Below are 144,179 nucleotides of genomic sequence, written 5' to 3'. Positions count from 1 at the left end.
TTTTATAATATTTTAATTTATATTAATATAATTAATAAATTTTTATTTTTATTTGGTTTTAAAAGTATATTCCGTTGAATATTTAGAATATTCTGTTAAATTTAACAAAACAAACCGTTAAAACAAAAAAATTATGTTATCTACACACTTTTTATATATATAGAAGATATATTTTTAAATAGAAATTATTATATTGTGAAATAGTTAATAGTTATATAATTCAAAGTTATATTATGGAAAGACACTATGTAATTGAAATTGAGTGTAATTCAGAATAATTACTCAATTTTGCGTGTTTGTCTGATCATGTAATTACACAATTACTGTGTAACTGTGTAAGTAACTGTGTAATTAGAGGTAATTGAAGGGTCCCAATTACACTCTCCAATTTTCATGTAGGGCTATGAGAATTTGGTGTAATTACTAACTATTATTAATTTTAAAACGTATTTATTACATATTATTATTTTTCTGTATAATTACTAACTATTTTGCCGAAATAAGAAATCATTTCACATCTAAACACACCTTAAATATAGTGTAATTAACTAGATATGAAATTACACGGCCTGATAGTTGCATAATTTTTTCCAAACACACCATTAATGAAAGTTTGAAGAATCAGTCACAAAATTTGTTTTCTAGAAAATATATGTTTATTTGTTATATTTAAAGAAAAAAAATCGTGCACTCCTTGTTCTTCTTTTTTTGTTTATTTATTTTTTTTGAACAAAAAGAAACTTTATTCAAAAACCAATCAAGATACAAAACAAAGCAAGAAGCGACAGCTTCAAACAGCCACACCGCAGCCTGCAACAGCAGCAGCTGCACTCAAAACACCACTACCAACCCTCTACAACATTGAGAATATATTTGTTCTTTTTACTAAGATGATGAAAACTCAGACCCAAAACTCTACATTTGACAATCTTCCTAATTTCCAAGCTAAGACTACTAGCTGAAAGACAAACAAAGTCAAAAATACACTTGTTTCGATTTTTCCAAACAAAATACAAAGTAGCTGCAAAAACAGCATTCATAACTTGGTTCTTCAGAGTTTTGATAGCTGTCATATACCATTGCTGAAGCTCCATATAGGACTTCGGCCATTGAAACACTCCTAGCCAGCAACTAACCTCTCCAAATAATTTCCTAGTGAAGATACATTCCAGGAATAAGTGGCTGTGAGATTCATTAACTGAGGCACAAACATGACAGATATGAGAATGGATAGGGATTATGCGACTCAACTGATCTGGTGAGCAGTTGACTGTTAATCTGATCTCCTTGTTCTTCTTGATTATTGTCAAGTGATACAATTTATTTGAGACTACATTCTCTCTTAAAAGTATTAAAGTCATTTTTAGTATAGGAGCAAGGCTCAGTAAAATCACATTTTCGTTATAATTTTTTAACTCTACAGTGTAAATGATCGACACATTGATTATTCATAAACTTTTTAAGAATTTTACAAGAGAAATAAAATGCCCTCAATATTAAATGAAAAATACTTTTTGAAGGCACACACTTATTAAAGCGATTTAAATGTGTAATACGACACGTCGTCTGGGTGGGAAAAATAGTAAACGACAAATTTTTTTTTTGGGGTGTCATCGTCGGAGTTGTACCATAACTTAGCGCCACCATTAAACCCATTAAACCCCAACCTCTTTTTATTTCATCTGAAACTCAACTCAGACACTAGTAGTAACTTCATGATTGTAAAGATTTAGTTTAGGAAGAAAAAAAAAGAGGTTTTGGATTCTGGGTATTCTAGTTTTCTACTTAAAACCTCAACATTCACAGCTGGGCATCTCCCAAATCACACTATTTCTCGTTATTTTTCACTTTCAAGCTCAAAAGACAACGTTTTAGGATATGGGTATGCTACATCAAAGACAAATATTTATGGTTCAGAGAGGTGTAGTGTTCCGCAGTCGAGTGTGAAATGCATGGTTACAGCTTCTAGGTGGGTGTTTTGAAGAAGAGAGTTTCTGGGGTTTCATTTTGTGGTGGTCTCGTCTGCTTCGATTGAGCTTCTTCCATTTGTTTAGTACTCAACCACCATTGAGCCCTCCACCTCTGTCGTAAGAATGTCAGCTAATGATTGGAAACGTTTACAGGTATGAACTAAATTGTTTTGCCGTGGTCCATGTTGAAATTGGAATTTTAATGATAGAACTACTATAGTTTTTCTTTCATAGCTTGACATTGATATCGGGTTATGATTCTGCCATTGAAGATGAGATAAGTTTCATTTGCAAGTGTACATATATTAATAATCCATTTTATTCAGTTTATTTTGTGCAGGAATCATTGACAGCTTTGCTGAGGGTTTCGAAAGAGAAAAGCTTGAAGCTTTATTAGCAGGGGAAGAGGATACTTGCTCATGTTACTTAGAGGTTATTTTGACTTACATTCATCACTGCTTCTCCTAATAGACTAATTTTTGTTTTCACCCTAATCTTTTGTAGCTGTTCATTGTCCTTAGAACATTCGTTAACATGATTATCAGTTTAAATTGCTAGAAGTTAAGGGGCTTGCATACTAGTGTTTGTTGGTTTTTATTGATCAAATTAGAGATTATGCGCAGCGGAACAACAATCAAATTGTCAGATTAATCTCATAAGATTTCTAGATCTACTTCTTCACACTCATATATATATTGAATCAAGGACAAGAATAGAAACATTACATTAGGTCCTTCCTTGCTGCTATCTTTTCGTATAGCTGAATCCTTGAGATCTCACATCAAGATCTTCCAAAATGTTCTCAGTTACCCAAAGAACGAGTGTGGGCTCGCTATACAAATAATAGGCAATAACTATTTATCAGATATTCTCAACACGTGAGATCTGATAAAGTTTGGATCTAGGTTTTGTGAAGAACAATGACCTTTGTTTTTTTCACTGATCTTTTTCTCTGAGAGAATCCTAGATATTTTTCTATCCCTGAAAACTTACCTTCTGTGAAAACTGATATCCAATATTTAATAATATCCAAATCAAAATATCTCATGATTTATTTAATATTTAAATAACTAAAATTGTGGAATCAAGAGACCAAGTCTCTCTCTTATGCGTGTAGCACAGTGCCTGTGCACTGCACCACACGTGTACCACATGCATGTGCAGGCATGTGATTTTTCCCAATTTTATTATTATTTAAATACCAAAAATTCCAAAAAATAAATTAATTCAAAATTAATTATATTTTTGTTAAATCAAATAATTAATTAATTCTTAATTAATTAATTACACATAATTAATCAATAATTATGTTTGATACATAGAAAAATATTTTACTTATCACATAAGTCTTTTTTGCCCATTTTTGTATTTGCATTTGACAGTGATTGTTTGAGCCATTTCGGGAACCATGGACCTATAACATTAAGCTCCAATAAATTGAAACTAAATAATTAAACTCTTTAATTATAATAGTTAATTTATTAATTATGATATTACTCCACTATAAATTCAGAATTGCACTCTTTATGTTATAGATATACTTTTACAGAAATCTATTTCTTAAGTCGTCCATAGATATAACCATCTTGCAATAGTTCAACCCTCTAATTAATTAGTTCATAAATTAGAATGGAAGAATTATCATTTAACCTTTCTAATTTACTTCTTATTCCTTAAGTACCATTAATTCACTAGTGAATAATTAATCTATAATCTAATTATAGATTTGAGCTCAAAATCATTCAGTTCCAGAATTAACCCTTAAGGGAACTAATATACGATCCGTTAGGAAAGATTAGATTCCGTATTGTTGATACATGTTCCCAGCCATCCATGATATTAAATCTCCAAAACAAAAGTCATTAGCCTCATTCTTTGAAGAGACCTTAACGAGTGAATCAAAAGATTTAATAAATATGAACAGGAGTTCATGAACACTCAGGATTTAGGTTGATCTATAAATGATCATCTGTTATGATATGAATTACAAGTCTTTATTGTTAAATGGTTTTTGGATAAAGACTTTAATTCATATCGGTCCATGTCATATATAATCATATTATATAAAGCACCTTTACCGAGATGTCTTTCCACATCAATAATCCGAATCTAGATTATTTGTATCATTATGATACTCAGTAAACCGTACTTACAACTCCAATTAAAGAATTCCATAACTTTAATTTGTTGTTGTTGACTATTTTTATTCATTCATGTGATCTTAATTCTCTCGTACTAATACAAGATCACACCCTCAATAATGAATAGGGAATTTTTATGATATTTACAAAATTATTCAAACAATAATTTAGCAATCTAAATATGACAATAATAATAAACCATTGTATTTATTTATTCACAGAAAAAACAAATGTCTTTACATGCTTTTAGGACACACTCCTAACAATCTCCCACTTGTACTTAAAGCAAGTGAGGCATTTCTCTCAATCCCATATTACGTACATGACCCTCGAATTGCTTTGCTGGAAGCGTCTTCGTGAATGGGTCCGCCAGGTTGTGTTCTGATGCGATTTTCAGAATGTTCACATCTCCTCTATGTACGATTTCTCTGACTAAGTGGTATTTGCGCTCTATATGCTTTCCCCTCTTGTGGCTTCTTGGTTCTTTAGAATTGGCCACTGCTCCACTGTTGTCACAGTATAGATCAAGTGGTTTCTTCACTTCTGGAACTACTTCCAAATCTGTGTAGAACTTTTTCAGCCAAACTGCTTCCTTAGCTGCTTCACAAGCTGCTATGTATTCAGCTTCCATGGTTGAATCAGCTATACTGGATTGCTTAATGCTTCTCCAGACAACTGCTCCACCACCAAGAGTGAATACTGACCCAGAAGTAGATTTTCTACTATCCTTGTCAGATTGAAAATCTGAGTCAGTGTATCCAGTAGGTTCGAGGTCACTACCCGAATATACTAGCATATAGTCTCTCGTTCTCCTGAGATACTTGAGAATATGTTTCACCGCAATCCAGTGTTCCAAACCTGGATTTGATTGATAACAACTGACAATTCCTACTGCATAGCATATGTCAGGTCTAGTACATAACATTGCATACATTAGGCTCCCTACAGCTGATGCATAGGGATACTTTCTCATGTCCTCTTGCTCTTGTAGTGTCTTTGGACACTGATCTTTGCAAAGAGAAATTCCATGTCTGGTTGGTAATTGACCCTTTTTGGAATTCTCCATAGAGAATCTTTCAAGCACTTTATCTATATAATTTGCTTGTGAAAGTGCTAGGAGCTTGTTCTTTCTATCTCTTAGAATTTTAATGCCTAGAACATAGCTCGCTTCTCCCAAATCTTTCATTTGGAATTTGTCAGCCAACCATTTCTTTACATTTGATAATGTCTCTACATCATTCCCAATGAGTAGGATATCATCAACGTAAAGAACTAAGAAAACCACAATTTTTCCTTTGATGTATTTATAAACACATGCTTCGTCAACATTTTGTTCGAAACCATATGTTTTAATAGTTTCATCAAATGTTAAGTTCCAAGATCTTGATGCTTGTTTCAATCCATATATGGATTTCAACAATTTGCATACCTTTTTATCTTGATCCTTCTTTATGAACCTTTCTGGTTGTTCCATATAAATGGTTTCATCAAGGTGGCCATTCAAAAAAGCTGTCTTGACGTCCATTTGCCATATCTCATAATTATAAATGGCAGCTATGGATAAGAGTATGCGAATGGACTTAAGCATGGCCACAGGAGAAAATGTTTCTTCATAGTCCACACCCTCTCTTTGTGTGTAGCCTTTGGCCACAAGCCTTGCTTTATAGGTTTCTACCTTTCCATCTGCACCCCTTTTCTTCTTGTAGATCCATTTGCATCCAATGGCATTAACATTGTCAGGCAGATCTACAAGTTCCCAGACTGAATTGGAATACATTGATTCCATTTCTTGATTCATGGCTTCTTGCCACTTATCAACATCAGGGTCTTCCATTGCTTCTTTAAAATTCAATGGATCGTCCTTTTCAGTATCTGATACAAGAACGTGTGCCTCATGTTCTTAGCGAATAGGTTGTCTCACAATCCTCCCACTACGACGTTGCACTGGTTTTTCCTTTTTAGGAATTGTGGTTTCTTTGGTTGTTTTATCATTAACTGATGGATATGAAATATTATCTGTCATTAGTTCCTGTAAAACTACTTTGCTCCGAGGTTTAAAATCATTCATATAGTCCTGTTCTAAAAAGGTTGCATTTGTCGAAACAAATACTTTTTGATCACTTGGGCTATAGAAATATCCACCTCTTGTTTCTGGAGCATAGCCCACGAATATACACACTTCAGACCTAGAATCCAGTTTTCCAGATTTAGGTCTTAGCACATGAGCAGGACAACCCCAAATACGGAAATGTCGTAAACTAGGTTTACTTCCATTCCATAGTTCCAGAGGTGTCTTTGTCACAGCTTTGGACGGGACTACATTCAAAATGTAGTTAGCCGTTTGTAGTGCATATCCCCAAAACGATAAGGGAAGTGAAGAGTAGCTTAACATAGACCTGACTATGTCTAACAGAGTCCGATTTCTTCTCTCTGAAACTCCGTTTTGTTGTGGCGTTCCAGGTGCTGTGAGTTGGGATAGAATTCCATGCTCCAGCAAGAAATCTTTGAATTCAGAATCCAAATATTCACCACCACGATCAGATCGAAGTGTTTTTAAAGATTTACCTAATTGCTTCTCAGCTAAAGCTTTGAAGTCTTTAAACCTTTCAAAAGTTTCTGACTTCTTAAGCATTAGGTATACATGACCGTATCTAGAATAGTCGTCAGTAAATGTGACAAAATATTCATAACCACCTCGAGCTTGAATGTTAATTGGACCACATACATCACTATGTATTAGCTCTAGTGGTTCTTTGGCTCTATTTCCCTTCGAAGTGAAAGGTCGTTTAGTCAATTTACCTTCTAAACAGGATTCACAAACTGGTAGGGTTCCAACTGTTAGTTCCCTTAGAGGTCCTTCTTTAGTTAGCCGGTTTATCCTATCTAGACTGATATGACCTAATCTTAAGTGCCATAGATACGTGTCATTTTCTTTAGAAACCTTTTGTCTTTTGTTACTTTGCGAAATGGCTACTTTAAATAATTCAGAATTATTGAGCGATTTTTCAATTGGATCAAGCATGTACAGTCCGCCCTTTTGTTTTGCATGACAAATATTGTTCCCATTCCTTGAAATAAAAATCATATTATTATTAAAAGAAATGTTAAAATTTTGTTCATGTAACAAAGATAAAGAAATAATGTTTCTAGTAATTTCAGGAATAAATAGCACATTATTCAAAACTAAAAAATTGTTCTTAAAATTCAAACGGACTGTTCCACATGCTTTGGCTGAAACAAGCGCTCCACTTCCCACTCTTATAGTCATCTCTCCTTGCTCCAACTGCCTTGCGGACTCAAGCATCTGCAAACAAGAACAAACATGGTTAGTGGAACCAGAATCAACTATCCATGATAATTTATCTTGTTCCACCATACAAGCTTCAAGTACAAGTAAATCTGATTTACCTTTCTTTTTCTCTTTTAGCTCGGCGAGATACTTTGGGCAGTTTCTCTTCCAATGACCATCGACATTACAATGGAAACATTTTCCTTTGGGTGTCTTTTGTTTGGGGTCATTGTTCTTTTTGTTCTCGGGCGCTTTGGATGACTTCTTTGCCTTTTTCAGATTGTCCTTTTTAGGTTTGCTGTCATTGTTATTGCCTTTTCTTTTCTTCTTTGAAGAAGATGGTTTTGCTTCAGCCTGACTTGAGATGGTCTTATTCAAAGACTCAAAAGTTTGTAATTCATTCAGCAATTGTGTCATGTTAAAATCTAATTTGTTCATGGCATAATTTGTTGTGAATGCAGAAAAAGCAGGAGTTAAAGACTCAAGTATAATGCTTACTTGTGTCTTTTCATCCATGACTGCTCCATGCGTCTCAGCTTCATGAAGTACACTGATCATGTTCAAAACATGCTCACGCACAGATTGACCTTTCTTCATCTTAGCATTCATGTAGGTTCTAGTAGCCTCATGACGGCTTTGCTCAGATGGGCGCCCAAACATTTCCTTAAGAGATTCTAGTATCTCAAAAGCAGTTTCCATGGATTCATGCTTTGTTCGTAAGACATCACTCATGCTTACAAGCATATAGCACTTGGCTTTGTTATTGGATTGAATCCATGCATCAAATTTGTCCCGAACATGTTTCGGGGCATTTGCGCCAGGTTCTTCAGGACATTCCTCATTTAGGACAAACTTGTAGTTTTCACTAACCAACAACAGATTCATATTTGATTTCCATTTTATGAAGTTATCACCAGTCAATTTTTCTTGTGCAATCAAAGCAGTGATGGGATTTCCAGAGATAGACATATTCTGAATAAAATAAAAAATACAAATATATTATTATTATATTTAGAAAAATAAATATCAAAGTTTCGGAAATTAAACGTGATGCATGAGCACAATTAAAACACATAAAATAAAGATTAATTTCCACGATAAAATTTTCTAACAATTAAAGTGCCGCCTTAGGGTCGGTCAAATTAATTTTAGAGAATTTATAAGACATTCTTATCTTTATTGTTTAATACTTAAAATAACTCTTTATTTTCTCTTTTAAACATTAAAGTACCGCTTAGTTTGGTCAAGTTATGATTATCCACTCTCAAGCTTAATCATAACTTTGTGAGTGTAACCCATTATTTCGGAGTTCATGACTTAACTTAGGACATGCCGCCTTAGGGTCGGTCAAGCCTAAAATACATCATTAGTTCCTATCTATGTAAGAAATATAACCTTGCTATTGATATGTCCAGACACCTTCCTTAGGGGGACGAAAACAAAGCCGTCGTGAGGCGCTATTCATATCTCACGGTGTCATATTAATAATGGAGACCATGGGTTATGTTTGAGATATCAACCCTCTCCCACTCACTATTTTGAAATAAGTGTTTTTAACCTAATTAATTCCAAATTAATTATAGTTTATTTAAACTTTATGAACACAATTAAAATTGGAAAGAAAGCGAGTTTCTAGGTCCATGTCCAATTTTAAATTACCAATCATGTTCATCTAAACTTTACTAAAAAACACTTTTTTTTTAAATAAAGTTGGTTTAAAGAAATTAAGTCATAAAGACTTAAAAAAAATTGGTGTGATATTTTACCAAGTTTTCAAAATAAAACTAAGTAATTTACATGCAATTGATTTCACAAAACAATTCATATAAACATATTGGACAATCCTAATAATCATGTTTCTACTAATAAGATGCATGATTATAACTGTGTGGGTTTTTATGTATGGCAAACAATGCATGAACATGTTATCAATCACATTAATCACATGAATATAATTATTTAAATAAATAAATAAACAATAAATGTTGAACCAGGTGCTTTTTGGGTATTTCTAATTTTACAATCACTTTATAAAATTAAAATAAATAAAATAAAACTGCCTTGATCTCCATCGGGCTTCTTTACTTTACTGTCGGTAGGATTTGTGGCATTGTTGGTCCAGAACAATAATGAGAAAACAATTTTCAAATTATTTTTGATTAATTAAAACAAACTTTTAAATAATCATTCTTTTTATTTTTCTTTTTAATTAAAACAACTTTTAATTAAAACTCCGATGAATTTAAATCTGTTATTTTGAAAAAATAAATTTTAAATAAGATATTCAAAAAAGTTTGTTAAGACAACAAAATATCTCATTGTTTAAATATCAAATTTCAAAAATAGGATATTTAAACATTTTAAAATTTAAAAAAAAATAACAGATTAATTTCAGAAAAAAAAAAAAAAATTCTGGACTGTCAAGCGGGGCTACACGGCGTCAAAACGGGGCCGCCGGGGCCAGACCATACAGACCGTACGGACATGTCCGTACAGCCGTCCGTACGGAGTCCGTACGGCGTCGGGCAGTGGCTCGGAGGTTGGCCTCGGAGGTGCGGTGGCTGATTTCTGAATTTCGGGCTGAATTACAATTTTATGGTATCGAAAACCAAATAAAATTACATAAATCCTATGCCTTTTAATGGCTTACACAATGATCTAATCATAAACAAATCCTAACCCAAAAACACCATACAATTAACGATTCAACATTCCCACGTATTCAATCGCATTAAGTCATCCATTCATAAATAAATGCATAAAATTAAACCCACACAGATTCAATATATATATGTGAAGATGGCTCTGGTACCATTTGTTGGTTTTTATTGATCAAATCAGAGATTATGCGCAGCGGAACAACAATCAAATTGTCATATTAATCCCATAAGATTTCTAGATCTACTTTTTCACACTCATATATATATTGAATCAATGACAAGAATAGAAACATTACCTCAGGTCCTTCCTTGCTGCTATCTTTTCGTATGGCTGAATCCTTGAGATCTCACACCAAGATCTTCCAAAATGTTCTCAGTCACCCAAAGAACGAGTGTGGGCTCGCTATACAAATAATAGGCAATAACTATTTATCAGATATTCTCAACACATGAGATCTGATAAAGTTTGGATCTAGGTTTTGTGAAGAACAATGACCTTTGTTTTTGTCACTGATCTTTTTCTCTGAGAGAATCCTAGATATTTTTCTATCCCTGAAAACTTACGTTCTGTGAAAACTGATATCCAATATTTAATAATATCCAATATATTAAAATATTTGTTATTTTAAACAAATTCAAAATAAGTGATCAGTTATCATATTTTTGTTTAAATAATAATATTTAAATCAAATCAAAATATCTCATTATTTATTTAATATTTAAATAACTAAAATTGTGGAATCAAGAGACCAAGTCTCTCTCTTATGCGTGTAGCACAGTGCCTGTGCACTGCGCCACACGTGTACCACATGCATGTGCAGGCATGTGATTTTTCCCAATTTTATTATTATTTAAATACCAAAAATCCCAAAAAATAAATTAATTCAAAATTAATTATATTTTTGTTAAATCAAATAATTAATTAATTCTTAATTAATTAATTACACATAATTAATCAATAATTATGTTTGATACATAGAAAAATATTTTACTTATCACATAAGTCCTTTTTGCCCATTTTTGTATTTGCATTTGACAGTGATTGTTTGAGCCATTTCGGGAACCATGGACCTATAACATTAAGCTCCAATAAATTGAAACTAAATAATTAAACTCTTTAATTATAATAGTTAATTTATTAATTATGATATTACTCCACTATAAATTCAGAATTGCACTCTTTATGTTATAGATATACTTTTACAGAAATCTATTTCTTAAGTCGTCCATAGATATAACCATCTTGCAATAGTTCAACCCTCTAATTAATTAGTTCATAAATTAGAATGGAAGAATTACCATTTAACCTTTCTAATTTACTTCTTATTCCTTAAGTACCATTAATTCACTGGTGAATAATTAATCTATAATCTAATTATAGATTTGAGCTCAAAATCATTCAGTTCCAGAATTAACCCTTAAGGGAACTAATATACGATCCGTTAGGAAAGATTAGATTCCGTATTGTTGATACATGTTCCCAGCCATCCATGATATTAAATCTCCAAAACAAAAGTCATTAGCCTCATTCTTTGAAGAGACCTTAACGAGTGAATCAAAAGATTTAATAAATATGAACAGGAGTTCATGAACACTCATGATTTAGGTTGATCTATAAATGATCATCTGTTATGATATGAATTACAAGTCTTTATTGTTAAATGGTTTTTGGATAAAGACTTTAATTCATATCGATCCATGTCATATATAATCATATTATATAAAGCACATTTACCGAGATGTCTTTCCACATCAATAATCCGAATCTAGATTATTTGTATCATTATGATACTCAGTAAACCGTACTTACAACTCCAATTAAAGAATTCCATAACTTTAATTTGTTGATTATTTTTATTCATTCATATGATCTTAATTCTCTCGTACTAATACAAGATCACACCCTCAATAATAAATATGGAATTTTTATGATATTTACAAAATTATTCAAACAATAATTTAACAATCTAAATATGACAATAATAATAAACCATTATATTTATTTATTCACAAAAAAAACAAATGTCTTTACATGCTAAAAACAAATGTCTTTACATGCTTTTAAGACACACTCCTAACAGAGTTTTGGTCTTATAAAAACCAAGCAAAGCCAGATTTGTAGTTATGATTGACATGTATGTTCTTTTGTTTTGAACCATATATGATAGTCTACACACTAACTCTCACTACTCTTATGAATGCAGCCATATTGTGTAGTGAAAGATCCCCAGACTAAATATGAGGTGTCAGCCATTGATTTTGTTCTTATCAGCTTTCTCATATAGGAATGTAGACTACTCAAACACCCTTTGTCTTTCTCAAGTCTCAATGCACCATGGTCTTCGCTCCCTGTTTCTGCTTCTTGATATCCCAAAACCTCAAAGCCATTGTTGTTTTGTTCACCGTCAATACTCATCTCAGTCTCAGTCTCATCATTTTCCATTACATTTGAGCTTGTTTTCCCTCGTTGAACCGCTACTCTTTCAAAACCCGCCTGAGATATCCTCGTTTGCAGCTGTTTTCAATTTCCTCACTGGTCGAAGCTTGTTGCGATTGGGTCGTCAAGTCCATGCTCAGATGACCCTGCAATTGCTTGAGCCTAATGCTTTTCTCGGAGCCAAGATGATCGCAATGTATGCAAGTTCTGGTGATCTTGACTCTGCTGTTACTATATTTGATCGTATTAATAACCCTTCTTTGCTTTTGTATAATTCGATTATTCGAGCTTATAGTTTGTATGGGTATCCTCATAAAACTATTGGGATTTATACTCAAATGCAATCTTTAGGCCTAAAAGGTGATCATTTTACTTACCCTTTTGTGCTGAAGTGTTGCGCATCAAATGTTAGGATGGGGAAATGTATTCATGGGATAAGTTTGAGAATTGGGTTGGAGATAGATATGTATGTGGGAACTTCTTTGATAGATATGTATGTCAAGTGTGGTGAAATTAGTGAAGCCCACAAGCTGTTCGATGAAATGACTGTAAGAGACGTTTCATCTTGGAACGCACTAATTGCAGGTTACATGAAGAATGGAGAGATTCATGTTGCAGAGGATTTATTTAGGAGAATGGTGCAGAAGAATATCATTTCTTGGACTGCTATGATTTCGGGATACACTCAGAATGGGTTTGCAGAGAGAGCATTGGTTGTATTTGATAAGATGATGGAAGAGCATTCAGAGGTGAAGCCTAATTGGGTAACAATAATGAGTGTTCTTCCTGCATGTGCACATTCAGCAGCACTGGAGCGTGGGAGAAAGATTCACAAGTTTGCAAATGAAATTGGGCTGGCTTCTAATGTCTCTGTGCAGACAGCTCTGGTTGCAATGTATGCTAAATGTGGGAGTCTTATAGAAGCTCGCCAATGTTTCGATAAGATACATCAACAACAAAAGAATTTGATTGCTTGGAATACGATGATTACAACTTATGCTTCCCATGGCCGTGGTTTGGAGTCTGTATCCACTTTCGAGGACATGATCAAAGCTGGGGTTCAACCTGATACCATCACATTTACAGGATTGTTATCAGGATGCAGCCATTCTGGTCTTGTTGATCTGGGTTTAAAATACTTCTATTCTATGAAGAAATCATATTCTGTAGAACCAGAAGTTCAGCACTATGCTTGTGTTGTCGATCTTTTAGGTCGTGCAGGGCGATTGGTTGAAGCAAGCAACCTTATTAATCAAATGCCAATGCAAGCAGGACCGAGCGTATGGGGTGCCTTGTTAGCTGCTTGTCGGAAACACCGCAATTTGGAATTGGCCGAGGTTGCAGCTAAAAAGTTGTTTGTTATAGAACCAGATAACAGTGCCAATTTTGTCCTGCTCTCCAATATGTTTGCTGAAGTTGGCATGTGGAAAGAAGTGGACAATCTAAGAGCTATGCTAAAAAGTCGAGGCATGAGGAAGACTCCTGGATGTAGCTGGATTGAAGTCAACGGGAAAGCTCATATGTTTCTTGGTGGAGATACTTCTCATCCTCAGGCAAAGGAAATTTACATGTTCTTGGAAGAATTGCCTGAGAAAATTAAGGGAGTTGGATACGTACCTGACACTAGTCTTGTTTTGCATGATGTTAGTGAAGAGGAGAAAGAACATAATCTTAGTGCCCATAGTGAAAAGCTTGCCATTGCTTTTGGCCTTCTAAATACTAGTCCTGGTGTTGTTCTTCGTGTAACCAAGAACCTTCGCATTTGTGTTGATTGTCACACAGCCACCAAGTTCATTTCCAAAATCTATGGCCGGGAGATCATTGTAAGAGATGTGAACCGATTCCATCACTTCTTGGATGGAAAATGTTCTTGTGGAGATTATTGGTGATCAACATGTTGGGGAAAATAGAATTTTTTTTGTACTATTAGGGTGATACGACTACATTTTTTCTACAATCATATACTAACTTGGATCGTAGATGAATACCTTATGATGTGATTTGTTCAGTGTGGTTCGGCCAATTTTCGTCTGATTATGTCGTATTTGTGCCGATCAAGGTAAAAATAAACATGATTATTTTAACAAGTTAACTATTATGACACATCATTATTTTAACAAGTTAACCATTATGACACAATTGATGTGTCGTGATACAATACAAATCAACACAAGTAACCATAAATACATAAAATAATTACAAAACTAGTAGTAATTATTTGTATTATCACGATACAATTATTAAACATATCAAAAATTCCGACATAAACATAATTATTAAACATGTCACACAAACATTAACTTATTTCGTATAGTACACGTGCGTGTCAAAAGTTGACAGCCCTACTTTTCAATATGATGTGGAGTGATTTGTTAAGCAAAACCAGACACAGACCATATGTCTGGTTTGGCTGATTTTTCATGGTTTGAGTGTTAAAAAATTACCGAATATCATCAAGCGACAAAATTTTTTCTTCATGTAAATATCATCCATCAGTATAATCCAGATTCTAGATAAGTTGAAAACATCTTTGAATAAGTTCAAAATAACATTGCTGCATTTTCTTCAAGGAAAAACGAATTCACATTACTTATAATTTAATTGAAGCATAACTATAACAAGTGAAAGGGTCTATAAAAATAACATTAAAACTCAATAACTAATGGTCAAAACCCCAAAAAACGATGCCTCCATAATAACCTAAAGAGGTGTCATCCTTGAATCTTACTTCTCGGAAGAGTTGGGTCCCCTCTTCTTGCCAAAGCCAACCACGGCAGTGACGAATCGGCGGTTGTATTGCATGCGCTTGTGAGCACGTCCTCTAGGCTTCTTCTTCTTGTCCTGCTTGGCAACTTTAGGGGTTTGCCCTCTCACCTTACCAGCACGAGCCAAAGATCCGTGAACCTTACCCATGTTGAACTTTTAAGCTTTCTTCACACTGTTCGATTCAGCAACAGATGAGAGTTCAAAATCACATTAGGTAAGTCCTCAATAATGTCAAAGCAACATTAACAAGTCCTCAATAAGTTCAAAACCACTACATTAATATAAAAGTCCTCAACAAGTTCAAAATGACATTAAGAAGTTTTCAGTGAGTTTCAAAACAACATTAACAAGTCTTCAATAAATTCAAAACAAAAACGTTAATAAAAGTCCTCAACAAGTTCAAAATAACAATAACAAGTCTTCAATAAGCTCAAAACAACAACATTAATATAAAAGTCAAGTTCAAAAATAACATTAACAAGTCTTCAATAAAGTTCAAAACGACATTAACAATAATCTGAAATGAGTAAAATAACAAGTCTTCAATGGGATTTTTTTTCAGAAACTAACTAAACTTCAGCACTATGGAAACCTAATCAAAGGTGACAAATTCAGTCATCACAGAAGAATTCTGGACAAAATAACAAGAGTAAACAAATGAGAAATAGTTAATATCAATAATCAGCCATCACACAACAGAAAATTATATTACCATACAACAGCACAGAGAAAATTTGAAAGAAAAAAATATCAGAGTGAAAAATATAAAACTCAAAGCTTACTTTAATAACAATATAACGCAAAGAGAGTAATCAATATAACTTCAAACTGTAACCTTTCGTAGAAATGCTTCAGTAAAACGCATAAGCTTCTTACCTCTGTTTTTTCCGAGCAAGAGAAAGCCGGCGAGAGAAAGCGTGCCGGGGTGGGGATACACCGATCTGTGAGAGAGAGGGAGTTTTGGGAGTTGAGAGCCGAAGTGGAGGAGGGGAAATAATATGAAACCCTAGTTTCATTTCAAAGCTATGGGCTTACGATTGGGCCTAGGTTTGGGCTACTAAATAATGGCATTTATATAAACTATAAAAATATTTTGATATATTTGTAAGAAAATATAAAATAATTTGGTCTCATTATTTAAAGCTGAATCTTGCTTACCACAGTAAAGAGTATATTTATATTTGGTGTTTTTGAAATTGTATCACTTTCTAGTTCTGTTGTGATTTTATTTATTTTAGGAGATATCATTCATTGTAATAATATATATTACATGATAATTACATGGAACATGGTAAAAACCTTTCATCTCAACAAAATTCCAATAAATGGTGCTTGTTCATGTCATAAAATTCATCAAATGATCATTAAGTGTTGATTAACTTGTTGCAGATTGTAGGGCTGTGCAAAAAAATTTGCAACCCACCCAATCCGAATAAACCGCCCAAACCAACCCGAAAAACTCGACCTTAATTTCAAACCGCCAAATTATTATATTGGGCGGATTGAAATTTTTGGCAACCCGCCCAGTATAATCCGACCTGCCCAATTAAGGATTTGCCTACTTTTTTTAATTTTATATTTGTTGACCCACGATTTGGCCAATTGACACGGAGTCGAAACGTGATTGATATGAACGAATGTATAGAAAAGAACGAAATGACAAAAGTAAAGAAAACACAGCAATTTATAGTGGTTCGGCCCCAAGATCTGGTAATGACCTACGTCCACTTAGACTGATATTGATATAAGAATCAGAAGGGTGATCAAAGAACCTGGGTTCAATGAGTTTCACTTACCTCTGAAGAACAATACAAGTTTACTTGGAAAATTACTATAGTTTTGAATGATTAAAAAGCGAAAGAACCTCCCCTTCCTTTGAGTTATCCCTTGTTATTTATAAACTCAAGGAGGGTTACAAGAGATTGTTACAGATATTCTTCCCTGAATAATCGGATATCCAAAAGATTGTATGAGATAAATTCGGGATTCATGAAGATCTTCCCATAAAAGTTGCCTTGTACACGGAACCATCGACCAGTCTGGTCGCGGGTAAGAGGGCTTACCCTGCCTCTACTGTGTCTTCTGGTTGATGCTCTAGCAGACGCTTCCAGGTGTCAGCCACGTGTCCAGAGATTACTTGCCACGTCACCAATGCTGATTTATTGGATAACATTTGCCCCCCAAAGTTTATTTACTACGAACAGCAAATAAACTTTAAACGAACGACTCTTCGGTAACCCCTCCTGACGTGTCAGAACCCTTCGTGTGCTCTGAAAAAAGCAATCCACTCCTGTCTAATCATGTCTTTTCAGTTCCCCGGAAACGATTTCGACGGCCATCCCGTTTTCCCATACTTTGAAAAAGGAAAACTAATGATTACACTTTTTTAATATCAGAGACAAACTTATATAAGACCGTCGGAGCCTCTTCTTTCTTTTTACGTACACCATTATCTTTGCAGAAAACCCTAAAAACCAGAGCTTTAGTCTTCTCCGGAGACCGTTCTTCCACCTTCACGATCACTTTTCTTGGTAAGTTTTCGAAACCCCATGCTTCTAATTTCTCACGGTGCATGCTTCTGGTGGTCTACTGTTTAGGTCTTTTTTGTTTTCTGGTTTAAGATGCTTGTAGACAGGACGTTTTGTAGGCAAAATAGATTTTTGAGTTAGTTTAAAATCCAGGATCATGCTTTTTAGGACGTAAAACCGAAGTAACATTTCGATTTTTAAGCCTGTTGAAAAATAAATTTTTCCCGCCCTAAGGGGAGTTGAAAAAGCTTTCTCAGAAAAAACTTTTTACTTTCACCCTTTGATCCGTTTTTTCAAACTGTTCGTGTAAAAAGATCCAGCTTTTTGTTAGAATGCTGTTGTATAAAAGCCTAACTTTTATACTCGACCAGCGTTATTCTAAAAAGCCCTTTAAAGTTCTATATCCTCACCTCCCCATTCTTCTGTTTGCAGAGTTTAATGCCAGATTTGTGGGGAGGTGAAAGACCCATCGACGACGACCTTCTCGCCCAGCTGCTCGAGGGAGAAGAACATCCAGCTGTACGCGTCCACGAGATTCCTTTCTCGCGATCTTCTTCCAGACCTCACCCTTCTTCTCCCATGGCCCGCTCCAAATCTACGGGCAAGAAAAGACCTGAGCCCGAAAGTAACCCAAATTCTCCTGTCCAGCCTAATTCGCAGGCTAGGGTTCCCTCGACCAGCGGTCGAGAAAATCTCGTTCCTGACCCTAACATCCAAACTAGGGCCCGTCCTCGACATCGGAATCCACCTGATGTCGAGTGGTATACTTCCCCAGCCAATTCAGTGACCCCTCGAATGGTCGCTAACTGCTTCAGAAAATTCCCCCTTACGGGGGTAACCATTATACGTCCTGCTGCGGACCAGAGGGCTAACCGTCCAGGAGGGGCGAACAACGCCTGGTCCCGGTATCATATTGAGGCGGGAGCTTATCTCCCTCTTCATCCCTTTTTTGTGGGGGTGGCCAATTATTTCGGTGTCGCCCCCTTCCAAATAACTCCGAACGGATATAGAATGTTGGCTACACTCTATATCCTGTATAAACTTAACAAATGGCCAGAACCTTCGCCCCACGAGGTCAACTATCTTTTTGACCTTAAGTCTAACCCACAACACAACGGGACGGGCTTTTTCCACTTCTGCCACCAGGAGACCGGCCGGACTTTCTTGAGTGGCACTACCCATATATCAAACGTGGGGCACTACAATAAGGAGTATTTCTTTACTCCAGACATATACAGCAACAACTTGGCCTTCGCGAGAGGAGGTAGGAGCTTGTCTTTGACTGGTCGATATTTTATCATGGAGTGTTTCCTTTCTTTTTTTCTCAAACTTATCTGTTTTCCAGGCCCTTGGTTACGCCCGACCCCAACGCCAGACATGGTGTCAAGGTCTAACACTCTGGGCAGGATGTCTGATGTAGCAAAATGTGTCAAGACCTTGATAACTGAAAAGAACTTGAGGTCGTCTGGCCTCCTGGCTCCTCGCCATGAAAATAGAGGGTCCGTGGTGGACGAAGCCACTGCCGAGGGGGTTCCCGAGCAGCAACCTCCTGTGCCTCCTCCTAGGAGGAGGCCAACAGGAGTTACGATCAGGGAACCCACGGGTAGCCCTTCCGCAGAAAGGCCTTCTGCTCCCCAATGCAAGGGGAAAGAAAAGGCCAAAGAGCCTATTGTTGACTTGGGAGAGTCTTCCGATGACAATGGTAAAGTTATTTCGCTTTTAAATGGTTTGCCAATTCCCTGTCATATGTTTGATGGGGATGGTAACTTTACATATGCTCCAAATCTAGGGCCAGACTTCTTCATGCCAGATAATGAGTATATGACTAATAGAGTCAATAGTGTAGTGACCAGTAGTGGTAGCTCGGGTATTTACTATATTACCTTCTTTTTGTTGTATAGCCTACTTTCACCTGCCTCTTTTTTCTTAACTTCTCGTGTTTACTTGCATGCAGATATGTCGACTCCCAACATCTTCGACATGTATCAGGCTGAGGACGAAGAGGAAGTTCCTCAACTCCAACGGAAGCCTAAGAAGAGAACTGGTGAATCCAGTCAAGGTCCTCCAGCCAAGAAGGGTCGATCAGAAGACCCTCCTCAGGGCACGCCAACTGGGCAAAGTCCCGCGCCTACGGGGCGAACTACTACTCCTCCTCCAGCTCCCTCCGAGCAGCAAAATGCTCCTGCCCTGTCGAACCCTCCAGCCGCACCTGCCAGAGAGCAGCTTTCTCGTGAAGAGGCTCATGGGGCCAGACTTATGAGCTGTGCCATTCGATCTGCCAGGGACCGCCTCGATCGTATCGGCAAAGGTGACCGTGTTAGGACCGCAATGGTCCAAGCTGAAGAGCTGCCAGTCGACCAGATCCTGAATAGGGCTCTGAACGAAATCTCTAGCGTAAGTATTTCTTTACTCTTCAAGCTTTAGTTTTTTAGTCCTTATGATAAGTTCTAACTCCTTTTTCTTTGTGCACAGGCCTTACTTTCTGCCACTACTGCTTGAACCCGAGCCCAGGCTTACCTCGAGCAGGCCGAGGCAAAAGCCATCGAGAGGTATCAGGTGAAGGCGGCCGAGGAGCTATCGGCTGCTGAGGCTAAGCATGCCAAGGAATTGGAGGCAGTGGTCCGAGAGAGGGATGCGGCGGTGACTAAGCTGTCGGAGGCTGAAGCTGCGAAGGAAGCAGCGGTCAAGTTGAGGCAGGAGTACCGAGACTTCAACAAAGCTCACCTCCGCGAAATCAAGCATTTGGGGGAGGTACTCAAGACTAAGGACGAGGCCATTCTCACTCTCGGGGGCAAGGTGAAGCAGTTGGAGCTCGACAACTCCAAAAATTTGGAAAAGTACAAGAGGACGACACTCCGATGTTTCTACAATTTATGGAAACACAATCAGGGTGCTGACTTTAGTTACCTTTAAGAGGAAGTCAGAAATGCGGAGTTGGCTCGATGTGCCGCCCAACTGGCCGAAGAGGAGGCAAGAGCCGCGACCCCTGCCACTCCAAGCGTCGCTGGTGCGGAAGAAGAAGATGTTGTTGAGGACACGACTAACCAGGATGCTGCCCAAGACCCTCCGGCCCCGAATGCCTCTTGAATTCTTCTCATTTATTTTTTCTTCTTTTTGGATATACGACCCAAGGGTCGTGATGTAAAGACAATAGTTTTTTTTTTTTTTTTAAACTTTGCTGCACGGGCAGTAAATCCTTTTACTTGAACAGTTACATCCAAGCTGCGATGCTTGCGGTGTAAAAGCTTAAACCTTGATGCTATAATATCTTTACTTATTATAACATTTGTCCGTATGACCAGACTTAGCATAGTACTTTGCCATGATTTTACAAAACATAAATTTTGAAAAATACTCTAAGTATTGTAGCATGCTTTCACTTATTTTGTTCATGTGTTTACATACCTTGAGAGTATGCTTTGCTATCGATGTGCCTTATATGCCCCCCAAGTGATCGAGGAGCTTTAGGTCCTTGGTCACTTGTCCTGACCATGGCCTGTTCGAACATTTCTGTTCGTATGAAAATTGATACTTGTAATACAGCAAAACAACACACGTAATGAACAAATACTTGTAAATATAAATTCACAAAAGTTGGCAAGAATGACTGGCTGAGCACAGTCCCTTATAATCTCGTATTAAAAATGGACTAAACATGTCTTTACGAGTGATTGTGAAGTAGAATCTTACATATACGAGAAGTTAGCCATACAACGTGGCTAACCCTCTTTGCAAAACTTGTAAAAATTAAAAAGAAAAATGTAAACAAGCCAGTCCTTTAAGAAGGACTGTTTATTGATAATACTTGTGCAGGTGTTCTCCATTCCAATAGCGCGGAACGTGATCTCCGTTTAAGCGTGCAAGTTTGTAGGTGCCTGGGTGAAGGACTTCTTCAATCTGATAAGGTCCTTCCCAGTTAGGTCCGAGCACTTCAGCAGTGGGGTCGCAGGTATTTAAGAAAACTCGTCGTAGCACCAAGTCACCGACGTTGAATTTTCTTTCTTTAACTTTGGAGTTAAAGTACTGGGCGACTTTTTGCTGGTAAGCAGCAACTCGAAGTTGAGATTTTTCTCGTATTTCGTCGATCGAGTCTAGGGACTCCATCATTAGCTGGGTGTTCTGGTCCTGGTCGTAAGCTAAACGCCGATGTGAGGGGGGATCTAACTCGACAGGCAACATGACCTCATATCCATAGGCCAAGGCAAATGGGGTATGGCCTGTTGCTGTTCGGTGAGATGTTCTATACGACCATAGGACTTCAGGCAGCTGTTCTGGCCACGCTCTTTTAGCTTCTTCAAGTCTTTTCTTCAGGGTGTCTTTGAGAGTTTTGTTCACGGCTTCAACTTGCCCATTCGCTTGGGGGTGTGCGACTGAAGAAAAACTTTTAATAACGCCATGCCTTTCACAGAAATCGGTGAATAAGTCACTGTCAAACTGGGTCCCGTTGTCTGAAACTATCTTCCTCGGCAGACCATACCGGCATACTATGTTCTTGATGACGAAGTCAAGGACTTTTTTGGTCGTGATGGTTGCGAGTGGTTCAGCTTCAGCCCATTTGGTGAAGTAATCAACTGCCACAACTGCGTACTTTACTCCGCCTTTCCCTGTGGGAAGGGATCCAATCAAATCTATCCCCCATACCGCGAAAGGCCACGGGCTCTGCATTTGTTTTAGTTCATTTGGAGCTGCTCGTGGAATCTTGGAGAACCTTTGACATTTGTCGCATCTTCGTACATACTCCATCGAATCCTCGTTCATTGTTGGCCAAAAGTAGCCTTGCCTTAGAATCTTTTTTGCCAAGCTCTGCCCCCCAGCGTGATCCCCGCAGAAGCCTTCATGCACCTCCCTCATGAGTTCCTTAGCTTTTTCTGGTGTAACGCACCTGAGTAGTGGCATTGAATATCCTCTTCGGTACATAATGCCATCGACCAGTATGTACCTAGCGGCACGCCTTTGCAGAGTTCTGGCTTTGTTTCTATCTGTTGGCAGTGTGCCATTCGTCAGATACTCCAAGTATGACGCCATCCACGTATCTTCTATACGAATCTCCATATTGGTTTCGGCCGCTTCAATGCTTGGCTTACTCAGTCTTTCTACTGGAACTATGTTCAAGGTATCAACATCCTTTGCGCTCGTGAGTTTAGCCAAGGCGTCTGCATTCGAATTCTGGTCTCGTGGAATTTGCTGGAGGGTGTACTTTGTAAACTGGGCTAGTAAATCCTTCGTTTTATTCAGGTAGGCCATCATCTTTAAGCCCCGCGCTTGATATTCTCCCAGGACTTGATTCACGACTAGCTGAGAGTCACTGTAAATATCAAGCGCCCTTATGCTCATATCTTTGGCCATTCTCAGTCCAGCGAGGAGTGCTTCGTATTTCGCTTCATTGTTTGATGCTGCGAAGTCGAACCTGATTGCGCAGTGAAATCGATGCCCTTCCGGCGTTATCAATATCACTCCCGCTCCAGCGTGGGATTCGTTGGATGAACCATCCCTGAATAGCTTCCATGAAGGAGTTATGTTTTGAGGTACGAGCGCCTCAGGTTGATCGCACTGCTCCTTGCCTGGGAGTTCGTTGAACTCCGCAACAAGATCGGCCAAGACTTGTCCCTTTATTGCTGCTCGCGGTGAATAAGTTACATCGAACTGCCCTAGTTCGACTGGCCATTTTAACAATCTTCCAACCGTCTCAGGTTTTTGGAGGACTTGCCGAAGGGGCTGGTCGGTTAAAACTTTGATAGGATGGGCTTGGAAGTAAGGACGTAACTTCCTGGAGGCTAGAATTAAGCAATATGCTAACCTTTCGATTGGCGGATACCTTAATTCTGCACCAATCAGCCGTTTGCTGATATAGTAGACTGCCTTCTGTATGCCTTCTTCTTCCCGTACTAGTACCGCACTAGCAGCAACTTCAGTAATCGCCAGGAAAATATACAAAGTTTCTCCTTCGATTGGCTTTGACAAGATGGGAGGTTGTGCCAAATGAGCCTTTAAGGACTGGAATGCCTGCTCGCAGTCTCCTGTCCATTCAAACTTCTTATTGCCCCTGAGTAGACTGAAGAAAGGGACACATTTGTCAGTCGATTTAGAGATGAATCTACTCAGGGCAGCGATCCTTCCGGTCAAACTCTGTACATCTTTGATTTTCTCCGGCGACTTCATGTCGATCAGGGATTTTATCTTGTCAGGGTTGGCTTCGATTCCTCTTGAGTTTACTATAAACCCTAAAAACTTCCCTGATCCGACTCCAAAGGAACATTTGAGGGGATTCAACTTCATCTGGTACTTATTTAACACATTAAAGCACTCTTGTAGATCCCTCACGTGCCCTTCTGCCTTCTTAGACTTTACCAGCATGTCATCCACATATACCTCCATGTTCACACCGATCAGCTCTTTAAACATGTGGTTGACCAGCCGTTGGTAAGTCGCACCTGCGTTTTTCAGTCCGAAGGGCATGACTTTATAACAGTATAAGCCCGTATCGGTCCGAAAGCTGGTGTGATCCTCGTCAGGGGGATGCATGCTAATCTGGTTGTAGCCTGAATATGCATCCATGAATGAGAGGATCTCGTGTCCTGCAGTTGCATCGACCAGCTGGTCGATCCTCGGGAGTGGGAAGCAGTCTTTTGGGCAGGCTTTATTGAGGTCCGTAAAATCCACACAGGTACGCCATTTGCCGTTAGGCTTGGGGACCAGTACCGGATTCGAGACCCACGAGGGATAAAACGCTACCCTTATGAATCCATTCTCCTTAAGTTTTTCGACTTCTTCCTTCAAGGCTCTTGATCTATCTCTATCGAGCAGCCGTCTCTTTTGTTGCACGGGTGGGAAAGTTTTGTCTATGTTCAAGACATGGCTGATCACCGTAGGATCTATCCCCACCATGTCTTTATGTGACTAGGCGAAAACTTCCTGGTTCCTACGCAAGAATTCCACCAGCGCGTGCTTCGTGGTAGACTCTAAATTTTTCCCAACCTTCACGACTCTGGTCGGGTCTTTATTGTCGAGTTGGACCTCCTCCAGGTCCTCGACGGGTCCAACATTTTCTTCAAAATCCCCAAAGCGAGGATCCAAATCTCTATCCTCACTTTGGGCAACACCCTATTTGTTGGCTTCACCATCTGATTGGGCTTGCGTATCTACTGCCATCTGCAACTGTTCTGAGGTAGTGCTCCTTGACGTTCCACTTTTCGCCTTTGTGATTGAGGCGTTGTAGCACTCCCTGGCTTCCCTTTGGTTTCCTAAGACGCGTCCTACCCCCGCGTCTGTTGGGAATTTCATAGCTAGGTGCCACATAGAGATGACGGCCCGTAGACCGACCAGTATGGATCTTCCGATAACGACGTTGTATGCTGAAGGACAATCGACCACTACAAAGGTGGCGAGTAATGTCCTTGTTGCGGGCGCTGTACCCGTCGTTACTGGAAGCTTGATCATCCCGGCCGGGGCGAGTCCTTCTCCAGAGAAGCCATATATTTTTTTATTGCAGGGCTCCAAGTCTTTTACGGACAGCTTCATGCGTTCCAGTGTTGACTTATACAGGATGTTCACTGAACTTCCTATATCGACCAGTATTCTCTTTACCATCATATTGGCCATCTGGATGTCCACGACCAGCGGATCGGAATGTGGGAACCGGACGTGTCGGGCATCGCCTTCAAAGAAGGTAATCTCATTCTCCTCTGACCAAGCCTTTTTTGGTGCACGGTCCTCCACAGTCATCATCTCGATGTCCTGGTCGTGGCGCAGAGTTCGAGCATATCTTTCTCTGGCCTTTCCGCTATTTCCCGCGAGGTGCGGGCCTCCATAGATGGTTAAGAGTGTTCCGGCCACGGGGGCAGGCTGTAATGGTGGCGAGCGCTGACGTGTGGACGCCTGCTCGTTGCCACCTGGAGCTTCTCGTTGGGAACTTCCCGAGGCCCGTACGTACTTTCTTAAGTGTCCTTGTCTAATAAGGAACTCGATTTCATCTTTTAACTAGTTGCATTCGTTAGTGTCATGTCCGTAGTCGTTATGGTAACGACAGAACTTGGTAGTGTCTCTTTTCGAAATGTCCTTTCGAATGGGCCCAGGTTTCTTGTAAGGCACACTAGAGCTTGTGGCCTGGTAAACCTCTCCCCGAGACTCAACGAGGGCAGTGTAGTTAGTGAACCTAGGTTCATAACGATTACCCTTAGCTCGTTTGTTGTCGGAGGTGGAAGGCTCGTTATACGACCGTTTCCCACCATTCTTGCCATTACTGTTGCCATTTCCGTTACCTTTACCGTTGCCATTAGGCTTAGAACTATTGGGGGCTTTGGCGGGTTCAACGGCTTTCTTACCCTTGTTCGAGGGTTTTCCATCATCAGCAATGGCTTCTTCGAGCTTGATGTAACGATCAGCTCGTTCCAAAAATTCCTGTGTTGTTTTAACTCCTTCCTTTCGGAGACTTTTCCAGAGGGGAGAGCAACGTGTTACCCCCGCGGTAATGGCCATCATCTTGCCTTCGTCTCCTACTGTTTTCGCTCCAGCTGCCGCTCGCATAAAAAGTTGGACGTAATCCTTCACTGACTCTCCGTCCTGCTGGCGAATCTCGACTAGATGGTTTGCTTCGGTTGGGTGCACACGACCCGCATAGAACTGTCCGTAGAACTCTCTTACGAACATTTCCCAAGAAACTATGCTTGCAGGCGGAAACTTAAAGAACCACTCCTGGGTCGCTTCAGAAAGTGTTGCAGGGAAGATCCTGCACCGAGCGTCTTCGGACACTTTCTGAATGTCCATCTGAATCTCAAACTTATTTACATGTGAGACTGGGTCCCCATATCCATCAAAGTTTGGGAGCGTAGGCATCTTGAACTTGCTGGGAGTTTCAGCATTAGTTATCCTTTGGACGAAAGGAGTGCCTTTCCTCCTATCGTGGTCGATGTAAGAAGTCCTACCTCCGACCAGCTCCTGTACAGCCTGATTGAGTGCGTCTATCTGGGCTTGCACTGCGGTAGGAATTGCGGTGGCCTCTGTTGCTAAGGGGATGTTCTCGCCGTGCTTCTCGCGACGATCATTGAGCACATCTCTCAGGTCCTCCTCTCTTCTTCGTTGCTCGCTACCACCGAGCCGGTCGAAGACATTATTTTGTCTGGGCTGCCCCCCAGCATCCCGTCTATTTGGCTGGTCGTCTTGAGGTGCTTGGATCCTGCTTTTACCTCCTTCTCCATTCCTCCCGCCGGGATTTCCCTTGCCTGAGTCAGCTTCATTGTATCCGTGGCCATCTCTGAATCTTGACTGGCTATGGTGAGATCGGCTATTCCCTCGAGGCCCGTTCCTGGCTGAACCATCCCGAGCGTTAGAGGGTGGTCTGCGCTGGTCGTGGTGTCCCTGTGCATCAGCGTGCCGTGGGGGGCCCCGGACCACAGAGCCTAACTCTGAGTCTCTCCTGTTGCCAGGAGGGTACCGGCCTCTGTTCGGTAGGTTCTGCCCATCATCCCCATGGCGTCTAGGGCTGCGAGGCTGATGCTCGGCCCTATTCTGCCTCTGTTGCGAGGGATTACCCCGAGCAGCTTGGGATGGTGGCTGCGCCTCAGGGTCCTGTGGGACATCGTCATGGGGCATCTGAGGCTGCTCAGGCCTTTGCAGACTTGAAGGCTGAATCGGTGGGCTCGGATTAGGACCCCTCTGGGGTGGCCCATTCACCGGTTGGTCAGGCTGTGAAGCAGGTGCAGCTTGATTTCTTGCCAACAGCAAGGCTGCCTCCAGGGCTGCCATAGCTTCGTTCTGGCGGCGATCCACCTCCGCCTGTCTTTCGCTCAATTCTGCGCGCTGCCTTTCTATCTCCTGCTGCTGTCGCGCCATAACTTCAGCGGCGGTCTCCTGACTGGCCCTCAGATTAGCCAGTTCTTCTTGCAACGCGCCCAGAGTACTCTTCAGCGTCGCATTGTCCATCTCCTCCTCTTCAAAGTCCAGTTGAGGCTCATCCTTCGCCATGCTTGCAGGGGGAGGAGGAGGTGGCGGGTTAGATGGTGCAGCGGCGGCCGCCTGCCCAGTTTTCTTTCTTGCTTTCGCCATTGGTTTTCTTAACAGCAATAAGTCAATCTCTCAATGAAAGCACCAGAATGTTGACCCACGATTTGGCCAACTGACACGGAGTCGAAACGTGATTGATATGAACGAATGTATAGAAAAGAACGTAATGACAAAAGTAAAGAAAACACAGCAATTTATAGTGGTTCGGCCCCAAGATCTGGTAATGACCTACGTCCACTTAGACTGATATTGATATAAGAATCAGAAGGGTGATCAAAGAACCTGGGTTCAATGAGTTTCACTTACCTCTGAAGAACAATACAAGTTTACTTGGAAAATTACTATAGTTTTGAATGATTAAAAAGCGAAAGAACCTCCCCTTCCTTTGAGTTATCCCTTGTTATTTATAAATTCAAGGAGGGTTACAAGAGATTGTTACAGATATTCTTCCCTGAATAATCGGATATCCAAAAGATTGTATGAGATAAATTCGGGATTCATAAAGATCTTCCCATAAAAGTTGCCTTGTACACGGAACCATCGACCAGTCTGGTCGCGGGTAAGAGGGCTTACCCTGCCTCTACTGTGTCTTTTGGTCGATGCTCTAGCAGACGCTTCCAGGTGTCAACCACGTGTCCAGAGATTACTTGTCACGTCACCAATGTTGATTTATTGGATAACAATATTTATTTAATTATTAATTATACATATATAAAACTAAATTCAAATTATTATTTTTTTATAAAGACCCTACAATTTAAAGTAACAATTATTTTAGTTACAAATGCAAACTAAAAATAGAGAAAATAATAAAAAAATATTAGTGAAAAAATGATTTTTTTAGAAAAAAAAAAGTTTCGGCCGCCCAAATCGATGGTCAGATTGAAATTCAATTGTTTTTAATTGGGTGGGTTATGGGTTGAAAAGTACCAACTCGATTATAAGTTTGGGTTTGTCAAAAATTCATCAAAACCGCTCAAACCGACCAATGAACACCTCTAGCAGATTGCATCAAGTTGGAAGGGAAGCACTTCCTCTTGATATTGTCCACATAGTTTAGCTCCAATTTTTATGGTTGTAAATTGTTGGCAACCTTGGAGAATTACCAAAAGGCAAATATAAGAACATTGTCCTATAGTTACTGAAACTTTGTAGTATAATTATATATTTTTTTTAAATCTTTGACAAATTATAGTTTTTTTTTTAATTAAAGAAAATTTTCTTTTCTTTTCTTTTCTTTAAAATGTGTACATGTGTCCCCTCTTTTAAACTTCAAGTTGTCATATAAACAAAATGAAATAAATCATTGATCTATTTGAATTTATGACCTTTTATATATTTATTTATCTTCTCTAATTTTCCCCCACCACTCAGTTTACTCTTTTATGAGCAAAACATAAAAATATATAAATATAGACATATAGGAAATATCTTCCTTCACAAGCACAAAAGAATTATTAAATTTAAAAATAAAATTGAGAGAAAAATAAAGGTGGAATTCAATAGATAGGAAGGTGAATTACAGAGATGAAGAAGAATGAGTAACTAGAAGAAGAATAAGTATGTAGATTAAGATAACAACAACAAGTGTTTGAAATAATAAATAACATCCACAGTTAATAGTATATGGACCAGGACCAGGACCTTACTAATTTTAGGTATATATATCTTCGGTTGCACTTAATGATGGTAAATCTCATTCTGCTCAAAATACTGGTTTTCCATACTTTCTTTCTTCCCTTTAATGAAAAATAAAGACAGCTTTAGAAAATCTGATTTTACACTCCCAACATGATGAAAGAAAATGTAAGTTTGTACAAAAGCATAAACTTCACGTAATTGCTCTACAGTTTTTAATCATAATTCTTGTTCTTGCAGAATTGCCAACTCCTATGTAATTGCTCCTCTTGCTAATGAGGTTTTTTCCTTTAAAAGAGGGAGAAAGAGAGACTAACATTAATAATGCAAATATCAAGACCTCTTTTCTAGCCTAATTTATTACTAAAATAGACAATATATGCAACTAGGCTGGTTACTTGCTCCTAGCTAGCCAAGGTGTTGGTGTCTTTCTATTTAATAAAGACTAAAAGTTATCTAATTATTTTTATATATTTGGTCAAAAAGAAAAAGAAAAAGAAACTAATAGTTGAGTTTCTCAAACAATATTTTGGTAACATTTTAACTCTTCATGCAACTTTTAAAACAAATTATGCCAAGTGAGCCAAAGGGTTATAAATGGCTACAAGAAGACAATTCATGATACTTACAAATTCTAAAATATATGTTTGAGAAGTACCCAAATTGATTTCATAGTTATCTGATTATTTGTAGGCAAGAACCAGTTATGTTCAACTACCTCCTCTCTAGATTACAATAATCTATTTTCAACATTCTTAAAGGAATTCTAAATCATTTTGAACACAAGAAAATAGAGAGACTTTACTACAAGTGAACTTACAAATTTGTTTCTCAAAATATTTATTAGCAACTTCAAACTAGGGTTGGTGAAAGCTATCAATTATGCACTTGCCTGTCAACATGTTTTATAAGAACAAGGTAGAGTGGATCCTGAGATGTTAGCTGGAACAGTTGTACCACAACATAAGCACATGTCGCAATGCTGAAAAATAGAGATCGACAATAGAATCAATAACAAAACATGTCAAGGTGTTATCAATTTAATCGAACACTATAACATTAGAATGAATTTATAACAACCTAAGTTACAACAACAAAAAAAGGGATGTTTAAGTCATCCAAATTATCTTTGGACTTAATCTTTGTTGAGAGCTAAAAACCTCATAAGATGGAAAAGTGTTTCCATCGTATTTAAGCTAAATATAATATTGAAAAGGTTTAAGAAAAAAAATGAAAATCCTGAATGACAGAAGGAGAAAATGGGAGAGCCCTTGTTACTCAAATAGCAACTAAAGATAAAACTTCACTAAACAAACAAAAGGCATGTCTTGTTAGCACTCGAATATGAGAGATTACCTTCCAAAACAGATCAATAAAACTATCCAAAAGACTGCACAAATTAAGCATGATTCTTTGTAAGCAACCCAAACCTGATTTCAGATCAAATGAAAGACAGTTACATAACCAAAATGAGAACAATGTTGATCCTATATGCATGTATAAATATCATTCAAAACCAATAGGAAAAAACTTCAAAAATTATAGTCTTAAAGATGGTGAAGGAAGGGACATAAATAAAATTCATCCCCCAAATTGCAAAAGATCAGTGACATATTCAAAGTTAAACAAACATAAACCTTATAATCAATCTGTGCTAGTCTAAGAGGGAGAAGTTGAAAAAGATGACTTGTTGATTCCGATTTTTTTCTATTGAGATCCTTAATCTAACCAAGAGATGTAACTTCAAAAACCAAGTACATCAGTTTTTCTGGCATTTGATCAAATGGTAAGTAAAATAGTTAGTTGAGCTATTAAGCTGATTAACTTAGCTAAAATATTTCTCTTTTTTTATTTCTTCTCTTCTTATCATCATCACCATTGTTATTATTGAAGAATATGCAATCATCTTTCAAGAGTACAATATTACAGTTTAAAGCATCAGAAACTCAGCTTGCAGAATGATTTTCTTTAGTTTAATCTAGTAATTACCAACTATCCTAGAGGAAAATTCTCTGTGGAAGAGTGAGAACCAACACCAAGATAGATAAACAAATAAATCGAAAGAAAATTAAAGCAAATGATTTGGAATAGTGGAGACATACTGATAGCGCAATAACAAGGCAATAGAAATCGACCAGTGTTGCCACCATCAACCTGCACAAGGAAACGACCAAACAACAAAGATGAAACCATTTAAAGGCTATTTACAAGATTTTGTCAAATGAAAAGACAATTGCTTCATGTCAAGTAACATGGGACTAAAACATTTTGTGTTCACTCACTTTCCTTTTGTTCTTTCTATCAATTTATTTAATTTATATTGCTTTAGTAATCCAATCATTTACTGCTTACAATCAGATGATGGGTGTGTAGAAAAATGCTCAACTATGCTTTTTTTACATTGGTGAACTAGACAAAGAAGTATAGTGAAATATATGAAGGAATGTAGCATTCGATTTTGAAGATGAGAAACCTCCTCTTGAATGTGCTTCTTCCCTAAATACTAGTTTCTCTTATTCTTTCTTCAAAATTGTTTGTGAGAGGAAAGGGGGACAAGGTAAGGAGAGCATGGTTGATAATTACTGCAACAACACAGCTTTCATAACAGACCGAATTATAATAAAAGAACATGTTAAGCATGAGAAGAGCCTTGCACATTCATAAAAATAAGTACATAAGTTTTGCTACAATATGTGTACATGTTTGCACGTAATGAATGATCAAAATTAAAGCTACTTTCTCTATTCACATCAAATTTAAAATCCGATTCAGCATAAAATATGATAATATACAGGATTATTGGTAAGGAGGACTTACGGATCTAAAAGCTCTTTGCGAAAAGGAGAACCGTCAGTCACCAAAGTGTAAATCAATAATCCTAGCATTACACAGCCTAAAGCACTGAAAAGAACTCTCGCAGTAACAAGAGAGTGCTTTTTCTCCGGTTCAGCATTGTCCCTATATGATTGAGATTTCATCCAAGCCAATTACCTGCTAAGTTAGAAAAAAGCTGGCGGAAATTCGAGGACTCATTCATGACATTAACAACAACAACAACAACAATCATAGTATCAAGGCATTTCAGACTCATTTTCTACCTTCAATGTTCCTACTATGGTTTATTTCCAAAACCAGTAAATAAGAAGAAAGGAAAGCTAGAAAACAGAACACGAGTTGCCCACAGCCAAAGTTAAAAAAGCCATAAAAGTTAGCCAAAATGATCCAAATACTCAGAGTTCCAATCCATTAACAAAGAGTTGTACAAAATCTCAACTTTAAGCAACAAAATTGAAAACCAATTGGCAATAAGTGGAGTAACTTGTGATCTTATAAGTGGGTTAATATACTCACATATGAGATACTTTAATAATATCTTCCTACTGCTATAAAAAGGAACTTCATATCTATTGGCATGGTTTTCTTGCAGGGCTCTTATCAGATGCTAAAGTAAGTCAGTTGCATGCCAGATACAAAGTACTATTAGGAATACTTAAATTGCTAAAAGAAATTCAAAGCTATGTTGAACACTCAGAAATTGATTCTACAGAATTTATTGAAGTGATAAACAAAGCTATATGGACCACAAATAGTACATTCATATCCTTTTTTCCAACAAAGTTTTCTACAAACTTCAAACTATTCATGTGATAATCTTTTGCAAAAAGGTCTCCAGACAGGATACGAAGTCAAGAATTTTGCAAAGAATTATCAAAAAGAGCTATTTTGCAAAATGACTAAAAGAAGTGTTACTTTGCCAAACACTGTTTCATTTACTTACTTGTGAGAATCCCGCAACAAGACATGATAAATAGGATCTTCATGAGCTTCTTGAGGTGAAAGCTTGAACAGTTGCATAAGAATGTAGATACTTAAAACAGGGCTGAAATAAGAACAAGAACTCTTAGAAAGAAAAATTTCAAACTAACTCCAATGTTAAATTGTACATTACATAACAGAGAGTGAACTAAGAAAGTTTTGTGTTAACAGGAGCATTTGATTGAAAAATAAACTTAGTGGCATGTAATAATAAGCGCATTCACAACTCCAAAACTATTACATTATAGAACAGTTCAAAATGCAGCTTTTAAGCAAAAATAGCACCCAACATAGACAGATTTTTCTTCATTGAAAAACTATTTATCCAAACAAACAGAGTAAACAAAGATTTAGAGGAGGAAAAGGAATCATACTTGCCAAAAACCCCAAAGAAAAATATCCAAAGTAGGGATCTACACCAGGTGGACTCTTTGTAAACAATCCAAGTCTGATATAAAAATACATACACACAATCAATTTCCGACATACTTTCCCAAAATTAAGTATATATATATACATACACAATCAATTTCAGACATACTTTTCCAAACAAAGATTTTTTTAAGTAGTTTTGTATTCAGATTTACTTTTGATAATTTTTTGTAAAATGTCATCGATCTAAAATTCAACCAGTTACTACCTGTCTAAATTATGATTGATTGACTATTTTATAAAAAATTATTAAAATTAAACGGTACAAAATGACTTTAAAAAATAAAAAATAGTTCATTTTGCCAAAAGCCATATATATATAACATACCGATAAAACAACGAAATTTATGTAAAAATCAACCCAAGTTGTCACAAGCCACCTGAAACAAACAAAGTAGCAATGACTGATTAATTTGTTAAACTATAAATTACATCTACGTGAGAAATGAAAAATAAAGATATATATATATTATATATATATATATATAGTGAGAGAGAGAGAGAACGAACTGGGAAACAGTTTTATGGCCACTTGGTGTAAAGAATGCGGTGTAAATTAGAGTGACGAGCATGGCTAAACCCGTCGCTGCGAAGAGAATAATTAAGCTAATCAATTTGAAGTTCGCCATTTTTAGAGAGAGAAGAAGAAGTTCGTTGATGATGATAGAATTAGAAGAAGAAGTAGAAGAAGAAGAATGAGAATGAACTTGAGTGATATGCGCGGATATTACACCTCCACGTACCACATTTCCAAACTCATCAGACTTGACTTAGCCCACCAATTATATCACGCCACGTCATCTTCCCACGTTACCCTGTCATCTCTCTCGCGCGTTGCTTGACATCTCAAAGCTTCTGCCTTAGCTTCTCCTCACCGTTCTCTTCTCCAACACTCTGCATCGGCGGACTGGGGCAGCAGCTTCACTACGCGTTCTGAGAGGCGGCTTTAGACGACTTAGGCAGACACTCCATGGGAGTTTGACTACCTCGGCTGCAGGAAGGCCTTGATGTCCGACTTCAACTGCTTCCTTCCATTACTATCGTTCATGGGAGTTCGGCTACAGGAAGGCCTCGATGTCTCATACGACTTAGGTAGTTGTCAATTTTCATAAATCTTTACTTCTCATATTGGATCTCTCTTTTGTGTTTACCATTTTGTTCGCATCATTTGTTTTCTTCTTCTATTTTTGACGAGAATTGAGTTCCTATTGAAAAGGATTAAACCATTACCATTACCATTTTCATTGTTTTATTCCACAGATAACATGCCTACAAAATCTCACCTCACCTATTGAGCTTTGGACAAAACTTGACCTGCATATAAATTCTAACCAAACACTTTGAAAGGTTCTTTCATCATGATATATGATCTTCAACCGTTTACCTCACTTTTCGACCATATAGCTTCTATGCATATGTGGTGTTTGTAAAAATGTGTCTATGTTTATCCTTGCCTCTGCCCTTTATAATGCACTGTCATGCAAAAAGAATTCAGTTCCTTCGTATGTATACATATAAATATATATATATTTTAAAAAATCATAGTTTAACGAAACAAACAGAAGCAATGTGCAAAAATTCATAGTTTAAAAAATTCAATTAGGTCACTTTGAAATATTGCTTCTCAAGCTATCTAGCTTCTCAGGTGTTATTCTTATTGTTTGTCTGTATTTCTCTTGCTGAATTAGTCTTTCTCGATTTCTCATTATTATTGTACATGTTTTCTATTAGCTTGTAAATAGACTTATGGTGTTGCTGTGAAAAATAAAGGGAAAATAAACTCCTCTTTTTGAAGTTGTTGCTTACTTTTGGAACGAATCCCAAGTGTCTTCTAATTTATTTTCCTTTTGAAAAGATAATAATGAAGCCTTCAGTTGATGTTTCAGTACGTTGTCTCTCTATACGAACTATTTATGTTCTCTGTATATGTATAGCTGTGTGTGCATACACTTTTGAAAATGGTTGTTTTGAAATTTTAGATTGTATATCAAACCAGTATTATATAATTTTAAGTGTTACGAGACAAAAGAGAAAATATATAGTTCATTTCTCTGAAGCTAACAGATAAAAAAAATATTCTCGTTTTTTTCTATATGCATATACATATAAGTTGATTTATAAACTACATAGAAATGTTATATGATTTGATGCTTCATGTTGAATGTATATAAATTTGATCTCGGCCTCTTCTTCGTATTTTCAAAAATTTGCTATAGTTGCATCTCTTCTCCCAGCTAAGTAGGTCTATAATATATTTATGCTTTATATATAGTTCAGGGACAGATTCTTTATAACTAATTATTTATATTGACATGTTATTCTCCATTTACATGTAATCTTTAATACAAAGTAATTGGACAAAAGAAAAAAGACAATAATCTATAATACAATGTAGTGATATGGTAAAACTACTTCAAATGTCAACTTGTCATAGAATGTATATTAAAATATCAATTGTTTTGTCGCTTAGTTTGTGAGTATGACCAATTTTGGTGGTCATTCTTACAAATATAGTACTCAAGTTTCCATAACAGATCTTTTCTTCACAGGGCTTCACTATGCACTTAACAACATCGCCATCTGCCCACCTTCATCCTCGCTCTTCAGCTTTTACACTCCTCTCCTTTGCCTTGTTAGGGTAAGTCCATTTGAATGCTTGGAAAAAGAAAAGGAATTTGGAGTTAATTTCTTGAATACACGTTATAGGACTTTCATATGAGTTAGTTATTTTTCAAATCATTTAAGTTCCACAATAAAATAAAACTTTGTGACAAGTTCTCTTTTTCCCGACTCAAAAACCGCTCTCTACTCAAGTATAGTCAGATGGAAGTTGACGTGGACAGAGATTCACTAAAAATTCTTGAAATTTAATACACATTTGGAGGGGGAAGAAGTAGTTAAATAGTCAATAAATAATGTATTATTTGCAAAGCTTGAAAACTTAGCTAAAACAGAGGGCTGAAATATAATATAATATTGATAATCAATACAAATAAACAGGTATATTTAACTAATGTGACTCTTCATTTTTTGGAATGTTATTTTTTTCCTTTTCTCTTTAGTTCTGTCCACTCCTTAAATCTCTTTTTTTGCCACCTCATCATTTTCATCACTATCTAAAATTTCTCTATGATTAGCACGTGCCTTGCACGTGCTACACCCTACTAGTGTATAAATGTAGAATAATGATATGTTCACTCAAAATATACACACAAACATTACACACAGTGATGTGACAGTTTGACCCAGCCAATCACATTTATTAAAACTAGGACTTAACAGTTTTTTAAAAAGCAGTGACACTTTATTTGTGTAATGTTTGGGTTATATATATTCTGTTCTTGAAATCAGTCCAGCCCCGCCTAGGCCAGGTACACGCAGAAGAAAAAGTAAATAATCGTATTTTTCTCGACATAAAAATCTTTTTCGATTATGCTCAGTTTTCACTCATTTTTAAAGTTCTCTGTCAGTTTTAGTCACTACTTTGGGTTGGGAGAGTAAGAAAAGAAAAAAAGTCTAATTCTATGTTTTGAACATGTAGGAAAACAGAAAATAAATGAAATCAAAATGGACCATTAAGGTGCTTGATGAAATGTCACACTTACAACATTTTGTTTAATGAATTGTTTATGTGATAATTGGGTTTCGCTTGTGAATTTTGTTAGCAGTTGCATATTGTTTTCTCTTCAAAGTCTTGTTCAGCCATTGACGCTGCTGTAATTCTGATATTTGTACGTGTGTGTATCCAGATGCCCCTACATGAACAGAGTAACACCTAACAGACTTAGTAATAAACTGACCTGCTTCTCTCCCTATGTCTTTCTCCCCTGCTGATATGGGAATGGGAGTAACTGCTCTTCCCGAAGCAGTAGGAGGGAGTTTGGGCCTCCACCATAGTACTCCACAAAAGAGCAGCAGCCCCAGGACACCCAAGCCTGCATATAGGGTTTTGCTGCCTCTGCGCAGCCCCAACAAGTCACATATTGTGGTTCCACCTATGAAACCCAAGTCCTCCGATTGTTCTCGTATATCAACTAAAAAGAAGAAGAGGAAGAGTGTTTCCTCTACCACTCTGGACTGCACCACTTCTGATGTCCTGAACTTAATGGATGCCCTTTGCCTCCCTGTCTCTCCTGACATGTACACTTCTTTTATAAGAGAATGCACCAGCTCTGCTCACTCCCATCGAGCTGATGATCTGCACGCCCATATCAGGCGAAGTGGCCTCCGGCAACCACCCTTATCTTTACAGAATCGCCTCCTCCTTATGCATGTCACCTGTGGCCATTTAGACATGGCCCGCCATCTGTTTGATGGAATGCCCTCAAAAGATTTTAAGTCCTGGGCCACCATCATAGTTGCTTATCTTAACAGAGATGATTATGAAGAAGCCATGAATTTGTTCCTGAAAATGTTGCACCATGTCAGCATGCTAGAATTCCCTACTTGGATCATGGTCTGTCTGCTCAAGTCGTGTATATGCACGAGTAATATGGATTTAGGGAAACAAGTTCATGGTTGCTCCTTAAAGTTGGGTCATGCTAATAATTTGGTTCTGGCTAGTTCCTTGATAAACTTTTATGGGAAATTTAGGTGTCTGGAAAGCACTGACATAGTGTTTAACCAACTAGCCCATCATAATTCACTGACATGGATTGCTAGACTGATCAACAACTCTAGGGAAGAGCTCTTCTTTGAAGTATTTAGAGACTTTAGGGAAATTGGAAAGTCAGGAATTAAGAAGAATGCCTTGATGTTTTCTAGTGTTTTGAAGGCATGTGCGAGAATGCATGATCGTGGGCAATGCGGTCGACAAGTTCATGCAAACGCCATCAAACTTGGATTAGATACAGACGTGTATGTGCAGTGTGGGCTGGTTGACATGTATGGAAGAAGTGGGCTTGTTAGAGAAGCAAAAAGGGTGTTTGAAATGTGCTGTGACAAAAGTAGTAACGCATGTTGGAATGCCATGATTGGTGGTTATATACGAAATGGGTTATATGTTGAGGCCATTAAGTTCCTCTATGAGATGAAGGCAACTGGACTACAGCTTCAACCATCTCTGCTAGATGAACTGAGGATTGCTTGTGGTAGTAATACTCATTCCCTTGAAGAACCTTACCCCACATTGAATGCTTAAAGCAACTTTGGTTTTTGAACAAGCAAATAAAAGATTGAATGTCAAAACAGAGAATGAAGTTAAAAATTGGGATAAGAAAGGCATTGGAGCTATTACCCTTATTATTGTTAATAGATTTTAGGATCATAAACTTGAATGACAGAATCTTGGCTAGCAAATTTAGTACCATTTTGTATATATCAATCAACAGTTCACTGTCTTTTGATGGGATCAAAGATTTACATATAGTCGTCTATTTTCAAACAAAATGACATTAGTGATTGTTGTATTTCTCTTTTTTTGGGTTCTTAAGATTAAGGTTACAATTCATCGATATATATTAGAGTTGTTAGACTTGCTACGTTTAACGGTAATGGTAAACTTCACTCTCCCTCATGTTGGTGTATGTATTTTTCTAATATACAACTTGCTTAAAACAATTTAAGTTTTATTTCATGCTCTAATAAGTCAACCAACCAGTGACGGATGGAGAAATTTAAGATAGTGGCAGCAATTTATGATGACCTTGTTTGGTTCAGCTTCTGTTTTTGTTTATGCTTTTAACTTTTTCGGAAGAACTCCATGAAAAAACTGCTAAAGCTGATTTCTGTTAAAATAATTTTTTAAAAGTAAAAATTAAAACTAAGTGGTTACCCAACCAGCAACAGAAGTGCTTTTGGAGCTTTAGAAGCCCAAAAACAACTTTTAAAAGCCCAGCCAAGGCCGACAAACAATTCATTATTTGGGGAATTTATAATAAAAATTTCATTAGTGGGTTATTTCAGGCTTAAATGATAAATTTATATTAGTATTATATATATAATTACATAGATTTAAATATTGAGTGTCTCACATCGAATAGATCTGAGGATATGAACCAACATATAAGACTATGAGTTATTCCACTTGTCACTAATTAGTTTTGAGATGAAATTCCATGTATGCTACTAAACTCCCACTCTATACTTATATGAACCTAGATTTATTTACTTTTAAAGTGTAAATAATTTTTTTTAAAAAATGTAATAAAATCATCTAAATAAGGTAAATGAATTGAAAAATAATAAACAAGTCATAATAATTTCTAATCACATATTTTAAAATGTCATATTAAAGTAGTCAAATTACTCTATCAATTATAATTTTGAAATATATTTATGTGCTTAAATTTAATCTTTTTTTATTAATTATTTATTTTGTCATTTATTTGCTTATCAAAACATATATGTAATAGTGAAATAATACATAAATATACATATTTTCTTATTTTGTCGTATGGTTTTTTTTAATGAGAAATTACTTAATTTAATTGTTCTAGTCATTAATTTAAAAATATGTATTGTGATTAGAAAAGTGGGTATTAATTAATAATTTTAAAATTTTGGGTAAAAATAGAAGGATATCCACATTTCTAATCACAATACCTATTTTACCATTTCTAGGCTTTGAAATGTAAACTACAACCCTTTGAAATGTAAACCACAACTCTTTAAAATGTAAATGTGGAAGTTAGTTAAGTTATTTAGTATGCCACTTCAGCAGCTCGACAACCTTTTTACATATTTTTCAAACACATTTTTTTTGTCAATTCAGTTAGCTTTCTTGTATAAAGTCCCTGCCTTCACTATCATTGTTGAGACATTCATTTTATTCTTTTATCTGTAAAATTCTTCCCATATAAGATTCTTGGATTCATGTTTCTCCAAGAACCAAGAATCTCTGTTTTGTAAGGAGTTTTTTATCTCCATTGTTTGTAACTGAGACTGTATAATTGAGCTAAGTGGCTAATAAAGACTACAAGCCTTATAGGTTTTTCCCACGTGGAGTAGACAAGAGATTCAACATCTCTTGATTGAACCATGTAATTTTGTGAGTTGTATTTACTTTGCTATTGTTTTATCATTTCTCATTTTTATGTTTGTAATTCGATACTGTGCTTAGTCACTTGTTTGTTCTTGTTTTGTGTGGTTTGAGGATCAAGAACAATCTTTATCTCGATCAAGATTACATCAAGAATGAGTTCAACAAAGTTTGAAGTTGATAAGTTCACTGGGGAGAATGATTTTAGTCTTTGGAGAATAAAAAAGAGAGCATTGTTAGTGCATCAGGGAATTTCAGAAGACATTGAAGAAGAGGCTTTCAAGGATTCGAAAGAAGATCAAAAGAAGATTAAAGAGCTTCAGACCAAGGCTCATAGTGCCATTCTTCTAAGTCTGGGAGATGAAGTTCTTCGAGAAGTCTCACATGAAGAGACCGCTTTTGGGTTATGGAATAAGTTAGCTGCCATCTACTTGAAGAAAACTATGGCCAATAAACTATATCTGAAGAAAAGACTCTACACGCTAAGAATGGATGAAACTCATGAAATCAGAAAACATCTTGATGAGCTCCACAAGATAGTTCTTGAGCTTAAGAACATTGGTGTCAAAATCGATGAGGAGGACCAAAGGATTGTCTTACTGAGTTCTTTGCCAAAATCATATGAGCACTTTGTTGACACCATTGTAATGCCCCAAAATCTCTAATGAGGTTTAATGGTTGGATTGGTAGGCCGAGAGGGCCACAATTGATTTATTATGCCATTAAATGATTATGTGAATTATATTATAATACGATGATAAATGCATGCATGTGGGTCCACATTTCATCATAGGGGCATTTTGGTAATTTGGCCCGTTAATGGCGTAATTGTGTATTTTCATGCATGTTGGTGAACTATTAATAATGCCACATTATAATGTGGATTTGTTCGAGTTTGAGGTAAGTTATCGGTTTGGTCATAACGGGGTTAATTTCGGGGCTCGAGGTGAGTCTCGGGGTAATTTGGTGATTAGAACGTTACCAAAAATTAAAGGGTAATGGGATATGATTTATTGATATTTGAGAATATTAAGAATAATAGGAATTGGAGAACGTTAATTAAAATTAACGAGATAGGCGGGAAATAACGATTTTGCCCTTGGAGGCTGTTTAGGGTTTTAATTAAGCTTAGGGGCAATATGGTCTTTTCACCCTAAGGATATATTTGAACCATTTGAAGGCTGTAGAACTTGCAAAACAGAGCATTATTTTCTTCTCTCCCGTTCATCTTTTCTCCTTCCTTTTCCTTTGAAATTTTTGAGCTTCTTTTGAGGATTCAAGCTAGGGAAGTGAACCTTGAGGGCTTAGGGTTGTGTTCCACCATTGAAGAGGGTTCTATACTGAGCTTGAGGTAAGGTTCTAGCCATTAAAACTCTGGTTTTATACTCTGTTTTCATTTTGGTTTTCAACTTGGTTTTTGAGTTGGATAATGGGAATTGATGAGAGTTTTTGGCAAGAGTTGCTTGGGTTATGATGCCTAGGACTTGTGTATATGGTTTTGGGGTTCATTTGGGAGTTTGAATGAGGTTTGGAAGCTTGTTTTGAAGGTTGGAAATTGAGGAGTCGAAGGAGGGAAAAAAACCAGGGTTGAAAACCCTGGTTGTAGTGCTACAACACCCAGGTATGGGCGCTACAGCGCTAGCCAGGGGCTTTCCATTCTGCCTATAGCGCTGGAGCATTAGGGGGGCAGCGCTACAATGCTACCTTGCTTTTCTGGATTCTTATTTTGAGCACTTTTGAGGGTTTTTGGCTCGGGATTTCAATTCCTAAGGCTCGGGATCGAATCTACTCACTGTTTGGGTACAATTCGAGATCCTGGGAGTGAGGGTTAGGTCAAGAACCTTTTTATTGTTGATTTTCATTGATGGAAAATATATTTGGTTATGACTAGGTGACCGTTAAGGAATCAAAGGGCCGATCGTTCTCAAGGGTCGTTCTTTTACTATTTCTCACTCGAACCAGAGGTAAGAAAACTGCACCCCATATGTGACATGCATGGTTATTCATAAGACATGTTGAGTGTTTAAACGTGGACAATGATTGCATATCAAATGCTTAGCAAATCTTGCTTACTTGTGAATAGCACTGACTTATTAGTCAGAATCGACAATGGTGTCAGCATTAACTGTGAAGCTGTGACTTAATAGTCAAGTTCGGCAGTGCTACTGAGCACTGTTCGTATGGTATTGGCTTAAGAGTCAAGAACGGTTTTAGCGTGTTTAACGCAAGCTGAAAAGATTAGATCTAATTGACATAAGCATTATCGTCCTAAGCATGAAATGCTTGACCGACCTTAAGTTTGATGAAAAACAAAAGCGCTTGTCTAGTCTAATGGCTAGTCACTTAGAGCCAGGGCCAGAAGGCCCAGGTGACTGCATCGTCACATGGCTAGGGTGCGGAGCCCAAGTTAGTGACTTACTCATCAATCACTCATCTAGTTTAAGCTAGTGACTTACTCATCAGTCAGTCATCTGGTTTAAGTTAGTGACTTACTCATCAGTCACACATCTAATTAGGGCTATAAGCCCCAACATGGTTACCAAAACCTTGAAGTGATATTCACTCATCTGTTTAAGACTATAAGTCATGTATGATTATCATGATCATCATTTGATATTATATACATCCAGTAATGAGTTTTCTTGCTGAGTCTTGGCTCACGGGTGTTATGTGGTGCAGGTAAAGGGAAATAAAAGCTCACCCAATCTTGAGTGGAGAGTTTAGGTAGTGATGTGTACATATGCAGCCGCTTGACCACCCCGGCCAAGGATTCTTCTCAGAGGAACTAGGGGTTAACCTTATTTTTGCCGCTTAGGTTGGTGGGTTGTAATTTTACACTGTAATGACCGTTTTGAGTTGTAAATAACTTGTAAACGCTTTTATGGGCCCATGTACAGTTTTATGTTTTAAATAAAATATATCATTTCCTTTTGATCGAGTTTTTCACATTAGCCTGTTAATAACACCTAGATACACGTTTATAACCAAATGACTCGATTAGCGAGTTAAGCACAGTTCAAAGCTCACAGTATCAGTCTTAGAGTAACCAAGGCGTTACAACCATGCTCTATGGCAAAGAAAGTTTAACAATGTCAGAAGTCAAAGCTACATTGAATTCAAAAGAAACTCAGAAAAGATCAGAAGATCAGAAGACAAAATTTGTTAATTTCTTTTCATCATTCATTTAATTTTAATTTACCAATATATAATTACGTTATTTGCAATTTAAACAAGCAATAAAGGGAGTCTAGTTCTTCTTCAAATTTATTGAACTCTTGTTGATGAAGTCTTTTATTTTGACTATGAAGTTATAGAAGGAAGGTTTCTTTTGCATTTTGAATGTTTTTCTTCATTAGCTCCATAGAGTTTGGCATTAATAACTAACTTTATTTTATTCTTTAGAATGAAATTGTATTATTAGTAACTTTAGTTACTTGTTATATGTATTTGGATGTATATTTTTCGCGTTAGATATGTTTTACAGATAAAAAACGAAGTTACTTGATTGGAAAAATATTCACTTTGTTTATACATTTGTATTTTTATTAATAATTTTATTTGTAGTTTCTGAAAATAATATAATAAGAAAATTAAATATAAAAAAATAAAAGAGTTACAAAATTAATTTTGGTATAACATTTTAAATTATCATAATATTAATTGTGAACAACATTTATAAAAGTAAAAGAGTGAGATGTGCTATAATGATCTCATATGCTTTTTAAGTGATTGATCCCAAAGGTGATCGCTACTGGTCTATGAGATTCTCTTAATATCTTTGGTCTATGAGAAATGACCATTTTATTAATAAGTCATCAAATACAACAATGATCAAGATACATAGTAGAATATTCTTCTAACTAAGTAACCTCATTATTAAGTGTATACTTTGGCTAGTTCAGGAGCAGCATGACTACAAAAGCGTTATGTATGTGCCCTAAGTAACTTCATTATCAATCATAAATCATAAGTGTATATTTTGGCTAGTTCATGAGAAGCATTATTGCAAAAACTTTATGTATGGACCTTATTGACACATCGTAACAAAACCTTATTGAGAAGCATAAAGACGTTGTGACAATACATAAAGCATCACAAAACCAACATCATTCTTTACAAAAAAAATGGGGAGCCTAATGACAGCCAACCAATGAAGACTAACACTAAGGGAGTGTTTGGTATTGAGGTTTGATTCGGTAGGAATGATGTTCTGAAACTTAAATCATGTTTGGTAAATTTATTTTTAATGGCTTAAGAGTTTGTGTTTCCGAGTGAGTCACACTTTTTAGCTTGATTTGAGGGTATTATTAATTCTTTTAAATACTTAAGTTTCACATTCTCTTAGTCTAAACCCCATCTAACTCTACTACCACAAACTTAAACCTCGTACCAAATATCCCCGAAGAGTAAGTGCCTTGGACTCATTCCTAAGATACTTTGTTGAATTTGAGCTCATTCAGATGTAGTAGCTACCAAGATATTAGTTGCACATGTTGAGCCTTCATCCGTGTGGTTTCACTCTATTTCTATTTTTAATTTATAGTTAGTGAGTATATAATTTTATTTCATTCAAACCAAAACAAAACCAATCAATATTTAGAGTCGAGTAGTGACTAACTTAGTCATTGCTACCTCCAATAAAAAAAAAAATTATAATAATTGTATACCAAATATTTAAAAGGAAGTCCCACAAATACTTTTTATAATAATTAAGTGAAGTTGACACAAAAATTAATAGTAAATTCACAAAAATACGTTAACATTAAAAAAAATATATGAAAAATACCGTAGCTTACAAAAATACGGATTTCTTTATGAAAAACACGGAAGGACAAAAGTGTAAATACGGAGTGACAGTTAAATACAATTTTTTTTGTTAAAAGTTGTTACAAATTCGTAAACATGTATTTGAGATTCGTAAAAAAAATATTTTTGTAAACAACATTTACAAATATATAACAAAGTTTTACAAATTTGTAAACAAGTTTTACATTTTTGTAAACAACATTTACAAAATAATTATTTACTATTTTTTTTATTTTTGTAACAAAGGTTTACATAACTAATTTTAATATTTATAAAAATAAGTTGTGAATTTAGTTACATATTTGTAACAAAAATATATAAAACTAAGTTTGTAACTAAAAGATACAATTTTGTTTTTGTAACTAATATATACAAAAATATTAAATTGCATTAAACGAGTATCATATATATATATATATTTTTTTTAAATTATAACTACTAATAAAGAAAATCATATTTTTTAAATATATAATAATTTATATAAGTATAAATATTTATTTAATATCAGTAATTATATTCATTTTAAATATTTATAAGTAAAATAAATTAATTTATAATTATTATTATTAACATACAAAAAATATGGATGAACTAAAATTAGTGACGAGAAAAGACAAAAGAAAAAAATAACAAAAGTATAAAGAATGGAAAGAGAAGAGTGAGATATTATCATATATGTATAAATATATATTTATTTATTTTGCAGTTTACAAGTCGCTAGTTGGCAAACAAAAATTATTTAGTTGTAGGTATTATATAAATATATAGACATCTATTTACATATAAATAATATATTAGTTTGAGAATTGAAATTAACCGCAAATCAATTTTGAGGGGAAGAAATGTATTATACGGTAAGCAAGAACAAATTTTACCGTGAAGATTGTAGTTTATCTAAAATTAAATAGAATATCTAAAAATAATTATAACACTAGACTAGAAACCTATTAATGAAATTATGTAGTTTGGTTCATTCTGTGCGAGGGCTCATCTCAAATTTTCAAAATATAATTTTATTTTACAAATATATTTCTAAAAATCTTCTTTTAAAATAAACTTTTGAACATGTTCCTCACCTTTAATTGTCGATCTCTCTGCTCTCATTTGATTTAATGAAAACTATAAATTTATGGAATATTCACTAATTAAAATATTTGTGCACGAAATTTGAGTCTTGGTATGAAATTTTGAATTGGACATAAAACAATTACCCTTTATATTCTTTTCTTTATATTCTATTTGGTACAATGTAACTATGTAAACATGAATCCAGAACCTAGTTTCACAGAACTGTTACCAGAAAACATGAAACCTATGTATTCCCCAATTGAAATCCTAAGACAACATATATTCTAAAACCATCTTCTTCTACATATATTCCCAGTCCTAGAACGATCTTGATTCCTTTCCATCCTCCGAGGTGATAGTCAGAAGTGGTGTCTTGTGAGTTTGATGCGCTAACCCAAAAAAATCGCACAGCGCATGAGAGAATGTTCTCTTGATACAGTAGACATTGAAATTCTGAGTACTAATTCCTTCAACAACAGAATGCATCAGGAGGCGCTTCTTCCGGGATCTAACAAACAAAGAAGCAAAATTTTAACTCAAAACACAAGTGACATATCAAATTAAGCTCCTTAACAATAAATAGCTTGGAACATAACCTCTCCAGGAGCCCACTTGTTTTTCGACCATACACTTGCATCCACAGTAGATAATACCTCGCTTTGCGTGGAATTCCTGTAAGATTTGAAAAACAAGTTGTATCCTCATTCCACTAATAAAACAACTCAAAAAATAGCAACAGCAGCAGGAATCATTCCTCTGCTATAAAATGTTGTGATTTCCAAACTCAAGTTCAAGAAGTCGAATCAAGAGACTTACGCCTGCTGAAACCCTGTACTTGGTCCATTGAGTCCTGGGATTTGATTTGATGCTGTAGATGTGGTTATTGGGTTACTCATGAAGCTAGTATTACTGAAGGGAGCAGGGGCAAATGGACTTCCTATTGTACAGGTAAGATATTAGCCACCATTTCAAACAGGAATATGTCATCGAGAAGTCATAATTAAAAAAAAACATCACAAATAAAAATCTCTGAAATTTTACCTTGACTTTGAGGTGACAAATTATTGGTTCCAAATGCACTTGAAGTCTGGCTGGAAACCCCAAAAGGATTCGGCTGACCAAAAGCATTGTTTAAAGGTGCAGAAGGCCTGAGAAACAACAGCTCAACTAGTTAGAAGCCAAACAAGAAAACAATATTTCCATTTATTTGTATTGATTGACATGGGCTACTTTTTCATTTCTTGAATTTATATTTCCAAAAGTTGTTGGCAGGGCTACTGGATTCTTAAACCTCCTACTTATATGGGCCATTTATGTTGTCGACATTCATTCCATTTTTGTTGCTGAATACATACTTCAGGCCTATTAACTTCACATTGTAGATGGGTTATCTATTTCTAAGCTAAAACCTTCTATAAATACACTTTATTCCATGCCAAAGTTGACCAACAATCACCAATTCTCCCTTCCAACTTTTGAGCTCTCAAATATCTTCAGCATGACATGATATCAGGAGTACAACTTACTTGCAATTGTAATATCTTAGAGCTGGCCACTAAAACCTTGCAAAATGTGAGTCATTTCTGTGTTGAACAGGTTTACAGCTTTTTAGAAATCGAGGCAGCCATTTAGGTCAATCCAACAACTACGTCCAGCTATCATCTTTCCATCTTTGTATTATTTGATTTTATTTTGTATCTATTCCCTTGTTGTCTGTCAGATTAGGCTATGATCTGTACTTTTTTAGTTTTCCTTATTTGTAAAGGCTGAGTGAGTGGCCAATTTGATGATGTACAATCATTTAATCTGTAGTTATGGATTTGATTAATAACAGACATTCCACCAAGATTCACAGTACCTTAAAAGAGGGATCAATTTTAAGAGCAGTGATTGTACTTTACTGTCCAATTATTTGATAAGTTTGATTACTATGTATTACAGGTCAACTAAAGTTCATTTGACTTAAATTAAAATTTATTTAATTGTGTGCCTAATATGCCCAAACCGTAGGAGGTAGTTTCAGCCATAAGCAGAAATTTCAATACAATAATTAACCATGAATACATTTTAAAGGATTGAAACTTACCTCGACACAAACCCCATATTGAGTGATGTTCCCAATTGACTAAAGCTTGAAACTGAAGTAGGGGCACTAGCTTGAGCCTTTTGTGAAAATGCATTTGGACCTTGAGCATTTTGTGAAAATGCATTTGGACCTTGAGCTTTTTGTGCAAATCCATTTAGACCTTGAGCATTTTGTGAAAATGCATTTTGACCTTGAGCTTTTTGTGCAAATGCATTTGGAACTTGAGCACTTTGTCCAAATGCATTTGGTGTTTGAGCGTTTTGTCCAAATGCATGTGGAGCTTGAGCATTTTGTGCAAATGCATTTGGAGCTTGAGCGTTTTGTGAAAATGCACTTGGACCTTGAGCGTTTTGTGTAAATGCAGTTGGACCAGTTCCAGGAAAAGTTTGATTAGCAGGAGTTGAATTTTGGGGAACTGCACCAGACTTGCAAAGGTTTTCAAACTCTATCACCTTAGAGTTCACTAAATTCCGTTCTCTATCAACCTGTACCATAATGCGACAATGATATGAGAAACTCAACAAAGAAAGCTCAACACTTCTGATTTCTCTGTGCAAGAAAATACTCAAATAGAAATATCTTGAAACAAACAGATATCAAAAAAATCAGTTTGTAACCAACAAAGAGTCACTACGATTCATGTGAACAAAGTTATATTTCTAACACTACTTCAAAATTTTAGGGCTCTAAAATATAACCTGTGCAACAACTGATACACACTCATTATATATATGTTTATAGCAATTTTTTTAGATAAATAGTTCCTTCATATTGACAACAAGCAAATCGAGAAAAGAAAAATAAAAGTGGCGGCAAACGGCATCTTTTCTTGTCTAGTTGAGACTCTTGGGTATGAATAGCACTTGGTCAGAGGTGACAAAACAAATAGAAGAATCCAAATTTATATGAAATAAACATCAACCTTAGATAATCATTTGAAGCGTCACGGATGGAAGCATAACCACATCATAATTTGCACCTCTATTATGGACATCATAATTTGCACACGTTTTCCAAGTTAGAGTTGCAAGATGCACAATATGATACAGTTTGCTACAATACAAGCATCAATTATGACACAAAATAACAAAAAGGAAATCAAGTTTGTATTGATGTGAACCTCAAAGCAAGAAAATGGAAGAGCAAAATAAACACATGCAATATTCTTACTATAGTCTGCAAATTCAACCCACGCTTAGCATCATCATATGCGGCCATCCTCAATTCTTCATAGCTAATGTCACCAACAATGTCACAAGGAGCACTGAAGAAGAACAATTCAAAAACTCAGTTCACTAAATTGATATATTAATCTTTGAAAGAAAGGATCAAGGATTGTACATCTAGGTGCGGAAATGTGTCTCAAGTCAAAAGAAATTCAAAAATTAAAAAGAAAATGACATGTACCTAAGAACTTTAAGCTTGTCTGTTTCTAGGAAACAAGCCAATAAATACATACATGCAAGGAAAAAAAATTATGGTATAACTTTTTGGTATTTCTATCACATGGTTTTACTACGAAAGCATCTCATGTTTCTCCAAAAATTCTAGCATCATCCCTGTAAACTTATCTATGTTATGCACTGTAATCAACTGCTTTCAAAGGTTATCCATAATGCTAACATGAAAATGGTAAAACTATTTGAATGACAGTGAGAATATTGTGAGCAAAACATACTTTTTCCAGTGACCGTAGCATGTAAGTCTCCAAAGGGGTCTTTCATTCTGAAAATCCTCAACAGCTATGCGTCTGCAAGATTCGCGATCTGTACATCTGGAGATATAGAAATTAAAATTGAGTGACTTGATGCAGAGAAATAAACGAAGGAAGTAACATTAACATAGTTGCAGAGAAAAGTTACTTGTGATTGGTAGTCTGGCTCTGATTTTCAGGTGTAGTATTGGCAGTGGGCGTGGAAGAGGAACGAGTCCATGAGTTTTGGAAAGGCTGATCAAGTTTTTAAGAGCAAAATATCAGATTATCCTCATCAGTGAGATTCTCCATGACAAAAATGAACTTTCACATTATTAATTGAAAATGAAAAAACCAAGAACAAAACCTTATATTGGCTGGGTTTGGAACCGAAATCTGCTGCCCCTTTTGGTGGAGGATTGTTTTGAACACCAAAACCATAGGGGTTGCTGGGCTTCTGCTGTTGCTGCTGTTGATATGAGAAAGTATTATTGGGTTTTTGTTGTTGTTGTTGTTGTGATGAAGTCACATGAAGAAATTTACACCGTTGCCCATACATGCAGCTGTAAGAGACAACCACAACAAAGTTTATATAAAATACACACACAAATATTCTTACTCTTTCTTTAATCTTTAAGGGTTGAAAATGAAAATAGAGAATGATACAAAATAAGAGTGCATGGACAGAAAGCTCCATACCTGCCACGCTGAAAATTCCGGCAAACATCCTTCTTAACCGGCATTTGGTTATCTTGATTGAGTCAATTTGATAAAAAGCACAATCAGTAAAAATTAAACTTTTAAACATTAAACCCTAAACCCTAAAAGAAATTGGGGTAGTGAGAGTGACTAGTGAAGCTGTAAGGGTGCACCATAATTCTAATTTCTAAAGAAAAATCATTTTAGAACCATCTAATACTCATCAAATACAAGGTTCAAATACTAATGTAGGTAACAAGTTTGCAACACCAAATTCGGTCACGTCTATTACTGATAAATTGGAATGATAATATTAGAGAAGCCATTAATGGGAGCTAAGAGAAGAAAAATTGGAGGTGTAACTGAAAAATACCGGAGGAGGAGAGTACTGCAAGACAAAGAAAAGGACCGTGAATTAGACGCCAATTCGGGGTGCTTCTCCGGCGGCTCCGGTTGTTCGAGGATCAATTCACCGGCGCCAATTTGGACATGATGAAGCGATTGATTGTGATTGTGAGTCGAGAGAGAGGTATTGATGGCCAATAAAAAAAAGGAAAAAGATACTAATTTAACATTATATTCTCAATTTTTAATAAAAGTATTTGGTTTGCAAATTTCATTTTGTATCATTACCACGTAGGTTTTTTTTTGGGAAATAACATGTTATACGCCATTTTTAATTATTTTTACAATAATACGGTTTGTTAGAATAATTCTCATTTTTATAACTTGTTTTTAATTGTTTATTCTCATTTTACATTTTAATTTTTTACTTCTGCTCTATTCTTCTCTGTTTTCCTTGCCAAAACAGTCATTCTTTACCCTCTTTCTCTCTGACGACTATGAAATCTCAGGGCCTCTTTCCATCGACAGTCTCCTTCACTCTCTTTCTTCGCCCACGACACTGAAATCTCAGGGATTATTTCTCATCACCAACCAGTTTGGGTGTTATCTAGGTAGTTCAAAGGCTTCTAATGGTGGCTTTGTGATCTTCTTCTCTCATCTTCTTTGTAACTCGAAGGCCCCCAGAACTTCTCGCCAACTAGGATCTGCAGTTTCTCTCCGATTTCCATTTCTTATATCAGAGGCCCCCAGAACTACTTGTCAACTAGACCCTCTTTCTGGTGAGTTGTCTCATGCCCATTTTTTAACTTTTCTCTCTAATCTATATATTATTATTTCTGATGTGAGATATTGGGTGTTGTTAATTCACTTTTGCATTTGTTGTGATTATTTATGGTGGTTCAATGCAAATAAGTTGTTGAAATCTGAAACTGGTAATTGAGATTCTACATTAATATCCTTATCCAGTCTTTGTAAACCTGTTACTGTCTCATCTTCCTGTTGATTTTGTTCAGAATGGTATCCATTTAATTGTACCTCTTCAGTGTGGTTTATATCAGGTAAATTGTTTCTTGGTTTAATATGTAGATGCCCATTTTGAGATGGTTGAGGCAATTGATCAGTAGGTTTTGATTTTAAATGGGGTCTTTTGGGTAGCTTATCCCATTGCACTTTGTCTTGGACAAGTTCAAAAGTTTGCAGGTTGCCTGAATGTTCTACACCCATAGATTGACTTCTCTTCTTCTCTCTAGTTGAAAAAGAACCTAAACCATCAATAGAAATTAGTATCACTAATTTAGTCTAGTCAAGCCTCCATAGCTATTAAGACATATTTGTGCTCTTGGTAAGACAGTGTAGTGTGTTAGTAGGTTTAAACTTATTAAAATTAAGTTTTATGTTGAGACTAGTCAAGCCTCCATAGCTATTAAAAATCATATTAGGACATTATTTACAAACAAATTCAATCAAAACCCAGTATTCCCAAAAAATATTGAATGCTTACTTAGCCATTGCTCAATGTTAGATAGACTTAATATTTTCATATTTTGATGTATTTTAATCCATTTTTGGTAAATGTATCTGTTTTTCTCAGGTTGCTACAGTTTTTAACGAGCCATGGTTCATAAACGGTTTTCGTTTGCATCTCCTGCATCTCAAACAAATATTCCAAATTCTAAATCAAATATGAAATCTGCAGTTGCTTCTGTTAGTGAAGCAAGAGTGAAGAGAAGGCTCTATAATTGCAAACATGAAGCTAGGAAAGCAAAAAGATCCAAAAAACCCAATTAATTATTGAAGAACCTTGTGGTTCTGCTCCTAAGGTATTTTTTCAATTCCTTTCACTTTAGCAATGATTCTTGAGTTTCCTATGTTTTACTGTTCTGCATTTATTTTTAAGAAGGTATTATTAGGTTGCTTAGGTTGGTTATTTATTGGTTGGTTTTTATGTTGCTATATATTTTCAATGGTTTCTAAATTAATTGATTTGTGATTATATTGTTTAAATGTTGTCTATGAATTTCTTAGGATTTTATAGGATTGTTAAATATGTTGTTTTTTATGTTGTTGATTAGTATTATGACGTGGTTAGGTCTTTTGAAGGTTTCGTAATCATACCTTAATTTCATTTTATATCTTGCGATTGGCTTTGATAATACACATATAAATATATATATATATAGTTTTATTGATATATAGTCTCATAGTTGTTGAATCCCAAAAGAGGGTGTTTTAATAATTAAACTCGCAAGTGCATGAATCGTTTCGGAATATAATGTTCATGTAAGTACGAGGTCGAACCCATGGGAGTTGACTAACATCAAAAGAAACTATTTCAAACAAAGCAATAATATTCTAACCTAGTTCCAAATATTTGATGAGATTTTGTTTTAGAAAAATAAAAGACAAGTAATAAAAAGATTTAAGATTAAATAGAAAAATAATTTTCAAATGAGATATGTAAAATAAGATTATTAAGATATTAGAATCCACAAAATGCAAGTTCAATAGTATTTATAAGTATATTGATTCCCAAGTTTTGATATAGTTGAAATAAATCACACTATATATTTTTTCAAAATATATTTTCTATTCAAGCACAAGTTACTCTTTAAAAAATGTAGGATTTTTTCTTCACTTATATAAGATATAATTTCTAAGCATTAGTTGTGTTACAACCTAGTGAAACTACAAAAAATCAAAGAGATTATGTTTAGGCAAAATATGATACTTATGCTCTAAGAATTAGATGTGAACAATTTAATGAAAAACATTTAATCAAAGAATATCATATTTTTGCATAATGAAGAACTAAGTGTAATATGCTTTAACAATCAATAATAGATGGAAAATGCATATCTTTGATAGAAAAAAATCCATAAGCAATGTTGTACAAATGGGAAATCAACATACAACAAAAAATACTATCTAGTTACATTTTGCTTCATCATCATCTTAATAACCTTTGAAAAAGATTAGAAGCTCATAACTAGATAAAAATTACAAAATAACATACTTGACATGATCTTCAAAAGATGAAAATGGTAGAGAGAAAATAGTGAAAAGAAGAGAGAAAAATATGTGTAGAAGATGTTGAAAAGATGAAGAAGAAGAGCTCCCCAAATGGTCTTACAAGACTCTATTTATAGGCAAAATGTGGAGATTAAATTAATCAAATTAAAATAAATAAATTGATTAATATAATTGTGTTGGGAAGTGGTAGGATAAATAGAGTAAGTGTAAGAGTATTGGAAAGATGAAATGTTTGGTTGGGTAAAAAATTAGTGAAAAGCTAGGGTAAAAAAAATAAATTAGGAATGTTTATTTAGGTAAGAAAAATAGGGAAGAGTGAATTGATATTTGAGTGAAAAATATTGGGAATGAAAATGTGATTTTTGGGTCTTTTTGTGGCTGTGTTGGCAGCTTTTGGCATATGGGGCATTGGGCCTTGTGCGTGATTGGGCCAGGCGGGCCTGGCTTGCTGAAGGAGTGTTGGGCCTTGGTGGTTGACGCAGGCCCACGGCTGGTCACTTGGATCTGGGGCAATATTGGGATGTAGCTGACGTGAGGTGGCAGGGGCTTGCTTTGTGTTTGCTGAAGAGGTGATATATGTGATATATGCTGAGGAGTCACGTGAAGGCTCGGTAGAGCTTTGGAGCGAATTGGGCCTTGGGCCTGGCTGGAGGATTGGTGGCATTGGTCATTTGCCACTTTTCTTCCCTTCTTTCTTGAAAATGCCACACTTTTCTTCATTTTTCTTTCTTTTTAAGAGCATACATTCCCTACAAAATAAATATAAAATAAATCATAATACAATATTTTCAACTATAAAATAAATCAATTTAATTCTTTGAAAATATTAATTATAACTTAATTTATATTTTACATTTAAGTTCAATAATACAACATTTTTTACCACTAACTTAACAATAATAATTCAAATAATTAACTACAACATTTTACAACAAAATACTTATAAAAACACACAAAATTATATAAAATCATGATAGGACTACTAAATTCAAAATTACTTAAAAACTTAATAAATCAATTAAAAACTCAAGAATTAAGCAACAATTAGCACATAAAAAGTGGTAAAATAACTCTATTTTGTAGAGTTATCAATAGTCTAGTATAATAAGACACTGAAAACGAATGGTGAATAGAGATAGAGGAGTTGCTGAACTGACTGTAATGCGACCGAGAGATACTTATTTACGTATTGTTTATAGGGTTGCTTTATTTGTTGCTAGAAAGGGTTGCTAGGTAGGGTTGTTATATTATTTCAAGGGTTGCTTAAATGGTTGCTGTTTGTGTTGCTTAATTAGTTGTTGTGTGTTGCTTTTCTATGACGTTTGAATTTTACAGGGTTGCTTTATTAGTTTTATATGTTTTTAATGCATATTATGGGTTGATTAACAGTTTCAACGGTTGCTTAATTGGTTGTTCTTTGTGTGCTTAATAGGTTGATGTGTTTTGCTTAAGAAGTTGTTTGGGTTGCTTTTGTAGTTTTAATGGTTAATTAACACGTTTTTTTATGGATTGCTGATTGTGGCTTAATTTATTAATATTTGTATTTTTCTATATAATATTGTGTGTTCTTTTGCTATGTTTTATAGGGTATGAATTTCCTAATTCATCCGGATAATCGCTGTTCTTCAAAAATTGCTTCTACAATCAAATATTCTCATATTCAAGCTATCCATGAAAAGCTTTCAACGAAGCAAGTTAGTGACTTTGGTGATTCATGTTTTGGCCATTTCCTAACTCTGCCAGAGTTCACAATGCAACATCAACTTATCCATAATCTATTGCTAAGAGAGTTGCAACAACCCAACAAACTAGAGATTTGGGTTGGTGTAAATGGCATGAAGCTTCGTTTTGGGATGAGGGAGTTTGCATTGGTCACTGGATTACAGTGTGTGGGATCCACAGATAAAATGAAATATGTTTCAAAGGATAATGGTATTTTTTCTACATATTTCAAAGATCATTCGAAGATCAATAAGAAAGTTCTTAAAGAATTCTTTGATGGGAAAAACTGGAAAAATGATGAGGATGCTTTGAAGATTACATTGATGCATTTTTTGCACAATTTCTTACTTAGTTCTTCTGATACTAATATTGTCCCCAAAGAAGACTTCAATATTATAGATAGTGGTGAGTTTTCTGAATTTCCTTGGGGTAAAGAAGTTTTCAAGGCTATCGTTGAATCTTTAAAGAAACGGATTGTTGTAAAAAATAGTAAAAAAGAGAGCAACAAAGATGACAAGAAAAAAGACAAGGCTTTCTATAGGTTGCTTGGGTTTCCATATGCCTTTCAAGTATAGTTTTTTGAGTGTTGTCCATACTTGAATGGGAGATATTGTCATCTCTCTCAAGGATTACATTCAACCTTCATTTGTAGAAGTGACCGAGTTGTTATCTTTGATCGTTTTATGAATATTTTTACATCAACCTAAGAATTTACAGCAACCCATTTAGATTCAACCAAATCAATCAAGAAAATATATAAAAAAAAATAGAGAATATCTTAAGCAAGCTTGTCAGCAACCTTCATTAAACATAAAGAAACTAGTCAGCAACATAATCAGCAACCCAAAAATTCAGTTTTACCTCATTTCATAAAATTGACAATAGCTCTCTTATCCTACTCACTTCCACTCGATTGTTTGCAGCAACCTAAATATTTACAATAACCCATTCAGATTCAACCAAACCAATCAAGAAAATATAAAAAAAAATAAAAAATAGAGAATATCTTAAGCAAGCTTGTCAACAACCTTCATTAAACTTAAAGAAACTAGTCAGCAACATAATCAGCAACCCAGAAATTTAGTTTTACCTCATTTCATAAAATTGACAATAGCTCTCTTATCCTACTCACCTCCAATCGATTGTTTGCAGCAACCTAAATATTTACAGCAACCCATTCAGATTCAACCAAATCAATCAAGAAAATATAAAGAAAATAGAGAATCTCTTAAGCAAGCTAGTCAGCAACGTTCATTAAACTTAAAGAAACTAGTCAGCAACATAATCAGTGTAGAGTCCAAGAACTTTACTTAGCTAGTTAGATAGTAGTATTATAGTATTTATAGTATTATCTTTGTAACTGTGGATTTTTGGTTCAGACCGTGAATTATTTGGACACTCATAGTAGTACTTATAGATTTTCTAAGTTTAACCTATAGTTTAAGAATATTAATTTTAACCTAAGGTTTGATTAATATGACTGATATTAAGGATAATATTTATTATACTATAAGGTTTAGATAAGAACCAATAGGATTTTAAGCACATGTTATGAATGGGTGATTAAGGATTAAGTATTTTGAGGATTAAATTTAATAAGGGGAAAAGTTTGAATGCTATAAGGTCAGTCAGCAGTTTTGAATACGTTAAGGGCTTAGTCAAGGCTGTTTACTCCACTCAAACTTAGCTAAAAATGTGTAATTTCGTGTTTAATTAATCAGCGTGTGCTGATATATCGCAGCTATAGGGGCGATATATTGCAGCACGTAGATACGGAAAACACGAGACGATGCACGACAGCCTCGGGCATACTGGCCCAGGCGATATATCGCCTACAGGGGGCGATATATCGCCTCCTTCAGCATATTTTGAAACATTTTGAATTTGTTTTCCATTCAGCCATCCAACCTTTTGATAAGTTCAGCATCTTTTTGAACGAGTCTTCAGCCTCTGCTGAACGATTATTCAAATTATTTTCACCTAAAAAGCCATTATTTTTATTCAAGTTAAATTAAGATCCTTTCATTCCTAAACTCTATAAATAGGACTTAGTACCCAGCCATTATTCACCTTTTACTCTAAGTTCAGAGGCTGCAAGTGCTAAGTGAGTGTGAGAGTGTAAACACCTGGGTTGGGGAATCATAAGCTTATCAAACACTTTGGGAAGTAAGGTTTTATAGTATTTCGGTTTGAGGTGTAGATTGGTCTTACAAGTCTTCAAGGTAACCCAAAACTCTAGTTCATTTCTGTACTTGCTCTTTTTAGTTCTCATAATCTTCTACCAGCCTTCTAACCTTATTCTTATTTTGGTTAGGAAATCTAAGAACTTGCACATAAGTTTTTGGTAAGTATGTTTCTCTAAGGTTTAGTCCTTCCATTCCTTCCATTTATTTTTCTTCAAATCTACTCACCCTGTTATATATGGTTTTAGGAGTGTTCCAAAAGTCCCAACGTTGTCCTCTTATCCCGGTAACTTTGGTAAGGAAAATAGGATAGAAATGCATATGTTATATGTCTTAAATGTTATCTTATGTTTCTTATGTTATGATATGTGTTATGATATGTATGTTTGTAGGCTTGGGCATATGACCCATTTGACTAACAAGCCCCAAATAGATTATGGGCATATGACCTACTTAGCTAGTAGGACCCCACTAATCTAATGGGCATATGACTTGTTTAGTCTATGGGACCCCAAGTGATAATGGCCATTATAGTATGTGTATGATAAAGTGTTATGTTATGTCTTTATGTTTCTTATGAAATTTATGTTTATGAAGTACGTGTTAGATTTTCCTTGCTGGGCATTAGGCTCATTCCTTTTTGTTTATATGTGCAGGAAAATAGCTATTAGTGGCGGTAATGTTCGTGGATGCTTAGAGATTGTGTATTGATGGTGAATGGATTCAAGGAGTCGAGAGTTCGATTTCGAGGATGTAGTCTTTTATTTATGGGTTTATGTGTAATTTTTCCGCACTTGCTATGTAACTCCTTTATTTTAAATTATGTTTTATTTTTAAGACAATAGGATCCCATATCCTTCTTGGTATTTTTGTAAGTAACTCTTATTTTTACAAGTTTCCTAATAAAATTATGGTATTTTCGCAATGTAAGCTTGTACGCCCTGGTTTTCCCTCGGGCTGTTTAGCAGGACGAGCCTCGGACTAAACATGATTTAGTCCGAGGTTCCCACAGGCCAGAGGCTCTATTTCCAGGACGGGCCCTTTCTAGCTCGAGGGGGTCCTGTTTCCAGCTCGCACTTGTTGCACCAAGAGCTGGGAATAATATCCGGCGTCCACGGACGGATAAGCTCGGGGTATGAATTGCTCCAGTAACGAGCTTCTCAGGAAGCTCTGACCCTAGGGGAAGTCAACACGCAAGATAAACGTGCATATTCCTGCCATCACGTGTCCGATATCCCCCTGACTTCTCGGACACGCAGCAGGAACGTGCGTATTCAGACACCCACGGACGAGTTGGGCCGTGCGGCCCATTATCTCCTTCCATACTGATTAGACCACACTTGTGTGTCAGGTTTAGGAATTAATCATGAATATCACAGACTTGATATGACAAATGGTAAGGTCACGGGATGACCTCCCTACCAACTTCCAGGTGCCTTCTCCTATAAATATGGAGACCCTGGGAGTTGATAGGGGTTGGAAAAATAGTCTTCAAAGAACTATATACTTTGTAAACCAATTACCCAGAGAATATCAATAATATTGACTAGTGGAGTAGAAGGATTTTAACCTTCGAACCACTTAAAAACGTGTATGGAGTCACCTAGTTCTTTCCACAAAGATTTCATATCTGTGACGGTTCTACTTTTAAGTACTAATCTCTTTCTCTTCTTCTCTTAATTATCTGTTGCCGAAGAACCGCGTCAACAGTTTGGTGCTTTCATTGAGAGCAAGTCCGATTAGTACTACCACAAACATACAACTATGGTGACCACTCAATCCAAACATGGCAACGAGACAGAACAACATGATGGGCAGGAGGCCCGCCATGTTGCCCTCCCTGATGAGCAAGTTCCTGAAGTCCAGCAGAGGCCAGGAAAGCAGCCGGCCGGCCAAGACGACACTGGTAGTTCGGCGCCCCGACCGCCTAATCCGAATCCATGTTATTACACTGCGGTGGAGATGGAGAATGCTCAGCTGAGGAGCCAGCTAGCAGCAGCTGGTCAGCAAATCCAGGATATTCTGAGTCGACTACCCCCTCTCACAACCAACGGTAACGTTGGAGAGAGGCAAGGCGAGGCTCCTAAGTCTCGCCGAAGTAATCGATCCAGGCATAGCCGTTCGGGTAGACTCCCTGCAGCCAACTCCACCCCTTCACCGCACCATCAAGAGGCGAACTTCAGGGAAATGCCTCAGACCGAACAGCAGCAGTACAGCCGTTCGGTTAGGACATCAACCCCTAGCTCTCAGCCTTCCTCGAGGACGCCCAGAAGAGATCGAGGAAGTTCCCAAAGGAGGGCCGAGGGGATCCGGAGATGTCAGCCCGTCCCTAAAGAACGTCCAGTTCCTCGTCCAGCTCGCCCAGCGCGAAACTAGCAAGCTGGCAGGGCCGAGAGGCCCCCACCAAATTTAGTCCGTCCGGACGGCACTAGGATCGCCTCTCCAGTCAGGCATCCTCCTTCTCCCATCAGATACCCGTCTCCTCAGCCCGTCCGAGACATCCCGACCTACGGAAATAGTAGGAGAGACCCGCCATCGGCCGGGCCTTCCCGGCGCAGCAGGGTGCCGGGGGAAGGATCAGGTCGGAGCCGCCAAAGACGCACCTCGAGCCTGTCCAGCAGGAGTCACTGGACCGGTAGTGCACGGAGTGATCTTTCGGGAGGAGACCTGCGACAGCGACTAAGTTCAGCACAAAGTCACCATACTACCCAGGGAGGCGACCTTCGAGATCGCCTCAACTCTCACAGAGAAGATCGAGTTAGGGATGGTAGCCAGGCCCGCTCAGTTGGGGTCCGATCTGAAGTACGTAATGGCGGGAATGCCCCAAATGACCTATCTCAAGATAGGAGGGGCAACAACCTGCCTAATATGTACAACGGGTCCGGAGCTGTTGAACAGCCCCGGAATAACCCAGGATCTCAGGACAAAACCCTAGAGCGCTTAACTCAAATGGAGGAGCTGATGAAGAAGCTCCTATCGGAAAAAGAAAAAGACGAATATGATTCAGGGGATGAGATGGAACTCTTCGCCCCCAATATAGCAGCAACGACATACCCTTCTGGCTTTCGTATGCCCCACTTGTCAAAGTTCAACGGGGATGGAGACCCGTCTGACCACTTAGGGATGTTCAACACCCTAATGATGGCTCATAACATCAGGCCAGAGCTTCGTTGCTTGATCTTTCCTTCCACCCTAACTGGACCTGCCAGGCAGTGGTTCAAACAAAGTAAAAGACAGTCAATCAGCTCCTGGAAGACCTTTTCGGCTGACTTCAAGAGGGCATTCCGCGCCTCTCAGGCCGCCCGAGTCCAGGCCGACTCCCTAGCTAACGTGAGACAGCAACCTGGAGAGACGCTAAAAGCCTACTTGAGCAGATTTGCAAATGTCGCTGCTTGAGCCAGAGACGCCGACGACAGCTCCAAACTCATGGCTATGAGGACCGGGATCCTAGTAGGCGGAGATCTATGGAAAGATATTCAAAGGAGGGGGGTCAGCTCGGTTAGTGAATTCCTTAACAGAGCCCAAGAGTGGATAAACTTGGAAGAAGCTGAAGCTTCAGCCGCGGGGACCATCCAGGTCCTAAAGAAGCCCGCTGGGACGGGAACAGAGATCGTAGTGGCGACTCCCGACGTCGCGCAAAGTAACCAGACCGGTGGCGGCAAAAGAAAAGGAAATGGTGAAAACAGCCAGCACGGTCAAAAGAAGAATAAGTCCGCGGATAAATTCAAGCCCGTGTTCACAACGTATACCGAGCTCACCCAGACCAGAGAGAATATTTTCCTGGCCAACGTTACGCGAGTCCCCTGGAAAAGGCCGGAGCCAATAAAACACCCCAAGGGAAAGAGAGACGCTTCCACATTCTGCTGTTTTCATAACGACGTCGGGCACAATACCGACGACTGCAGGCACCTCAAAGATGAAATCGAGACTCTCATCCGAGCAGGTCCGTTGGCGCAATACTCACAGAACAGGGTCCCGACAAGTCGACCCGCTCCGGAGATCCCAGCCAGTCAACCTGGACCTCGGGTAGATCAGGACGTCCTTCCCCCCGTGGTCGAGGGAGAGATTTCCACCATCTCTGGAGGACCACACATGGCTGGCACGAGCAAAGGCGCCCAGAAGAGGTATGTAAATGAGTTGAAGGCCCACAATGGAGTGGAGTTCGTCCCGGAACCGCGTCAATCAAAACAACAAAGATTAGAGAAACAACCGATCACTTTCACGGAGGAAGACGCGAGCCATGTCTAATTCCCTCATAACGATCCCTTGGTCGTAGCAGTCCAGCTCGCCAACCGGAGAGTAAGGAGAGTGTTAATGGACAATGGGAGCTCGGTGAACCTCCTATTCCGTTCCACCTTAGAAAAAATGGGTCTGACCGTCTCCGAGCTGAAGGCAACCTTGATGATGCTATATGGTTTTTCAGGAGAAGGGTCAGCAGCGATAGGAACGATTGAGCTGGTGATCACCCTAGGAGACGAGTCCCGAACAGTGTCCAAACTACTCGAATTCGTAGTCATTGACTGCTGCGCTGCCTACAATGCAATTTTGGGCCGACCTACGCTCGTTGCTTTCGAAGCTATCACGTCCGTCCGGCACCTCGCCATGAAGTTCCCTACTTCAACAGGGGTCTGCACTATCAAGGGCGATCAGCTCGCTGCCAGGGAATGCTACAGCATTTCCATGAAGGGAAAATCTAAACCCGGGCAGGTGACGATGGCCATTCAGGATGAAGAGGAATCACAGGGACCCAAGGCGGCTCCTGAGATTGAAAAACCTCGGGTTTCCGAAGACGAAAAGCTCACCCTAAGCGAGGACATTGACCCCCGAGTAGGCGAGGACAGGTCCGAGCTCCAAGCTATTGAAGATCTCGAGGAGGTAGGCATCGATGAACAAAACCCGTCACGGACGGTTAAGCTCGGAAAGAACCTCTGCGATAGAAGAAAGGCGGAACTGACTGCGTTTCTGAAAAAGAACCTGGACGTATTCGCATGGTCGCATGAGGACATGATAGGGATCAGTCCGAGCGTAATCATGCACACGCTCCACCTAGACAAAAGCGTCCCTGCCAAGTCTCAAAAGCAGAGGCGTTTAGGGACAACCCGAGCCGAAGCCCTTGAAGAAGAAGTGGCCCGGCTCAAAAAATGTGGCTTTATCCGCGAAGCCAGATTTCTCATTTGGGTTGCCAATCCCGTGTTAGTTCCAAAGCCCAATGGGAAGTGGCGGACCTGTATCGACTTTTCCGACCTGAATAAAGCCTGCCCCAAGGATTGCTTTCCATTGCCGAGGATCGATCAACTGGTGGATGCCACGGCGGGGCACGAGCTCATGTCCTTCATGGACGCGTACTCGGGCTACAATCAGATCGCGACGAATCCAGCAGACCAGGATCATACCAGCTTCATGACCCCGACTAATGTCTATTGCTATAAGGTCATGCCGTTCGGTCTTAAGAATGCCGGGGCTACCTACCAAAGGCTGGTAAATAGAATGTTCGCGGATCAGATCGGGAAAAACATGGAAGTGTACGTCGATGATATGCTTGTCAAGTCAAAGATTGCCAGCAACCACGTCACCGATCTAGAAGAATGCTTTAACATACTGCGAGAATATGGCATGAGGCTCAATCCTCATAAGTGCACTTTCGGTGTCGCATCGGGGAAATTCTTGGGTTTCATAGTCAATACCCGAGGAATCGAGGCAAACCCCGACAAAATCAGGTCACTGCTCGAGCTTCCTTCCCCCAGGTCGCGGAAAGATGTCCAAGGCCTCACAGGAAGGGTGGCAGCACTGAACCGGTTCATTTCCAAATCAACCGACAAGTGTTTACCCTTCTACAACCTGCTCCGGGGAAACAAGAAGTTCGAAAGGACAGTAGAGTGTGAAAGCGCATTCCTCGACCTAAAAACGCACCTGGCTGAGCCGCCTGTGCTGTCAAAGCCCAAGGTAGGAGAACCTCTTTTCCTCTACATGGCCGTCACTGAGGACGCAGCTAGTGCTGTTCTGGTGCGAGAAGAGGACCAGGCTCAGAAACCGGTTTATTACATCAGCAAGAGACTCCTCGGAGCTGAGTCAAGGTACCCATTGATGGAAAAACTGGCGTTCTGCCTAATCACGGCCTCGCGAAAACTCAGGCCATACTTCCAGTCCCACTCTGTACACGTCATGACCGATCAGCCTCTAAGGCAGGTTTTGCAAAAGCCTGAAGCCTCGGGACGCTTGCTAAAGTGGGCGGTCGAACTCAGTCAGTTCGAGATTTTCTATACTCCCCGAACTACCATAAAAAGTCAAGCCTTGGCCGACTTCGTGGCAGAATGCGCGGGATTCCATGAGATCCCATCAGAAGACTCACCTCAGGTCGCCTCCTCAAGTTCATCGTGGAAGATCTTCGTTGATGGCTCATCTAACGAGAACGGCTCCGGGGCCGGAATCATTCTGATATCCCCAGAGGGGCATAGATTCCACTCGGCGCTGAGGTTCGGGTTCAAGGCGTCTAACAACGAGGCAGAATACGAGGCCTTGTTAGCTGGACTTAGGATAGCTAGCGAGCTAAAGGCAAGCTCTGTTCAATGCTTCAGCGACTCCCAGCTCGTGGTGAATCAGGTTCTAGGCGAGTATCAGGCGCGGGGTCCCAAGATGGCCTCCTATTTGGCTAAGGTAAAATCCGAACTGTCTACGTTTGGGCAAGGGTCGATCGAACAGATACCTCGGGAGCAGAACGCCAACGCAGATGCTCTCGCCAAGCTCGCCACCTCGGGAGAGACAGAAACCCTGGGGTTGGTGCCAGTTGAGTTCTTGGAGAAACCCAGCGTAGGCGGAGATCGAGTAGATATTGAAATGATTGACATCAGGCCGACCTGGATGACTCCCATTGTTGAGTACCTCGTCGAGGGCAAGTTACCCGAAGGGCGCAACGACGCACGACGAGTCCTTTATCAAGCTCCGAGGTATACGCTAGTCGAGGGGGTGTTGTACCGACGTGGGCATTCCTTACCTCTCCTCCGGTGCGTTCTTCCAAGTGAAGCGAAGGCCATCCTGCAAGAAGTTCATGACAGATTCTGCGGAGATCACACCGGGGGGCAAAGCCTGGCCTTGAAGATCCTTCGGCAGGGTTATTACTGGCCGACTCTGTCCAAAGACTCGATCTCATATGTAAAAAAGTGCGACAAGTGTCAGCGGTTCGCCGCGGTTGCACGAGCTCCTCCGACCGAGCTAAAAATGATTTCGTCTCCCTGGCCCTTCGCCATTTGGGGGATAGATCTAATAGGCGCCCTGCCCACCGGAAAAGACGGGGTCCGTTACGCCGTGGTAGCCATTGACTACTTCACCAAGTGGGCCGAAGCAGAGCCGTTGGCGACAATAACATCGAAATAGGTGCTAGACTTCGTGGTTAAAAGCATCATATGTCGATTTGGCCTACCCAAAAAGATCGTCTCCGACAATGGCACTCAATTTGACAGCGACCTGTTCACCGAATTTTGCGAAAGGCACGGAATTGTGAAAAGCTTCTCGTCCGTGGCCTATCCCCAGGCGAACGGCCAGGTCGAGGCTGTCAATAAAACTCTGAAGGCAAGCCTCAAGAAGAGGCTAGATGAGGCAAAGGGGATCTGGCCAGAACAGCTCCCCCAAGTTCCGTGGGCCTATAGGACCTCACATCGGACTCCCACGGGTCACACTCCTTTCTCCCTAACCTTTGGAAGTGAAGCAGTCCTCCCCGTGGAGGTGAAGGTCCTGTCGCACAGGGTCCGGTCCTACGACCAAGACGGGAACCACGAGCTCCTATGCCACTCCTTAAACTTAGTGGATGAAAGGCGAGAGGATTCACAACTCCAGCTCGCCTGTTATCAACAGAAAATCACTCGCTACTTCAACACTAAGGTCAAAAGACGTGCCTTTAGCGTCGGTGATTTGGTCTTGAGGAGAGTTTTCCTGGCCGGGAAATATCCCAAAGATGGGGTTTTGGGACCAAGCTGGGAAGGACCATACCAGGTCATCGAAGTCATCAAAGAGGGAACTTATAAGTTAGCTCGACTTGGTGGAGGGGCGGTCCCGCGGACTTGGAATGCTATCCACCTAAAGAAATATTATCAATGAGCCATTTGTAAGGCATAGAAGGTCACCTTCCATGTATAAATAAGAATCAAATGTTTCTCGTTATTTGCAAGTGTAATTTTAAAGTAACAACGAAAGACCCTTTCCCAGTTACTTGGGGGGCATATGGTACCTGGATATATCCAGGTCTCCTTAACGACTTAGGTGTTAATTTTTATCTACGGATAAGAGTTATCACAAACTAAGTCCTATCCTGGTCTTAACCAGGTCATAAAACTTAGAAGTTAACTAAAATTTGTTGACCGTGGTTCTTCTTTAAAGAGCCCGGGATACAGATAAAAGTTGACGCGAACTAAGTTTTTTCAAAATAAGTTCCTGGTCTTAACCAGGTCATAAAACTTAGAAGTTAACTAAAATTTGTTGACCGTGGTTCTCCTTTAAAGAGCCCGGGATACGGATAAAAGTTGACGCGAACTAAGTTTTTTCAAAATAAGTTCCTGGTCTTAACCAGGTCATAAAACTTAGTAGTTAACTAAAATTTGTTGACCGAGGTTCTTCTTTAAAGAGCCCGGGATACGGATAAAAGTTGACGCGAACTAAGTTTTTTCAAAATAAGTTCCTGGTCTTAACCAGGTCATAAAACTTAGTAGTTAACTAAAATTTGTTGACCGAGGTTCTTCTTTAAAGAGCCCGGGATACGGATAAAAGTTGACGCGAACTAAGTTTTTTCAAAATAAGTTCCTGGTCTTAACCAGGTCATAAAACTTAGAAGTTAACTAAAATTTGTTGACCGAGGTTCTTCTTTAAAGAGCCCGGGATACGGATAAAAGTTGACGCGAACTAAGTTTTTTCAAAATAAGTTCCTGGTCTTAACCAGGTCAGAAAACTTAGAAGTGAACTAAAATTTGTTGAACGCGGATCTTCTTTAAAGAGCCCGGGATACGAATAAAGTTAACTCGAACTAAGTTCATAAAAATAAAGAGATGAATTGTGACCAAATGCATAAAAATATATATGTAAAACTGGCTGAGCAAATTGTCTCGAGGCGGAAACGCCTCACATAAGAAAGAGAATTACAATAGAAAGAGTTCAAAATACTTAAACGAGACGTGTCCTAAGCCCCATCAGTTGGCCCTTTGGAGGTCGCGGTCTCATCCTGCTCCGCCGCGGCAGAGGCCTCTCCAGTCTCCGATGGAGGAACCTCCTTATTCAGGCGGGCTTGAAGCTGCGGCAACAAGAATGCCCAGAGGTCCGGCGGCATGAAAGAAAAGTCCGCGTCCGGATTGTGGGACCAGCAGTGATAGAACAGGTCTTGTAAGGACTGCTCCGATACGACCCGCTCGTCTTTCAGGGCGGCCTGGGAGGCCTGGGCTTCGGCCTTCGCCGCCTCAAGATCTGTCCGCGAGGCGGCCAGGGAGTTTTTAAGCTCTTGGTTCTCGGAGCGGATCTTCTCTAGCTCGGATGCGGCCAGGGAGTTTTTAAGCTCTTGGTTCTCGGAGCGGATCTTCTCTAGCTCGGCTTTAGAGGCCGCCAGCGCGTCTCTCGCCTCCTGAGACTCCTGGAGGGCGGTCTGGCGATCAGCTTCCAAACCCTCGAGCTGGGCCTTGGTCCTAACAATGCCTCTGTAGGCGGCAGCAATGCCCTGCAAGAAAAGAATGATAAATTAACAAACTGGAAGGAAAAAGGCGGCGTGTGAGTGTTAAAGCCTTAAAAGAAGGGGGCACTTTACCGTTAAGGTCATGTCCATCGCAGACTCTATAACTCGGACCGGGCTCGTTGTTTCGATGGCCCGGAGCTCCTTCTCCTTGATATTGTAGAAGTGGCTGACGGCGTAGCTAGCCGACTCATACACCGTACCCCGGAATGCTTCGGGCATCTTCTCCAGAGCCCGGGGGTCGAACGGGATACGCACATCCGGGGCTGCCGCGGCCAGATTCCCGACCTCTATTACCCCGTCCTGGGCGGCTAGTGGAGATCGCTGGGGTGGCGGGTGCATGAGCCCTGTCCTGGCGACAGGGAGGTTCGCCCCCGCGACCTGGGATGGCGGGGCTTTCTCCTTCTCCTTAGCCGGGGATTTGGTGGAGGCCCCAGCCGAGCTCTTGGACTCGCGAAGCCTCTTTAACCTCGGCCCTGCTGGGGGATTCCCACCGAACACAACGCCCCGCAGACTATTCCCGGGCTGAGACATCTCTTCTGCTAAGAACAAAAAACATGGTCATTACAAGGTAGCAATCTTGCAGAAATAAAGACAAAAGGTTCAAAGGCAATAAGAAAGCAAATACTAAGGGAGCCCTACCCCCCGAGCTGGAAGAGCCTAGGACGATTATCTCGCGAACTGGCGAAGGTTCTAGGTCCGGTTCTGACTCGGGGCTGGACTCTTCTACGTACTGCCTAATCCCCGGAGCATAGATGCCCCTCTGGAGCGCAGGCCACGTGCGTAAGTTGGTCCCGTACTCCTCAAAAATGACCGACCTAAAGGCTAGGGTATTATCTACTACTACGGTACCCTTAGGCCGACTCTCTTGGTTGTCCAGCACGAGCTGGTCAACGCAATGGAGCAAGAGCGTGTCCAGGTCCGGATTCCTTGAGTGACGATGGACGAGCTGCCTAGGGTTGAACCTAACCAGCCGGGGGTCTGCAGTGGCCCTATCTACGTTCTTAAATAAGTAAGAGTTACCTTGACCGGAAGGACCCGCGGCTGCTCCGGATTGGGCCCTCTCCTCGCTCATCCCCTGGGCGACCTCCAAGGTCCTCTTCCTGTTCATCACCAGAGGAACTTCCTCACCTTCTTCCTCGCCTTCGTCGTCTGCGACCTCCTCCGCGACGATCGGTCTGTTGTCGCGAGCTGGGGGAGGCCCCCGGGGCCTTTTCAAATTCAAAGTCTGATTTGGGAAAATCAGCTTGCAGAATACCATCGTCTCGTCCGTTACGAGCGCGCGGTAGTCTTTCTCACTGGGGGGCAAGTTCGCCAGTGTATCGTATTGACCCCCGAGGGTCACAGACTTTTCGGTCCTCGCGTAGATGGCTGCAAGGTTGGTTGAAATCAGAAGTGGAATAAGGGACGAGCTAAAATAAGATAACCGTTAAAAGGCGAGCTAAATCAAGGATCACTTACGAGGACGGTTGAAATAGTGATGATCGCAGTTTCGGAACCCAGTTGACATAAAAAACTGGTCTTTGAAGTTGTTTGGATGGCTCGGCAGCTCGATCACTTTTGTTGTGTTAGGGAAGCGGGTTAAGTAATAGAACCCGTCGCCTCGCCCCCGCTGGTCCGGACTGGCTTTGAGGCAAAAGAAATATAGAATATCAGCAGGAGTGGGGACCTCCCACTCATGCTTTTGGAACAAATACCTCAATCCCGCCAGCAGACGGTATGAGTTTGGGGGGAGCTGAAATGGGGCCAACCCCACATAGTTCAGAAAATCAGCAAAATACTGATCCAGGGGGAGGAAGGCCCCTGCCTTGAAGTGTTCACCGCTCCAGGCCGCGAACGACTCGTCGAGCGGCGTGCAGCTCCGCTCCCCATCCGCAGCAGGTCGGGCGATCACGGAGGTCATCCCCAGAGGAATGTTGTGGTTGAGGAAGATTTTGGTGATCTTTGCCTGGCTGGTTATCTTCGAGACGATTCTCTCCTCCTCGAAAAACGCGTCAGGGGCCACCTCGGCTTGCTTCTCCATCGCCGGCCCGAAGTGAGGAATTGGCGAGCTGGTCACCACCGCCTTCCCTTTATCCTGCTGGGAGGACGAACTTCCCACATTCTTCTGTGGCAGATTTCTTTTTGGAGCCATCTGGTCGCCTATCGAACAAAAGAAAACACTTTAGAAAAGGCGACCCAAGCAGGAGAGTGAAGCAAGTATTAAGTACACGAGCTGGGGTAAGCCCAGCCCGTGGAGAGTGGTGCCACGCATTCCAAGGAACACGCGCCTATGCCCTCAACAGATCCCAGATTACTCGGAATTCGTGTGTCAGAGGACTCAGAGTAAAAAATTGCCTTGGGGGGAAAGTTTCAACAGGCAAGGCATGGCAAAACCGCTTTTAAGGCGTATTCCCTAAGCTACCCGGTTTTTGCACCCAAAATTCCTAAGGATCCTACCCAGAAATTGTTCCTAAGAAAGAACCATGGAACCCATATTCTAAGACGATGTCCCATGGCAAGTGTGCCCTAATCTAAGAAGGGCTGTCACCCTCCATATCCGCGCGACCCAGAAAACCTCTGCATGTGGCTACAGTAAAATTTTTTACCTAAGCTACAGTGGCATGCTTTCAAAAATAAACAGGGACAGAAGACTTACAGTATATGGTTAGATGGTGAGCGAGGTTGCTGCGCTGGTAGGAGCTTCGTTGGCACAGTGGTCTCCAAGGTTTTGAAGGAACTCGTACGCTTAAGCTTCGTGAACGAAGAAGATGAGAGCAATGGAAATGAGGGTTTTGTTCTTCGGAAGGTCAGAGAAAATAAGGAAATTTGAGAGGTTTTGAATGGTAAGGTGGCCCGTGCGTGGGATGACCACCCCTTTTTATACACGGGAAGGATCACGTGTAAAAGGCCCTTGGGAGACCCTCCACTCGAAATGTGAAACGACGGCTGGACAGTAGGCTAGGCCATTTAATGCGGTTCTCGTAGAGTGTACCGTCACCACCCACGGCGTTCCACGTATCAGACGCCTGCGAAAAGCATGGAATGCGAAGGGTTGTGGGAGAAGTCTAAAAGCCCCTACTGTGGTCTCCCATATCTGACGTCATGGACCACGAGCAGGAGCTTGGGGGGCAGATGTACGCCCTGGTTTTCCCTCGAGCTGTTTAGCAGGACGAGCCTCGGACTAAACATGATTTAGTCCGAGGTTCCCACAGGCCAGAGGCTCTATTTCCAGGACGGGCCCTTTCTAGCTCGAGGGGGTCCTGTTTCCAGCTCGCACTTGTTGCACCAGGAGCTGGGAATAATATCCGGCGTCCACGGACGGATAAGCTCGGGGTATGAATTGCTCCAGTAACGAGCTTCTCAGGAAGCTCTGACCCTAGGGGAAGTCAACACACAAGATAAACGTGCATATTCCTGCCATCACGTGTCCGATATCCCCCTGACTTCTCGGACACGCAGCAGGAACGTGCGTATTCAGACACCCACGGACGAGTTGGGCCGTGCGGCCCATTATCTCCTTCCATACTGATTAGACCACACTTGTGTGTCAGGTTTAGGAATTAATCATGAATATCACAGACTTGATATGACAAATGGTAAGGTCACGGGATGACCTCCCTACCAACTTCCAGGTGCCTTCTCCTATAAATATGGAGACCCTGGGAGTTGATAGGGGTTGGAAAAATAGTCTTCAAAGAACTATATACTTTGTAAACCAATTACCCAGAGAATATCAATAATATTGACTAGTGGAGTAGAAGGATTTTAACCTTCGAACCACTTAAAAACGTGTCTGGAGTCACCTAGTTCTTTCCACAAAGATTTCATATCTGTGACGGTTCTACTTTTAAGTACTAATCTCTTTCTTTTCTTCTCTTAATTATCTGTTGCCGAAGAACCGCGTCAACAAAGCTATATTAAGGATTTGTATGTATAGTTTCGTTAATGGTCCAAACGTCTAGAGTAGTTGGGTCATTACAATCAGCAACCCAAAAATTCAGTTTTAACTCATTTCATAAAATTGACAATAGCTCTCTTATCCTACTCACTTCCAATCGATTGTTTGCAGCAACCTAAATATTTACAGCAACCCATTCAGATTCAACTAAATCAATCAATAAAATATATAAAAAAAATAGAGAATATCTTAACCAAGCTTGTCAGCAACCTTCATTAAACTTAAAGAAACTAGTCAGCAACATAATCAGCAACCCAGAAATTCAGTTTGACCTCATTTCATAAAATTGACAATAGCTCTCTTATCCTACTCACTTCCAATCGATTGTTTGGAGCAACCTAAATATTTACAGCAACCCATTCAGATTTAACCAAATCAATCAATAAAATATAAAGAAAATAGAGAATATCTTAAGCAAGCTAGTCAGCAACCTTCATTAAACTTAAAGAAACTAGTCAGCAACATAATCAGCAACCCAGAAATTCAGTTTTAACTCATTTCATAAAATTGACAATAGCTCTCTTATCCTACTCACTTCCAATCGATTGTTTGTAGCAACCTAAATATTTACAGCAACTCATTCAGATTCAACCAAATCAATCAAGAAAATAGAGAATCTCTTAAGCAAGCTAGTCAGCAACCTTCATTAAACTTAAAGAAACTAGTCAGCAACATAATCAGCAACCCAGAAATTCAGTTTTAACTCATTTCACAAAATTGACAATAGCTCTCTTATCCTACTCACTTCCAATCGATTGTTTGTAGCAACCTAAATATTTACAGCAACCCATTCAGATTCAACCAAATCAATCAAGAAAATATAAAGAAAATAGAGAATCTCTTAAGCAAGCCAGTCAGCAACCTTCATTAAACTTAAAGAAACTAGTCAGCAACATAATCAGCAACCCAGAAATTCAGTTTTAACTCATTTCATAAAATTGACAATAGCTCTCTTATCCTACTCACTTCCAATCGATTGTTTGCAGCAACCTAAATATTTACAGCAACCTATTCAGATTCAACTAAATCAATCAATAAAATATATAAAAAAATAGAGAATATCTTAAGCAAGCTTGTCAGCAACCTTCATTAAACTTAAAGAAACTAGTCAGCAACATAATCAGCAACCCAGAAATTCAGTTTTACCTCATTGCATAAAATTGACAATAGCTCTCTTATCCTACTAACTTCCAATCGATTGTTTGCAGCAACCTAAATATTTACAGCAACCCATTCCGATTCAACCAAATCAATCAAGAAAATATAAAGAAAATAGAGTGTAACACCCCAAGTTGCTAATAAGGTTTAGGACCTTGATTAGCGTTCTTGGAGGGCAATAAGTGAATTAATACGATAATATATGTGAATTTAAATGAATATGTGATTAGAATGCATGTTTAGGTGGTATAAATATGCATGTCGACCTTGTTTGTAAGTTAGGGGTAAATTGGTAATTTTAGCCCGTTGAGAGCATAAATGTGATAATTGTATTATGTGGTTTGTACCACATAAGTGTGGTGATATTAATGTGATGCACGTGCCAAGACGGTCCTAGAGAGCTAATTAGTTTAAAAGTCACCACGGGATTTTATACCTGGCTCGAGAGGAGTAACCTGTGTAACCATTAGTAACTGCTGAGATTAACAAGTTTAGATGGAAAAAAATGGTAGAATTGTCATATAGGTGAAAGGACAAGGGTGCCCTTGAGGTTTAGTTGGGAGAGGATAATTATGGGAGGATAGAATAGTAATTTGGCAGGGATTAAGATCACTTCAGCTGAGGGAAAAGGATTATTTACGTTATTTCACTTGGGCATGTTTTGTTTATACTGAGAATTGGGAGAAACCTAGAGGAAAAGAGAAGAAATGGAAGAAAGCTGAATTTGAAACCTAGGAGGAGGAATCAAGGTGATTTGAAGTGGTTAAAGCCAAGCAGGGATCAAGATTTGGTCAGAGGTAAGCTTCATCTCTGAAATTTCTGTGTTTAGTAAGTTTCTATAGAATTTAGGTTGGAATTTAAAGATGGTTTGGGAATTCAGCTTGTTAAATTAGAAGGCTTAGCTTGGAGCTAGAATCAAGGGAGCTTAAAGTTGAATTCTCCACTGAAGGTAAGGATTTTGTGCAATTATAATGTTTATTTCTGTTATGGTTTAAGGAATTTGAAGTATGGTTTAGGTTTTGGTCTAAATTTCTAACTTTCTGGTTTGAACTATTGAGGCATGAAACCAAAGTGTGATTTATGGGAGTGATTGTGTAATTGAGTTGGTTTATGATGTTTATGGGTTGTTAGATGGATTATTTGTTGTTTAAAATTGGTTTTGGGGTTTAGGTATGTGTTTAGGTTGAATTGGGAGTGCTTTGGCTCGGGGAAAATGCAGGGGAAAACCCAGATTTCTGGGTTCGCGAAGGAGCGCCGCGGCGCGAGGCTGCTTCAGGGCTAGAAGTTGGGGAGTGCTCTCTGACTTGCTGGGCGACGCGGCCCTCAAGGGTAGCGCCGCGGCACTAGGCTATTTTCAGGATAGGAAATTTTGCATTTTTAGGGATTTTTCCCGGGGGCTCGGGGGGTGGTTCCAATACGTTGTTTTAGGGAATTAGAGGTCCCGAGAGTACGGGATTGGTCCCGGGAAATAGTTTTGGATTGGTTAGTATTAAAGGATGATTTATGTGTTGTGACTAGGATTTCGAAGAGGCTCGTGATAGAGGACCGTGCTTGTGATCTTGGTGCATCGGAAGGCTCGGGATACAGGTAAGAAAACTGTAACACCCGTAGAGTAGGGCATGGGCCCATAGTGTTGTTGCAGGGCACGACCCTAGATTGTATTATTGCTAGGATGTAGCTCTAAATGAATTATTATATGTTTGATTGTTGATTGCGAATGCTATATGTGTGGTTATAGCTGAATGAACGGCGAAGGGCCGAGAACGGTGAAGGCCGAGAATGGCAGTGGGGCTGGGAATACCACTTAACTCATGGAGTGCTTGTGGTTAGGGTGAGACCCCAATGGATACATGGGATATCCTTACGGTGTAGACCGAGATCCCAGGCTCTGGTAGCGCTTTTGGGACGGCATGGTCGTATATGTGTTTAAGTCTTATGGACTGTCTGGCTAGATATGAGTTATCTGCTATAGTGATTGTATGATATGCATATGTTGTGTGTTGTATGAGTTTTCTTGCTGGGCTTTGGCTCACAGGTGCTTTGTGTTGCAGGTAAGGGCAAAGAGAAAGTCAACCAGCCATGAGTACGGAGAGCGTGGGGGCGGCGCGTACATGTTTGGCCTGCCCGACTGCTTTGGTTGGGAGCATTTTGAGAAAGGGCTGTATTAAACTATGTTTTTGATTATTAGACGTCTGTAAACCTATTTTGAATTGTAAATATTTTACAAACCTCGTTTTGGGATCCCAGATGTTAAACTCTTGAATTTTAATGAAATTGAGTACTTTTAGGGATTACAGCCTTGACTTCCTGTTTAATCACACTTTTATTCTAAAATCCTCACTAAGCGAGTTAATTGCACTTTATAAACTCACTTAGTAACGACTCTAAGATAGTAGGGCGTTACATAGAGAATCTCTTAAGCAGGCTTGTCAGCAACCTTCATTAAACTTAAAAGAACTAGTCAACAACATAATCAGCAACCCAGAAATTCAGTTTTACCTTATTTCATGAAATTGACAATAGCTCTCTTATCCTACTCACTTCCAATCTCTTGTTTGCAGCAACCTAAATATTTACAGCAATATGTACTAGATTCAGAGCAACCCATAAGCAACTTATTCAATATTCAGAGTAACCTTTGAAACACCAAACAACAAAAAACAGAGCAACAAAAGTAATAAGAACTTACCTGAAAGTTGCAATGATTTGAGTGGTTGAGTTTCTTTTTTAAGTCACAATTCAATAGGATTTCAACCTAATTGCATATTTTGATGAGATTTTGTTGGTTTTTCAATTTTTTGTTGCGGATTTGAGTGTTTTGGATTTGATGGGAGGAGATTTTTGGTTGCTTTGTTGAAGTTATACAGTTCGACAATGGCTGGTAGAGAAGAAAAGATGAGATCATGAAGATGGGAGGATGGAGATTGTGTAGAAGGAAGAGTGGGAGACCCACTTGCAAACTGTAATATTGAATACAATCTAAAATACATATATATTAATGAATTAAATATATAAGAACCGTATTTTTGCAAAAAAAGTTCCTGATATATGTATTTGCAAAAAAATCCCCTTTTTTTTTTAAAATGATTTTCAAAATATATAAATTAATTTTTTTTATTTTTTTGTAATTAACTGCATCATAAATTTCTTTCTACAAAATCATTTATTAAATTATTAATACAAATGACCTATATAAAATACATTTAATAAATTTGAAGACTTAGATAATATTAAATTAATGAGTTTGGGGACTTAACTAGTACTTTTTAGAAAAATTAAGAAACTCCAGACTTTTTTAAATATATACTGTTGACTGCGTTTTTAGCCAACGACGTGAGAACGTCAATAATGACAAGCCTTCAAGAGAAATAAAAACGACAACAGACGGTATAAACAAGAAAAGTAAAGAACACAGGAGATTTTTATAGTGGTTCAGCCCCGATTGTCGGTAATAGCCTAATCCACTTAGAGTTGTGATTTATGAATCTATACTCAAGATCAGATGGACTATGCCAACTGAGTTTCTTCAGTATAAATTGTGAAAATACAAGAATTCTCTCTAATTTCAGCACTTTCTCTCTCTAGAATAGACAGACCCAATTTTATCTCTCTAGAAATAAGAAGCAGAAGGAACCCCCCTCTCATCCCATAAGTTCTCTATTTATAGACCTGGGATCCTCAACTGACATCCCCTTATAATAGGGATATTTTATTATATTTATTACATTTATATTACAAATAAACATTCAAAATTCGAAATGTAACAAACCCCCCATTTGTGGGAAGAATGAGAGATTCCCGCGTATGTTGTTGAAGTTGTGTCTGACTTAGTCTCCTCTAGCTAGTTGGTCCACCTCCTACTCACTACCCATGCAAGTGCTGGTTGAACATGCATGGTGGTAGGATATGCATGGTGGTAGGACATGCATGGTGGTAGGACATGTTTTTGGTGGGTTGAACGTGCATGGTGGTAGGAGATGCACTTCTCTCCTCTGACATGCACTCTCCTCTAGCATGCCATGTTCCTCCTTGAACCAATCTCCTTGGCTTCTCCTCGGACCAAGGTGGTCCGAGGCAAACTCCTTGGCACCTCACCTTGAACAACATTGAGGCAACCTCACCTTGGACAACATTGAGGCAACCTCACCTTGGACAACATTGAGGCAACCTCCTTTAGCATCTCCCAAACATGTCCGATCGAACATTGTATAGACTTTCCTTATGAAAGTCTAAGTCTCCATTCTCTTGCATGAGACTCCTCCTCCTTAGCTATTTACCTTGGACACGTTCGAGCCAACACTTAGAAAACCTTGGGAGGCTTACCTCCTACACACCCTTGGGGTCTCCTAGGACCACACCCTCCTTGGGGTCTCCTAGGACCATTCCCCTTAACTCTCCTAGAATGCACCTTCCTATTTTTTGGGTATAACATATACATTTGTATTGAAATTAGATATTCTTTTCTAATTTCTTTTTAGAAAAAGTTGCTATTTTTTAAAAAACTTTTAGCATAAATATCTTGGATTTTTTTTAGCATTTTAGCTTTCCATAAGAAAAATAATAATGTGAATGGCAATAATTGTAGATGTGATTTCATTACAAGGGCACCAACAACCTGTCAAGAACAAAAAGAGAGACAATAGTTTAATTGGGAGCACAAGTGTGGTGTCAGCCAAAGAGACTTCGACGCTCAAGTTAGTCAGATCGTCATGAAAGATAACCAAAAAATTAAAATGATAACGTAAATAATAGTGAATAAGTGAGTAGAATGATAGTCGGATGACGGTGGAGCTTGATAGCCTGGTCAGGTTGGTCTGACTGGTTCGTGGTCAGGCAATGGCAGAGCTCGACAATATGGTCAGGTCAGTGTTGCGTAAAATATATCTAAGTGCAAGTGTACATTGTCAACAACAAGTAATATAGTAGCAAGTATCAGATGACGTGTCCTCAAGGATTGTTAATTCACAAATTGCAAAAATAAAAATCAACAAAATGGTTTAAAAGAAAAATAAAACAAATTAAGTGAATTTTTTATATTGCAATTTAAATTAATGATAAACTAAATTAACGCTTAAAATTATCAAACACAATTTAAAAGGAATTAACAGAGATTAACAATGATGTAACGACAAGCTAGGATAATTAAATCCCTCTATTATGCAAAATCTGATAACAATGATACGTAAATGCTGTGGCAAACTGGCAGTTCAATAATCAAGAATTTTAATCAATTTCTATAAGTTTCCGTCGAACTCATTATGGTTTAAATTCTCTAATCAAACTAACATACTCCTATGTCAAATTAAATCCAAGAATCTATATTCAAGCATCAAATTCCTCAAGATTATGCAAGGAAAAGATACATTTCTATACCTTTACAAAATTAAAATTAAAACATTTAATCTTGCATCATTCAAGTTTTAGGTCCATTAATTATCACTCTTTTCAGCAGCCATAATCAATTCATTTACATACTAATGGTGATCAATCAAAAACAAGAATTAAACATGAAACACCCTTGAATGAATGAACCACAATTAGCCTTTAGCATCACTAGCAAAGTACCCAAAAGTTACATAATAGAGTTCTTCAATTATCCTAGCTATTAAAAAGTTAGTTCATGGTTAAGAATTCAAATACACCCAAAATAATGAATACAACCCATAATCAGAAAATTAAAGGGAGAAGTTAAGAAAAAACTAAGAAAGTAAGTTAAGAATGACAAGCCAATAAGATGTCCCCAAGTAGCTTGTCTCCTAGCCTTATCCCCTTGCTTTTTCGCAATTAAAGCTCTCCAAAAATGGCTGATTTTCTTCAACCAGGCGGCTGCTACTGTCTTCTATGGTCTGAATGTGTCTTTCTAATTGGGGAAGAATTGATGATGTAGCTAGGTCATTCTTTTCCTCATACCCACGTGGGCCCCATTCTTCCATCTCCTTTCATTTCTTTTTCTTTTTTAAGCAAAATGGACCAAGTAAATTAAAGGCCCAATACCCATTAATATCACTTAGCCCACATGATAATTAATTCAGAAATACTGAGCTGGATAAGACAAAATGTTGTAGTTTACCACGTGGGCCTTTGAGAAAGCTGGCTGACAGAGCATAATGCTGTAGCATCCTGAAATCCTGATTTACTCCAAGCTTCAAATCCTTCTCAAAATGTCCAAGATTCTACTAACCACATGCAAAGACAAAATTTAACAATTAGGATATATTTTTACAACATTATACTAATATTTCATATTATCTTATTATATTTAATTTTTGGCAAAACTAAAATAAAACAACTACAAAACATCCTAAACCACTATTTTCTTGATTAAAAATATAAGTTTAAAAGCATAAAAATAACTCTAATTCCTAGAGTTATCAGTTAGTCTGACTGGTTTGTGGTCAGGTGACGGCGGAGCTCGACAGTCTGGTAAGGTCAGTTTGACTGGTTCGACTTGCTTGACAGGATCAACTCGAGAGAATATTATCAATAAAAAAGAGTGTTCAAAGTAATCGTTATCAGATGATCCACTCTTGGCCCCTGAGGGTCCTCCTTATAGTCGTTTTCCTTACTGTTGTAGTTTTGCCTACTTGATCCGTCTGACTCGCTATGAGTCGTTCTCCTCCTATTTTCATGGTAGGAGTTGCGTATACCTTGACTATTTCAAGGTCTTTGGCTGACTACATGTATTCTAATTCAGGTCCGGGTATCCATTGGCCAATCGGATGGTTCATTCGCCATATGTGAGTCCATTTATGTTGGGTTGGGCCTTACTAGCTAGTCTGGCTGGCTTGTTGGGCCCGATTGGCTAGTTCGACTAGCTTCATGGACTATTTTAACATGTAGATAGATTTTTCCCACTAAAGTTTGTCCCTCACTTTCTAGTCTAGATTATATTCTTGCTATAGAGTTTAGGATGCCATTATAGTTGACCGTTTATTTATGAGCTCATCTATATGCCAAAGGGTGCTTGTGAAGTGTGCACATGGACCAAATGGTGTGTTGAGTGAACTAAGGGCTTTCCTTAGTTGGCCAAATGATCTTGAGGCGTTGCCTTATGCTAAGTGGCCTGCCAAGGCAGCTGAGTGGCCCGCCGAAGCGACTGAGTGGCCTGCCGACGGGGCAGAGTGATCTGGCCTATAGCGTCCCAAATTTGCTAATAAGGCTTAGGGCCTTGATTAGTGTGCCTAGAGGGCAATAATTGAATTAAGTATTGTTATACCCAAAAATTGGAGAATGCATCCTAGGAGGATAAGGAGAATGCATTCTAGGAGAGCTAAGGGGAGTGGTCCTAGGAGACCCCAAGAGAGTGATCCTAGGAGAACCCAAGGATGAGGTCCGAGGAGAACTCAAGAAAGTGGTCTTAGGAGACCCCAAGGAGAAAGTGGTCCTAGGAGACCCCAAGGAGAAAGTGATCCTAGGAGACCCCAAGGAGGATGTGGTCCTAGGAGACCCCAAGGGTGTGTTTGAGGTAAGCCTCCCAAGGTTTCCTAAGTGTTGGCTTGAACGTGTCTAAGGTAGGTAGCTAAGGAGGAGGAGTCCCATGCAAGTCAAGAGTGGAGACTTAGTTTTTGACAAGGAGAGCCTACACAATGTCCGATCGGACATAGTTGGGAGATGCTAAAGGAGAGTGCCTCAGACTTGTCCAAGGTGAGGTGCCAAGGAGGATGCCTCGGACCACCTTGGTCCGAGGAGAAGGCCACGAGGTCCGAAGGGACCTTGAATGGAGGAGGTATGCTCGGACTTGTCCGAGGTGAGAAGCAAGGGTGTTGCCTCGGACCATCTTGGTCCGAGGAGAGCCAAGCTTGTATCACCTTGGTCCAAGGAAAGCTTGAAGGAGTAATCAACATGCACAAGTCCTACCACCATGCACGTTCGACCAGCACTTGCATGGGTAGTCAGTAGGAGGTGGATCAATTAGCTAGAGGAGACTAAGTCAAGGTTCCCAGAGACAGCTGATAACTCTACAAAATAGAGTTATTTTACCATATTTTATATGCTAATTGTTGCTTAGTTCTTGAGTTTTTAATTAACTTATTAAGTTTTTATGTAATTTTTAATTTATTAGTCTTAGTGTAGTTTTATAGATTTTTATATGTTTTAATAGATATTTTATTATAATTTGTTGTAATTTAATTATATGAAATTTGTATTGTTAAGTTAGAAGTTAAAAATGTAATTCTTTTGAACTTAAATGCTTTATTAAATTAAGTTATAATCAATATTTTCAAATAATTAATATGATTTATTTATAATTGAAAATATTTGATTGTTATTTAATTTATTTTTATCTTGTAGGAATTATATTGCATGCTTGAAAGAAAGAAGAGAAAAGAAAACAAAAGTGGCATTTATGTAGAGAAATTAGCAAATTGTAGCAGCCTTCAGCCTTCAGCAGGCCCGCCAGGCCCACTGCCACCTTCGGCCCAGTCCAGGCCCAGGCCCACGGTCAGCCTTGCTTCAGCTTTCTTCCGCCTGCTACAGCACCAAGAAGCCAACCTCCAATCGGCTCCTACATCACCCAGCAGCAAAAATGCCTTCAGCCTTCAGCAGCTCTCCTTGCCGCCACCTGTCCATCTCCTCATCACTTCACTCCATCATCAACTCCATTCCTTCGCCAGCCCAAGCATCCAGCGCCCAGCCCAGTCCGCCTGCCCCAAGGCCCACTCCAGGCCCATCCCGTGACTCCCAGCCCCAGCCTTGCCCCAGCCGTCCGTACGGCCCAGCAGGCCCCTAGGCGCCCCAGCCGCCTGTCACTGCTCCCCAAACACCCCTTGAGCCCATAAATTTACTTATTGTCCCCTTGTCTAAAATGCCACATTTTTACCCATTTTCTACACAATTTTTACCCCAAAATCATCATCACTCCTACAATTTACCCCTACTTACCATATTATTATTAATTTAATCAATTTACTTAATTTAAATTGATTATTTTAATAATCTCATTTTGGCTATAAATAAGGGTTTTGAAGACCATTTTTGTGGGTGCTTAATTTTGGTTACCATCTTTTTCTCTCATTTTCTCTCTACCATTCTCTCTTCCATTTGGGTTTTTCAAGAGCATTTTGCAAGTATGTATGTCATTTATTTTGTAATTTCTATTCTAGTTATGTGCTTCTAATCTTTTTCATAAGATTATTAAGATCATGATGAAGCAACTTGTAACTAGGTAATATTTATGTTGTATGTTGATTTCCCTTGTAATGCAACAAAGTCTATGGATTTTTCTTCTTCATATATTTCTTTCATCTTAAATATCTTGTATTTTAGATTGTTAGAACATTTTTACACTTTGTTCTTCATTAGTGCATAAACATAATATTCTTTGTGTAAGATGTGTCATTAAATTGTACACATCCATGCTTAGAACAAAAATATTATGTTTTGCCTTATAAATAATGTTCATTGATTTATTTGTTATTTCATTAGATTGATTTACACTAAATGCTTTGAAATTATAATTTTGAAAAGTGAAGAAAAATCCTATCTTTTTATAAGAAAATTGTGCCTAAAATTATAAATATTTTTGGAAAATGATAGTTTAAATTATTTTAACTATCACTAAAACTTGGGAATCAATATACTAATAAATATTATTAAACTTACATTTTGTGGATTCTAGTATCTTAATAATCTTTTCTTTTAATACTTATTTTCAACTCATTATTGGTTTATTTTCATTATCTTAAAAAGCTTTATTTTTCAATCTTTTATTTTATGTTCATAATATTAAAACTTATCAATCTTTGGAACTAGGTTAGAATTTATTACTTTTGATTTAAAATAGTTTCATTTTCGATTTTAGACAACTCCTTTGGGTTCGACATCCTTGCTTACGATCACTATTCTATATGGACGATTCGTGCGCTTGCGATATATAAATTTTTAAACATACCCGTTTTGGGTCCATCAAGTTTTTGGCGCCGTTGCCGGGGAGTTGCAAGAGAAAAGAAACGAAAATTATCTCAAGGTTAGTAAATTCTTCTACTAGTTATTTTAATTTTTGCACTTAAAAAAAAAACTAAAAAATATATATACTATAAAAAAAAAAGATAAGAAGAAAATTTGGGACGGTTCAACCACCCATAAAAAATATATACTTATATTTCTATATTTATTGTTTTTTTTATTTAGTTGACGGCACTTGTGCCTCCTATCTATCCTTTTAAATTTTTATAGTCGATGGCACTTGTGCCTCCTAATTTTGTTGTAATTTTATTTCTTTTATATCTTTGTTAGTTGACGGCAATTTTTGCCTCCTAACCTTTGTGTAATTTTCTTTATTTATTTTGTTGTATTTTTATTTTATTTAAATTCCGCAAATTACTAGTTGATGGCAATGTTGCCTCCTAGCTAGTTGATGGCAATTTTTGCCTCCTAGTCATCTATCTTATGTTTAAGTTGATGGCACTTGTGCCTCCTAGTTTTTACCTTAATTTTGTTATGGTTGATGGCATGCTATGCCTCCCTACTCTTACTTAAATTTTAGTCTTATTTAATTTTTGCCTTATTTTTCTTTGTCTTCTTTAATATTTTAGCGTAATATTGTGAAAAATACTTGAAAAAAAAAAAGAGAAACCTAAATCTTGTCCTTTCACCATAAGCAATTCTTGCTTAAAGGAAATTTGACCAAAATTCCCATCCGCCTCTACTAATTAACCTCGGGGAGTTGTTAGTAGTGCGCGAGTAAGTGGAATCAAATAGGCCTGGGGACAAGTAAACCATAAGAATTATTGTTGTGAAATCTCTAAAAATTCTAAGTATGCTCTGTGGTTGTGGTTTTAACTGATCTTCCACATCAGAAAATTGCTTGTTTGAGATTATCATTGTTGCCTTGTTTGTGAAAATTGTATGCATCATTGGGAACGTAACTCTAAAAAACGATTAGTAAAAAGACGTTTATCTTTGTTTGAAATTGAAAGTGTTAGTAAAAATTTGAGCATCATGGAACCTATTGCTAATATTGTTGATGAAAATGCTGTGCCTGAAAAAACTTTGCTTGAATACTTTGCACCTATTTCATCTAATGCTCCTTCATGCATTGTTTTACCTACAACTTCTGCTACTCATTTTGAGCTTAAACCAGCAATCATTCAATTGTTGCCATCTTTTTATGGGTTAGATAGAGAGGATCCTTACATGCATGTCAAAGATTTCTTAGAAATTTGCTCAACATTTAAATTTCAAAATTTTTCTGATGAGTCGGTCAAACTAAGATTGTTTCCTTTTTCATTAAAAGACAAATCAAAAGCTTGGTTAAATTCCCTTCCCACTGGGTCTATAACTACTTGGGATCAACTTTATAATAAATTCTTGTTGAAATTTTTTCCAATGTCTAAAACTGATAGTCTAAGGAGAGAAATCTCCGAGTTTTTTCAAAAAGATAATGAAGAGTTTTATGAATGTTGGGAAAGATTTAAAGATTTATTATTAAAATGTCCTCATCATGGTTTTGAAAAATGGAGACTTGTAAAATATTTTTATGATGGTTTGACTCCCTCTAATCGTCAAATGATTCAATCTATGCATACTGGAAAATTTTTAAAATTTCAAGGACAAGAGGCGTGGGACGCCCTTGAAGATTTATCTGTCAATTCACAACAATGGAATTATTTTGATCCTAGGTCTAGGTCAACTAATTCACCAAAAAGAGGAGGAAGGTATGAAGTAAAAGAAGAATTAGACTTAAGAACATCCTTAGATAAATTAGCAAGAAAAGTAGAAGCTTTAGCCATAAGCCAAACTATAAACTCTCCAATTCAACCTAGAAAAGATGTTTGTTCTATATGTTCTAGTCCTTGCCATAATGCCCAATCATGCCCTTCCTACCAAGAAGCCTTTTCTGAGGAGGCCAATGCACTTCATACTTATGGGAAACCAAATGATAGCCCATTTTCGTCCACCTACAATCCAAATTGGAGAAACCATCCGAACTTTTCATGGAGACAAAACCAACCCCAAATGAATCAAGGGCACCAATACAACACACAAAACCAAGCTCATGCCCCACAAAATCAACCATATCCGCAACAAAGAAAACCTTCCTTAGAAGATACTTTACAACAATTTATGCAATCCACCCAACAAATCCTACAAAATCAATCTCAATCTATTACCAAACTCGAGACACAAGTAGGACAACTCGCCACTGCTTTAGCTGATAGAGAAAAAGGAACATTCCCTAGTCAACCTATCCCTAATCCAAAAGGTCAATATGAGATAGGAAAGTCTAGTCATAATGGAGAAGTCAAATCAATTTCAACTCTTAGGTCTGGAAAGAAAATTGTCAAACCCGATTACATACCCGAGGTTGAAAATGAAAAAGAAAAAGAAAAGAGTCAGCCTCCTAGTTCTAATCTCAATGACTCATCAAACAAAGAAACTCCAATCCATCCTTTCATTCCAAAAGCCCCATTCCCACAAAGATTACTTCCAATTAAAAAAGGCAGCCAATATAATGACATCTTAGAAGTTTTTAAACAAGTTAGTATCAATATCCCTTTCTTAGATGCCATTAAACAAATTCCTGCCTACTCTAAATTTTTAAAGGATCTTTGTACTGTTAAAAGAAACACTAATGTTCCTAAAAAGGCGTTTTTAACTGAACAAGCTAGTTCCATTATTCAATATAAGAGTCTTGTTAAATATAAAGATCCTGGGTGTCCCACAATTTCATGCATTATTGGTGATCATTTTATTAACAAAGCTTTACTTGATTTGGGTGCTAGTGTAAATTTATTGCCTTATTCTGTTTATAAGCAACTTGGTCTTGGTGAGCTAAAACCTACCTCTATAACTCTTCAATTAGCCGATCGTTCTGTAAAAATTCCTAGAGGCATTATAGAGGATGTTTTGATAAAAGTTGATAAATTTTATTTTCCTGTTGACTTCATTGTTCTTGATACTCAACCTGTGGAAAATATGCATGCTCAAATTCCTATCATTTTAGGTAGACCATTCTTAGCTACATCTAATGCAATCATAAATTGTCGTAATGGTGTTTTGAAATTATCTTTTGGAAATATGACTGTTGAATTGAATGTTTTTAATGTGGTTAAATCTGTTGAGTGTGAAGAAGTGCATGAAGTTAACATGATAGATAGTATTTGTGAAAATGATGGAAATGACTTATTTGATTTTTGTGAAAAATACTTTGGTATGAACTTGCATGTTGATGACTCTAATGATGATGTGAATTCTTTGGTAGAGCCTATACTCTTAAATGAAACCAAAGTTGAACCTTTTTCACCCTTAGGTCATGTTCAATCAATTTCTGAGTCTCCAAAGTTAGACCTTAAACCTTTGCCAGAAAATTTAAAATATGCTTTTCTAGGAGAGTCTGAAACCTTACCTGTTATCATAGCATCCACTTTAGATAAAGAACAAGAAGGTAAATTGTTAGATGTCCTTAGAAAACATAAAGAAGCCATAGGTTGGACCATTGGAGACATTAAAGGAATTAGCCCATCCATTTGTATGCATAGAATCCATCTAGAAGAGAATGCTAAAACCTCTCGGGAATGTCAAAGAAGATTAAATCCAAATATGAAAGAAGTAGTTAGAGAAGAGGTCATAAAATTGTTAGACGTAGGTATCATTTACCCTATTTCTGATAGTCAATGGGTTAGTCCAGTTCAAGTTGTGCCTAAGAAGTCTGGGATCACAGTTGTTGAAAATGAGAAAAATGAATTAATCCCTACTAGAGTACAAACAGGGTGGAGAGTGTGCATAGATTATAGAAAGTTGAATAATGTTACTAGAAAAGATCATTTTCCATTGCCTTTTATTGATCAAATGCTTGAACGATTATCTGGCCATGCATATTATTGTTTTCTTGATGGGTATTCGGGGTATAACCAAATCCCCATCGCCCCAGAAGATCAAGAAAAGACTACTTTTACATGCCCTTTTGGAACTTTTGCCTATCGTCGCATGCCTTTTGGATTATGCAACGCACCTGCGACTTTTCAAAGGTGTATGATTTCGATTTTTTCTGACATGGTTGAAAGATTTCTTGAAGTATTTATGGATGATTTTTCTGTGTTTGGTTCTTCCTTTGATGAATGTCTGCATCATCTTTCACTTGTTTTAATTCGTTGCAAAGAGAAAAACCTTGTGCTTAACTGGGAAAAATGTCATTTTATGGTTAAAAAAGGAATTGTTTTAGGTCATGTAATCTCATCTGATGGAATAGAAGTTGATAAAGCTAAAGTTGATCTTATTTCAAAACTTCCCCCACCTAAAACTGTTAAAGAAATTAGATCATTCTTAGGCCATGCCGGTTTTTATAGAAGATTTATAAAAGACTTTAGCAAAATTTCTCGGCCTTTATGCCATTTACTTGGAAAAGAAAATGCTTTTGTCTTTGATAATAATTGCCATGTTGCCTTTGAAAAATTAAAAAATTTGTTGACTACTGCACCCATTATTCGACCTCCTGATTGGAAAATACCTTTTGAAATAATGTGTGATGCTTCTGATTATGCTATAGGTGCTGTCTTAGGACAAAGACTTGAAAAAATACCTCATGTAATTTACTATGCTAGCAAAACTTTAAATGATGCTCAATTAAATTACTCCACAACCGAAAAAGAATTGCTTGCTGTTGTTTTTGCATTGGAGAAATTTAGATCTTATCTGTTAGGGTCTAAAATTATTGTCTATTCTGATCATGCTGCATTAAAATATCTCTTGTCGAAAAAAGATGCTAAGTCTCGTTTGATCCGTTGGATCCTGCTTTTACAAGAATTTGACTTAGAAATACGTGATAAAAAAGGATCTGAAAATGTTGTTGCTGATCATTTATCTAGACTAGTTGTTGAAACTATACATGATTCCACCCCTATCACTGAAACTTTTCTTGATGAACAATTGATGCATGTTTCTTCCTTGCCTTGGTATGCTGATATTGTTAATTATTTGGTCACTAAAGAAATACCATCTCATTGGTCTAAGCATGATAAATCTAAATTTTATTCTGAGGTGAAAAACTTTATTTGGGATGATCCTTACTTGTTTAAATACTGCCCTGATCAAATAATTAGAAGATGCATTCCAAACTGTGATCAATCTAAAATCATATCTTTCTGTCATGATCATGCATGTGGAGGACATTTTAGTGGTAAGAAAACAGCTGCTAAAGTTTTACAATGTGGTTTTTATTGGCCTACTATCTTTCATGATACATATGTTTATTGTAAAGCTTGTGAACGTTGCCAAAAGTTAGGAAGTTTAACTAAAAGAAATATGATGCCTTTAAATCCTATTCTTATTATTGACATATTTGATGTTTGGGGCATTGATTTTATGGGACCATTTCCTAACTCTTTTGGTAATCTTTATATTCTTGTTGGAGTCGATTATGTGTCTAAATGGGTTGAAGCTATTGCATGCCACACTAATGACCACAAAGTTGTGCTTCGTTTTTTGAAAGAAAATATATTTTCTCGTTTTGGTTCACCACGTGCTATAATTAGTGATAACGGTACACACTTTTGTAATAGGCCATTTGAACATTTGATGAAACAATATGGCATTACGCATAAAGTCTCAACACCATATCACCCACAAACTAGTGGTCAAGTTGAAGTGTCTAATAGGGAAGTTAAGCACATTTTAGAAAAAACTGTGAATCCAACTAGGAAAGATTGGTCCTTAAGACTCACTGATGCATTATGGGCGTATCGTACCGCGTACAAAACACCCATTGGCATGTCACCCTACAGACTTGTGTATGGGAAGGCGTGCCATTTACCTGTTGAGTTAGAACATAGAGCCTTTTGGGCAATTCAGCAGTTAAACTTTTCTTTAGACAAGGCAGGTGAAAAACGAAAACTTCAACTAAATGAACTAGACGAAATTAGGAATGATGCTTATGACTATTCAAAAAAGTATAAGGATCGCATGAAATTTTACCATGATAAAAATATTTTGAGAAAAGATTTTTATCCAGGTCAGAAAGTCCTTTTATACAACTCTCGTTTGCATTTATTCCCGGGCAAGTTACGCTCTAGGTGGGCCGGTCCTTACATTGTTCGTATTGTTTTTCCACATGGAGCTATTGAAATTGAAAATCCTAAAAATGGTGATATATTTAAAGTTAATGGACAAAAATTAAAACCATTTTTAGAATTAAAAACTGATGAAGTGGATGAGATACTCCTTGAGGACCCTGTTTACCATGCTCTTTGATTCCTATGTGACCGTGATAACTTGTGTTTTATTTGTATTGTTGTTTTATGTGTGATTTAATTTTTGTTCGTTATATCTTGTTCTCTCTTCGCAATACACAATATCGAGGTACGACCATTCTAAACTTTACACTCTTGTCAATTTTAATTTATATTTATATTTTGACACATTGAGGACAATGCTTAAATTAAGTTTGGGGGTATCGAGTTGTATTGTGTTTGCTTTGTGTTTTATTTATGTTATTTATGTTTGTTTATTTATGTTATTTATGTTTGTTTGAAATTTTTATTGTTGTTATTTTGTTAATTTTTTTATTTTGTTTGAAATTTTTATTGTTGTTATTTTGTTAATTTTTTTATTTTGTTAAAAAAAAAAAATTCAAAAAAATAAAATAAAATTTTTGGTGATATTTTTCATTTTCAATGATAAAAATCCTGATTGAGTTTGAAGTTAATTCTCTTAAAAATATGAATAATTTTTAAGCTTTGTTTTTAATTATAGGGTCAATTTTGCTTGTAACAAAAAATTACATTTTTCATAACAAAAACATTCTTATTTCCTATAAGTTTAAGTGGAAAATAATTTTAAATGAAAACCTATTTTCTAAAAGCAAAATTGACAATTTAATTAATTACATAAGCTTAACTTTTATTCATAATAATTTTTTTAGAATTATTTTAATTGTGCAATTTTTGAGAAAATCATTTTTATATCACCAATGAAAAATGTGTGTTTTAATTTTTCTTTTGCTTGAGGACTAGCAAAACCTTAAGTTTGGGGGTGTGATAACTCTACAAAATAGAGTTATTTTACCATATTTTATATGCTAATTGTTGCTTAGTTCTTGAGTTTTTAATTAACTTATTAAGTTTTTATGTAATTTTTAATTTATTAGTCTTAGTGTAGTTTTATAGATTTTTATATGTTTTAATAGATATTTTATTATAATTTGTTGTAATTTAATTATATGAAATTTGTATTGTTAAGTTAGAAGTTAAAAATGTAATTCTTTTGAACTTAAATGCTTTATTAAATTAAGTTATAATCAATATTTTCAAATAATTAATATGATTTATTTATAATTGAAAATATTTGATTGTTATTTAATTTATTTTTATCTTGTAGGAATTATATTGCATGCTTGAAAGAAAGAAGAGAAAAGAAAACAAAAGTGGCATTTATGTAGAGAAATTAGCAAATTGTAGCAGCCTTCAGCCTTCAGCAGGCCCGCCAGGCCCACTGCCACCTTCGGCCCAGTCCAGGCCCAGGCCCACGGTCAGCCTTGCTTCAGCTTTCTTCCGCCTGCTACAGCACCAAGAAGCCAACCTCCAATCGGCTCCTACATCACCCAGCAGCAAAAATGCCTTCAGCCTTCAGCAGCTCTCCTTGCCGCCACCTGTCCATCTCCTCATCACTTCACTCCATCATCAACTCCATTCCTTCGCCAGCCCAAGCATCCAGCGCCCAGCCCAGTCCGCCTGCCCCAAGGCCCACTCCAGGCCCATCCCGTGACTCCCAGCCCCAGCCTTGCCCCAGCCGTCCGTACGGCCCAGCAGGCCCCTAGGCGCCCCAGCCGCCTGTCACTGCTCCCCAAACACCCCTTGAGCCCATAAATTTACTTATTGTCCCCTTGTCTAAAATGCCACATTTTTACCCATTTTCTACACAATTTTTACCCCAAAATCATCATCACTCCTACAATTTACCCCTACTTACCATATTATTATTAATTTAATCAATTTACTTAATTTAAATTGATTATTTTAATAATCTCATTTTGGCTATAAATAAGGGTTTTGAAGACCATTTTTGTGGGTGCTTAATTTTGGTTACCATCTTTTTCTCTCATTTTCTCTCTACCATTCTCTCTTCCATTTGGGTTTTTCAAGAGCATTTTGCAAGTATGTATGTCATTTATTTTGTAATTTCTATTCTAGTTATGTGCTTCTAATCTTTTTCATAAGATTATTAAGATCATGATGAAGCAACTTGTAACTAGGTAATATTTATGTTGTATGTTGATTTCCCTTGTAATGCAACAAAGTCTATGGATTTTTCTTCTTCATATATTTCTTTCATCTTAAATATCTTGTATTTTAGATTGTTAGAACATTTTTACACTTTGTTCTTCATTAGTGCATAAACATAATATTCTTTGTGTAAGATGTGTCATTAAATTGTACACATCCATGCTTAGAACAAAAATATTATGTTTTGCCTTATAAATAATGTTCATTGATTTATTTGTTATTTCATTAGATTGATTTACACTAAATGCTTTGAAATTATAATTTTGAAAAGTGAAGAAAAATCCTATCTTTTTATAAGAAAATTGTGCCTAAAATTATAAATATTTTTGGAAAATGATAGTTTAAATTATTTTAACTATCACTAAAACTTGGGAATCAATATACTAATAAATATTATTAAACTTACATTTTGTGGATTCTAGTATCTTAATAATCTTTTCTTTTAATACTTATTTTCAACTCATTATTGGTTTATTTTCATTATCTTAAAAAGCTTTATTTTTCAATCTTTTATTTTATGTTCATAATATTAAAACTTATCAATCTTTGGAACTAGGTTAGAATTTATTACTTTTGATTTAAAATAGTTTCATTTTCGATTTTAGACAACTCCTTTGGGTTCGACATCCTTGCTTACGATCACTATTCTATATGGACGATTCGTGCGCTTGCGATATATAAATTTTTAAACATACCCGTTTTGGGTCCATCAAGTTTTTGGCGCCGTTGCCGGGGAGTTGCAAGAGAAAAGAAACGAAAATTATCTCAAGGTTAGTAAATTCTTCTACTAGTTATTTTAATTTTTGCACTTAAAAAAAAAACTAAAAAATATATATACTATAAAAAAAAAAGATAAGAAGAAAATTTGGGACGGTTCAACCACCCATAAAAAATATATACTTATATTTCTATATTTATTGTTTTTTTTATTTAGTTGACGGCACTTGTGCCTCCTATCTATCCTTTTAAATTTTTATAGTCGATGGCACTTGTGCCTCCTAATTTTGTTGTAATTTTATTTCTTTTATATCTTTGTTAGTTGACGGCAATTTTTGCCTCCTAACCTTTGTGTAATTTTCTTTATTTATTTTGTTGTATTTTTATTTTATTTAAATTCCGCAAATTACTAGTTGATGGCAATGTTGCCTCCTAGCTAGTTGATGGCAATTTTTGCCTCCTAGTCATCTATCTTATGTTTAAGTTGATGGCACTTGTGCCTCCTAGTTTTTACCTTAATTTTGTTATGGTTGATGGCATGCTATGCCTCCCTACTCTTACTTAAATTTTAGTCTTATTTAATTTTTGCCTTATTTTTCTTTGTCTTCTTTAATATTTTAGCGTAATATTGTGAAAAATACTTGAAAAAAAAAAAGAGAAACCTAAATCTTGTCCTTTCACCATAAGCAATTCTTGCTTAAAGGAAATTTGACCAAAATTCCCATCCGCCTCTACTAATTAACCTCGGGGAGTTGTTAGTAGTGCGCGAGTAAGTGGAATCAAATAGGCCTGGGGACAAGTAAACCATAAGAATTATTGTTGTGAAATCTCTAAAAATTCTAAGTATGCTCTGTGGTTGTGGTTTTAACTGATCTTCCACATCAGAAAATTGCTTGTTTGAGATTATCATTGTTGCCTTGTTTGTGAAAATTGTATGCATCATTGGGAACGTAACTCTAAAAAACGATTAGTAAAAAGACGTTTATCTTTGTTTGAAATTGAAAGTGTTAGTAAAAATTTGAGCATCATGGAACCTATTGCTAATATTGTTGATGAAAATGCTGTGCCTGAAAAAACTTTGCTTGAATACTTTGCACCTATTTCATCTAATGCTCCTTCATGCATTGTTTTACCTACAACTTCTGCTACTCATTTTGAGCTTAAACCAGCAATCATTCAATTGTTGCCATCTTTTTATGGGTTAGATAGAGAGGATCCTTACATGCATGTCAAAGATTTCTTAGAAATTTGCTCAACATTTAAATTTCAAAATTTTTCTGATGAGTCGGTCAAACTAAGATTGTTTCCTTTTTCATTAAAAGACAAATCAAAAGCTTGGTTAAATTCCCTTCCCACTGGGTCTATAACTACTTGGGATCAACTTTATAATAAATTCTTGTTGAAATTTTTTCCAATGTCTAAAACTGATAGTCTAAGGAGAGAAATCTCCGAGTTTTTTCAAAAAGATAATGAAGAGTTTTATGAATGTTGGGAAAGATTTAAAGATTTATTATTAAAATGTCCTCATCATGGTTTTGAAAAATGGAGACTTGTAAAATATTTTTATGATGGTTTGACTCCCTCTAATCGTCAAATGATTCAATCTATGCATACTGGAAAATTTTTAAAATTTCAAGGACAAGAGGCGTGGGACGCCCTTGAAGATTTATCTGTCAATTCACAACAATGGAATTATTTTGATCCTAGGTCTAGGTCAACTAATTCACCAAAAAGAGGAGGAAGGTATGAAGTAAAAGAAGAATTAGACTTAAGAACATCCTTAGATAAATTAGCAAGAAAAGTAGAAGCTTTAGCCATAAGCCAAACTATAAACTCTCCAATTCAACCTAGAAAAGATGTTTGTTCTATATGTTCTAGTCCTTGCCATAATGCCCAATCATGCCCTTCCTACCAAGAAGCCTTTTCTGAGGAGGCCAATGCACTTCATACTTATGGGAAACCAAATGATAGCCCATTTTCGTCCACCTACAATCCAAATTGGAGAAACCATCCGAACTTTTCATGGAGACAAAACCAACCCCAAATGAATCAAGGGCACCAATACAACACACAAAACCAAGCTCATGCCCCACAAAATCAACCATATCCGCAACAAAGAAAACCTTCCTTAGAAGATACTTTACAACAATTTATGCAATCCACCCAACAAATCCTACAAAATCAATCTCAATCTATTACCAAACTCGAGACACAAGTAGGACAACTCGCCACTGCTTTAGCTGATAGAGAAAAAGGAACATTCCCTAGTCAACCTATCCCTAATCCAAAAGGTCAATATGAGATAGGAAAGTCTAGTCATAATGGAGAAGTCAAATCAATTTCAACTCTTAGGTCTGGAAAGAAAATTGTCAAACCCGATTACATACCCGAGGTTGAAAATGAAAAAGAAAAAGAAAAGAGTCAGCCTCCTAGTTCTAATCTCAATGACTCATCAAACAAAGAAACTCCAATCCATCCTTTCATTCCAAAAGCCCCATTCCCACAAAGATTACTTCCAATTAAAAAAGGCAGCCAATATAATGACATCTTAGAAGTTTTTAAACAAGTTAGTATCAATATCCCTTTCTTAGATGCCATTAAACAAATTCCTGCCTACTCTAAATTTTTAAAGGATCTTTGTACTGTTAAAAGAAACACTAATGTTCCTAAAAAGGCGTTTTTAACTGAACAAGCTAGTTCCATTATTCAATATAAGAGTCTTGTTAAATATAAAGATCCTGGGTGTCCCACAATTTCATGCATTATTGGTGATCATTTTATTAACAAAGCTTTACTTGATTTGGGTGCTAGTGTAAATTTATTGCCTTATTCTGTTTATAAGCAACTTGGTCTTGGTGAGCTAAAACCTACCTCTATAACTCTTCAATTAGCCGATCGTTCTGTAAAAATTCCTAGAGGCATTATAGAGGATGTTTTGATAAAAGTTGATAAATTTTATTTTCCTGTTGACTTCATTGTTCTTGATACTCAACCTGTGGAAAATATGCATGCTCAAATTCCTATCATTTTAGGTAGACCATTCTTAGCTACATCTAATGCAATCATAAATTGTCGTAATGGTGTTTTGAAATTATCTTTTGGAAATATGACTGTTGAATTGAATGTTTTTAATGTGGTTAAATCTGTTGAGTGTGAAGAAGTGCATGAAGTTAACATGATAGATAGTATTTGTGAAAATGATGGAAATGACTTATTTGATTTTTGTGAAAAATACTTTGGTATGAACTTGCATGTTGATGACTCTAATGATGATGTGAATTCTTTGGTAGAGCCTATACTCTTAAATGAAACCAAAGTTGAACCTTTTTCACCCTTAGGTCATGTTCAATCAATTTCTGAGTCTCCAAAGTTAGACCTTAAACCTTTGCCAGAAAATTTAAAATATGCTTTTCTAGGAGAGTCTGAAACCTTACCTGTTATCATAGCATCCACTTTAGATAAAGAACAAGAAGGTAAATTGTTAGATGTCCTTAGAAAACATAAAGAAGCCATAGGTTGGACCATTGGAGACATTAAAGGAATTAGCCCATCCATTTGTATGCATAGAATCCATCTAGAAGAGAATGCTAAAACCTCTCGGGAATGTCAAAGAAGATTAAATCCAAATATGAAAGAAGTAGTTAGAGAAGAGGTCATAAAATTGTTAGACGTAGGTATCATTTACCCTATTTCTGATAGTCAATGGGTTAGTCCAGTTCAAGTTGTGCCTAAGAAGTCTGGGATCACAGTTGTTGAAAATGAGAAAAATGAATTAATCCCTACTAGAGTACAAACAGGGTGGAGAGTGTGCATAGATTATAGAAAGTTGAATAATGTTACTAGAAAAGATCATTTTCCATTGCCTTTTATTGATCAAATGCTTGAACGATTATCTGGCCATGCATATTATTGTTTTCTTGATGGGTATTCGGGGTATAACCAAATCCCCATCGCCCCAGAAGATCAAGAAAAGACTACTTTTACATGCCCTTTTGGAACTTTTGCCTATCGTCGCATGCCTTTTGGATTATGCAACGCACCTGCGACTTTTCAAAGGTGTATGATTTCGATTTTTTCTGACATGGTTGAAAGATTTCTTGAAGTATTTATGGATGATTTTTCTGTGTTTGGTTCTTCCTTTGATGAATGTCTGCATCATCTTTCACTTGTTTTAATTCGTTGCAAAGAGAAAAACCTTGTGCTTAACTGGGAAAAATGTCATTTTATGGTTAAAAAAGGAATTGTTTTAGGTCATGTAATCTCATCTGATGGAATAGAAGTTGATAAAGCTAAAGTTGATCTTATTTCAAAACTTCCCCCACCTAAAACTGTTAAAGAAATTAGATCATTCTTAGGCCATGCCGGTTTTTATAGAAGATTTATAAAAGACTTTAGCAAAATTTCTCGGCCTTTATGCCATTTACTTGGAAAAGAAAATGCTTTTGTCTTTGATAATAATTGCCATGTTGCCTTTGAAAAATTAAAAAATTTGTTGACTACTGCACCCATTATTCGACCTCCTGATTGGAAAATACCTTTTGAAATAATGTGTGATGCTTCTGATTATGCTATAGGTGCTGTCTTAGGACAAAGACTTGAAAAAATACCTCATGTAATTTACTATGCTAGCAAAACTTTAAATGATGCTCAATTAAATTACTCCACAACCGAAAAAGAATTGCTTGCTGTTGTTTTTGCATTGGAGAAATTTAGATCTTATCTGTTAGGGTCTAAAATTATTGTCTATTCTGATCATGCTGCATTAAAATATCTCTTGTCGAAAAAAGATGCTAAGTCTCGTTTGATCCGTTGGATCCTGCTTTTACAAGAATTTGACTTAGAAATACGTGATAAAAAAGGATCTGAAAATGTTGTTGCTGATCATTTATCTAGACTAGTTGTTGAAACTATACATGATTCCACCCCTATCACTGAAACTTTTCTTGATGAACAATTGATGCATGTTTCTTCCTTGCCTTGGTATGCTGATATTGTTAATTATTTGGTCACTAAAGAAATACCATCTCATTGGTCTAAGCATGATAAATCTAAATTTTATTCTGAGGTGAAAAACTTTATTTGGGATGATCCTTACTTGTTTAAATACTGCCCTGATCAAATAATTAGAAGATGCATTCCAAACTGTGATCAATCTAAAATCATATCTTTCTGTCATGATCATGCATGTGGAGGACATTTTAGTGGTAAGAAAACAGCTGCTAAAGTTTTACAATGTGGTTTTTATTGGCCTACTATCTTTCATGATACATATGTTTATTGTAAAGCTTGTGAACGTTGCCAAAAGTTAGGAAGTTTAACTAAAAGAAATATGATGCCTTTAAATCCTATTCTTATTATTGACATATTTGATGTTTGGGGCATTGATTTTATGGGACCATTTCCTAACTCTTTTGGTAATCTTTATATTCTTGTTGGAGTCGATTATGTGTCTAAATGGGTTGAAGCTATTGCATGCCACACTAATGACCACAAAGTTGTGCTTCGTTTTTTGAAAGAAAATATATTTTCTCGTTTTGGTTCACCACGTGCTATAATTAGTGATAACGGTACACACTTTTGTAATAGGCCATTTGAACATTTGATGAAACAATATGGCATTACGCATAAAGTCTCAACACCATATCACCCACAAACTAGTGGTCAAGTTGAAGTGTCTAATAGGGAAGTTAAGCACATTTTAGAAAAAACTGTGAATCCAACTAGGAAAGATTGGTCCTTAAGACTCACTGATGCATTATGGGCGTATCGTACCGCGTACAAAACACCCATTGGCATGTCACCCTACAGACTTGTGTATGGGAAGGCGTGCCATTTACCTGTTGAGTTAGAACATAGAGCCTTTTGGGCAATTCAGCAGTTAAACTTTTCTTTAGACAAGGCAGGTGAAAAACGAAAACTTCAACTAAATGAACTAGACGAAATTAGGAATGATGCTTATGACTATTCAAAAAAGTATAAGGATCGCATGAAATTTTACCATGATAAAAATATTTTGAGAAAAGATTTTTATCCAGGTCAGAAAGTCCTTTTATACAACTCTCGTTTGCATTTATTCCCGGGCAAGTTACGCTCTAGGTGGGCCGGTCCTTACATTGTTCGTATTGTTTTTCCACATGGAGCTATTGAAATTGAAAATCCTAAAAATGGTGATATATTTAAAGTTAATGGACAAAAATTAAAACCATTTTTAGAATTAAAAACTGATGAAGTGGATGAGATACTCCTTGAGGACCCTGTTTACCATGCTCTTTGATTCCTATGTGACCGTGATAACTTGTGTTTTATTTGTATTGTTGTTTTATGTGTGATTTAATTTTTGTTCGTTATATCTTGTTCTCTCTTCGCAATACACAATATCGAGGTACGACCATTCTAAACTTTACACTCTTGTCAATTTTAATTTATATTTATATTTTGACACATTGAGGACAATGCTTAAATTAAGTTTGGGGGTATCGAGTTGTATTGTGTTTGCTTTGTGTTTTATTTATGTTATTTATGTTTGTTTATTTATGTTATTTATGTTTGTTTGAAATTTTTATTGTTGTTATTTTGTTAATTTTTTTATTTTGTTTGAAATTTTTATTGTTGTTATTTTGTTAATTTTTTTATTTTGTTAAAAAAAAAAAATTCAAAAAAATAAAATAAAATTTTTGGTGATATTTTTCATTTTCAATGATAAAAATCCTGATTGAGTTTGAAGTTAATTCTCTTAAAAATATGAATAATTTTTAAGCTTTGTTTTTAATTATAGGGTCAATTTTGCTTGTAACAAAAAATTACATTTTTCATAACAAAAACATTCTTATTTCCTATAAGTTTAAGTGGAAAATAATTTTAAATGAAAACCTATTTTCTAAAAGCAAAATTGACAATTTAATTAATTACATAAGCTTAACTTTTATTCATAATAATTTTTTTAGAATTATTTTAATTGTGCAATTTTTGAGAAAATCATTTTTATATCACCAATGAAAAATGTGTGTTTTAATTTTTCTTTTGCTTGAGGACTAGCAAAACCTTAAGTTTGGGGGTGTGATAACTCTACAAAATAGAGTTATTTTACCATATTTTATATGCTAATTGTTGCTTAGTTCTTGAGTTTTTAATTAACTTATTAAGTTTTTATGTAATTTTTAATTTATTAGTCTTAGTGTAGTTTTATAGATTTTTATATGTTTTAATAGATATTTTATTATAATTTGTTGTAATTTAATTATATGAAATTTGTATTGTTAAGTTAGAAGTTAAAAATGTAATTCTTTTGAACTTAAATGCTTTATTAAATTAAGTTATAATCAATATTTTCAAATAATTAATATGATTTATTTATAATTGAAAATATTTGATTGTTATTTAATTTATTTTTATCTTGTAGGAATTATATTGCATGCTTGAAAGAAAGAAGAGAAAAGAAAACAAAAGTGGCATTTATGTAGAGAAATTAGCAAATTGTAGCAGCCTTCAGCCTTCAGCAGGCCCGCCAGGCCCACTGCCACCTTCGGCCCAGTCCAGGCCCAGGCCCACGGTCAGCCTTGCTTCAGCTTTCTTCCGCCTGCTACAGCACCAAGAAGCCAACCTCCAATCGGCTCCTACATCACCCAGCAGCAAAAATGCCTTCAGCCTTCAGCAGCTCTCCTTGCCGCCACCTGTCCATCTCCTCATCACTTCACTCCATCATCAACTCCATTCCTTCGCCAGCCCAAGCATCCAGCGCCCAGCCCAGTCCGCCTGCCCCAAGGCCCACTCCAGGCCCATCCCGTGACTCCCAGCCCCAGCCTTGCCCCAGCCGTCCGTACGGCCCAGCAGGCCCCTAGGCGCCCCAGCCGCCTGTCACTGCTCCCCAAACACCCCTTGAGCCCATAAATTTACTTATTGTCCCCTTGTCTAAAATGCCACATTTTTACCCATTTTCTACACAATTTTTACCCCAAAATCATCATCACTCCTACAATTTACCCCTACTTACCATATTATTATTAATTTAATCAATTTACTTAATTTAAATTGATTATTTTAATAATCTCATTTTGGCTATAAATAAGGGTTTTGAAGACCATTTTTGTGGGTGCTTAATTTTGGTTACCATCTTTTTCTCTCATTTTCTCTCTACCATTCTCTCTTCCATTTGGGTTTTTCAAGAGCATTTTGCAAGTATGTATGTCATTTATTTTGTAATTTCTATTCTAGTTATGTGCTTCTAATCTTTTTCATAAGATTATTAAGATCATGATGAAGCAACTTGTAACTAGGTAATATTTATGTTGTATGTTGATTTCCCTTGTAATGCAACAAAGTCTATGGATTTTTCTTCTTCATATATTTCTTTCATCTTAAATATCTTGTATTTTAGATTGTTAGAACATTTTTACACTTTGTTCTTCATTAGTGCATAAACATAATATTCTTTGTGTAAGATGTGTCATTAAATTGTACACATCCATGCTTAGAACAAAAATATTATGTTTTGCCTTATAAATAATGTTCATTGATTTATTTGTTATTTCATTAGATTGATTTACACTAAATGCTTTGAAATTATAATTTTGAAAAGTGAAGAAAAATCCTATCTTTTTATAAGAAAATTGTGCCTAAAATTATAAATATTTTTGGAAAATGATAGTTTAAATTATTTTAACTATCACTAAAACTTGGGAATCAATATACTAATAAATATTATTAAACTTACATTTTGTGGATTCTAGTATCTTAATAATCTTTTCTTTTAATACTTATTTTCAACTCATTATTGGTTTATTTTCATTATCTTAAAAAGCTTTATTTTTCAATCTTTTATTTTATGTTCATAATATTAAAACTTATCAATCTTTGGAACTAGGTTAGAATTTATTACTTTTGATTTAAAATAGTTTCATTTTCGATTTTAGACAACTCCTTTGGGTTCGACATCCTTGCTTACGATCACTATTCTATATGGACGATTCGTGCGCTTGCGATATATAAATTTTTAAACATACCCGTTTTGGGTCCATCAACAGCTTCAACAACATACGCGGGAATCTCTCATTCCTCACTCAAATTGAGGAATTAGTTATATTTTAAATATTTCTTGTAATATAAATATAAGATGAATAATAAAATATCCCTATCTAAAGGGGATATCAGTTGAGTATCCCAGACCTATAAATAGAGGGCTTATGGGATTAAAGAGAGGTTCTTCTGCTTATTCTTTCCAGAGAGAGAAAATTGGGACTGTGTATTCTAGAGAGAGAGAATTGGGTCTGTGTATTCTAGAGAGAGAAAGTGCTGATATTTGAGAGAACTCTTGTATTTTCACAATCTGTACTGAAGAAACTCAGTTGGCTCAGTCCATCTGATCTTGAGTATAGGTCTATAAATCACAACTCTAAGTGGATTAGGCTATTACCGACAATCGGGGCTGAATGTAACGCTCTGGTTACCCCAGAACAGTTACGGTGAACCGGAAATTTGACTCGCTACCCGAGTCCTTTGGTTAAAAACGTGATCTAGGTACCATTAACAGGTTAAGGTGAAAACCAGTAAAAAGGAAAGGGCACTTTTCATTAAGTAAATACACTGCTCATGAGCCTTTTTAAAACGTTTACAAGTAGTTCATGTTACAAAAGAGTTGCTACAGTTCATATATACAATCCCCGCCGGCCTATGCGACAAAAATAGGGTAAACCCCTAGTCCCTCTGAGAACTCCTTGACCGTGGCAGTCAAGCGGCCCTGTATGTACATTACATCGCCCAAGCTCTCCACTCAAGGCTGGCCAAGCTTTTCCTTTCCTTTACCTGCACCACAAAGCACCCATGAGCCAAGGCCCAGCAAGAAAACATATCAAGACATGATATAATATCAACAACGTTCATAATAACCATTCAGGACTATCAGTCCAACAAGTAGGTGACAAAAGCCAGAAGTCACAATAATGAGCATCGCTCCCTCTAGCCATGTGACGATAGGGTCACCAGGGCTTAACTGATAGGAGATTTCTTTCATAAGCTTGATCAGGACAGGTGCATGGCGATTGGTCACCAACATAACCTTCCTCACGACTCTAGAGTCGAAACTATGGACAACGTCCCTTAGCCTTGTGACAAACAGTCACCGGGGTCATATACCTTGGCTATAATCATCTGGTCGTAGACCAGGCAAGCGCTTATAAGTTTCTCGACCCTAGGGTCGGTCTGGCATTAATGCTATAGAGCCATTCAATGCATGATTCTCGACTTTAGAGTCGGTCCCTGACTAGTCAGTGTCTCAAGCAGGTATTCAGCATTCACTAGCACTTAATATGTAATCCATGTCCACATATATCAACCAGCATGCCTTAATATCAAACCATGCATGTCATATACCTATACAGGGTGCAACTGTATTCATACACTGTTTTCTTACCTCTGGTTTGAGTGAGTATTATAATATGAACGACCCCTGAGAACGATCAACCTTTAACTTCCTTGACGGTCACCTGGTCATAACCAAAATATAGGATTCATCAATAAAAATGATAACCAAGGGTTCCCAAACCAAATCCCAGCCCCCGAGACGTCAAATACTACCCAACCGGGTACTAGGTCCAACCCCGAGGCCTATGGTTTGAATCCCCAAGCTAAAAACCACTTTTTAGCAAAATTAGCCTCAAGGGCCGCGGCCCTCCCTGCTTTTGCGCCGCGGCGCGCCTCCAGACAGAGAGGCTCCCTGCCTGCCAAACGCCAAGGGCCGCGGCGCTCCCCTGCTGCGCTGCGGCGCCCAGCCCAGAATGGCTAAGTCGGCCACACGAACCAGTTTTCTCCCTGTGCGTTTTTCCTCTCAAACCAGTCCCTCAAACCATCTTAAAACCTTCCCCAAACATGTAATTGAACCCCCAAACCTTACCTATAACACCTCCTCACCAAAACCCAATCATCTAACACCAAAAACTCCCTTTAATCCTCACTCCCCACATCAAAATCCATGAGTTAAAAACCAGAACGAAAACAGAGTACTAACTGAAATTAATGGCCAAAACTCACCTTGAGACTAGCTTAATCCTCCCACACAGGCTAACACAAGTGCTCCAACCCAGCCTTGAATTCCTCTAGCTTGAATTATCACCAAGAACACAACACTCTCAAAGGAAAAGTGAAGAAAATGGAGCAAGGAGGATGTACGGGAAAGGAAGAGGCAAACTCTGTTTTTTCTACAGCTTCAGCCACTTAAGTCATATATATCCACCCCTAAAAAGACCAAAATGCCCCTCATGTCATCTTAAGTCTCCAAAGCCACCCCAAGGGCAAAATTGGTACATTCCGCTAAACCCGTTAATTATAATTAACGCTTCCCAATTCCCGCTAATCTTAATATCCTCAAACACCAATATTTCATAACCCGTTACCCTAAAATCCCCGGTAATTCTATAACCTTTAATATCACCCCGAGGCTCCCCCGAGCCCCGAGCTCAAACCTGTTATGACCAAACCGATAATCACGTTTAACAATCGTCTCATGTCAGAATACTCGAACCAATCCACATTATAATGTGGTCTCACAATATATCATTATCGCACATACAAATATACAATTATACCCTCAACGGGCCAAATTACCATAATACCCCTGTAAACAAATGTGGATTCACATGCATGCATTTAACATTATATTATAATATAATTCTCATAAACATGCATAAACACATTTAATGGCATAATTAAACAGTTATGGCCCTCCCGGCCTACTAATCCAGCCATTAACCATAATAGGGAATCCGGGGCATTACACTGAACCACTATAAAAATCTCTTATGTGTTCTTTATTTTCTTTATTATACCGTCTGTGTCGTTTACATTCTCTTGAAGGCTTGTCGTTATTGACGTTCTCACGTCGTTGGCTAAAAAGACAGTCAACAAGTATGTTATTATGTGAATTTGATGACTATGTGATTAGAAATGTATGTTTAGGTGAATTAAATATGCATGTGGGCCTTATTTCGCTATTAGGGACATATTTGTAACTTTAGCCCGTTGAGGGCATAAATGCAATAATTGTGTATATTGTGATTGATACCACGTGTGAGTGGTGATATATTTGTGATGCATGATCCGAGACGGCCCTAGGGAGCAGTTGAGCTAGAAAGTCACAACGGGGTCAAATACCTGGCTCTGGAGAAGCCCAAGGGTATTTTGTGAATGTAATATGTGTTCGAGAATTATTGAGTAACAGGTGTTAGTTTAGTGATGATTTGGATATGTCAGGATTAAACAGGGATTTGTAGGTACACTCGAGGAATTAGCGGGATAAGGCAAATGACGGAACTGCCCTTGAGTCACTTAAGGATGTAGATAGGCTTAAGAAGGGTATTTTAGACTTTTGGTAAGGGATATGCTTGGATTTATTTGACTACTAAGGCATTAGAAGAGGTTAGAAGGGGTTAGAAGGGAAAAATAAACAGAAGGAATACTCAGTTTTAGTTCTCTCTCTCTCTCTTGGTGTAGGAAGATTTTAGAGGAAATTAAAAGCTAGAGGTTTGCTGAGCTTGGGGAGAATTGAAGGTTGTGGCAATTGGAATTTAGCTCAGGTCTAAGTTAACTCAGAGGTAAGGGATTAAAGCATGTTTGTTTGTCGTTGTTTAAACTTTCTTTGTTTTGTTAGAATTTTTTAGAGTTGGAATCTAGATGTCTATGAGACCATCTGTTGGATTTATGGATGTTTAAGCTGGTTATGTAGTTTGGATAAGAATCCTAGGCAGAATTCTAGGATTAGGGCTCATAATTGGTGATGTTCAGAGTATTTGGCTCGTAGAATTGCAAGGGATTTTTGGGTTTCGGGCTCACGTCGCGGCCCTGTTCATCAGCGCCGCGGCTCACTTGAGTTTATAGGCCAGGGGACTTCGGGAAAATTACCCAGGCGCCGCGGCGCAAGTTTAGGTGCCACGACCCGTGTCTGTCAGATGAGAAGCACTTTGCCTCTGACTTGGGGCGCGCCGCGACCCTTAAGGGGGGCTGGGCCGTGGCGTAAATGCTGAATTTTGGCTTTTTGAGGGTTTTTAGCTCAGGAACTCAAATGCTAAGGCTCGGGAAGGTTTTCACTACCTAGTTTGGTAGACTTCAAGGTCCCGAAGGCTAGATTTATATTCTGAGGTTAATTAATGGATTAGAACATGATGGTTGATTATTATTCATGCGTTGTGACTAGGATTTTATCAAGGCTCAAGTTAGAGGACTGTGCTCGTGATCGCGGTGCTCAGATAGCTTGGGACAGAGGTAAGAAAATTGTTGTACCCATAGAGTAGGGTGTGGCCCTATTATTTTTATTGCAGGGCATGGCCCTATGTGATTGAATTGCAAGGCGTAGCTGTAACACCCTGGTTACCCCAGAACAGTTACGGTGAACGGTGAACCAGAAATTTGACTCACTACCCGAGTCCTTTGGTTAAAAACGTACTTCTAAGTGTTATTAACAGGCTAAAGTGGAAAACTAATAAAAAGGAAAGGATATATTTTATTAAGTACATAAAACTATTCATGGGCCCATAAAAACTTTTACAAGTTATTTACAACTCAAACTGGTCATTACAGTTTCAAAATTACAAACCCGCCGACCTAAGCGGCAAAAATAGGGTAAACCCCTAGTTCCTCTGAGAACTCCTTGACCGTGGTGGTCAAGCGGCCGCATATGTACACATCACCACCTAAGCTCTCCACTCAAGCTGGGTGAGCTTTTCTTTCCCTTTACCTGCACCACATAGCACCCATGAGCCAAGGCCCAGCAAGAAAACACAATATAACATGATATAATATCAATAATGATCATAATAATCATTCAGGACCTTCAGTCCAAAACTGGTAAGTGACAGTTGTAAAACTCACTAATGTGGGTACAACTCCCTTTAGCCATGTGACGATAGGGTCACTAGGGCTTAATAGATAAGTGAACCTTTCACTAGATTAAACAAGATAGGTGCATGATGACTAGTCACAAACATAACCTTCCTCATGACTCTAGAGTCATCACTATGGAACACTGTTCCCTAGCCATGTGACAAGCAATCACCTAGGCCCTTGGCCCTGGCTCTGAGTAATTAGTCTTAAACTAGCCAAGCACTTAGAAGTTTCATCGACCTTAGGGTCGGTCCAATGTTAAAGCCTTAGAGTCATTCAACGCTGATATTGATTAGATCTAATCTTCATTCGGCCCTGTGTTCAGGACGCTAATGCCGTTTCTGACTCTTAGGTTAGTGTCCCTGACTAGTCAGTGCCATATACAAGTAAACAATATTTGCAAGCAATGCCCACATTTATCAACCAACATGCCTCAACAACAATCATGCATGTCACATACACAGGGTGCAGTTTTCTTACCTCTGATTCGAGCGAGAATGAATAAAAGAACGACCCTTGAGAACGATCTGACTTTTAGTCCTTTAGTGGTCACCTAGTCATAGCCAAATATGGGACACCATCAATAACATGATTAACAAAGGTTCCCAAACCAAGATCTAGCCTCCAGGACATCAATCCTCACTAATCCGGGTAGTAGGAACAATCCCGAGGCCTAAAACCAAGTTCCCGGGGCCAAAACACTAAAACGGGCTCAAACCTGACCAAGGGCTGCAGCCCTAACACCTTGGGCCGCGACCCCCAGCCACTCCAGGAGCAAGGGCCACGGCGCCTAGCAAGGCCAAACTTGCTCCACCAGCTTCTTCGAGCTAGGGCCGCGGTGCCCAAGAATAGGGTCGCGGCCCCCAACCCAGAACCATCCCCAAACTCGTTCCCCTTCATCCCAAACCCTCAAAAAACATACCTAAACACTTCTAAATCATCAAATCAAAGTTCCCAATGATCCAAAACCATCAAATCCCAAGGCTCAAACGAACCAAAAACTCAACGATTCACAAAAGCCAATTCTAAGCTTAGAAACTCTAAAAACTCAAAACTTAAAACTTAGATTACCTTTGATTGGGTTGTTTCTCATAAAATCCTTCGGTCAAGAAGCTTCTAATCTTTCCTAGGATCGCTATGCCTTGATCCTCGCTTGATTCCGACTCCTAGAACTCGAGACTTCTTCGAAAATGCTTCGAACGGTAAAATGAACTAACGGAGAGAGAACGAGAGGTTTTCTAACGTACGGTTCTATTTGACAAGCTACTTCAAGCTTAAGTAATCAAATAAAACCTAGTGTTCGGGGCCCCAAAAACCTTCTCGGGGACATTATAGTCAAAATGTCCAGAATTTCCTCCTGATCTCAATAACTCCCAATTTATCATCAAATAACATTCTAATAACTCACTATCCCAATAAAAGACCCCCGTTATGACAAAACCGCTAATTCATAATATAAGACCGTCTCATGCCGAATAGTTCGAATATATCTCCATGATAATGGGATCTCATTCACAAATCACAATATGCACCAAAATACACAAATATGCCCTCAATAGGCCAAATTACCAAAATATCATAATAATCAAATGTGGAACCACATGCATGCATATAACATCATATTATAATATAATTCACATAAACATGCATATATTCATTTAATGGCATAATTAAACAGTTATGGCCATCTCGGCCTACTAATCCAGCCATTAAACCGCATTAGGGATTCCGGGGCATTACAGGCATGATTGTAATTTTAGCTCGCGGAGAGCATAAATGTGAATAATTGTGATATATTTGTGAAATATCGGTGTTGCACGATCCGTGACAGTCCTAGGGAGCTATTAGCCAGAAAGTCACAACGGGGTCAAAAATCCGACTCGGGGCGAGTCGATGGGTATTTCGGGAATTAGACGTTTTATGAGGTTATCGGGTTATGGAAATAAATATTTGGAGATATATTTGAGGTTAGAATGTTTAGAAGGGAAAATTGGGGAAATTTACCATTTTGCCCTCGGGGACATTTTTGGCACCCCGAGTCTTTGAGGTAACCTGATAGACTTAAGGTAAATAAAACAAAATATAGGAAACCTTCAGAATTTTCTAAACCAGTCCTATCTCTTTCTCCATCTCTCTCTTGTCTTCTATCCTTTGGAAGCTTGGGAAAACCTTGGAGAATCTAATAAAAGACTAAGGAATTTCAGCTGGGATTTTGGGAGCTAGAGGCTTGGAGCTTAGGGAACTGATTTAGGGATTCAATTCTGCCCAAGGTAAGCTTTTAATATGTTGAGTTTTGTTGAATTGCAGCTGGTTTTCTGCTGAAATGTTAGAGTTTTGCATGTGTGTTGGGTGAAGAATCATTATTGAGATTTGATGAGGTTTAGAGATAGTTCTTTGTTAGGTTTTGTTATAGAAAACATAGTAGAACTTCTATGATTGATGGTTTGGATTGTTGGTTTGATTTTGGGGATAATTGAATTGGTTTTCATGGTAAAAATGGAGGATTTTTCTGAGTTCGAAGGGTCGGGCTGCGGGATTGTTCCTGCTGAGCCGCGACCCTCTGAAGCAGAATGGTGGCCTGGAAGAGGGGCGGGTCGCGGCATGCCCTAGCTAGGGCCATGGCGCACCTGCCCTGTTTTGGGGCTGCTCTCGGGTTTGGGGGCAGAGCGCGGCATTGCCTCATGGGGGCCGCGGCTCTTAGTGAATTTTTGGGCTTTAAAGTGTATTTAGGCTTGGGAACTCAAAGGTTAAGGCTCGGGATGGATCTTATCATCCGGATTGATAGAATTCAAGGTCCCGGAGACTAGAATTATGACCTAAAGCTATTTAATGGATTAGAACTTGATGGATGGATATTGTTGGTGCGTTGCGACTAAGGTTTCAGCGAGGCTCAGACTAGAGGACTGTGCTCGGGGCATTGGTGCTTAGAAAGCTCGGGACACAGGTAAGAAAACTATTGTTCCCGTAGAGCTTGTGTTTTCAGGGCACAGACCTATATGATTGTGTTGTAGGGCATTGCCCCTTTGATTGAGTCTATTCATGTTTAAGTATCTGTTTAGTTTTGCTATGTGTGCATATTTGTGAATAAACGACAAGAGTCGGGAACGGCAAGGGCCGGGAACGGCGAAGGCCGAGAGCGGCAAGGCCGAGAACGGTAAGGGCCCGGGAGCAGCGTTTAGCATGCAGAGTGCGAATTGCCAGGGCGAGACCCTAAATGATACCTGGGATATCCTTACGGAGTAGACCGCGAACCCAAGGCCTGGTAAGTGCCTGGGACGACATGGTCGTATGTGTTTAGCTTGATGGTGACTTGTGTTTCATGATAAGTGTTGGATATGCATATGTTATCTGCTTGTGAGGGTTTTCTTGCTAGGATTTGGCTCACGGGTGCTCTATGGTGCAGGTAAGGGCAAGGGGAAAGTCGACCAACCATGAGTACAGAGAGCGTGAATCGGCACGTACATGTTTGGCCTGCCTAGTTGCCACAGCCAGGGGTATTTTTGGGAGATGATTGTACTAAACCTAAATTTTTGTCGTTTAGCCGACTCTGATTATATTTTTGAGTTGTAAATATTTCTAAACAGTATTTTGGGATCCCAAATGTCAAATGCTTTATAATTTTCAGTAAATGGTTTATTTTCAAAGTTTATGACTCTGATTATGGTTTAATTACACTTTTGTCTTAAAACCTCGATTAGCGAGTTAATTGCACATTTTAAACTCACTTAGTAACGACTCTAAGGTAGTAGGGCATTACAGTTTAAGCTTTCATTGTTGGGTGGAATTCTATTGTTAGTATAGGTGTTCTTAGGCTTTAGGGTTTCAAAGGGGTTTTGATAATTATGGGTTCTTAGAAGGATTTTTGTTAGAATTTTAAGGGATTGTGATGCTCTGAGTAAGCTATTGTGGTATAGTGGTTGAAATTCTGGTTCTGGTGTATGTTGGGTTGGAATTTGATGAATCAAGTTGAGAGAAAATGCAAGAAAAACCCAAGGATTTCTGAGTTCACGGGGGCACGCTGCGACCCTTAGGGCCAGGTCATGGCCCGCCTAGGCAGCCTTAGCAAAATTTGGTTTTTAGGCTCGGGGACTTTAACCTAAGTTCTCGGGACAAATTCTACTGCCTGGTTTAGTAGAATTCAAGGTCCCAGAGGCTAGAATTTTATTCCAAAGCATTTAATTGGATTAGATTTTGATAGTTATCCATTGTTGCTTGTGACTAGGGTTACCGTTAAGGCTCGGGATTAAGGATTGTGTTCGGGACCGTTCCACATCCTCCGCTCAGGACTCGAGGTAATAAAACCACACCCAAGTTGTTTTGGGACTAAGATTTCCTTGTATGTGAATATATACAAGGTTATAAATGTATTTGTGATTGGAAATATTTGGTTAGACAGGTTAGCTCATATTGATTTCGATTGAGTGTTTTACAACCTGTATATCTGTTATATTTAATCTGAAAGTTTGGCCTAAAGGAGTTGGGGCTGATGTTAAGCGTACTGAATGCAACTCGGCCTAAGCGAGCCGGGATCAACTAAGTAACTAAAGGGCTCGGCCTAAGGGTGCTGACCCTTAATTAATTATATCGAGATTGAATTATATGCCTGGATTAAATTGTTATTGCTGCCTAACTTGGTACTTGTACTCTGTTATTAATTGAACTGGTTGATCTAAAGTTTACTATGCACTCTGTTGTTATCTATGCTTGTTGAATTTAGTTTTCTTGATGAGTCTTGGCTCACGGGTGCTACGTGGTGCAGGTAAAGGCAAAGGAAAGTTGGACCAGCCATGAGTTGGAGAGTTTTGGGGGCGGTGTGTACATCGGCAGCTGCTTGACCGCCACGGCCAAGGGAGTTACAGGGACTATAGCCAAATTTTGTATTTTGCCATTTAGGCTAGCTGTTGTTGTATTTATTTTTTATGGTTGTAACCGCCACGTAAACATTGTTTTTGGGATCCCAAGTATCAAACTTTTATTTTAATGAAAGTCAACAATTTTACGATCAAAATCTTTTAACCCTAACTTGTCAGTTGACTTTAGAAACACATTTATGTTCAAAGGACTTGATTAGCAAGTCTTGCACTATTTTAAACACACAGTGTAATGGTCTTGGTTACCCAGGGCGTTACAACACTAGGGCTGGGCATTAATGTCATTGGACCAACCAAACGGTCAACCCAACCCGCATAATGGGCCGAAAAGCCCAAAATTGAGCAGGTCGAAAATGATTGGCCCATTTTCACTATAGGCCGAACTGTAATGGGTTGGCCACTACCCAAAGAATTCCAAACCCTATTAACCTAACCCGGGCCGACCCAACCTATATTAAAAAAAATATACATTTAATGTTATAACCCTAAAACTTATACATCATATATATTGATAGTGAGAACAAATCTACCGTTGACTGCCTCTGCCCCCCTCTACTCATTCTCTCTCATTATTTCCCTTCTCTCCATCTTCAGGCGCAGGCAGAGGAAGCTCCAATGGCTCCAGACGGAGGCAGCTCCAAACGAAGGCGGATGAAGCTTCAGTGGCTCCAAGCGGAGGCAGCTCCAACGGCTCTAGGCAGCGACGCGACTCCAAGCAGCCGACGAAGGGTGGAGGGCATGGGATCCAACACAAGCAGAGGTAGGTTCTGTCTTTTTATTTCATTCATATAATATATATTTTTATATATAATTACAAAATATATATTAGAAAGAAACTAAGTATACTGTATATGTATTACATTTATATTTTTGGCTGGACTATGTGATGAGTGAGTAAAGATTCTGGTTTGATTTGATGTTTTATTTTATTTTATTTTTTTCGTTTTAGATGTTGCTACAATTTTACCTGGGCAGGCTGAAAAGCACATAAGTAGGCAGGTGGTACTTACTGCTTTGCTTAGTGTCATTTAAATATATATATATGGAATTTACTCCTTTGGTACTATTTGTTTTTGCAAAGTATCGATCTGGTACCCTCGTTTTCAATAATGCTCATATGGTAGCCCGTATTTTGAAAATATAAATATTTGGTATCCTAATTTATAAAATTTTGTCAATATGATCAAACTGTCAGCAGTTATATATAATTTGTAGCTCGTATGATTGATAGTAATTTGATTAAATTGGTAAAATTTTATTTGTTGACGCGGTTCTTCGGCAGCAGATAATTATACGAATAATGAGAGGGATTAATGCTAAATAATGAACCGTAATAGATAAATGATCTCAAAGGAAAATTGTAACACGAATACTTTTTTTAGGTGATTCAAAGGTTAAAATCATTCTAGTCCACCAGTCGATATTATTGATATCTCTTTGATATTCTTTACAGGGTGTTTCTTTACAAATTAGAAGTCAACCCCTTGCAACTCCCAGGGTCTCCATATTTATAGGGAGAGGGCACCTGGGTGTTGGCAAGGGAAGTCATCCCGTGACCATCTTACCCATCATGGCACTTCTGAGACATTCATGATTAATTCCTAAAACCTGACACCGAAGTGTGGTCTAATCAATGGGTAAGGGGGATAATGGGCCGCATGGCCCAGACGCCCAGACTAGTCGTGGGACGCCTGAACACGCACGTTTATGCTGCGTGTCCGAGAATTCAGGAATAGGGCAGACACGTGATGTCTGATATATGCACGTTTACATTGCGTGGTTGACTTTATAAAAGGTCAGAAGTGCCAACTCAAGCTCGTGCCCCGAGCTTGATGTAGTCACAGCCCGTGGTGTCCACTCTGCTGACCCGATGCCTTGACAATCGCAATAAACCTTTGGTTACCTCGAGCTGAAAGAGGTAGGACCTTGTAACATCAGCTCCGGGTAGGTGTCTTCCACGTGGCTGATATAATCATGCCATTTCTCAGCTCGCCCATAACCCGTGGATATTTAGGGCGTACATTATTAATTAAATTTGAGTTTAGGGTACCAAATACGTACAATTTTAAAATATAGGGTACCAAATATGTATGATTTTAAAATGCAGGGTACCAAATATGTACGATTTCAAAATATATGGTACCAAATAAGCATTATTTGTAAACACAGGATACCAAGATGATACTTTGCAAAAACAAAGTGTATATATATAGGGAAATTCTCCTATAGGGGTTTCACTTTAAGCCCTACCGGTGGGGCTCTCAGTGTTCTCGACCTTTGAACAGTTTTCGGCGCGAATTTTTTTTTATAACCATGTATATTGTAGCTATTTAGAGCATCAACGCGATTTTCAAAAAATTCCGAATAGTTTACGGTACCGAAAACTTGGTTCAAACATGTTGTTGCACACGTGACTAATTTTTTTTATGCGAGTGGAAAGTAACATGTTTGAACCTAGTTTTCGGTACTGTAAACTATTCGAAGTTTTTTGAAAATTTGCAGGATGCTCTAAATAGCTACAATATACACGGTCATAAAAAAAATCGTGCCAAAAATTGTTCACGGATTGAGAAATACTAAGAGCCTTACCGGTAGGCTTAAAGTGAAGTCCCTATAGAAATTGTCCTCTCTATATATATATATATATATATACACATATTAGAATATATACAAATTAGAATAAGCAAGCTGCTCAAGGTTCTCAAATGAAAAAAAAACAGCTCAAGGTTCATTACTCCTATTTTGTCGTTTTTATGTATATATCGATGTTCTATTGTCCCCCTAACCTAACTCTACTATTATATAGCTTCTCCCTATATGCACAAGTATATGTTTGTTTTCCTACAGCTTTATGCTTTATTCAATGCATTAGTTTTTTTTTTATATGAATTTATTTATTTTCTCAATAATTTGTCTTTATGCATATATTATATATTACCATTTCTCACACACAGTAAAATCTAATATTTATAACATATATTTTGTCATCCTCGTGAGTATTAAATTTTGATTTTTATTACTTTCACTTTTATCATAACATATATTTTTACTTTTATTCTCTATTTTATTTCTTCTATTTATAATTATTACTTTCACTTATTTTATTTTTTGTTTTCTTCTCAGTTTTGTTAACATTTAGTTTTCTAACCAAAAAAAAAAAAATCTATGTTTTTTTTTTAATCTTTTTGTTTAATAAAAGAAATATATTAATATATAAATAAAATATTTAAAAAATAATCAATTTTATCTTTAAATTTTAAAGAAATTAGTATTTCATTTGCTAATTTTTCAATTTAGAAAAAAACTACTTTTACACTTATACTGATAAGGATTGGCAATTTGGCAATGCAGCAAGAAGATTCGGAGACGGAGAAATATTGATTACTGAATTTGTTTGCTAAAATAAAATAGTGTTGAAATAATTAAATATTTTGTACATTTTGGCATATCATGAACACATTGTATATTGGTTGAATGAGAGTCATGAAGACATTCAAACAAGTGAATATCTAGATGTTATACAAGCTTATGAGTTTTCGAAGAAGATAGATAAAATGACTTGTTATTATTGTTTTGTTTTACTGCTTTTTATTTCTAATAAGTTGTGTAAATTTGATTTTTGAATTGTAAGGTAGACAATAATCTTAAGGAGAAAGCAGCAACAAATGAGAACATCAAGACACTCATTGTCATTGTTAATTGATGGATTCAAACTTTCTATTTTGTTTAAATTTTAAATAACTATCTAATTGCTATAATGGATGACAGTAATAATTTTAGAATTTGTATTTAAAATTTGGATAACTATTAAGAAATGATTTTTTTTTTATTTTAGGTTTTAATTTGATATTCTTAATTTGTATTGAATTAATGATTTTGATAAACTTGATAGATTATTTTTAAATGGGTTATAACCCAACCCAACCCGACCCAACTCAACCCAACCCATAAGGTAATTAGTAGGGTAAAGTTATATATTAAAACTATTTAAAATAAATTAAAATCTTCTAGGCCGATGTAATTGGGTTGACTCATTCAAACACCTTCAACCAGATCATCCCAACTCATGCCTAGCTCGCGCAAAAGCAATAAAAAATTGATGCAAAATTGATGCTATGCGCTAAAATTTGACGAAAATTTTAAAGATTCGTATCTTTTCACTCAAATATCTATTTTAGATATTTTTTTTAGTTTGATATTTTTTTTTAGATTTATTAGATTATGGAAAATCTTAAAAATTATATGTAGGATATAGAATTTAGAAAGAGAAATAAAGGATATTAATGAGAGAAACAATCGAGTCGAATATATTTTGGGATAGATAATTACAAGGCATAGGCATACTATGTCATATTTCCCTATATATTTCTTAAAAATTGATTTTTTTTCCGCTAACAAAACAGACTAACTTGATCGAAAATGGCGCCCCTTTTTTCTTTAATTATATTTTTCATTAAATTAATTTATTTAAAAAAGGGAAACTGTTGAGAAGTATAAAGAAAAAATTAAATAAATAAATAAAGTCACCAATCAATCAATTTTGCCTTTTCATATTTATATCACTTTTTTCTCTGTGATTTGCACCGCCAACGTCATTGGTCACCATGTCAGCGCGTCGTAGAACCTTGCTCAAGGTCATCGTTCTCGGCGACAGTGGGTATGTCTTCCCCTAGGGTTTCTTTTAATCCTTACTATTATGTAATTGAATAATGCTGTCATGTTTGGTGAGTTAAAGTTGATTGATTTTTCAATGTCAGGGTTGGCAAGACGTCGTTGATGAATCAGTATCCTTTTATCTGTTTCAATTTGAAGGATCCATTAGGATTTTCCTTGTACATTTCGAGATTTTAATGTTTGCCATTAATTTGGATTGAATTCATGAAATTTGATTGTGTATTATCAGATGTGTGTGTGTGTGTGTGTGTTTCTGACTGGATTTTAGGCTTTTGTGGGTCTTGAACTAATTTCTTAGATATGTTCACAAGAAGTTTAGTCAGCAGTATAAAGCGACTATAGGGGCGGACTTTGTGACTAAGGAACTCCAGATTGATGACAGACTCGTCACTCTGCAAGTGGGTTTTGTGTAATTCAATGGTATTTTTAATGTGTTTGATTACTTGACGCTGAGCTGATTGTGATGGGTAATTTTGTTGATGATGGAATTGGTTCACATTCATAGATATGGGACACTGCTGGTCAAGAAAGATTTCAGAGTCTTGGAGTTGCGTTTTATAGAGGAGCAGATTGTTGTGTCCTTGTGTATGATGTTAACGTCATGAAGTCATTCGATACACTCGATAATTGGCATGACGAGTTTCTTAAACAGGTTTTTTTCATGACCATCGTGACGCCTTTTTTTTTTTAATATAATTTCAGTGAAGTGATATACAAGTAAGCCTTATATCAGGTGTTCCTCGTGTTTCTGAAGTATGTGATACTAACAAATGTCACTCAGTTACTCAATGGAAAATGACAGGTTACTAATAAAATTATATAATTTTATTCCTGTAATTTGAAGTAACTTTGGAGATGGGGCAAGCTCTAAGTGTAAATTTAATTAGTATTATATTAGTTACAGAACCTTCAAGTGGTATTATAGAACTGTACACTGTAACATGTGCTCAATGTTTAAAAGGGCAGTTTTGAGGCGGAAAAAAAAAACGCACCAGGGCGTGCGCCTTGCTTAGGAGAGGTGAGGCCTCACTGTAGTGAGGCGCTGAGATAGGGCGGTTGAGGCGGAAATTGAGTGAGGCTTACGCCTCCGGGGTGTATTTTCATAATGGGTTTTTTTATGTCCAAAAAGGCCCAAAATTAAATTAAAACATAACAGATCTAAATAGGCCCAAAAAAATTGATCAACAGTTTGTTCTAGCATAGCATAATCTAGGATTCTAGCTCTAGAAACAAAAGTTAACTTTATTTTATGGTATGTTTGAGTTTTATGACATTTCTTATTCTATGTTTGAGTTTTATAAGACACATTCATCTTACTTTATATCTTTAGGTATTCTAAAAATATTTTTTTAATTAAATATTTTGGGCTTAAGCCTCAATGCACTTTCGCCTCACAAAAACAAAACGCCTTGAGGCGTAAAAGCGGTATTTTAAACATTGCATGTGCTAATATTATACAGCTTTTAGAAGGACCGCTAAACTATTCCTTCTATTCTTTTTATTGGATGTGTCATTCTGGTAAACCAGATTTGGACTTTGGAGCAGCCTGAATTCATGTATTGTGTTGATTAATGATGCAAGTTCTGTTTGTAATGAATACCTGAACCTTTGGGGTGATGAGCTTCAATGGGATAAAGTCCAACTTATCTTCTGTATATTTAGATTTTGCTTCATGCTGCTTCTCCAATTCTTCTTTTTTATTTCGTTGATGCATTGAGTTGAGCTTTATAGAAGCTGATTTTGCTTTTGTTTTTGCCCTTTATTTTATATGGTCCATGTGCTGTGGTTACCATTTTTTTTTAATTAACACATTTTGACAAGAAAAATGACAAGGTACCATCAAAAGTTCCCAGTCGTATTTCTGATATTTGTATCCCTGCTTGCTGTTGCTTGTGTGGGAGCTTTTATTTATTGCCCAATTTGATGCCTTGGGGGCTTACTTGAGTGTTTATCTTTGTGATTTACTCTCACATGGTCTTGTTGTCAAAATAGTTTTGGTTCATTCACCTGATGAGTATGAGTTTCAGGCTTCCTGTAAATTGTATGGCTTGGGAAATAGTATCATAGGAAAGATGAATGGCATACAGACAAATATCTATGTTTCACTATTCAAAATCCAACTTGGTTGTTGAAGATATCTAAGTATGATACACTGATGCAGACATGCAGATGATTGAATGAAATGTTTTACTCTGCTTTCTTTGGTTGTTTACATTACTGATATTTACTTTCTTTTCTTCTAATGGAGATTTAGAGTTCAAATATTGGTTTATTGCATGTTTACAGTCATTCAGAAGCTTCTTTTTTTCTTTTTCTTTCTGCACCTACTTCTCAGATATGCGTAGGTGCTAATTTTTTGTTTTTATTTTTGAGATTGTTGACATATTTTTTGTCACATCTTAGGCCAACCCTCAAGACCCTGGGGCATTTCCATTTATATTGCTTGGAAACAAGATTGATATTGATGGGGGTAATAGTAGAGTGGTAAGGATTTAAAGTCTTCATTTTGTCTTAAGTTTCTTTGTGGACATACCGGTCTAAGTATTGTGTACACAGGTTTCTGAGAAGAAAGCAAAGGACTGGTGTGCTTCAAAAGGGAACATAGCTTACTTTGAGACATCAGCAAAAGAAGATTACAATGTCGATGCTGCATTCTTATGTATTGCAAAGACTGCTTTAGCCAATGAGCATGAACAGGACATGTAAGTTGACCTTCAGAGCTGCATTTTTTTTAACTTCTTTTAACAGTTAATCACATTTAAATGGAAGTATTAAAAGTGTTAGGTTTATAAAAGGATGAAAATAAAGAATTTACTAGGCACTCTATGATGACTGTAGAAGCTGTAGTCGATCATAGTTCTGTAATGATCGTTATTGTATCTATATTGCTGCGGCTACTGGCACCCAATTGGTCATATGATATGAACACACTATTTTGACATTGAGCATCTTATCATTCCCATTATAGGGAAGAAAATAGCAGCACTGTGTTATACTGCACATGAGCATGATAACATTAAATGTGTATCAGATTGTATCATTAGCTATTTGACATCAATTTTTACAGTAGGTGTCGCAAAGACAGTTTGAGATAAAATTTATTTAATACTATTCGTCCCTTTTCTTAATATGCTATTACTTTTATTTCGTTTTAAAAGAAATTACCAGTACAGGTTTTTCAAATTGTGGTACTCTGGCATAGAAAGCATCTCAAATAGGTGAAATTATTTTAATGTAGTTGTAAGAGTCATAATTTGTGTATATAACAATACATCCAGAATGATCAACATAGGGGTTCATGAATATCTTTGAAGTATCATATCTATGTGGTTTATAACTTTATTTGAAGAAATCTCTTACTCTCTATGCATCGATGTGGTTTGGTACCCCTTATTCCGGCCATAGTTTGCGCAACAATAGTATATGTACTTGTATCATGTGTCTTCCTTAATTGTGCCAAGAGAATATTCTTGTGACAGTATCATGTGCATTGTCACTCAAAGTTTGAGATGAATTGTATGACTATTTTTTTTTAAATCTCAACGACCCTTCTTCCCCTCCCTTGTTACTACAGTTTGAACGTTTTTTTTAGCTTCTTCATACGCACACACAGTCTCCACATTGTTTTGCTACATAGGAGAATCAAAATATTGTAACTTTAACCTTAAGACATGATTCTCAATTTCATAGTTATAATTGATAGTTTTATATGAATGTTAAGTTTTAGCTTATTCTTCTTCTTTTTTTAATTTATTTGTTTATTTATTATTGTTTAAGTTGATTTACTATCTTCTCTTTCTCAACTGTGCTCCATCTTCTCACTGCATGCTTGTTGTGTTACATGTTCAAGATGCTTGGTTCTATACCATATTTGTCTTTGTTTCTTGAAGAGCTGATTTGGCAATTGATACACACTAGAGAATCTTTAAGAAGCTTTCATCAATTGTGCTGATAGCGTATAAATAGTTTTTGTTTGTGGTGTTCATTGTAGCTATAATCTTGTGACTTCATAGGTAATGTGGTAGTGTCAATCTATGGTGTGAAAGTGATATAAGTGGAGATAGGCTGACAACTTCAGTGCCTGCTTAGAAGAAATAATAGCCTATAATTATAATAATAAAATTGTTCATCTCCCTCTTAAATACAAAACTTTCTTGTTAAATGCTTCATATGGAATTTGAAGTTGAAATGTGGCCCCAATAGCAGTAAATTGTTCAAATAAATAAATGAAAAAAAAAATGGATTCGTTCACATCCTGGATTACGATGAACACTTGAGAGGCAAAGTCAAGTTCTCACTCTCATAGGTTAGGCTTCATGTACATATGTATATCCTGGAGTGAGACTTAATTTTGATTTTTTTTCCTCTATCATCTCATAACTCAATTTTTTCCACTGTTTCTGTATCTTATATTATCTCCCCTGGTTGATTATATATTTGTTCAAAACAAGTACAGGGCAGTTTAACATTCTCCAGCAAATTACTTAAAGTATTATGATCATATAGCCGAAGGGACTCAACTTTGAGTGCCTGCAGTACTAATTGAGAGTGTTACTGTGTTCTAATATTTTTGAGGTTGCTTTTCAAGCCAAAAGGGGAACATAGTTATGATAAAATCATAATCTATGGTGTATATTCACCATTAGACTGAAAATGACGTCTTCTTTTCAAATCTAACCAATTGTAGAGCCACTGATATATGAAATCATTCTATTTGACTTCACATTTAATCCTTAATTATTTTTCTATATATTATTTTTCTCAGATATTTCCAGGGCATCCCAGAGGCCGTTACAGAGACCGAGCAAAGAGGCGGTGGTGGTGGTGGTTGTGCTTGTTGAGTGATCTCACAGATTCAGCTCTAATGCATCGGTTGCTTTACTTCTCAATTTTTTTGTGTGGTCTCGAGTCATCTCCATTTTTGGTACACTTGTATACTACCTTCTTCCAACTCTTCCATGTTTGACTATTGTGGTGTGTGCCATCTTGCTAGTTGTTTCAGTTAGGTTGAGCTTTATTGAAGTACCATCTTCGCAACCTAACCAAAATTGAATTTTCTTTGCCACGAGTTTTTCATTTATTTATTTATTTATTAATTATTTTGTTTCAAATTTTTGGCACAGGAACACATTGCTTCTAGTTGTCAAAACCAACTTTTGGTGGTTGAAATGACAATTTATTTAGATTTTTTATTATTGTCCCATCTTTTATACATATCATGAGAAATCTTGTAGGTGTTTTGGTCTTCTAACTGAAGAAATAAATGTTCATTTAGCACTGGTTTTTGGTTTTTGATGACCAATCATTCATAGTTACTAGCTGACTGGTAACAGAAGATGACTCCAATAAAGTTCCAATCAAACAAATTCATAATGCAAATGACAAGTTGATCTAGAAACAATGTAATATAGCAACATTTATCATTAACTTCTAATCAACATTAAAGATATAAATACTTTGCATCTTGCTTGCCATATTTGACAATATGTTATTAAATGTTTTTGTGATCTTATTTTAATAGAAGATTACTGAACAACAAACGTGATTTATGTGTGCGAGTAGGTTGTATTGTATTTATTACTTTTAGGGAAATTTGCTATGAAATTTTTATGTAGAGATATTTGTATTGTAGCACTTAAGTCAGTCATTAGTGTTTTGGTGTAGCTATCAGTCCTTGGTTGTTAGGTGTGTTACAAGGGCCATGTGTCTGCAATCTATAACGGAAAAGTTGTTTTTGTAGCACTCAAATACAGGTGATTTTGGTGCAACCATAGTTCCTTTAGTTAAAACTAAATGGAGACCTATGTGAAAACCACGTGGCTACTAGAGATGTACACGGGGTGTGGAATTAACAGGGAGTGCTCCCTTTGTTTCCATGCTCGTTAATAATTTTAATCCATGTCCCTGTCTATTCCACGTCTCGAGTGGGGCAGGGAATTCTTTATTAGGGCGGGGAATCCCCACAAGATCTCATTTATTTAAAATTAGAAAATTTAAAAGAAAAAACGTGAATTAAATAAAAATTAAGATCTTACACAATATTTATAATTTAAAATAGTAAATATTATCCTAAATAAAATTTAAATCTTTGAAAAATTACTAACATTTTACACCATCACATAAAATATATATATGAAATGCATAAACAAATTTTAAAAAATAGATAAAATTTTAAATAGAGCTTTGTCGTGATAAGGAGTGTCATTCTTGCCTCATTTAACATTCGGGAATGGAAAATTGTTCCCATCCCCATCTCGTTCCCCATTAAGATGGTGAGTCCCCGATCCATTAAAGGTGCGAGGACATGCTCCCATGGGGAGAATGTACATCTCTAGTGATTGCACATCATTGTCCTAAATCATATTCGATTTATTAAATATTTTTTTTAAATATTTAAAAATCAATCTTAAAATCTCTAAATAATTTGTTACATTAAAAAACCAAAAATATAGTAGGAAATTTCATGATCTATGCTTAGTAGTATACCATAATTAAACAATATGACAAAATTAATAAGTATTACAAATATATGTCATTTTGTAAAATTTTGACTTTAGTGCCCCTCCCATTAAACTATCCCTCTCTCACACAAATTATCTCTCTCTACAATGACAACCCCACCACCACCACCTCTCCCCACAACGATAAGCTCCTCTTTCTCCTCCTCTCCACTCATAGCTATTTGAAAACAATGAGAAAAAAGAAACTCACAACTATTAACATTATCATTGAAGTATCCATCATTAATTTTTTTTGTGTTATACATCAAAATTTTAATGTTCTACACATTCTAAACATGTAGATCTCAAAAAAAGCTATACCTCACCAAAATTTGAAAAATCAAGTTTTTAAAGATGCATATCAATGCATCACAATTGCATCGCAAATGTATGGTTTTGGGCCAAAAAAATGAAGTTTTCATGCATTTGTGATGCAATTGCGATGCATCCATAAAGACATGATTTTTTGGTCCAAAAAATATGCATTTGCGATGCATCCATAAAAACTTGATTTTTTGGGCCCAAATTCATGCATTTGCAATAGCTGTGGCAACTTGGGTCACGACACGATGACACGACACGAAAATAAATGGGTTTGGGTGACACGTTTAATAATTGTGTCGTGTTCGTATTTGATTTTTGACATGTTTAATAATTATGTCGTGTCATAATCGTGTTGACCCGTTTAATAATCGTGTCGTGTCAGACACGATAACACGAATAATTTTCATAGGTTTTATGATTTTTTTCATATAGTTATGATTAATCGTGTTATTGTGTCATATTGACCCGTTTAATAATCGTGTTATGTTCGTGTTCGTATTTTTTTGATACGTTTAATAATCGTGTCGTGTTCGTGTTTACCTTAATTGTGTCGTGTTATAATCGTGTCGACACGAATCTGACACGTTTAGACGAATTGCCAGCCCTTTCTGCAATGCAATTACGATGCTTTGCACTAAAATTTGACAAAAAATTTGATGAGGCATAACTTTAGTTTTGTGTGAATAAAGTTAATGTTTACTAATATGTGATCAGAATCAGAATAAATCAATTTCGAAATTAATATGAATAAAATGTAGAATAATCAGAATCATTATTTGTATTACGTTGTTTACTATAAAACTGTTTGGAAATGAATTCAGAATCAATTTACCTTGTTTACATTGCCATAAAATGTAATTGAAATGCGAAAATTAACTAATTTACCCTTTTTGATTAAAAAAATATATAAAATTGTTATTTTGTGGGATACATTTTCAAAGGATAAAGTTGTCTTTTGATTTTTAAAAAATAAATAGAGGTCATTACCTTTAATGGCATTCCTTAAGGGGTGTTTGGTACGAGGTTTGAGTTTGTAGGAGTAGAGTTAAAATGATGTTTAGATTAATGGAATGTGAAACTAAGTATTCAAATGGGTTAAAATTATCTTTAAATCAAGTTAAAAAATAGGACTCACTTGGAAACACAAACCCCCCAAGCCATCAAAAATAAATTTACCAAATATGGGATAAATTTGACATTCCTATTCTCACCAAACTAAATCCACAAACCTAACACCCCATAAGTGATTTGGGGAAGAAGTATTCCTATTATTTTCCCATTCATCTCACCAAATTTTTTCATTCCTCATTTTAGTAGACATGTAAATAGTAATCATTAACATACATATAATTCTCATTCATTTTAAGTAAACATGGCATCAAAGTAATAATAATAATGTCGTCGTTTGATAGAATTTCTTCTTTGGTTCGCTAATTCTAATTTTTTCCCCTAAATTTGTCGTTTGTCTAAATGATGTCGTTTCTACGGAAATATGTTGTTTTGACGAATGGTGTCGTTTTCTTACGAAACTATCGTTTTTTAAATTGCATCGTTTTCTCAAGAAGAAGTCGTTTTTACGAATTATATTCCTTTTCTTGAGGAATTATCATTTTTGAAAATTATTATTTAAGATATTTTTACTCAACCTTCAAACTTATTTTAGAACCTAATGAGTTATAATAATGTATATACAACAAATTACTATATATGTTATTATTAAAAAGCTACTTTTAGCATGTAGTTAACTTTTCTAATGAATAATTTCAATACAAGTAAGTACAATAATATAATTTATATGTAAATAATAGTGAGATTTTTTATTAATCAAACTAAAAAGAAACTTAGAAGTTATTTTTTAATTTTAATAAAAAATATACATTTTGGTATTTAAAATTAATTTTTCTTTAATCAAATTAAAAAGAACCTAATACAATAAAGAGATTACTTATTACAACTACTATTACTGAAGATAGCTTTCCATTTTTTGATAAACAAAGAAGGAAAACAAAGTTTATTTTCAAATACAACACAAAAACCAACTATAAAATAAAATAAAAAATTATCTTAAATTCTAGTCATCTTCTCTGACGATGACGACAAGAAAATTTACACTTCCCACATATCAAAATTACTATATTGAATAGCAAGTTGCAATTGTATCATTTTTTAGCCCAAACGATCATGGGTGTGACGAGATTTTTTTTAAGTTGCAGAGAAGAGAGAGAAAATTAGTTTCAAACATGTATCATACGAGCAAATTGAACAATTGAGTCCTCAGTCAATAATAAGGACAATATAAAAAAATATTAAATTTATAAATAAAAAAAGAAGCAGTAAATTCAGAATTAAATGATAAAAGTGATGCTACATGTAATTTTCTCTTAGTTTTGTGTGGCTAAAGTTAAACCTGCTTAAGAGAAAAAAATGAAGGTTTACCTAAGATTTTGTATAGTATGATATCCTTATTTTTTTCTTTCAAAAAGAAAAAAGAAATTACCGTTCTTTGATATTTTCTTCTTTGGTTTGTTAATTTTAATTTTTTTTTTAAATTTGTTATTTTTCTAAATAATGTCGTTTTTATAAAATTATATTATTTGACAAATAGTGTTATTTCTTACATTATGATATCTTACATTACAAAAGTATGTAACAAATGGTTTTTATTACATTATGTTATTTTATGAGGAAAAAGTCGCTTTTATGAATTACGTCGTTTTTTGTGTGAAGTTGTTGTTTTTGAAAATTATGTCGTATTCCCGAATTGGTGCCTTTTTCCTCCAAATGATGTCGTTTTTAAGAAGGATGTCGTTTTTTGTTTTTTGTTTTGTTTTTAAACTAGTATAAAACAAAGGCTGAACAAAAGTAGAATGGGTGAATATTAAAATTTTGAGATCCAAAGATTTCATATTAATAATATCTCTTTCGTCTTCGTTTTTGTTTTGTCTTCCAAATCTTCTTGTTTTAGGGTTTAGCTTACTCCTAGATTTGGGGCACACACCTCACGACTTTCCACTTTCCATTAATGGGTTTCTTGGACGAAAATCTTCCTGCTCAACCTCCCTTACCTGAAACCCTAGAATCCGATGAAAAGATCAATCCCGATTCGGTGGATGCAACGGCTGATACTGCTCCTGCTATTGCCCCTGGTCCAGCCGCAGAAGAGGTTCCGGCCGCCGTGAAGCCTCTACCACCGCCTCTGCTCTTAGAGAATGGCCTCGCGCACAGCGGTACGGGTACGGGTACTGGTAATGGTACTGATAGGGATTGCTCTGGCGGTGAGGAAGAGACGACGAGTAGGCGCCGCCGTCGCAGCAGATGGGACCCGCAGCCCGAGGCCGATAACCAGATAGTTGTCGGTGGCGCTGGCGATTCAGGTAGCGGAACGCGGAAGAGGAAGTCTCGCTGGGCAGATGATGACCCGAAGCCGGTGATTCAGCTGCCTGATTTCATGGGAGGTATTGAATTCGATCCTGAAATTCAAGCTTTGAATAGCAGACTTCTTGAGATTAGTCGAATGTTGTCTTCGGGTTTGCCTTTAGATGATCGCCCTGAAGGGGCTAGGTCTCCTTCCCCTGAACCTATATACGATAATATGGGAATTAGGATCAATACTAGAGAGTATCGTGCTCGTGAGAGGTTGAATAAGGAAAGACAGGAAATTATAGCTCAGATTATTAAGCGAAACCCGGCGTTTAAACCACCCGCAGATTATAGGCCGCCTAAGCTTCAGAAGAAGCTTTATATTCCCATGAAAGAATACCCGGGATACAATTTTATTGGGCTCATTATTGGCCCTAGGGGCAATACCCAGAAGAGGATGGAGAAAGAAACGGGTGCGAAAATAGTGATTCGCGGTAAAGGGTCAGTGAAAGAGGGTAGGTTGCAGCAGAAGAGGGATTTAAAACCTGACCCTTCTGAGAATGAGGATTTGCATGTTTTGGTGGAGGCAGACACACAGGATGCGCTTGATGCTGCGGCAGGAATGGTTGAGAAGCTCTTGCAGCCTGTAGATGAGGTTCTGAATGAGCATAAGAGGCAGCAACTTAGGGAACTTGCAGCCTTGAATGGAACAATAAGGGACGAAGAGTACTGTAGATTGTGTGGTGAGCCAGGTCACCGCCAATATGCCTGTCCTTCACGAACTTCAACTTTTAAGAGTGACGTTCTTTGTAAAATTTGTGGTGATGGTGGCCATCCGACCATTGATTGTCCAGTAAAGGGTACAACCGGGAAGAAGATGGATGATGAATACCAGAACTTCTTGGCAGAGTTAGGTGGGACGGTTCCCGAGTCTGCCACCAAGCAAACTGCCACCTTAGCAATTGGACCGGGCAGTACAGGAAGTAATCCTCCGTGGGCTAACAACAATAGCAGTGCTGGTAGTGGTGGTGGTACTGGTACTGTTTCTTCACATCCAGGTTTGGGGTCAGTACCTGTAATGAAGCCTAAGGAATATGATGATACTAATTTGTATATTGGATACTTGCCACCTACCCTTGATGATGATTCTTTAATCCGGTTGTTTTCACCTTTTGGTGATATTGTTATGGCAAAGGTTATAAAGGACCGAATTACGGGATTGAGCAAGGGTTATGGTTTTGTGAAATACTCTGATGTCCAAATGGCCAATAATGCGATTGCTAGCATGAATGGTTATCGTCTAGAGGGCCGAACTATTGCTGTTAGAGTTGCTGGTAAGCCTCCACAGCCTACTGTGCCTCCTGGGCCACCGGCATCAGCTGCATCTGCATTTCCTGTTTCTAGTCAGCCTATGGGTGCTTATCCATCCCAGCAATTTGCACCAGGTGGTCCCCTGGGAAATGCGCCACCTCCTAGCTATTCAGGTACTCCAGTTCCATGGGGACCCCCTGTCCCGTCTCCATATGCTGGTTACCCGCCTCCTCCTCCTGGTTCAAACATGTATCCTCCTATGCATGGTCAACCCATGGCCCCTTATGGTGTACAGTATCCTCCGTCAATGCAGGCAGGCCCCCCTGGTGCCCCACCACAGCCTGCTACTTCAAGTGACGCGCAACAGAGTTACCCTCCAGGTGTGCAGTCCGAAAATAGCACTTCTCAATCTTTACCAACCAATATGTATGGGAACTCTGTAGCAGCAATGCCCCCCAATGGTCAACCTGCATACCCTCCTCCATCTTCTTATGGTTATTCATCTTATTACTCCGCCGTTCCTCCCCCTCCTCCTGCACCCTTACCTGGTTCAAATACAGACCAATCTCAGAGCATGGGTAATGTTCCTTGGGCCACAAATCCCTCTGTTCCACCTCCTCCTCCTCCTCCGGCAGAGAAGACAGCTTTTGGTGCAGATGCGGAGTATGAGAAGTTCATGGCAGAGATGAAATGATGCGTTCCCCTTTCTGGTTTGTCTTCAAGTGACAGGTATGTGATCGATCATTCTCTCACTTTATTAATGTAGAATACATTCTGTCATTTAAGATATTAGATTTTCTCGTATGACAAAACCCTGATTTGAAGGTGTGTTTTTTCTTTTGCGAGACCAGCATTTAGGAAATCTGGAACACTGTTTAATTTTCTTGTTCTTTCCTTTCTTGAGTCTTGTTTTGATCATTAGTTCACCACATAAGAGGGTTAAGATTTAGGACATTGTTGGAAAATTTCAGGACACATGGTTTATAGGGTTACAACTTAAACCTGTCAGTCTGTCACATTGTTTATAGAGTTATGACTTTTATTTGCAAAAGTTTTCTGCAAGAACAAGAATTTTGAAAGACACGATGAAATTACATGATTTGATATAATCACGGAATTCGTTACATTATGGAAATTGGATACATACCCTTAGATATCATGATAATTTTTATTATCATCTTTGTGTTGGATAACTTGGATGAGAGTGGGTGTGATTTTTTTTTCAAATCCTTTTTGGTTTACTCACTTTTTTTATTTTCAAAGTAAAATGTTATTTTTTTTTTCCTTTCCAATTAATGCTTCACTTTACGGAATTTCACTTGTTCTTTTGTATATATCAAGGTCTTATACAGAAAACAGGTGATAAAATGATCAATGTAAGTATGGTTCCTTAAGGAAGTTTTGGTGATATTATTTGATTGATCTAATCTTTTTCATTTCATCCCATAATTTTTCTTGATTATGACATGCTTTCCTTTCCAAAATTCTTGCTGTTCTATCACGAGACGATGTATCACAGCAATGAGAAAAGAAAGTCTTAACAGTCTTTTGTTTTGTGTCTTGAATAAGTTAAAAGATGGAAATGAAATAGGCCATTCACACCTTATAATCACCTTCTCTTGCTTCTACAGTACTTAACCCCTGTTTGTTGAATTATGTAAAACTTTTACAGGCTTGATGTTTCTTGGAGCTTCTTGTGAACCTGATATCTTACCTCTTGCCATGAGTTAGTTGGAAGTTTGGGATTCACCTCTTTAACCTTCCTGTACTGTTGTGAACTTTGCAGAAACTCGGGGTGAAAAATTACAGTTGAGAGAGCGTTATGTTGGAGAAGCGATTTTAAACCACATATTAATGATGATATATTTTTGTTTGATTTCTTTGTTGAACTTAGTTAATTTTGTCATATTGCAGACTCACAGTTACAGTTGCTTATACCCTATGGTGTCTCTCTGGTGCCTAATGTTTTCCTTTTTATGTCTGAACTTTCTATATCTGGCACTGACACTCTCTTGTTGTGACACTACTTTTGTGGGTTGCTCAATTGGTTTTGTTCCATATTACTAACTATTTTGATCATAATGCCAATTTTTACTCTCTGAAAGTTCTAAGATTTCCCAACCGCATGGTGCTGAAGCTGTGCCGCGGATGCTTTTCCCATGCCGCTTGGGAAGAAAGGCATGGTCTTGGTAGGTTCAGAAGACACATTTTATTAGTACCTTTCTTCTAATGTTAATTATGTTCTCTTTTTTCATAATACATTTTATTTTGATGTGTCCTTTTGAGCTGTTTTGGTGGCAGGTATAGAACTCATTCATTTATTTGGTAGTCAATGATCTGGAGGGGTATATCTATCTTTGGTTGGCCTTCCTTAAAAGTTAATCTACATTTTAATAGGAAATTCAAGACCTCATCATAGTTTTTATCACCTATATATATCACTGTCCTATCTGTAATTAGAGTTATATTACACAAATCTATCTAAGTTTTGCTCCAGAGAAACCTGGAACTTTACTTTGTCTTAAATATATCTTTTGTTACCTAACATCTTTGATTATTCTCCCCTTAATATCTCTTTTGTTACCTAACATCTTTGATTATTTCCCCCTTATCCTCCGCCCTCTTGGGAAAGTAGAGGGTACTAGATGTTTTTATTATTGCAGGGAAGGAAATTAATGCTAGGACACTTGAATTCTACACAAATGATCTGGTATTAAATTTTAGGGCATGTGTTTTAGCCTATTTTTACGACAAACTCTAGTTTCACACACGTGGATAAGTCATAATCCAATTTTTTTACATGATGGTGTTTGGTGTTTGCTGTGGTTATGACATTTGTCCAATATGTTTTAGGGAAATTTTCAATAAATTAGTATGTCGAAAGCAGGGTAAATTTTTCTTTGCACGTGATACTTTGAAATATTAGAAACTCAGTTTTTGATACACCAAATTATTTAGAATTTTTAGAAATCATATTGGAGGAATGCTGCAACCACGGTGAATACTGAAATGTAAAAAAAATTGGGTGCATGTGTGAAACTGGAGCATGTTGTACTAGTAGGGTAAAAAAGCCTACCCTAAGTACCTAAGTGGGATCAGAAATTAAACTTTTGAGTGTCCTAGTATTACTATAAAATTACTTATTTTTACTGTCTAATGTTAGCCTACAGGTACTTATTTGGCTGATCTCTCAAATTTTAGGACAACATAATATTAACATCCGTCTATAAACTTTGTTTTCTTTGAATGAAAAAAATAAATGTTGAGTTCATTTTAATCTTAAACTTTTTACATATGAATTTAGGACGATTAAACCTTTAAGCCAAGGACAAAATAATAATTTCTTTTTAGGATTTTTCATAAATGAAATTTATTTCGATTGGCATTTTTGTTTGAGTTGTGGTTATTATCAATGGAATTGAATTTAATCCAATTACTTGTATAAAGTGTCAAAGAAGTTATAATTAGTGTCTTGAATTTATATTATTGATACAAAATAAATTATGTTTTATACTATTGAAATGTTTTTTTAATCAATTGGAAACCTATAAATTATAAAACTTAAATGAAAGAAATAAATTAAATAACGATGATCATTTTCTATCTGTAGTAAATTTTTCAGGGTAAAAGTTAATTTTAAATCATTTGTCTTTTCAATTATATATATAAATAATAAAGATTATAAAAATAGATTTTAAATGTACTATGGTATTATTGTGGAGGGTAATTGTGTTTTTAAACAATTTAATTTAACATTGATTTCAAAAATAAAATAAACAAGGTATTGTTTTTTATTTTATTGAATTTATATATATATATATTTATTGAGATCATTACATGTTACTATATTACAATATAATACATAAAATATTACGATGAGTTCATACGTCATACTCGCAAGAAGATAGATCAATAACATTACTATAGAAGGGACATCAACCACCCCCATAATATATATATATATATTATATTGTTTTTTTGGGCTTAGGTTCACCAACGTTAACTATGATAACCAAAGCTCCCACCACCCATTCACCAACATTTTTTTTCTTCTAATGCATTGGCTACGGAGCAATTATTATGGAGTGGTGGAGTAAATCAACGAATCTATAATAAAAGAGATTGATTCTCATAACTCCACAAAACAAATAACTATCATTATTATTTTTTTAGTTTGCTAAAATAAGTAAATTTTATAACCATAATTAATAGTGTCAAACCACAATTATAGTAAAAATTAGATAATTTGGCACACAATTGTAAAATATATACGAACAATTATTAAATTAAAGACACTAAAAGAAAACCTAACTAAAGTATTAATAATTTGGAGTTCAAAACCTAAATTATGAAAATTTAAGGGCCTGATAAAGAATAAAAATGTTTTAAGCACTTTTGGCCAATTAATTGGCAGGTTTAAAGGGCAACTATACTTAATACCTTAAAATAATAAATACACAAATTATTGAAAATTTTAAACAAAAAAAATTGTGTTGATTTATTATATAAAGAAATTTTATATGAATAATTATGGGCTGTTAGTTAATAATTAAAAAAGTGATTTTATATTTTTTAAATAAAAATTTGGAAATGTAATGCAAAAATACGTTCGGTAAGTTTTATTTGGTTTCTTATTTTTTTAAACTTTTAATAAAATTTTGAAAATAACTTTTTTATACTTTTATTTTTTTTTTAAACAATTTTCTTCTCTAACCTTCGCATCTCAGAGACTCCATTGTTGCAGACCCTACTTTCTCCTCAGAGACTCCATTGTTGCAGATATCTACTCTACTATCATTCATGGCTACTTCAAGTATCATTTTATCCCCATTTTATCATCTCCATCATATGAACGACCCATTTTTTTCTCAATCTATTTCTCAATAAGAATCTTCTCTCTCTAATATTTGATATCTTGTATTTGCATTGTAAAGGTTCTTGGATCCATATAAAAATGGTGTACTGACTAAATCAGAATCTTAGGGTTGGATTTTTCTAATAAGGTATGAATCTATTTATTATTTTTTTAGGGATTAGGTTTTGTGCTACATGTAACACCCTCACTTATTTTAGTTAAAACCATATTTGAGGTGTTACGTTTTAAAACTATATCATAATTTATTACTGCGGAAGTCTGGACATATTTTTTTTTTTTAAACTTGAAAACTTATTTCACATTATTTACATTAAACATAAAGTGTGTCTCAAACATATTATACATAAGTATTAAATAACCCAATTTATTTTCAAAACATAACTTCACACTTTATTACAAACATCTCACTGATAACTGAAATAACCCACAAAAAATCAATGTGTTCATATGTACAAATCAGGGTCAGGACCAGGCCTCAGTTCTCCTCATGTCATTCACACATTTCTTTCTCTACCTGCAACACAAGACAACTGTGAGCCTAAAGCTCAGTAAGCAAAGTAATGCATGCAATGCTAATGATTACCCAATATCAATGGACACACACAACTTCTTTTTAAATTTTTGGGCCTCTTAATATTGTGCACACTGTTTGAATTGGCCAATGCCTGCAGGGCTTGTTACACATATCATATAAAATCTCATGGGTTCTCCTCCGGCTAGCCTTCACCACAGTAGGGCACATTATAAACCTTATTCCATCGTTGCCCCGTCGGGCTCAAGAGTTAAGGCGGCCACACACTGTGGTGTCAATACATATAACAATAACTCAAATGGAGGAGAAATAAAAACGGAAACATGGCAAACAATATAATTGGTTCACTAAAACCTAGCCCAAATTATTGGGCAGCCACTATAAGCCTACTATAGGCCTCCGTTTACACTTATTAACACTTTCATTTGCCTTTTCAAAACAGTGGCACTGAACTTAAACTTCTTATTACAACTTTCTTTTATGTTGCACAAAACTTACAAAGGCATCATATGATTAATCATCATAATATCATGCATGGTCTTATATCATATAATAATTTACCATATCACTATTATGCCATGCATACAAATTTATGATGAAGTGTCAATGTATGTTAATACCAATTACTCACAAATATTCATATAATGCATACTTTCACATAACATGTAATTCTTGTGTTGCAGTTGAGTACTTTACTTACCTTCTGTCCAAAATATAATTCACCATGTAGCAAGTGGTGTCTTAGGTATTGATGTGCTTATCCTGGCAATGGCATGGATTTCTCATCATAATGATGGCAGTAATACATTGAACTCTCATTTTAAAAAATACCCATAAAACATCATATCAAATTTCATACCCAAGACATGCCTAAAATGCTTTAAACCACCTAGATCGAGCATTAGATTTATCTTAGAAATTTGGAGAAATTTTGACAGAGTTTCCCCTTAATTTTAGCTATCCTCAAATATCAAAATCAACCAATAATCAACATCAAATAATCTGCCATAACCATATATATCTCAAATACCAACATAATTCATTATAAAGTTATCATATACCGATTTTGATAAAATTCTAATTTCCTAGATCATCACCTAAATTAAATGACTCTCCACATCTATTCAAACATTTATAAACATATATACTCTCTTATAAACTCAATCAAATAACCAAAAATCATCTTGTACTCCAAGAACCCCAAAAACCTCATACAACACAAAATTTCACTTACCGAGCAACTTTTCGGCAAAAACAATCTCTTCAAACTTTTCTAAACCTCAAACCACTTGGAAACCCCAAGAAATATCTTAAAAAAGATAAAACACCATATATAAGCTTTCAGAAAAATTCAAAAACATGGTTTAACTTCCAAGTACAAGAACTTACCATAAAAAGGCTAGAACTAAGCTTAATCTACTTCTTTGGCTTTGCTTTCACTTGGATCTCCTTAGAATTTCTTCAAACCAGCCAAGAAATGGTTTTTGGTTTTCTTTTCTCTCTGTTTTTCAGAGTAATGGTCGTGCAAAGTGATAAGGTTGATGAAAATTCCTTATTTTCAATGATTTAGCCTTATTGTATCAAAATTTGACACCTTTTATCTCATCATTTCACCTTTTGACTTATGAAAACCTTATCACTTCAATAATTTCGACTTAATCATCTGCTAGGCCTATTATCCTTATGTGTAAAACACTCACACCAAACCTTAGGTCCATATGACTTCATACCCAATAGTTATGCTTACCCGATCGAGCGTAGCGCACTTATGCTAAGCTCGTTTTGACTTTGCATCAATACCACTGATTATGTATACCTCCCATCAAGAATTGATCTAATGGTTCTAAAACCATTTTTACATCATCAATGAGACCTTAATCATACCTCGATTATGTTGACCCAAACTCTTAAGTCTCCTTGTTTTGATGATTAACAAATATTTGATTATTATTTGTTACTAATGATTTGTTGATTTTGTAGCAAAAAAAACCAAAGTGAATTAGCACTTCAAAGTCAAAATTATGACCAAGGGCAAAATGGTCTTTTTACCAAGTTTTCCAGAAATGACCCGAAATGGACTTCAAGACTCAAGAAACTCAAGATAAAGGTTTAACTTAATTTCTTAGTCTTGTAAAGTGATTGCAAGTATACTTTAAGTCATAAGTATAGAATTTGGCTCACTCAAGCACTAAAAAATGGTGATTTTTTAAAATGAGAAATAATTATCCTAAATTCACTTTTAAGAAAATACATCCCGATACGGTCGTAACGCAATCGAAATTTTTGAAATCGGATAAACGAGCTAAAAGTTATAAAGAATTGAAAAATGGGAAAATAGGCTTAAAACTGATTTTGCTCTCTGTTTGCCATCCGGAATTCCGGATGGGCAACCGGAATTCCGGTTCCTCATCCGGACTTCCGGTTCGCGGCAGACAGGTTCGAAAATTAACTCCTAACGGCTATAAACGGCTAGTTTTTTCCCAAACTCTATATAAACTCGTTTTTCACTCAAAGTTGGTTGTTGGCTGAGCATTTATTACATATACCAAATCAAATCCATTGATTTCAAAGAGCTTTCAAAGTTTAACTCATCCAAACACATTTTCACACACTTGAGCCAAAATTTGTATTTATTTCTTCTAAGTGTGCTTGCTAATCACTCTAGGTTTCTCATTGTATTATCATACTTCTAGAGTGATTTTTGCTTGTAATATCAAACACATTCTCATATTGTGATTGAGGTGAGGTTGGCACCAGTTTTGTAAACAACCCGGTTAGAGTGAGATTGGCACTTCAACAATCCGAAAAAGAGGTTGATAGTCCTTGGTGGTGGAAAACTATTGTAAGAGGTTTGGAAATACCTTGGTGAAAAATTCCCGGTTATAAGGGTTAGTCAAGCCCGCTAACTTGGCTCGATAGTTGAACTCAAAGCTAGGTTTATAGCTTTGAAGACCAAGGACGTAGGTGGCTTAGTTCTACCGAACCTTGTAAAATTCAAGAGTTTGCGATTTCTTAACCTTCAACTCTTTACATTACAAATTTGATTATTTGCTATATATATTTGATTGCCATATTATTTGTTTTTACTTGATTAATTTGATTTATTGCATAATTTGGCATATTAAGTTTTAAATTTCCGAAATTAATTTAAATTTCCAATTCACCCCCCCTCTTGGAAACATATCTTGGGTTAACAGATTACATTTGGTAAATCCATAAATACTCAATTTTACACCGAAATACTAGTAATCGACATTGTACTATTTTTCACTACTTAACCTATTTTGCCTTCTATATCTCACTTTTATCACTTAATTTCATGCCTTGTCCATATTTTTCATACTTTCTTATATCTTGAGCACATCAAACACCCATAAAAGACAACTCAAATGCCACAAGGTTAATAATATTGAGCATAGATATAGACATCACATACACAACTTTTATACTTATACATGAAAACACTTATAAGAATATGCATATGCTCAAATTATACATATTGTATGATATGTAATGCAATGCAATCATGTGATTATTGGCTATATTATATCAAAGTAATGTGGGTGCTACACTACATATTAAGTGTTATTCTCAGACTGATAATGATTCTCGAATCCTCAATAGTTTTGTAATGCTTTTTGATGGATCGAGAAATGGGATTGTGCTTTTACATGACTTGTTGCTTATAGGTCGATGATTCGTATGCGGGTCTCTGTAACTTGTTGGTTTTTCTGATATGGGTTTGGGTTTGGATTGCTTTCTTGGTTTAGTTGTTTTTGCTACTGGTTATTTGTTTTGTGTTGTGGGTTTTATGTGGGTTTGTTGAGGGCAATAAGGCTGATTGTTGTAATCTAAACTTGCTTGGTTCAGCTAAGAGAAATTTGTTGTTGAGACAATCTCTGTGTTTATGCACTTAAGGTGAGTATAGTTTTATTAGCATTAGTTCTAAAACAGATCAGTTGAGATGCATTAGTACCTATTACTCAACATGGTTTTCTGACTGTGTTAGAGCATAGAGCATAGATCAGTTCTAAGATATGTCAGTTTAGTTAACAGAGAAAACAAGTGAATTATCACATAGAAATCAGTTGTTTAAACTATAGAATTCAGGCAAGTTTTTCTGTTTGATTAAACAGAAAAGAAAAATATCAAACACTTGTGTTATCTTATAGTGGATGCAACCGAATGAGCCCAAAACTTGAGTTGATCTTTCATGTCGATTTCACTACCAGTTTCAGTTAACTTCCAATTCATCAATGGAGACTTCTCCTTCTTTCTTTTAATATCCAAAACATCCCAAGCCTCAGATAAATAAGGCTTCGAAACCGAACTCCCTTGATCATGATCTTTTCCTCTGTTATTGGGCCTAATAACATCACTTTGTTTTTTCTCTACAAATCTTTGTAAGCCAGGGATAATAGAAATCAGGTTCGAATCTCTACATTCCTCCTTAGTAAAAACAAAACCCAGATCCATAAACCCTTTAAGCTCCTCAAACTCAAGGTCAGACAAGCTTTTACTACTAGCCCCAATTTTTCTCCTTCCTTCCTCAGTAGTAGTTGACCTGTAATTACTTCCTTCCTCTTCTGAAAAATCTCTCACTTCTTTTCCAGAGATAATGGTTTGAAGCTTTGGCGTGTTGAGATTGAGAACTGAGCTTGGAGAGAACTGAGAATCAGAGAAGAAACTTTAGTTTTGTTTTTGTTTTGGCGTGTTGAGAATCAAAGAGGTTTAGTACTTCATCTGCAACCATTTTTTGTTTTGGGGTTAGCGTGTTGAGAATTATGAGACTAAGAAGATATGCACTAGAACAAGTAGTCTAGAACCAACTAGATAGATAGAGTTGCAGTGCTCTGTGCCACTTTAAAGATAAGGATTTATATGTAAGTAGTCATTACAAATACATATTGGTTACTTGTCCTAATTGCCCCTCATATTAGGCTATATTTCACAATTATTAATACGTGTGTAAATATTTAGCTTCGAGAAAACCAAGTCCCTAAATTTATATTATTCAAGATGTCTTCTTTGATGTGTAGTACTTCGTGTTTTGTTGGTTTCTGAACAGTTGCATTCCCAACTCATCCAAAGTCACTTCTCTAACTTTGTCAGTTGCATTCTGCCTCTCAAACTCTTTGTTGACGCGGTTCTTCGCCAACAGGTAATTAAGAAAATAAGAGGAAGGGATTAGTGCTTATGTTGAACCAAAATAGATGAATGATCTTTTTAGAAATGGGCTGGTGACACAATTACGTTTTTAGGTGGTTCAAAGGTTAAAATCCTTCTACTCTACCAGTCTATATTATTGCTATATGCTTGGTATTCTTTATAGGGTATTTCTTACACAATAGAGTCCAACTCTTTGTAACTCCCAGGGTCTCCATATTTATAGGAGAGAGCACCTGAGAGTTGGTAAGAAGGTCATCCCGTGACCTTCTTACCTATCATGTCAACTCTGTGACATTCATGATTAATTCATAAAACCTGACACATGAAGTGTGGTCTAATCAATAGGTAAGGGGGATAATGGGCCGCACGGCCCAACCCAGTCGTGGGTGCCAGAATACGCATGTAACGCCCTGGCTACCCCAGAACAGTTACGGTGAACGGTGGACCGGAAATTTGACTCATTGCCTGAGTTCTTTGGTAAAAAACGTGCTCTAAGTGTGATTAACAGGCTAAGGTATAAAACCAATAGAAAAGGAAATGGAGATTTTATTACAAATTGCTCTGCAGAGCTAAACAAAACATTTACAAGTGGTTCTCAGTACAAAATGGTCACTATAGTTGTAAAGTTACAATCCCGCCGACCTAAGCGGCAAAATAGGGTAAACCCCCTAGTTCCTCTGAGAACTCCTTGGCCGTGGTGGTCAAGCGGCCGCATATGTACACAACACCACATCAGCTCTCCACTCAAGTCTAGGTGAGCTTTTCTTTCCCTTTACCTGCACCACATAGCACCCATGAGCCAAAGCCCAGCAAGGAAACATAACACTTTTCATAAACGTTATCAAATGATTACTATTATAATCACACTGGGCAATAAGCTTTAAACAAATGAGTGAACATCACATGAGGTCCTGATAAATCACACTGAGTGACTGACAGGCAAGTCACTAATTCAAATGGAAGAGTGGCTGTTAGGTAAGCCACTAGCTTTCAACAGGTTCTGGTAAACCATACTGAGTGACTGACAAGCAAGTCACTGTTTTCAAATGGGAGAGTGGCTGCTAACTAAGCCACTAGCCTCCAAGCGCTTATTTCATTCATCGACCCTCGGGGTCGGTCTGGCATTGATGCTCTTTGAGTCATTCAATGCTGATAATCGATTAGATCAGATCTTATTGGCTTGCGTAATACACGCTAAGGCCGTCCTGACTAATGAGTCAGCTCAACGTGATCAGTGCCTAGTACCACCGCTGAACCTGACTAATAAGTCACAGCTTCACAGTTGATACTAGCACATTTGCCAAACCTGACTAATGAGTCAGTACCGTGCACAAGTGAGCAACATATGCTAAGCATTCTATATTCAATCCATGTCCATATTCTCACAATAAACATGCCTCATGAACATCCATGCATGTCACACTTGGGGTGCAGTTCTCTTACCTTTGATTCGAGCTAGAATGAACAAAAGAACGACCCTTGAGAACGGTTTAGCTTTTAGTCCTTTAGCGGTTACCTAATCACAACACATATGGGATACCATCAATAATCAAGATAATCAAGGGCTCTCAAACCATTATCTAGCCTCCAAGAGATCAATCCAAACTAATCCAAATAGCAAGGACACTCCCGAGGCCTAAAACTAGGTTCCCGGGGTCAAAACGAGCAAACGGGGCGAAAACAGGGCAAGGGCTGCGGCCCTAGCACCTTGGGCCGCGGCCCCCAGGGTTCCCAGAGGCTAGGGCCGCGGCGCCCAGGGAGCACAAGCTCCCCACCTGCTTCTTCAAAGAAGGGCCGCGGCGCCTCAAGAACAGGGCCGCAGCGCTCCACCCTGGGTCTTTCCCAACCGCGTTTCTAACACTTCAAAGCCTCCAAAATCATCCCTAAACATTCCCCAATCATCAAAACAAAGTTCCCAAGCTTCCCCATACTTCAAAACCCTCAAAACCCAAGGCTTGAACAAACAAAAAACTCAACAATTCACAAAATCAATTCAAAGCTTAGAAACTCGGAAAAACTCAAAACTTAAACTTCAATTACCTTCAATTGGGTTGTTTTCCGTCGAATCCTTCGGTTAAGAAGCTTCTAATCTTCCCTAGGATCGCTATGCCTCGATCCTCACTCGATTCCGACTCCTAGAACTCAAGATTTCGTCAAAAAGGCTTAAACGGTAAAACGGACTTTGAAAAGGGAGAACGGAAGGTTTTCTTATCGTATGTTCTATCTGATAAGCTACTTCAAACTTAAGTAACCTCAAATAAAACCTAATGCTCGGGGTCCCGAAAACACCCCCGGAGACATTATAGTCAAAACCTCCAAAATTTCACCCTGATCTCAAATATTCCCAATTTATCATCAGATGAGCATTTCTATTACCCCAAAATTGACCCCATTATGGTAAAACCGCTAATCCACTAAAAATAACCGTCTCATGTTGCTTAGCTCGAATACATCTCCATAATAATGGAATCTCATTCACAAATCAAGTTATGCACCCAAATACACAAATTACCCTCAACGGGCCAAATCATCATCACACCCTTGTAACGAGAAATATGGACTCACATGCATGCATTTCACATCATATCATAATATAATCAACATATACATGCATTTAATCAATTAACAACATAATTAAGCAAGTATGGCCCTCCCGACCAACTATTCATGCCGTTAAACACATTGGTGAATTCGGGGCATTACAACGCACGTTCATGCTGCGTGTCCGAGAAGTCAGGGATATATTAGACACGTGATGTCTGATATATGCACGTTTACCTTGCGTGGTTGACTTTATAAAAGGTCACAACCTCCAACTCTAGCTCGTATCACGAGCTGGATGCCTCCCTCGACCTGTGGCCTTTAGAGTCCAAACTCAGTCTAACTTGGCGAACCCTTAGGTTACCTCCAGCTAAGGAGGTAGGATCTTACGAGTGGCAGCTCCGGACTTGGGGATGTCCACGTGGTAGGCATGATTAGGCCGTATCTCAACTGGCCAACAGCCCGTGGGAAAACCAGGACGTACACTCTTGCATAATTTATATATATATTCTCTGGTCTAAAGTCTGTCTTGTATATGAATCATTATTGTTTTGTCTTGTATTGTTAAAAAAAAAGAGCATGGTTACTTGTATATGATAAAAGTAGTAAGGACAAAAGGCAGGAAATATATAGCTCTAGTTGAGTCTTGAAGAATTGAGGTGAAATTTGTTGAATTAATTCTACAATGACTCAACATCACCTTTTGACAGTTGTGTCTAACTATTATGACAACTGTAAAAGTCAAATTTCTTATTCCAAAAGTTGGACAAGTATTAGTTAATAAATGAAATTCCTTCTTAGAATGTAAATATGTTTGTATTAAATCTGCAAGGTTGTTTTACTTGGATTCTGGCTCATTATATGATAATATCTCTTTTGTACAACTAATGTTCTGGTTCGTTTGGCTTATTTTGGTAATTGTGTATGTTCTGTTGAACTTTTGGCTTTTGGTCACTAATTATGAAGGTTTGGTGGTTCCTCGGCGAGAGGGAACTCCTTTAATAAAAAAAATGTATATCTAATAATATATCAAAGAACTAATTACTCCACCTTCATTTGATGTAACTCCTCCGCAAATTCGATTCGATCCAAGATACTATTCATTTTTTAAGGTACACAAATTTGAATTATTATTTTTTCCTTTATTTCAATATTCAATAAAAAAAAAATCTAATAATTTATTTTGTATTTTAGAATTGTGTTGGAGCTATAGATGGGACTCATATTTCTGCGCATGTTCCAATTGATGAACAAATACCATATAGAGGTCAAAAAGTAGATACAACTCAGAACGTTATGTGTGTATGTTCATTTGACATGAAGTTCACATACGTTGTCCCTGGATGGGAATGATCAGCTAATGATGCACGAATTCTTCTAGAATGTGCCACAAACCCAGATTATGGATTTCCAATGCCACCCAAAGGTAAGTATTTATCAAACTTATTATGTTGATTGACATTATTTTATATAAATATCTATAAGTAAAAGCTAACATGAATTATCGTTGGATTAGGAAAATATTATCTTGTTGATTCTGGCTATACAAACATGCCTGGTTTTCTTTCGCCATACCGAGGGGAAAAGTATCATTTGGGCCAGTACACAGATCTTAATCCCATAGGAAAAAAATAGCTTTTCAATTATCGACACTCTTCCTTGAGAAATGTCATTGAGCGGTGTTTCGGCGTGTTGAAGGCCCGTTTTCCAATCCTAAAACAAATGCCTTCATATGATCTAAGAATACAAAAGTACATTGTCATTGCTTGCTGTGGGATTCATAATTTTATAAGGACAAATGCAGAAGCAGATGTATATTTTGATGGAGGTGAAAGAAATTCTGAAGTACAGACCACTACTTTACAAAGTATGGATGGAACTTTGACTGATAGTGTAGAGTTCAGTATTTCTAGAACTCATATCCGTGAAATGGCTCATGTTCGTGATGAAATTGCTGACCATATATGGAGAGCTAGTCGACGATAGTGAGATTGAGTAAAGACATTAGTTGATTGTTATGACTCGTTTAATACTTTATTTAAGTTTAGACAATTATCAGTTCATATGTTTTTATTTTACTATGTAAACTTTCTTGATTTTGTGTTATCTCGTGGATAGATATTAAGTTTTGAAATTTGACATTATTTGAATATTATTAATATGATCTTTTTTTTACTATAATTTTATTATTTTTTATTTTAAAATAATTAATAGTGATCACAAAAAATATTTTTATTTTTTAGTTTAGAAAATGAAAATAAAAAATAAATTTCAAAAAAAAAATATTTATCAAATATGTTTTTTATTTTTTATTTTTTTAAACAAAAAATAAAAATAAAAGTTACCAAGCACATTTTTATTTTTATTTTAAAAAAACAGAAAACAAAAATGGCTATCAAACGCATTTTTATTTTATAAAAATCAAAAAACATAAAACAAAAATATATCTTTATTTTTAAGTTTAAAAAATTTAAAAACAAAAATTTTACCAAACGCAACCTATATTTTCATCGTAACTCAAAATATATAATCTAATTATAGTCCAATCTTTTTTTGTTTGTCAATATAAAAAAACTCAACCTAATGTTAGTCAATATCCTCGTCATCTCACATGCAAGTCCAGCCGTTGCTCTCTTTGACTCTCTTGCTCCACAACGTCAACCTTGTTCCATGTCACTCCTCCCCCAACACATTACTTTTATTTGTTTATTTATTATTATTGCTCAATGCTCATTTGCTATACCGATTTGGTAATATTTTTTGTATTTGGTCTGCTCTCTCAAGTAGATTTTTAAGGTTAATTGTTTGTGAGTTTGAGGTTTGGTTGTCAACACTTTCACTTTTAACATTGGACTTCTCAAAAGCTCTTTGTCCAAAATTCTTTTTAAAGAAACTACTTCTTGGGAGAACTTTTTAAACTGAAAATATCAATTGTTTTGTAACTAAGGCTCAAAATTGAGCCTTAAAATTCAAAATGCGACTTTTAAAAGTTATGTCAACAAAACCCCAAGTTTCTAAAATGGAGTTTTAATATTGATTATTATGGTTTGTGTACTTCAAAATATTTATATAGTCGGATATTTCGAAATGTTGGTATTTTTTCCAAAGCACACTATTTTTTTTCTACAAAGTCTAACTTGATCCAAAACTTGCCAAACCTGCTTGTATACTCAAACCTAAAACCAAAAAAATCTTAATGCAATTCAAATAGAATTTTGTTGATACTGTTTTTCATCAATTTGATAACATAAGAACATGAATTCAATAATAGAGATATAATAAAATAAATAATATAGTGGTTTGGCCTCAAAAAGATGACCTACGTCCACTTAGTTACTTTTATTAATATTTAAGCTTGAAGAATCAAAGTTTCCGGAAAATTTGTGTCGTCGGTTGTTCTACAGTTCTCATTCGCTTTTACATCAAATGGAATTGCCTCTCTCGTTTCTATCCCTTCTCCTCTTATTTATAATGAGGAGTTTAGGGTTGTCATTAGATCATGGGCCTAAATTATTGGGATTGACTCGCAAATAATACATTACTACACAAATATGGTTATATTTTGATAAATGACAACTCTGTACTCCTTTGCTAATTCTTTGTTAACACAGATGTTGTGTGTTGAACGAACAAGAACCTTCTATTAGCGTGTAATGGTTTGCCTTGTGCGAACAAATGTGAAATAACTTGCCTTGTGCAAACATAGGTTGAAGAATGTGGCTACGTGGCCTGATCCCTTCTGTTAGCGCTTGGTAGTTTGTTTTGTACTTCATGAGAACATGAACTACTTTGTGCTTTGTGAGAACAGGAACTCATTTGTGCTTCGTGAGAATAATAACTACTGCGTGCTTTGATATTTTTTGAAATGTCATAAATGCCCAAAAAATAGGTATAACATTTGTCCCCCAAGTCAATTTTTGTACTTTGCACAATGCCCAAAGAATATGGCTACATGACAAAATCCTTTTTGTCGTTGTTGTCCTTGAAGCCCAGCCCCACCTCGTTGTTGTCGTCCTTGAAGCCCAGCTGTCATTGTCCCTGAAGCCCAACCCCGCCGTTGTCGTCCCTGAGGACCAACCCCGAAATAGCCCTTGGTCTGGTTCTGAACGGAGATCCACTGCACTCTCATTTA

At 36.9% G+C, this 144,179-nt stretch overlaps 7 protein-coding genes, 1 long non-coding RNA gene and 2 other non-coding genes across 14 annotated transcripts; 4 read left to right on the top strand and 6 right to left on the bottom strand.

Moving 5' to 3' along the window:
* Positions 1-1,719: 1,719 nt before the first annotated feature.
* Positions 1,720-14,520, top strand: LOC133807332 (pentatricopeptide repeat-containing protein ELI1, chloroplastic-like). Its single transcript, XM_062245588.1, has 3 exons — positions 1,720-2,123; positions 2,297-2,402; positions 12,265-14,520. The coding sequence occupies exon 3, from the start codon at positions 12,299-12,301 to the stop codon at positions 14,384-14,386; it is 2,088 nt and encodes a 695-aa protein (XP_062101572.1). The 5' UTR covers positions 1,720-2,123; positions 2,297-2,402; positions 12,265-12,298; the 3' UTR covers positions 14,387-14,520.
* Positions 14,521-29,265: 14,745 nt separating this feature from the next.
* Positions 29,266-34,365, bottom strand: LOC133807331 (uncharacterized). Of its 2 annotated transcripts, none has more exons than XM_062245586.1 (9): positions 34,187-34,365; positions 34,005-34,056; positions 33,619-33,692; positions 33,207-33,308; positions 32,246-32,386; positions 31,531-31,582; positions 30,785-30,858; positions 30,321-30,410; positions 29,266-29,529 (listed from the first exon to the last, which is right to left on the bottom strand). In XM_062245586.1, the coding sequence occupies exons 1-9, from the start codon at positions 34,303-34,305 to the stop codon at positions 29,496-29,498; spliced, it is 738 nt and encodes a 245-aa protein (XP_062101570.1). In that variant the 5' UTR covers positions 34,306-34,365; the 3' UTR covers positions 29,266-29,495. The 2 variants fall into 2 exon arrangements, with proteins under 2 accessions (XP_062101570.1, XP_062101571.1); XM_062245587.1 differs by lacking the exon at positions 29,266-29,529 and adding an exon at positions 29,536-29,716.
* On the top strand, positions 34,362-39,191 carry LOC133807330 (pentatricopeptide repeat-containing protein At1g31790-like). Of its 2 annotated transcripts, XM_062245585.1 has the most exons (4): positions 34,362-34,768; positions 34,937-35,023; positions 36,226-36,314; positions 37,426-39,191. In XM_062245585.1, the coding sequence occupies exon 4, from the start codon at positions 37,491-37,493 to the stop codon at positions 38,814-38,816; it is 1,326 nt and encodes a 441-aa protein (XP_062101569.1). In that variant the 5' UTR covers positions 34,362-34,768; positions 34,937-35,023; positions 36,226-36,314; positions 37,426-37,490; the 3' UTR covers positions 38,817-39,191. The 2 variants fall into 2 exon arrangements, with proteins under 2 accessions (XP_062101569.1, XP_062101568.1); XM_062245584.1 differs by lacking the exon at positions 34,937-35,023.
* A 7,436-nt stretch (positions 39,192-46,627) lies between these two features.
* LOC133803850 (zinc finger CCCH domain-containing protein 16) lies at positions 46,628-51,565 on the bottom strand. 3 transcript variants are annotated; one of them, XM_062241991.1, is made up of 11 exons: positions 51,371-51,565; positions 51,008-51,059; positions 50,676-50,871; positions 50,478-50,563; positions 50,294-50,389; positions 49,786-49,879; positions 48,616-49,100; positions 47,571-47,677; positions 47,346-47,466; positions 47,126-47,201; positions 46,628-47,037 (listed from the first exon to the last, which is right to left on the bottom strand). In XM_062241991.1, the coding sequence occupies exons 2-11, from the start codon at positions 51,049-51,051 to the stop codon at positions 46,999-47,001; spliced, it is 1,344 nt and encodes a 447-aa protein (XP_062097975.1). In that variant the 5' UTR covers positions 51,052-51,059; positions 51,371-51,565; the 3' UTR covers positions 46,628-46,998. The 3 variants fall into 3 exon arrangements, with proteins under 3 accessions (XP_062097975.1, XP_062097974.1, XP_062097976.1); XM_062241990.1 differs by having other exon boundaries at positions 51,381-51,565; XM_062241992.1 differs by having other exon boundaries at positions 51,417-51,556.
* A 32,866-nt stretch (positions 51,566-84,431) lies between these two features.
* LOC133807589 (small nucleolar RNA R71) lies at positions 84,432-84,538 on the bottom strand. The gene has a single exon (XR_009879493.1). It is a non-coding gene; the product is annotated as a small nucleolar RNA R71 (small nucleolar RNA).
* An 8,914-nt stretch (positions 84,539-93,452) lies between these two features.
* LOC133807588 (small nucleolar RNA R71) lies at positions 93,453-93,559 on the bottom strand. The gene has a single exon (XR_009879492.1). It is a non-coding gene; the product is annotated as a small nucleolar RNA R71 (small nucleolar RNA).
* Positions 93,560-115,233: 21,674 nt separating this feature from the next.
* LOC133803646 (ras-related protein Rab7) lies at positions 115,234-120,629 on the top strand. Its single transcript, XM_062241750.1, has 7 exons — positions 115,234-115,417; positions 115,518-115,544; positions 115,733-115,832; positions 115,940-116,086; positions 117,838-117,918; positions 117,991-118,136; positions 120,200-120,629. Exons 1-7 carry the CDS (start codon positions 115,365-115,367, stop codon positions 120,273-120,275), a joined length of 630 nt encoding a protein of 209 aa, XP_062097734.1. The 5' UTR covers positions 115,234-115,364; the 3' UTR covers positions 120,276-120,629.
* A 4,505-nt stretch (positions 120,630-125,134) lies between these two features.
* LOC133803950 (splicing factor-like protein 1) lies at positions 125,135-128,930 on the top strand. The gene is made up of 2 exons (XM_062242095.1): positions 125,135-127,658; positions 128,602-128,930. The coding sequence occupies exon 1, from the start codon at positions 125,281-125,283 to the stop codon at positions 127,621-127,623; it is 2,343 nt and encodes a 780-aa protein (XP_062098079.1). The 5' UTR covers positions 125,135-125,280; the 3' UTR covers positions 127,624-127,658; positions 128,602-128,930.
* A 3,219-nt stretch (positions 128,931-132,149) lies between these two features.
* LOC133803702 (uncharacterized) lies at positions 132,150-134,206 on the bottom strand. Its single transcript, XR_009878106.1, has 3 exons — positions 133,572-134,206; positions 133,038-133,099; positions 132,150-132,319 (listed from the first exon to the last, which is right to left on the bottom strand). It is a non-coding gene; the product is annotated as an uncharacterized LOC133803702 (long non-coding RNA).
* Positions 134,207-136,407: 2,201 nt separating this feature from the next.
* Positions 136,408-137,080, bottom strand: LOC133805472 (uncharacterized). Its single transcript, XM_062243659.1, has 2 exons — positions 137,076-137,080; positions 136,408-137,024 (listed from the first exon to the last, which is right to left on the bottom strand). Exons 1-2 carry the CDS (start codon positions 137,078-137,080, stop codon positions 136,499-136,501), a joined length of 531 nt encoding a protein of 176 aa, XP_062099643.1. The 3' UTR covers positions 136,408-136,498.
* Between the last annotated feature and the right edge of the window lie 7,099 nt (positions 137,081-144,179).

This window comes from Humulus lupulus, chromosome X, assembly GCF_963169125.1.
Source record: "Humulus lupulus chromosome X, drHumLupu1.1, whole genome shotgun sequence".
Lineage (NCBI taxonomy): Eukaryota > Viridiplantae > Streptophyta > Magnoliopsida > Rosales > Cannabaceae > Humulus > Humulus lupulus.
The sequence above is the reverse complement of the archived record's forward strand: the minus strand, read 5'-3'. Positions and strand labels throughout refer to the sequence as shown.

What these genes read in the sequence shown, in the direction of transcription:
- LOC133803646 (XM_062241750.1), top strand. Translation starts at nt 115,365, where the DNA reads ATGTCAGCGCGTCGTAGAACCTTGCTCAAGGTCATCGTTCTCGGCGAC. An exon ending in ATGACGAGTTTCTTAAACAG is followed by an intron (nt 116,087 to 117,837) that starts GTTTTTTTCATG and finishes GTCACATCTTAG; the next exon opens with GCCAACCCTCAAGACCCTGG. An exon ending in ATGGGGGTAATAGTAGAGTG is followed by an intron (nt 117,919 to 117,990) that starts GTAAGGATTTAA and finishes TTGTGTACACAG; the next exon opens with GTTTCTGAGAAGAAAGCAAA.
- LOC133803950 (XM_062242095.1), top strand. Translation starts at nt 125,281, where the DNA reads ATGGGTTTCTTGGACGAAAATCTTCCTGCTCAACCTCCCTTACCTGAA.
- LOC133807331 (XM_062245586.1), bottom strand. Translation starts at nt 34,305, where the DNA reads ATGGCGAACTTCAAATTGATTAGCTTAATTATTCTCTTCGCAGCGACG. An exon ending in TTATTGATCTGTTTTGGAAG is followed by an intron (nt 30,411 to 30,784) that starts GTAATCTCTCAT and finishes TCTATTTTTCAG; the next exon opens with CATTGCGACATGTGCTTATG. An exon ending in CTTATAAAACATGTTGACAG is followed by an intron (nt 29,530 to 30,320) that starts GCAAGTGCATAA and finishes TTTTCATTAAAG; the next exon opens with GGAAGAAAGAAAGTATGGAA.
- LOC133807330 (XM_062245584.1), top strand. Translation starts at nt 37,491, where the DNA reads ATGTCTTTCTCCCCTGCTGATATGGGAATGGGAGTAACTGCTCTTCCC.
- LOC133807332 (XM_062245588.1), top strand. Translation starts at nt 12,299, where the DNA reads ATGAGGTGTCAGCCATTGATTTTGTTCTTATCAGCTTTCTCATATAGG.
- LOC133803850 (XM_062241991.1), bottom strand. Translation starts at nt 51,051, where the DNA reads ATGCCGGTTAAGAAGGATGTTTGCCGGAATTTTCAGCGTGGCAG. An exon ending in CGGAATTTTCAGCGTGGCAG is followed by an intron (nt 50,872 to 51,007) that starts GTATGGAGCTTT and finishes TGTCTCTTACAG; the next exon opens with CTGCATGTATGGGCAACGGT. An exon ending in AATATGGGGTTTGTGTCGAG is followed by an intron (nt 47,678 to 48,615) that starts GTAAGTTTCAAT and finishes GTTGTTTCTCAG; the next exon opens with GCCTTCTGCACCTTTAAACA.